This window comes from Plecotus auritus (genome assembly GCF_963455305.1).
Source record: "Plecotus auritus genome assembly, chromosome: 7".
Classification (NCBI taxonomy): Eukaryota; Metazoa; Chordata; class Mammalia; order Chiroptera; family Vespertilionidae; genus Plecotus; species Plecotus auritus.
Window position 1 is genome coordinate 176,789,713 of NC_137774.1, and position 142,766 is coordinate 176,932,478.

Here is a 142,766-nt window from a genome sequence, read left to right on the forward strand (position 1 = left end):
GGACGAAGTGCCCGTCATCTCGTGGAGCGAGGAAACGGATGGGCTGGGAATATGTGCGGAGCACATAGGGGTTCAGTAGGGTGTCCGCGTAGCACAGAGGGCCGCCTTGAGGCCCACGCCCCTGAGCCAAATCTGTGCGGTCTGGTGCGTGTCCCAGCCGTGCTCACCGCACAGGGCAGGTGGGCAGAGGTAGAGTGGGACTTGGCTGAGGTGGCGGTTTCACTGAGGATGAGAGAGGGAGGGGGCACGGGAGGTGGGGGTGTAAGCAAGAAAATGAGGATGAAAACGGGCCAGGGAATTCAATCCGGTGAGGAGGGCGAGTTCCACCAAGAGAGTGCTGATCGGGACATGAGGAAGGACGAAAGCATCGCAGCTCTTAGGGGACCCGAGGAGGCTCGGCCGGTCCAGGCTGGTCCACCTCATCCTTGGCTCATTGTGGGCATCTTGTCTTGGCATCTGGGGCGCAGGGTGGTAGAGGAAGTAGGTAAAAGGGGAGGGGGAAGGAGGTGCAGCTGCTCTCTATGTTTACAGAAGGCTGCCCGGTTGTCACATGACAATTTTTCCTTCTATTTCATTGGCCGAAACTGGTTACATGGCTATTTCTAGCAAGAGAGAGGCTGAAAAATAAAGTCTTATTCCAGAGACCAATAAATAATAAATAAGAACAAAGGAAGGAAAATACATTGGGTTAGGCAATGATTATATTTCTTTGATTCTAAAAAATGTGCATTTCCCCACATCATACCTCTCTGAAATCAGGAAATATATATATATCTCCTATCTAATAAAAGAGTAATATGCAAATTAACCATCACTGGGCTACACCCACAAGCCATGCCCACCAGCCACGGCCACCAGCCAATCAGGAGCGAATATGCAAATAAACCCAACCAAGATGGCTACGGCCACAGAGAGCAGGAGGGAGGCTTGGGTTTCCCCAGCAATGGAGGAAGCCAAGCTTTCCGCCTGCCCTTGCCGGCCTAGGCCTCCACTCAAGGCTACAAAGTTTCAATGATAGAAGATACATAAACCCAAACAGAAATGGCGGGAGCCACAGAGCTGGAAAGAACAGGAGGCTAGGGTTGCCCCCGGTGATGGAGGAAGCCAAGCTTTCCACACACCCTGGCCGGCCCAGGCCTCCGCTTAAGGCTACAAAGTTTCAATTATAGAAGATACATAAACCCCAACAGAAATGGCTGCCACCACGGAGCAAGCAGAAGGCTTGGCTCCGCTCCAGGCTACAAAGTTTCAATTGTAGGAGATAAATAAACCCCAGATACCAGGGCCTCCGCTTGGGTCGCCAGGAGGCGTGGCCGGCTTGCAAACCACCATAGGCCCCTCGCCCAGGCCACCCCACACCCCAAAGGAACCCCCACCCCAATCCGGGACACCCTTCAGGGCAAACCAGCTGGCCCCCACCCGTGCACCAGGCCTCTATCCTATCTAATAAAAGAGTAATATGTAGATTGACCAACACACAAGACGGTTGCCCCCATGTGGTCAAAGATCCTGCCCCCATGTGGACACAAGATGGCCACCACAAGATGGCCAGCAGGGGAGGGCAGTTGGGAGGGACCAGGTCTCCAAGGGAGGGCAGTCAGGGGTGACCAGGCTGGCAGAGGAGGGAAGTTGGGGGTGACCAGGCCTGCAGGGAAAGGCAGTTGGGAGGGACCCAGGCCTGCAGGGGAGAGAAGTTGGGGGGTGGACCAAGGCTGCAGGGGAGGGCAGTTAGGGGTGACCAGGCCTGCAAGGGAGGGCAGTTAGGGGTGACCAGGCATGCAGGGGAGGGCAGTTAGGGGCAAACAGGCTGGCAGGGGAGCAGTTAGGCATCAATCAGGCTGGCAGGGAGTGGTTAGGGGGTGATCAGGCTGGCAGGCAGAAGCAGTTAGGGGCAATCAGGAAGGCAGGCAGGCGAGCAGTTGGGAGCCAGCAGTCCTGGATTGTGAGAGGGCAGTCGGACATCCCTCGAGGGGTCTCAGATTGGAGAGGGTGCAGGCTGGGCTGAGGGACACCCCCCCCCCATGCACGAATTTCGTGCACCGGGCCTCTAGTATATATATATTTGGTTGTGTGTAATGGTTTGTTGCATTTTTTTTTTTTTTGTATTTAATAGTCCAGAAAATAATGATGCATTTTACAGTTGACAACATCTTATACTGGAAGGAAGATGGTAGTGTTTTGCCAAGACAGAGAATGCTGGACGGGAGGAACAGATTTGCTGTGGGTAAGAGAAAGGGAAGGAAGATAATTGGTTTGGTTTTCTACATGTGAAGTTTGAGAATTTAGGATTAGGATGCCAGACTGTGATGGGGCATGTGAACAAATTTATGTGGGAAAATTCCTTGAGTTCTTCAGTATCCTGATTGCTTGTACCCTTTTTTTCTTCAAAAATAAATTCAAGTGGCAGTTCTTCACTACAGGTAGAAATCATTTCACTTGTTGCCAAAGACTCAACGGCCCTGCCAAATAAAATAATAATTTTATAAGATGATAATGTATTAATTCAAGGTTTTCAATGAAATGAGCAGCGAAAAATAAAATGCAATTTAAAATATTAGTTTGTAGCCAAAAAGTGATGGTGAAATATTTTCCTGCCTTTAGCGATTGCATGTGAAACTTCTGATAGAAATGTCTGGTTTTAATTTATTTTCTTCTGGATGCTTTATTGAAGAGCCATGTGCAAGGGGAAAAAAATTAAAACCAGACAACTTCAGATCCACTGTAAATTTCACATGCCATCAGAAAGACTAAACTAAATGTTTCTTTTGGCCACCATGCTTGAAATACAAACAAAAAGTTAAATGAATTCACATTTTAATACTCCTATTTGAAATATCAAAATGGTATTTAGACCTAGACATCTAGTAAGCCTCGTGGTACAATCTACAATTTGAGTGAAATTGTAAAAACAATAAATGCACATAGCAAATTATTGCTGTTCCTGAAAGGCCTATATCCTGTATTTGAAATGTGAGGAATAAGGAAATGAAAGGGATTATTAATTTTTTTTCTCTAAAATGCAAGTCTAATAAAAGGTAGATTCATGGTGTCAAGTCTCTTGCCAGCAACGCGGGGCCCCTCTCCCCAGCGTCCCACCAAGGTCTTCAGAAATGGCACCTGATCAAAGATGAAATAGGAGAAACTAGTAAGCTCTGTAGACCTGGGAGAACCATCACATTAAAGATAATTTGTACAACAAATTGGTAGTTCCAGAACAGTCTCGGGGATGTAAACTACAGTATAGGGAATATAGGGAATAACATTGTAATAAGTCTGTATGGTGTTAGGTGGATTCTAGACTTACTGGGGGGATCACTTTGTAAGTTATAAAAATGTCTGACCACTATACGGTGCATCTGCAACTAATATAATATTGAATGTCAACTGTAACTGAAAAATAAAAAAAAAAATTGGACAAGCTTTTGCTAAGCAAAAATAACAAAAAACGTTACTTTCCCCAACTTAATTTGTTGAAATATATTTTTATTGATTTCAGAGAGGAAGGGAGAGGGAGAGAGAGAAACACCAATGATGAGAGAGAATCATCGATCGGCTGCCTCCTGCACGCCCCCCACGGGGATGGAGCCCCAAACCTGGGCATGTGTCTTGACCGGGAATCGAACCGTGACCTCCCTACTTCTTCCTAGGTCAATGCCCAACCACTGAGCCACACTGGTCAGGCTCCCCAACTTGCTTTTGATGGTTAAAACACTTCAGTTAGATTCATTCGTTCATCCACCCATCCATTCACTCATTCTCCACCTTCTTGGGAGCCTGTTATGTGTCAGGACGAGGCCAGGTACTGGGGAAATGACCAGCAAAAACACATATGACCTGTGTGTTCAGAGAACGTGCCTTCCGTTTTGGAAAAAGGGATGATGACACTGCATTAAAGCGCAGCATGGGGACAAACAAACAAAGAAGGAAAGAGAATGCAGTGTGGGTGGCGCTCTGAAGCAGGAAGACGGCGTGCAGGTGGGTCTGCAGAGGAGGAGTTCTGGGGCAGGGAAGCGAGGTGCGCCTCGTGTGAGCATCGGTGGGCACGTTTGCTGCAGGATTCCTAACAAACAGAGGCTCAGCCGATCCAGCCACGCATTGCTTTTTCTTTTTTTTTTTAAAGTATATTTTATTGATTGTTTACAGAGAGGAAGGGAGAGGGAGAGAGAGTTAGAAACATCAATGAGAGAGAAACATCGATCAGCTGCCTCCTGCACACACCCCACCGGGGACGTGCCTGCAACCCAGGTACATGCCCTTGACCGGAATCGAACCTGGGACCCTTCAGTCCGCAGGCCGACGCTCTAACCACTGAGCCACACCGGTCAGGGCCACGCATTTCTTATAACAAGGATCCTGGAGGCATTTTGGTCAGGGTTGGTTCAGAAGGTCAACGATGCCATGAAAGACCTGGGCTCCTTCCCTCTCTGCTCTCCCCGCCTTGGTTGTTGGCGAAGCTCTTAGGCTTGTGCCCTCCTGCTGAGAAGATGCCAGGGCTCCAGGCATTGTGTCCTCATACACCTGCATCCGAGGCAGGAAGAGGCACTTCTCTTTGGGCGCCCCTTTGTTTCGGGAGCGGAGCTGCAAGAGCTGATGGGAAAGCCAGTACAGGACATGTTTTTGTGTCTCTAGCACAGGGGTGGGCAAACTTTCTGACTCGAGGGCCACAATGGGTTCTTAAACTGGACCGGAGGGCCGGAACAAAAGCATGGCTGGAGTGTTTGTGGGAACTAATATAAATTCAAAGTAAACATCATTACATAAAAGGGTACGGTCTTTTTTTTTATTTCAATAGTTTTATTCATTTCAAACATTTTAACAAGAAGAATGTAAACACTAATTATTATCATTTGAAACTTCAAAAAATGGAGGAATCATAGCACAATAACATACCTTATATTGAAGATGGCAAAGGCAAAATAAAATTGCCTAACAAAGGAAAGGTACAAAAGCCTTTCAAATTAAACTTAAATATAATAAAATAATTTAAAACTGAAACAAATAGAAAAGAACAAAATGTGTAAACAGTAAATTAAACATTTTCTTTAGTGCAACTTCCAAATGATGCCCGGGACGTAGATGTAGATGGCAATGTAGACTGGGTTGAAAGGTTTTTGGTCTTTAAAACATCCACTTCAGTGGGAACAGTGTTTTTAGCTAATGCTCTGATACTGTGCTCTCCAGGGGCGTGTCTCCCTCCATCACCACGATAACGTGTCTCCGCATTCCCAGGGTGATGTCGGGGGACGCGTCTGCGGGCATTACCAGGAGCCTCTGGAAGATGGAGAGGTTGTTCCTTCTACTGAATGGGGGGTATAAATCCGGATATAAATCCGCCCACTCAGAAGGAGGAGCTGCGGCCTGTTTCCCGACGTTGCCATGTTAACACTGCTGCTGGTGAAGGAGCGGAGGGGAGAGCAAGAGAACCCTCCGCTCTTTCGGCTCCGCAGGCCGGATAGAACAGCCGAACGGGCCGGATCCGGCCCGCGGGCCGTAGTTTGCCCATGGCTGGGCTAGAAGGAGTCAGGCTCTGCCAGCGGGGAAGGGGTAGGTGGGAAACGCCTGTCTCTAAGATACCTACAGCTGAGTGGCTCTCAGCTGTGACCTTAAGGGAAGGAGGCTGAGTAGATGACCGATCTGAAGGTCATGCCAGTAGGCATAAGCTGTGAAAGGCTCCGGGGCAGGACAGAAAGACAGTGGCTAGAGAGAAGGGGGGCGGGGGCAGACCGCATGGAGCCCGCCAGATGAGGTTAAGGGACTTTGTCTTTATCCGATTGGCTTTGTTTTTCTGGAAAATCCTGATTAACATACCCTGACGCGCTACTCAGCAATAAAAAGGAACAAACTGTTGATACATGAAATAACTTGGGCGGATCGAAGGCCATTAGGCTGAACGATGGAAGCCAATCGGAAGAAGTCACACTGCATGCGTCCATTGACATCTTGAAATCTCAAAATTATAAAAATGGAAACGGTGTAGAGGACTTTATTTCAACATCAGGTTCCCGGCTCTGACATCCGAGCAGAGGTGTTTAAGATGTAACCGGTGGGAGAAACCGGGTGAACACACCTCTCCGTGCTGTTTTTGCAGTCTTCCTATGAAACCTATAATTCATTTCAAAATAACAAGTTTTAAAGAAAATTCCCAGAGACACCTCTCCCTCGCCTTCCTTTATCTTTCTGAGCATTTTATCTTTCCCGGGACTGGGCTTTCTCTCCTTGGGGCTATGTTGCCGAATCTCTTTCTTTCCCCCTTTCCCTGATGGATTACGTTTTCTTTCCATTGGCCGCCATGCAGAAGCAAGGCATTCCCCTCCTGCTGCTAATCCTATTCTTTTCATAAAGGTTATGTTTCTATGGGCTTAATTCTAAAAGCAGCAGCATCCTATTTTTTATTTTTTTTTAAAAAAGGTACCTTCTTTTTTTTTTTTTTTTAAATATATTTTATTGATATTTTTACAGAGAGGAAGGGAGAGGGATAGAAAGCTGGAAACATCGATGAGAGAGAAACATCCATCAGCTGCCTCCTGCACACCCCCCACTGGGGATGTGCCCGCAGCCAAGGTACATGCCCTTGACCGGAATCGAACCCGGGACCCTTCAGTCCGCAGGCCGACGCTCTATCCACTGAGCCAAACCGGTTTCGGCAACAGCATACTATTTTTTAAAAGATCTCTTTGAAAACCCCAAACAAACCACAAACGAACCTGCTTGTGTATCTATCTATCTATCTATCTATCTATCTATCTATAATTATTGTTCATAAGGTCAGTAGCTCATACGACAGACATGTTTCCAACACGTGTCTCAGAAGATAATTTTTTATTTTATGTGGATGGAGCATTAATATTCTTGGTGTCCGTGGATTATGGTCACACATTCAGAAATTACTGGGAATACAGTGACATCAAACGCTATGTTCCATGAGCTTTTCACATAAATCCATGCACCATGGTACTAACAATAAGCCTGTGCCAGGCCACGCTTAGAAAACTAGGACGGTAACAGGGACAGACTGCCCATCACTCGGGGGTCCCGGGAGCTTGCGAACTCACTCTGCCAACACTTTGCAAAGGTGCTGCTTTAGGTTCTCAAGAGCCAAGAGGGCCTTCTGGCTCCTGCCGGGGGCTCGGCCCTAACTATTCGGAGGCCTTTGAAAAAAGTATGAGTTTCAAGCATTTAAGTTCAAGTATTTTCTTTTGGTCTTTTCATTACGTAACAAACAGTTCTCCTTTCACGGGGTACGGTCTACACTTCAAGCAGCTGTGCATCTACCTCCCACCCAACCTCCCACCCAACCTCCCACCTCTGTTCCCAACCCCAGCACCTGGCGGGAGACCCAACCGAGGCCCAAGGCTAAGCCCCGCCCCCGCGATAAGCCCCGCCCCCATACCAAGCCCCGCCCACCGCACTCCGCGGGCCTGAGACGGAGGAGGCGTGTCCCTCGCGGCGCCCCGTCCGGCGCTCGCGGGCGGCAAGATGGCGGCGGTCTCAATGTCAGAGGCACTGCGGCGCGCGCTGTGGGGCTGCAGGGCCGCGGCCCCGGCGGCTGCCTCCGCTCTCCGGGTTCCAACCAGGTAACAGGACCGGCGGGCTCCTTCTGCAGCTTCTCGGCGTCCCCTCCGCCTGGGCGGGTCTCTGCGGCTGTGCCCGGCCAAGGCCTCGGGCCGGCGTGCCGGGAGAGGCGGGCGCTGCCGGGAGGCCGCGGGGAGCCGGGCGGGGCGGGGGGACGGCGGTGCCCGGTTTCCTGGCGGCCTGTGTCCTGTGGTCGCGGAGCTGGTCTGCGGTGCCCAGAGAAGGGGCGCAGGCTCCCCGCGTCCCGCACCCTCCGTTTCTCATCTGCTGTCCTGTCACCCCGTCCTTTCCTGGGGCTGAAGTCACCTTTGGCGGTCACCCCCGTCCTTAGCTGGGAGTGAGGTCACCTGTCCTTACCTGGGGGTGAAGTCACCTGCTGTCCTGTCACCCCGTCCTTACCTGGGGCTGAAGTCACCTTTGGCCGTCACCCCCGTCCTTACCTGGGGGTGAAGTCACCTGCTGGTCTGTCACCCCGTCCTTACCTGGGGGTGAAGTCACCTGCTGGTCCGGCACTCCGGTCCTTACCTGCGGGTGAAGTCACCTGCTGGTCTGTCACCCCGTCCTTACCTGGGGGTGAAGTCACCTGCTGTCCTGTCACCCCGTCCTTACCTGGGGGTGAAGTCACCTTTGGCCGTCACCCCCGTCCTTACTTGGGGGTGAAGTCACCTGTCCTTACCTGGGGGTGAAGTCACCTGCTGTCCTGTCACCCCGTCCTTACCTGGGGGTGAAGTCACCTTTGGCCGTCACCCCCGTCCTTACCTGGGGGTGAAGTCACCTGTCCTTACCTGGGGGTGAAGTCACCTGCTGTCCTGTCACCCCGTCCTTACCTGGGGCTGAAGTCACCTTTGGCCGTCACCCCCGTCCTTACCTGGGGGTGAAGTCACCTGCTGTCCTGTCACCCCGTCCTTACCTGGGGCTGAAATCACCTTTGGCCGTCACCCCCGTCCTTACCTGGGGGTGAAGTCACCTTTGGCCGTCACCCCCGTCCTTACCTGGGGGTGAAGTCACCTGCTGGTCTGTCACCCCGTCCTTACCTGGGGTTGAAGTCACCTGCTGGTCTGTCACCCTGTCCTTACCTGGGGGTGAAGTCACCTGCTGTCCTGTCACCCCCGTCCTTACCTGCGGGTGAAGTCACCTGCTGATCCGTCACCCCTGTCCTTACCTGGGGGTGAAGTCACCTGCTGGTCCATCACTCTGGTCCTTACCTGCGGGTGAAGTCACCTGCTGGTCCGTCACTCCGGTCCTTACCTGGGGGTGAAGTCACCTGCTGGTCTGTCACCCCATCCTTACCTGGGGGTGAAGTCACCTGCTGGTCCGTCACCCCCGTCCTTACCTGGGGTGAAGTCACCTGCTGGTCCGTCACCCCCGTCCTTACCTGGGGTGAAGTCACCTGCTGGTCCGTCACCCCCGTCCTTACCTGGGGGTGAAGTCACCTGCTGGTCTGTCACCCCCGTCCTTACCTGCGTGTGAAGTCACCTGCTGGTCCGTCACCCCCGTCCTTACCTGGGGGTGAAGTCACCTGCTGGTCTTTCACCCCCGTCCTTACCTGCGTGTGAAGTCACCTGCTGGTCCGTCACCCCCGTCCTTACCTGGGGGTGAAGTCACCTGCTGGTCCGTCACCCGGTCCTTACCTGGGGGTGAAGTCTCCTGCTGATCCGGCACTCCGGTCCTTACCTGCGGGTGAAGTCACCTGCTGGTCCGTCACTCCGGTCCGTACCTGCGGGTGAAGTCACCTGCTGGTCCGTCACTCCGGTCCTTACCTGCGGGTGAAGTCACCTGCTGGTCCGTCACTCCGGTCCTTACCTGCGGGTGAAGTCACCTGCTGGTCCGTCACTCCGGTCCTTACCTGCGGGTGAAGTCACCTGCTGGTCCGTCACCCCCGTCCTTACCTGCGGGTGAAGTCACCTGCTGGTCCGTCACTCCGGTCCTTACCTGCGGGTGAAGTCACCTGCTGGTCCGTCACCCCTGTCCTTACCTGGGGGTGAAGTCACCTGCTGGTCCAGCACTCCGGTCCTTACCTGTGGGTGAAGTCACCTGCTGGTCCGTCACTCCGGTCCTTACCTGCGGGTGAAGTCACCTGCTGGTCCGTCACCCCTGTCCTTACCTGCGGGTGAAGTCACCTGCTGGTCCGTCACCCCTGTCCTTACCTGGGGGTGAAGTCTCCTGCTGACCCGTCACTCCGGTCCTTACCTACGGGTGAAGTCACCTGCTGGTCTTTCACCCCTGTCCTTACCTGTGGGTGAAGTCACCTGCTGGTCTGTCACCCCCGTCCTTACCTGGGGGTCAAGTCACCTGCTGGTCCGTCACTCCGGTCCTTACCTGGGGGTGAAGTCACCTGCTGGTCCGGCACTCCGGTCCTTACCTGCGGGTGAAGTCACCTGCTGGTCCGTCACTCCGGTCCTTACCTGCGGGTGAAGTCACCTGCTGGTCCGTCACCCCCGTCCTTACCTGGGGGTGAAGTCTCCTGCTGGTCCGTCACTCCGGTCCTTACCTGCGGGTGAAGTCACCTGCTGGTCCGTCACCCCCGTCCTTACCTGGGGGTGAAGTCTCCTGCTGATCCGTCACTCCGGTCCTTACCTGCGGGTGAAGTCACCTGCTGGTCCGTCATTCCGGTCCTTACCTGCGGGTGAAGTCACCTGCTGGTCCGTCACTCCGGTCCTTACCTGCGGGTGAAGTCACCTGCTGGTCCGTCACTCCGGTCCTTACCTGTGGGTGAAGTCACCTGCTGATCCGTCACCCCCGTCCTTACCTGGGGGTGAAGTCACCTGCTGGTCCGGCACTCCGGTCCTTACCTGCGGGTGAAGTCACCTGCTGGTCCGTCACTCCGGTCCTTACCTGCGGGTGAAGTCACCTGCTAGTCCGTCACCCCCGTCCTTACCTGGGGGTGAAGTCACCTGCTGGTCCGTCACCCGGTCCTTACCTGGGGGTGAAGTCTCCTGCTGATCCGGCACTCCGGTCCTTACCTGCGGGTGAAGTCACCTGCTGGTCCGTCACTCCGGTCCGTACCTGCGGGTGAAGTCACCTGCTGGTCCGTCACTCCGGTCCTTACCTGCGGGTGAAGTCACCTGCTGGTCCGTCACTCCGGTCCTTACCTGCGGGTGAAGTCACCTGCTGGTCCGTCACTCCGGTCCTTACCTGCGGGTGAAGTCACCTGCTGGTCCGTCACCCCCGTCCTTACCTGCGGGTGAAGTCACCTGCTGGTCCGTCACTCCGGTCCTTACCTGCGGGTGAAGTCACCTGCTGGTCCGTCACCCCTGTCCTTACCTGGGGGTGAAGTCACCTGCTGGTCCGGCACTCCGGTCCTTACCTGCGGGTGAAGTCACCTGCTGGTCCGTCACTCCGGTCCTTACCTGCGGGTGAAGTCACCTGCTGGTCCGTCACCCCTGTCCTTACCTGGGGGTGAAGTCACCTGCTGGTCCGGCACTCCGGTCCTTACCTGCGGGTGAAGTCACCTGCTGGTCCGTCACCCCTGTCCTTACCTGGGGGTGAAGTCTCCTGCTGACCCGTCACTCCGGTCCTTACCTACGGGTGAAGTCACCTGCTGGTCTTTCACCCCTGTCCTTACCTGTGGGTGAAGTCACCTGCTGGTCTGTCACCCCCGTCCTTACCTGGGGGTCAAGTCACCTGCTGGTCCGTCACTCCGGTCCTTACCTGGGGGTGAAGTCACCTGCTGGTCCGGCACTCCGGTCCTTACCTGCGGGTGAAGTCACCTGCTGGTCCGTCACTCCGGTCCTTACCTGCGGGTGAAGTCACCTGCTGGTCCGTCACCCCCGTCCTTACCTGGGGGTGAAGTCTCCTGCTGGTCCGTCACTCCGGTCCTTACCTGCGGGTGAAGTCACCTGCTGGTCCGTCACCCCCGTCCTTACCTGGGGGTGAAGTCTCCTGCTGGTCCGTCACTCCGGTCCTTACCTGCGGGTGAAGTCACCTGCTGGTCCGTCATTCCGGTCCTTACCTGCGGGTGAAGTCACCTGCTGGTCCGTCACTCCGGTCCTTACCTGCGGGTGAAGTCACCTGCTGGTCCGTCACTCCGGTCCTTACCTGTGGGTGAAGTCACCTGCTGATCCGTCACCCCCGTCCTTACCTGGGGGTGAAGTCACCTGCTGGTCCGGCACTCCGGTCCTTACCTGGGGGTGAAGTCACCTGCTGGTCCGGCACTCCGGTCCTTACCTGCGGGTGAAGTCACCTGCTGGTCCGTCACTCCGGTCCTTACCTGCGGGTGAAGTCACCTGCTGGTCCGTCACCCCCGTCCTTACCTGGGGGTGAAGTCTCCTGCTGGTCCGTCACTCCGGTCCTTACCTGCGGGTGAAGTCACCTGCTGGTCCGTCACCCCCGTCCTTACCTGGGGGTGAAGTCTCCTGCTGATCCGTCACTCCGGTCCTTACCTGCGGGTGAAGTCACCTGCTGGTCCGTCACTCCGGTCCTTACCTGCGGGTGAAGTCACCTGCTGATCCGTCACCCCCGTCCTTACTGGGGGTGAAGTCACCTGCTGGTCCGGCACTCCGGTCCTTATCTGGGGGTGAATTCCTCTGCTATCAGTGGTGTTGATTAGGTTTCTGAACAGAAACATAGTTTTATGCATCAACGCACTGCTTGGGCGGGACATTTGGTGGGAAGTGGATATTGGTAAAAATATTGGAAGTTAATTTTTTCAAAGGCTGGTGGTCACGCTGGGAGGTTTCCCCACCTAGAATTTTATTAAAGCTTTGGAATAATTCAGAAGTTTCTGTTATTGTTTTGTCTTGAAGCATTTTTTTGTGATGGATTTTTCTTTTTCTTTTTTGAGACTACAGACTTCATGACTTAATCCTCCATTTCCCGAATTTTTCTGAATTTATTGCAGCCCTAACAGGACAGCACGAACATGTACCCAGCATTCTTATCTGAGAATGATCATTACGTTTTATTGCTGTTTCAAGCTTGTTAGTGTAAATGAGAGCCAGGGCTCATACAGAGTGCGTGCTGTCTGAGGCTCAGTGCTGGGACCAGGACAAAAGGACTGGATGGACTGATGGGCAGGGCGTGTGGCGAATGGGAGAGGTTAAGATACCAATTAACTTAGTGTTGTAGTCAGTAAGTACAAAGGGAATGCAGAGGGTTAGAACTCCAGTTAGGAAGGATTTTTGGAGATAATTTTTATTAAGGTTTTAAATAGTGGGTTTGGGTGGGGTCATTGGGTTACGGAAAGGCTTGAAGTGGTAGTCCAGATATATATAGGGTGTCCCCCAAAAATGTATACACACACTTTGAATAATTATAAAGGCGGTGTTTATTAAAATACATTTCATTTTCAAAATTGAGCTGTCAGCTGTTATAGTGTGTGTGCGTTTTTTGGGGGACACCCTGTATGTATAATAGAGAGTCATTGGCAAATAAGATGCTAAGACGGGGGCGGGGGGAAGATAAATGAGTCTGCAGTTAACTGTTCTGCATTTGGGGGACTTGACGAATGGAAAGTATTTCTCTGAGGTCAAGTACTTCACAGGGTGACTCAGGGCTGGGCTGGGGGTGACTCAGCTTAGCCTTGTTCTCCTAGACATAATAAGGTATCCACAGTTGCCCTAGACTGAAAACAGATTTGAAGGGTCCCTGGTGCATGGCTAAGCAGAACATGGCTGTCGGCCAGCCATGGAAGTAGCTGAAGTGAAGATGTTACATTTTGGAAACGGCGATGATAATTAATACTGCTTATCCAGACTTAAAGCTTTCCTGCCTGCAGATGTGTTAGGTTTGGAAAGAATAAAAACTTAGGTCACGTAAGCTGACTTTTCTTTCACACTATAAAAAAAAAACACGTAAACGTCAAGGAAAACAAATTTCAAGCACAAGTCAAGGGACACATTGATTGGTTCTGTTACCACTTTTTCACTCCAAGAACTTAAGACGTTCATCTCACTTCCAGGGGAACGGAGGGCCCTTCTCCTCACACAGGACTCGCTGTTGATCCTTAAGCACGGTCCTTCCCTGGCACCGACAGGGACGAGGCTCGGAAAGGGTTGAATGCGGAAAGAGAACCAGGAATGTTTGGAAAACGTTTGCAAATGGTGTACATTTCAGATGGCAGGAGTAAAGTTAGGGAGGGTAGAACCAGCGAGGATCTTGTAAGGAGGAGGGCAGTGAAAAAAAAAATAAGTGCTGGAGAAAAGGAGCTATCCGTAGAAGGAAAGAAGCATGTAATAGCTGTTAACTTATGAACACAATTATCATATATTAGAAAAAGGAAAACAGAAAAATCCAAAAACATACACACAAGCAAGAGAGAGAAAACTTACTTGAACAGTAGATGACTCAGCTGATCCAGTAGCTGAGCTGTTGCTGCTGCTCGAGAGAGAGAGTCTCAGTGTCCGGGTGCTTCTAATTCCCCGGACTGGAGAGGGGAACCCTGATAAAGGCCTGCGGGTACCCTTACTTCTCCTGACCTCCCTAGGGTTTGTCCCCGGCAGGTTTGACTGTTTAGGGTATTAATCTGAAAATGGCTCCCTGTTTCAAAGGAGCAAGTCTTAGGGCTCCAGACATTTGGCGAGTGGTTTTTGTTTGTTTCTTTTTCCTATTCACGTGCCCTTACCTCCCCCAGCCTGTCCCACCACGTCTGACTTCGGACTGAGTTGTGCTCACTGCAAACAGCGCCGTAGGGTCCGCAGCGGCTGTAAATGGTGGTGGGGACTCGGGATGTGGGACCTTTGTTCAGGCCTCTTTGGTGCTCCCATCTCAGTCCATCCTGCTGCTCTTTTTTCTGTTTGTTTGCTTTTTGGTTGTTTTTGGCATTAGATAAGCAGTGTACAATTATGAGTGTGCAGGAACCTCCGATGAGTAAGCGGTCCTGAGGCTGGCAAGGGTCCTGTGTGTATCACCCCGTCACTGGGAAGAAGTCTCGGCTCAAATCTGAGACACATTTAGGACATTTAAAGCGGGATTGGCTTTACCTCAGAGAGGCTGGGTGAGAGCCCTCCCTGAAGGGCAGCTACTTCTGCTGCCTTCGGCATTTATCAAAGCCAGGTTTCGTGCGCTTGCAGTGTTTTTTAAGTTCTTCCTAATACTTTTCATTTGGCTTACTTTCCTCATTAAAAAATACTCACAATTAGTTGGTTTGTTTCATCGGTAGCAGTATCTTTGTTGAGTAATTCTTAGGAGAAGTAAATATTTTAATGCTAATAAATAGTAGAATAGTGTCTGGTACATTGTAACTCTTACTTAAATAAAACGTGAATATATGTTAATTCAAGCCTGAATGTTTTTCTTTAATCGTGGTCACAGGTTAGAATATTGGCTTCCCTTCCCTGTGACGGGATCACACGTCACTGCCCCACGGCCAGGGGCTTGGCCGGCCAGTGCAATGTCATGGAAAGGCAGTGCCTGGGAGGCGGGAGCCTGAAGGGCGGCCCCGTTCTGCCCCGTCTCACCCCCCTTTGCCGTGCGGGGGCACATCGGAGTGGGGCCTCCTAGCCTGGACCCTCGGTGAGGTAGCACGCGGCAAGGCAGGGCTGTGAAGCATACAGTGACCACGAGATGAGCCGCTGTCGTGTGCCACGAAGGTGTTTGGCTTGTTGGCTGCCTCAGCGTAACGACCTACACTCACTCTTTGTACACACACCCGGACTGAGGTATCCGTAGTGAGGTCATCGGAAAACAATTTTTATACTTTATTTTTGTATACTTCATGGCACCCAGTGTAATGGCTCGCACTTAACAGATAAATGCTTATGTAGATCAGTACGTACATATTTAGAGATGTGTGATCGTGAGGGAAAGGAGGAAGCCATAAACGGTATTTCTATTAGCCACAACCGTGAAAGCCACATAGGTACTAACCTACATACATGTGAATACGAAATATCAGGAACACCTACCCTGTTCCAGCTATTTGCAATGGTCTAAGTTTCCTGGGTTGAGGTGGTCTTATAGATAGATTGTTTTGTACTCGTACAGCTATTGCCTTTGGCAAGTGTCCTGACGCCCCTTTTGGATTCAAATTAAAAGAGGTGCAAAGGAGCTTATTTGGAAATGGGTACTCATGAAACACGAGAGCTTTGGGGAATAATAGTAACTACATCTGATTATTAGACTTGCTCTCTGCAAGCTACTGTACATGAAGTTTTTAAACGTTTATAATCCCTGGGGGTAGTGGAGAAAGATGGAGCACCTCCGTTCCCAGGTCATACACATCAGCAGAGGTCTGTGATTGGTGTGGGTTGGATACAGAGTCAGATCATTTCAAATGGAAACACTTCTAGAGCACATCGTATCCCTTAGTGAAAGTTGAGAATCATTTTCATGGCATTTATTCTGAGCACAAATTAATAATAGCCGCTAACATTTATTTCTCTCTTATTGCACATTAGCTACTGTGCTGAGGACTTTACCTTCCTTATATCTGTCTCTTCATTTTTTTAGACTAGAGGTTCGTGCACGGCGGCAGGGGAGGGGGGTTCCCTCAGCCCAGCCTGCACCCTCTCCAATCCGGGACCCCTCGGAGAATGTCCGACTGCCGGTTTTGGCCCGATCCCTGGGATAGGGCCTAAGCCAGCAGGCGGACATCCCCCTCACAGTCCGGGACCACTGGCTCCTAACTGCCTCTGCCTGCTGGCCTGGTCGCCCCTCACTGCCCCCTCCTGGCGGCCTGGTCACCCCTCACGGCCCCCCCTGCTGGCCTGATCGCCCCACGCAGCCTGCTGCTTGGTCGTTTGGTCGTCCCTCACTGTCCCCCCTGCCGGCCTGATCGCCCCACGCAGCCTGCTGCTTGGTCGTTTGGTCGTCCCTCACTGTCCCCCCTGCCGGCCTGATCGCCCCACACAGCCTGCTGCTTGGTCGTTTGGTCGTCCCTCACTGTCCCCCCTGCTGGCCTGATCGCCCCACGCAGCCTGCTGCTTGGTCGTTTGGTCATCCCTCACTGTCCCCCCTGCTGGCCTGATCGCCCCATGCAGCCTGCTGTTCAGTTGTTTGGTCGTCCCTCCCTAACCCCCCTGCCTGCCTGGTCGCCCTGCGCAGCCTGTTCAGTCGTCAGTCTGGTTGTTTCGGTCATGACAGCCCCTGGCTTTTTATATATATGGATGAGGAAACATACCGGCGAAGCAACAGCTTTTTCAGTTTACAGGCATACTGTGTTTTATTGTGCGTGGTTTTATTGTGCTTGACAGATGTTGAGCTTTTTACAAACTGAGGCAAGGCCTTCCACCAGCAGGAAGATCACAACTCGCTTTATTGTGAGATTCGCTTTATTGCAGTGGTCTGGAACTGAACCCACAATATCTCCCAGGAATGCCTGTACGTTACTTGGAAATAGCCTGATGTAGCAGTCTAAAGGAACATGTGGACTTTGGCCGTGAGAAATATTATGTCTGATAAAGGTAAATTAAAATCTCAGTATCTCCCCGATGTCTTTTCCTTTTTCGTAAAGTATGTTCTTTGAAAGACTATCTGCTCTTTACTTTCCCTCCATTGTTCCTTTCGTACAGTGAGTCTCTGTTTCTGTTTGTTTGTTTGTTTGTTTTCCAGGTAGGATTTTTTCCTGTAAATTTTGTAAATATTTTTGGTGAGAGACTTTCCAGAGGTGACTTGAAATTTATGCCTTCTCACCCTCTTAAACGAAGTCCCTACAGTGATGCATGAACAAGGTGCCCTGAACGTGGTTTCCTGTTGTCTTGCTCCAGTGGTCCTTAGGACAGACACTCACTGTGTGCTGCCGCCTTTCACACCTAGCCAGTGTCTGTTAGCGTTCTGAGTGCTTGTCTGCTGTTTAATGGTGTTTCTGGGTCCTTCCTTGACTGGTCTGCTTCCCCTCTAGCAGTTTCACTACCCCTTTTGATTTATCATGGGTTTGGATATGAAGCAAGTAACCCTGTTGGACCTGTGTGTACAATAAAGTAGGGTTAATGAAGCTCTGTTGAGGGGCGAAATTTACCTTGGGATTAAAGCCTTGGGCTTTCTTAAGGTTGTCAGATAATTACATATAGCACATAGCTCTTATTATAACTTTCTTTTTAGTTACCCAAGAGTCTGCTGGAAACTTACTGTACCTGAATTATTCAGTGGCCACATTTTTCATAGCTACTTTCATCTAAATATTTAGCTGGTGGAGTGAACTGTTTTAGGCCTTTTGTCCTTTAAGACTTAAAGTGAAGTAATGGCGTGAGAGCAGAATTCTATTTCAGATCCTCCTCCTGCTGTCTGTCAGGAGTATTTTGATGAGTGAGTAAAACCTGAGGTTCTTTAGGACTAGTTAGTTGCTCAGATGTGACCCTTTCTTCCTGCCTTACTCAGTAAACTGACTTTTTCCTTTCTGGGAATCCTGTTCCATTCATTTCAGTGGGTTTTAAGCCCTTGCTGTGCACCACAGTCACCTGCTGTGTGCGTGAAAATTCAGGTGCCTTGGCCCTGAGATGTGCACGTTGGTTCAGTAAGTTTAGGTTGAGGCTTAGCTTTATGGTGATTCTGATGGGCTGAAAACCACGATTTTTCTTTTTTAATAGTTCCCATGCTCTATCTTGAAGGACCTCAAAATGCATTTTTCCTTGGGAGAGGGATGGAGATTTCCAGAAACAAACAAAAATTCTACCATTTTTGCATACTTTCCTAGTCTAAATTAAGTTTTATGCTTTTCACCCATGCACTGGATAGAGGCTTTTTCTTGGAGAAACTTTCCTTTGAGTCAGAGCAGGCATTTTGAGAATTTTGGAGAGAGCAGGCCCTGTTACTCTCTCTCCAGAGACTCTCGTTCTTCCTTTTGGAAGGGCTCAGGTTTAATATAGCGCAGCTGTTGAACTCTGCCCTTGGAAGTTTTAAGAAGAAAGTGCTTTACCCTTTAAAATGGAAATGCCTTTTTTAGGGAGGTGGTATTTGGTGGATATAGTTCTCTAAGAAAGTTTCATGCTTTTCTAGAGTTCCTTTGTTTCATTGATTTCTTAGAATTGTTTCACGCGTTGAGAGCAGAGTCTTTGAAAGTAAAGATCTGGCTGCTTTTGTACTATGTTTGCTGCCTCCTTAATAAAGCTAGAGGAAGAGTTTATTTCTTTGTATTTTCTAGGACTCAAAAATATGTTTTTCTCCTTTATTCAGCCACTCCATACATAAGTAAATGGACCTTGAATAGGGTTTACTAGACAAAAGATTCTGTTCTAGATGACTGTTCAGCAAGCCATATGCTTCTCCTAAAAATGTCAGTCTGTCTTGATGAGCTTTAAAGTGAATGCAGATGTTTTGGCTCTTTTGAGGACTACCACTCTTTGTGTGAAAGAGCACTTCTTTTTCAGGAGAGTTCTTTAAAATGCTTACAGAAATTTGCATGAAATTACTTTTATATCTTTTGTCTTTTAAGTCTAATGAAATGAGATTTAATTAGACATTAGTAATTTAAATTTAAGACCATCCTTAGCACAAATGTGATGTAGAGGTTTAAATAGTTCTCAATATGTTTTTTGTTAAGATTTTATTATTTATTTAGTCTTTTTTAAAATTGGGAACTTAAAGTGCTTTATAACATTTACTTTTACGCAGTGAAAGGTGATATTTTGGCAGGAAAGGATACCTTTTATGATGTTCAGTGTTTTCTGCTTTGGTAGGTTAACTCTCCAAGTTAGAGGTGATAGATTCATATAATGTTTGAAAATTTAGGATCATCTTGTCCCACCTTTATTTAATGCAAGAATCTCTAGAAATTTCTGCTTCTTGATTATCTAGCAGTTGAGGAATATATGGTGAATGTCTGGTAGCCCTAGAAACCCCCCTATACTTTTATACTCATTGGCAAATAATGTTTCCTTTTAATATTACATAGAACAATTCTGACGGCCCCCCCCCCCCCCGCCCCATGCACATGTCAGCCCTTCAGACAATGGAAGACACTAGTCATCACTCATTCTTCCTCCAAGTCTGGGCTCCAGACTTAGCATGTCCCGCTCGTTTACCCTTTATTCATGACCATATTTCCTAATGCTTTATCGCTCGGTAGTCCTGAGAATGGATTCTATTTTGCCAGTATTGTTCTTTGAACTATATATATAATTTTCTTGTTAAGCTTTGCAATCTCTTAAAATGTTCTGGATACAAGTCCTTTGTTATATATATGGTTTGCAAATATTTTCTCCCAATCTGTTTTTTTCTTTTTATTCTTTTAATAATACCTTTTACAGAGTAAAAGTTTTTAATTTTGATTAAGTCCAGTTTACCAGATTTTTTCTTTTATGGATTATACATTATTGTTTTCATAGATAAGAACTTTTTGTCTAACCTTAGACCATGAAGATTTTTTTCTATATTATCTTCTTGAAGTTTTGATGTATTATGTTTTACACCCAGATCTGTGATCCATTTCAAGTGAATTTTTGTATAAGGTATGAGATTTAAGTTGAGGTTAATTTTTTTGCATGTAGATGTACACTTGTTCTACTACTATTTATTGTAAAGACTGTCCTTTTTCCATTGAATTGCTTTTGTACATTTGTCAGCAATCAGTTGGCTACATCTGTCTGGGTCTGTTTTTATATTCTCTGCTCTGTTCCATTGATCTAGATCCCTTTGGCAATACCACACCATGTTGATTACTATGGTTTTATAGTAAACTAGAGACCCAGTGCATGAAATTCGTGCACAGGGCGGGGGGAGGGGGGAGTCCCTCAGCCCAGCCTGCGCCTTCGGGGGATGTCCAACTGCTGGTTTGCAGGAGGCGACCGTAGGCAACCGGCAGTCGGCAGGGGGAGGTGCGGGCAGTGGGGGGCTCACCAGCCCGCCCTGCCCCCTGGTCGCCGTCGCTGTCGCCAGTCGCCTTCCTGCATCGAGCATCTGGCCCCTGGTGGTCAGTGTGCGTCATAGCGACTAGTTGTTCCCCTGTTTAGTCGATTTGCATATTAGGGTTTTATTATATAGGATATGTATTATAATTGAGTAGCTGTGATTCTTCCAATTTCCTTTTTGTTCAACACTTTTTTAGCCATTCTAGCTTCCTTGCCTTTCTATTTATGTAAGTTTTAGAACAAGCTTATCTATAGCTATAAAAAAATCCAGGTGGACTTTGAGTGGCATTGCTTGAAGGCTATAGATTAATTTGAGGAGAGTTGTCATTTTTTAAACTTTTTATTGATTTCAGAGAGGAAGGGAGAGAGAGATAGAAACATCAGTGATCAGAGAGAATCATGGATCAGCTGCCTCCTGCACTTCCCCTACTGGGGATCGAGCCTGCAGGCATGTGCCCTGACCTGAAATCTAACGATGACCTCCTGGTTCATAGGTCGACATTCAACCATTGACCAACACCAGCTAGGTGAGAGTTGTCATTTTTACTATGTTGGGGCTTCCAATCCATAAACATGGTATGTCTACTGACAACTATATTGTTTATTCCTCTATTCCTCTATTCCTAGGGTTATAAATAACTCATTTATTGGAATTTGCTTTATTCACCAATATGCTGAAGGCCACGACAAAGGATCAGAAACTGAGGTCTCTCAACTCCCTTAACTGTAATTAATAATAGAAGCACTCCAGGGAGGAGGTGGTTCCTTCTGTAAAATTCAGTGTTTAAAGAATTCGTGATGGCAGAATTTTTGCACTGTGTAGGTGACCAGGGACTGTGTATGTGCACAATACCCCAGCAAACAGGACCTGCCTACAGAGCTTTGTTTGAGACTGGAACAGATGAGGCCCGTGGCCTGCAACCTAGATGATCTCCTTCTTTGGGCGTTTTCTCTTCACTGACACGCCTCCTGGTTCAAATTAGAGACTGTTTCCTGCAGCTCCCATGTAGGCTCTTTCTCCCACCCCCTCTCGGACGGACTGCTGTGGGGTAGCCTTGTCTTCTGTCTTGTTGGTGTGTGTCAGCCATTTCAGTGCACAGATAGCACTGGATGGATGCAGCTGCATCTGAGGTCATGTCACAGATTTCAGCTTCCTCTGCCCTTACTGAGGCTTAAACACTGTTACTCTGCTGCTGCTGAAGTCCATGATTTAAGTATACCTTAGGTACTGCTGGTAAGTGGCCCCTCCTTGGGGCTCAAGTTTTAATTTTGGTCCCAAATATAATCTTTTGGCTTTGAGTTCAAACTGTTGATGTGGCCAATTCCCTTAATAATCTCTTACTATTTATTGTCTTTGACTCTAGCTTTGGGAAAAACTGTTTTCAGAGATTTTCTATTAACTCCTGATATTAGCCATGGCTGTATTAGCTTTCTCATACTTGAACTACTCCATTGGATCCTTCATATCAATATAACATCATAGTTAGGAGCACACGCTTTGAAGTCAGCCCTACCAGCATTTGAGTCCTAGCTCTGACATGTCCTACCTCTGCCTGCTTTGAGTCTGTTTTCTGTTTTATAACACGGACATACAAATCTGTCTCCTACAGTCTATAAAGTCCTGAGGGCAGTGCCTGGCAGATGCTAAGTGCCTAACAGATTGTAACAATAACATAATCCTCATCATCACCATCACTATCATCATTACCACCACCACCACCACCACCGTCATCATCATCCTTCCTTTTGTGGCTTTTTTTTCCCTTTCTCTTTTTGTTCCTTTCTTCCTTCCCCACCTTTTCTTTCCTTTCATAATTCTTTTCTAGATTCTAGTTCCTCTTTCTGGATTATCAGAGCGTCTTGGATTTTTTTTCCTATTTACTAAAAGTGTTGTATTCACGAGTCTATAAAAGAATGATCCGCACCTGGCTTTTTCCAGATTGTGACCTCCCGTGCACTCCGCAGTTCCATGCAGCCTATTTTCAGCATCCATCATTCTACCGAAATAGCTTTCATCAAGGTTGACAGTGACCCTGTTGCTAAAAGAATAGACTCTGCTCAGTCCTTCTCTGGCGTGACCTTTGCAGTCCAAAACGATGCCTTTCTCCTTCTTGAAAGATCCTTCCTTTGACTTCTATTTGTTTTTCCTCCTTCTCAGTTCCCTTTGAATGTCCATCTTCTTTGGCCCACTCCTTGAACTGTCAGTGTTTGAGTCTGATACTTAGCTCTTTATTTAAAAAAATGTTTTACGTTACATGAAGTTTATATACACATGAATATATGTAACATATAAACATATATATGTTAGGAAGCATAATGGCAAAATGAGTTTGTGTGGCCCCACCATTCAGTTTGAGAGCTTGAGATGTAACAGTATCTTTATTCTTCGCATACTCTCTGTGCTGAATAACCCACCCCAATATGTTCATCCTAATCCCCCAAACCTGGGGACTTTGCAGATATGATTAAGCTGAGTCTCTCTTTTGTAAAAAAGTATGTTTTTATTGCTTTTAGAGAGGAAGGAAGAAGGAGAGATAGAAACTTCAGTGATGATTGAGCCTGCAACCCGGGCATGTGCCCTTGACCAGGATCGAACTCGGGACCCTTCAGTCCGCAAGCCGACGCTCTATCCACGGAGCCAGACCAGCTAGGGCAAGCTGAATCTCTTGGGAGCGGTTATCCTGGATCATCCCGTGGGCTCACATAAGCACAGTGGTTCCTCTGAGACACCTGTGGGAGGAGTCAGGGGGAAATGCCAGCATGGCAGCAGAGACCAGAGCTGTGCCCTGCGCCCTGTGCTCAGGCATGCCAGCAGCCTCACCAAACTGGCAAAGACAGGAGCAGGTTCTCCCTGGAGCCTGCAGGACCAGCCTGGCTAGCACACTGATAGGAGCCCTGGAGACGGGCTCTGCAGGACCTCCGGACTCTAAGACACTAAACCCAGTTGGGTCAGCCCGCCGACTCGGTGGTGATTTGCTGCAGCAGCGGTAGGAAACGAAAGTGCCCTCTGCCTCTCATCACCGATCGTGACTGGAGCTGCGCCCTGTTGCCACTGACTCCAACAAGTGTGTAGATCATGTGCACTGAACTCACTTTCCACTCAAGGAAGTCAGCACATACACATGGCAACCGAAGGAGTAGAAAGTACTTTAAAAACATTTAGAAATCCAGGTTAATTCTCTCATTATTCTACCTACTGACCATGTAGCACTCAGCCAAAGGAACAGCAATGTGTTCCAGAGCTAGAGGATCGGATTCCTAAGAGAGAGTATGTGGGTCTCCACTGGGGGTAGTGGGGCTTTCCAAAGGGTTTACAAAGATAATTTTCCTGTTGGCAGTTTTTGCCTAACGCTCTGACTGTAGGACCTGCTCTTCGTGTAAGATGTGACTCTCTGTCCTCTTATTGGCTCTTCTACCCTTAGAACTGACAGGACGGCTCCTCTGGGACGTCCCACAGGCGTGTCCATCACAGCGTATCTGACGCAATTTGATGATCATCCCCTCCACCGCCACCGGTTATCTCAGCCAGGAACCCACGTCGCATTCTCGCCTCCTCTCTCAGGCCTTGTCAGTTAGCCGTCCAGTCCTAGTCTCAGCTTCCCGACGCTCATTCAGGTTCCATCCTTACTGCAACCGCCGTCATCTGCTCCCTGACTGGCCTCCACGCTGTCATCTTCCTTTCTTCTCCTTAAGCCTCCAGCGTGCAGGCCTACCTTCTCAGTGCACAGTGACGCATGCCCCCTGCTCTCGTCCTCTGTGCATTCCCCTCGCTTCACTTCCCCGTGTGTCTCAGTGGTCCTGAACTACTTGCGATCCTGGCGCGTGCTCGCTCTTACCGTTAAGGTTCTGTGTGGACAGTCTCTTCTGCTTTCCCTTTGTTCCCCTGTCCTCCCCCCCCACACCCTTGGTCTAAGTTCAGTCAGCCTTCGGTGGGTGGCACTTCAAACCGCTTTCTCTGAGGAGCGCTATTGGAGTCACAAGCTTCGGCTGGGATCTCGGAGCCCCGAGCTTGCCTCTGCCGGTGCTCGTGCTTCACTGTGATTGCCGTTCCTCTCCCTTTCCCACTGGACTGGAGTTGTTTGAGGGCAGGAGCTGTTTCTTCTTCACTTTTGTGTTTGCAGCATCGCACATCGGTTAGCGTGCAGCTGACATGCAGTAAACATCTGTGCACGCATTTGATTATGAAATAACGCAGAAATTTAAAAAATATCTTATAGCCTCTTCTAAACAGGACAGCATTTGAGATACTGGTTTTAAATGTAGCTGTCGTGCACAATGGTGTTACAGGTCACTGAAAAGTGATGACTTCTACAGTTTTATTGATGCGCCCGCTTCCTCCTTGTCCTAAATAATAAAGAGGTAATATGCAAATTAACTGTCACGCTGTCACAAGATGGCTGTGCTCATAAATTTGCAATACCTTTCCATCTTTCCCATTATTTTTTTGAGGCGGGGTTTCCATAACGAGCAATCAGCAGGGACCTGAGGCTGTGTGGAGCCGGGCCAGGGCGGGGGACCTGAGGCTGCGCCTTGACTGGGCTTGACTGGGGACCTCAGGCCGCACCCCCCGCCTGGGGTGGGGCTTGATGGGGGACCTCAGGTCGCACCCTTCGCCCTAGGCGGGGGGACCTGAGGCCGCGCCCCCTGCCCTGGCACCGGGCTGGGGGACCTCAGGCCGTGCCCCCTGTCCCGGCGCTGGGCCGGGGGACCTGAGGCTGCGCCCCCCCACCTGGCATGTGCCAGGGGACCTGAGGCTGCACTCCCACCCAGCGGGGCTTGACAGGGGGCCTGAAGCTGCACCCCCTGCCCAGCGGGGCTTGACAGGGGACCTGAGGCTGCGCCCCCCGCCCCACCTGGCGGGGCTTGATGGGGGACCTGAGGCTGCGACCCCGCCTGGTGGGGCTTGACGGGGGTGGGGCCAGCCAGGTCTGGATCTTGCCCAATGGGGTGGGGCCGGCCGGGTCTGGGTCTCGCACAATTTTGAGGCATGCACGGGTGGGCTGGGACTTGACTCTGGGTCCCACCCAGACTCTGACAGGAGGAAGGTTTTCATATACATTTTACTAATTTTCTTTCATCTCTGACACTTCTATTATAGAGAAAGGGCAAATAGCAATATTAAATTATTTCTTCTAATTAATTCCCTTTTATTTATTTATTTATTTTTTTTTTTTTAAATATATTTTAATGATTTTTACAGAGAGGAAGGGAGAGGGATAGAGAGCTAGAAACATCGATGAGAGAGAAACATCGATCAGCTGCCTCCTGCACACCCCCCACTGGGGATGTGCCTGCAACCAAGGTACATGCCCTTGACCGGAATCGAACCCGGGACCTTTCAGTCCGCAGGCTGACGCTCTATCCACTGAGCCAAACCGGTTTTGGCTAATTAATTCCCTTTTAATGTGCACGAATTTTGTGCACCAGGCCACTAGTGTTGAGTAATAGTGTTGGTGACTTTATCTTAAGGCAGTGTTTATTAAAATGTGTAAGTTAGATTCTGTCAGAAAGCTTTCTGTGTGATCTGGGATTTTACTAGGGTTTAATGTTTTCCATCAAAAAAATAATGGGAAAGATGGAAAGGTATTGCAAATTTAAATAATTACCAGTAGTAAAGTAATTTTTTTCTCTGTACTAGATAGCTTTGTAGCTATTATACTACAGATATTGGAATGACAGAGTGCTTGATAAACATAATAAACTCCGACTTTTGAGATTAAGGATTAACATTCTGCTGTTATAGTCCACATTAAACAAATGAAATGATTTTACTTAATTAGTTAAATTTGTTCCGTTTTATTTATGTCTATTAGAGATAAAAGCAAATACAAACGGAATCTATTAAGATTTAAGGCATTTGGAATATTGTAGGTATTGTTAAATTTTACCATTTTGTTTAATTTACTGGGAGGGAGTTGGGAAGAGGCAAAATAAGCATTGGTGGGAAAATAAGCTTTTTAAAATAAATAAGTGAATAAAGAATTCGTGACTTTTCAGCCAAAATGTAAATTACTGGTTTTGTGGTGTTATTCCTAATTTAAAAATGAGTTATGAACATGTTTGTCAGGACTGTACCACACATAATAGGCACTAAATGTGTGAATTAATATGCGAATGTTTTTCCATTCCCTTCCCCATCCTGTAATATTGGATGCTCAGTGAAAACAGAGGAACTGGGCAGCACGGGCAACGCTGGGGAGTTTTCCCTGACTTCCTGCCACACCCTCCACCCCTCCGTCCCCCGGTGCACAGTTGCCCCTCCTTGCATAGCCAAGCACCGTGTATCTTTACCATAGGAATTACCACCAGCATTCAAGGCAGTGACATTGGAATTATCGCTTATATGTTTGCTTTCCCCCAGTAAAACCTTCAGAGCCAGCTCCTGGGTGTAGCATTATGCAGAAGACGTAGATGTTTTAATCGATGTTTGATGAATTGGGGCTAGGAATTAGAATCTTGGTATACATTCTCAGTATATATCATCAGCTGAGTTCACCGGGGCTCTTCGAACATACGTACACTATTTTTTAGTCAGTAAGTATTAAGTCTTCCAGGTCTTGCAAACTTCTCTTCCAAGAGTATTTTATTGACTGGATTATTCGTTAGCATAGCCAAAATATCTTAAGAAGAAAACACCTTCTTTAGGTACAGCATAGTAATTATAGTTAATAATCCTGTGTTGCATATTGTTCAGAGTAGATCTTAAAAGTTCTCATCACAAGAGAAACATTGTAATTGTGTGGTGACAGGTGGTAACTAGACTTATTGTGGTGCTCTTTTCACAGTAGTTACAGGTGTAGCATCCTTATCTTACACACTTGAAATTAATACACTGCTATATATCAATTATACTTTAATTTCTAAAAAACCTTTAGGTGAATATATTTTTAAAAGGTGAAATGTTTTGGAAAGTCAATGGGAAAAGTACTGGTTCCATGTCTCATTGTCTTGTATTAGTTTTGTGATTGAAATCAAATTGCATATATAGTTCTGCCAGTACTTACTGAAAAGTTATAAAATTAGGTGTTTCAGTTAGTGGGAGCTTTAATTACTCCGTTCAGGTCTAGTAATCGACAGTTTTATGGCTGTATTTGGGTAAGTCTTAGGTTTTTCTTAAATGGTATGAAGGGCGTAAAACTATTAATTAAGAAGCAGGCTACTTACTCCATTACGCTAACTACTGGAAGGGGAGTTTGTGTGTCTTTGCATTTATGTAGCTTTTTGTGCACTTGTCTGTATATATTTTGTTTTGTTACTTTTATGAGGTTTTAAAGTCTAGATTGTATTTTATACTTACTTTTAAAATTCTTTTTGAATTTTATTTAATTTGTTTAAATCCTATTTAAACAAAATTTTTAAAAGATTATTTAAATAAATTAATAGGTCTCCAGTTTATAGACATGAATTATTTTTTAAAAACACCATATTTCAAAAGGACACTGCTTTGCTAACGAGATTTATTATGAAATCTTTCCTTGATTTATGTCTTATTTAAAAAAATAATTGCTCTAAAGTAGGTCATAGGTAACAAACATCTGTAGCTATTTAGGGAATTGAATTGTTTGGTTATTTTTAATCTGAACCTTTTTTTTTTTTTGTAGTTGAATCCATATCTTAGAATTGGGGTCAATTTCTGGGTTAAACTAATAAACACTTAAAACATCGAAGTGGAATCTAATTTTTAGCTTAACAACATTACTCTCTCAAAAATAATAATGATTGGTAACAATTTTACCTGGAGTATATCAGGAACAGTGCTAGTAGCTCGTCCTTTATATCTCATTTAATCTCAGTAGCTTCACCAGGTGATACCTTGGCAAACTCTAAAGGCAGGAGGTCAGTTTTGATGAAGGGCATGGTCTGTGGTCAGGTCAGTTAGCAGGGGCCTCCATGACCAGGTGGCTCCCAGGCCCTGTGATGAGAGTAGTGTCTCATTAATGGTAAGCAGTAGCAGTGACAGATGGCAGGACTGGTCAGGCCGGGCAGCCCCGTCCTCCTCGCAGCGGGAGATGGCAGGACTGGTCAGGCCGGGCAGCCCCGTCCTCCTCGCAGCGGGAGATGGCAGGGCTGGTCAGGCCGGGCAGCCCCGTCCTCCTCGCAGCGGGAGGTGGCAGGACTGGTCAGGCCGGGCAGCCCCGTCCTCCTCGCAGCGGGAGATGATGGCAGGACTGGTCAGGCCGGGCAGCCCCGTCCTCCTCGCAGCGGGAGGTGGCAGGACTGGTCAGGCCGGGCAGCCCCGTCCTCCTCGCAGCGGGAGGTGGCAGGGCTGGTCAGGCCGGGCAGCCCCGTCCTCCTCGCAGCGGGAGGTGGCAGGACTGGTCAGGCCAGCAGCCCCGTCCTCCTCGCAGCGGGAGATGGCAGGACTGGTCAGGCCAGCAGCCCCGTCCTCCTCGCAGCGGGAGGTGGCAGGGCTGGTCAGGCCGGGCAGAACCGTCCTCCTCGCAGCGGGAGGTGGCAGGGCTGGTCAGGCCGGGCAGCCCCGTCCTCCTCGCAGCGGGAGGTGGCAGGGCTGGTCAGGCCGGGCAGAACCGTCCTCCTCGCAGCGGGAGGTGGCAGGGCTGGTCAGGCCGGGCAGCCCCGTCCTCCTCGCAGCGGGAGGTGGCAGGGCTGGTCAGGCCGGGCAGCACCATCCTCCTCACAGCGGGAGGTGGCAGGGCTGGTCAGGCCGGGCAGAACCGTCTTCCTCGCAGCGGGAGGTGGCAGGACTGGTCAGGCCGGCAGCCCCGTCCTCCTCGCAGTGGGAGGTGGCAGGCCCACGGGGACCTTAGACCTGCAGTGCTGTTCTGGAAGGCCAGCAGCTGAGCTTGCTCATTGTAACCTTGTTCAGGGTGCTCTGCCCTTTTCAGATTCCACTCATTCCATCGAGGAAAATCATTCAGTCTTGGTTTATGCCAATAAGCCCTTACGATTCGGATTTTGATGGAGATATTTGAAATTCATGTCCGTAAGTCGCCTCTTCCGGAGAGGTAGCTAACCGCCCCCAGGGTGTGGGTGAAATGACTTGTACACATTAGGTGGTGCCATTAATACTGAAGATTTTCTTTCTTACTTCAACAGCCGGACTAGCTGACATTTATTGAGCCTTGACCAAGTGCCAAGTACTTGCTAAAGCTTTATATACGTTGTCTCATTTCATCCTCATAGTAACTATGTGCAGTGAGTAAAAATACAGTCCGTGTTACTTTTCAGTGTCATATTTGAATAAAGAATACTGCATAGTCTCGTGTGTATAAATCACATGCACAGATCTTCCTCTCATCTCTGACCCATCTGCTCCTTCACCACTGCTCTCCCCACCCCGCAGGAAATCACTGTCACTGGGTTCTTACTCTTGGAGTTGTCTGTGTATGTTCAAGCACATGCATTCTTAGCTTCTCCATTTTCTACAAATGAAACCTATTAGTCATCATATTTGGCGTTTGCTTTTAATCTTCCAGCTTCTTACTAAAGCGCTTGCGCCAGGAAAGGGCGCAGTGCATCTGGAGACCCCCACCTCGATCTGACACGGCTCCCGTTTTGTTGGTTTGCTCACTTGGCCGTTGTGCGTTGTGTGTGATGGATAAGCAGAATGCATGTACTGAGTATGCATGCACATATATGCATGACGTATATGAGCGAATTGCACATATGAATATATTCTTTTTTACCCAAGCTATTTGAAAGCAAATGATAAACATGGTACTTGCTCCCTAAGTACTTGCCTTTTCTGAGATAATTACTGTCAGCCAGTGCAGGGCTTTAAGGAGAGCGGTGGCATGCTTGGCTGTAATTCCTTGGCGTTGGAAGAGAGGCCATTCAGGTGACTGTGACCGTGGTCCAGGGAAGAGGGATGGACAGAAGCAGAGCAGGCTGGGGGGCTCGGGGGGAGGTTTGGGGGTCGGGAGCACTTCGTGGTTAACTGGACAGAACCAGGAAAGGTGGCCGTTCACAGTTTTTAGAGAAAATCCGGAAAAGCGGTGTTGGTGAGTTCATGTTTTGTAGGGTTCCCTTCCCTCTCTTGCCACTAAACGAACTGGTCCTGCATGTTACTGGAAAGAAAGAAAGGAACACTCCATGCCAATTACTTAACCTGCTATTTACTCCACCAGCCATTCTGGGAGGGATTATTACCCTTATTTCTGCAGACGAGGAAATGGAAGTGCAGTGTTGTGTTGTGAAGTAATTTGTTCAAGACCACATTGCTCCTGAGTGGCAGGTCCGGAATTCTAACATGGGTTGACCGACTGCAGTTACTGTGACCATTTTTCCAAATTGTTTCATGAAGTTTAAAAAAATCTATGTATGTTGGTGATTTTTTCCTTCGAAATATATTTTTAACCATGTAATCGCGTCAGCCTTTAAAAAACGGTATGCCCCTGAGGGCTAGATTTATTTGCCCCTGGACAGATACTCATTTTTAAGTTGAGGAACAAATACCTATCAGCTAGCTTCCTCTTTGATGTAACATTGCTAAATGGTGAATGCTGGTCTGTCCAACTCTCATGTCCTATAAATTCAGCATTGTTTTTGTGATAAAATGTATTGTTACTTCATTTTAAATATAGTTATGATATAAACATGATTCCAGTGGTTTTTATGGCAGTTAGAAGTTTTAAAGCAGAAGATTCTAAACTGAAGCAAATAAGCAACAAGTTGGGATAATTCAGAGTGAAGATGATTGAAGATAAAATGCATAGTCTTTAAAAAAAAATTAGGGAAGCTGTCCAAGATGAAACAGTAGTATTAAGCTGATATGAAGCAAATTATCTAATAGATTTTGACACATTCTAACCTTTGAAGGCATAAGAAAATAAATTATGTTGCTCTTAAAGACCAAAAATGTAGCCTTTTTTTAAGGCTTTATTTTTTTTTATTGTTTAAAGTATTACATATAGTAGTACATATATCTCCTTTTTTTCCCCCATTGACCTTCCCCCAGCCTCCCCTACCCCCTGTCGCATTTTAATAGTGACATCTTGATTCACTTGAAAGTCGTAAACTCTCAGTCTCTAATACTCCCAACCTCACATAGCCAATGTGGAACAGACATCGTGCAACTTAAGTTCTCCATAGGGCGTTCCCTGGGGAAAAAGGACGTGGATAGAGAATTGCATAACAAGCGCTATCCATCAGGATATAAGCCCCGAAGTACCTGTGGCTTAAAATGACAAAACTCCATTTCTTGTTCGCGCTGCGTGTCCCTTGCTGGGAGCGCCACCACTCACTCCATCTGCCCCACTCGGGGCCCAGGCTAACCTGGTCTGTTCCTGGGACAGAGGGAAAATAATAGGTAATTATGCAATGACTTTGCACACTGCTGCTGGTGTCACATGCCAACCGGGCTGGAGAGCAGCCGTGGAGGTGACCTCACCACATGCGCGCGGGCGAGCTGGAATGTTGGTGCACAGCCCTCATCCTCACACACCTTGGGGAGCACTGAGACTGGGGCAGCGGAAGCATCTTTAACAAGAGGCTGCGTGCCTCGGAAGTGACCCCACGATGAGGACATTAAAGGTGCTGATTCCGAAGGGGCTGATCGATAACTAACAAATGCCCGCAGTTCCCTGTTGGACCAGCGGATAGACTGGTCGTCAGGCCTGCTTTTCCTTTTGCTTTGTCCGTGACATTTTTACAGTATAGCGATGGGTTGCTCTGTGTGCGTATTTGTAACATAAAGCTATTAGTGAAAATTCAAAATGCTCAACCAGTTTTGTGTAAAAAGTGTTGAAGAATGGTGCAAATGCAAAAGTCTTGTAATTGCTATTAAAATAGGTAACGAAGTATCGCCTATTTTGTATTACATGCACATGCACTAGGAGTTCTTAAAAAGTGTATGATCTGGGAAAATATGCTGCATGAGTACAAATAATCATAGTGAAGTTTAACACCTTCAGTTCGGTCTCCTAAAAGCTTATGAAGAGTGATATACATACGCACACAGAATACTTCTACATACAAACATGAATAGGCTTTCCCTAAGCACAGTTATAAATCGTTTTCATCTTTGACAAACTTGTGTGTTCCTCTTCATTGGTGCTGTATACCGGGGCTTAACAGTTTCTTCACAAGGCATATTGTTTTTAATTTTACTTGTAAGGTAGACGTAATAAAAAATTTACCATTTTATTTTGAAGTGTAGCTCAGTACAGTAACATTATGTTCATATTGTTGTGCAACCATTACCACTAGATATTTTCAGCACTTTTTTTTCATCTTCCAAAATTGAACCTCTGTATCTGTTAAATAATACATCTCTGTTATCCTGTCCACCCAGCATTCTACTTTCTGTCTCCATGAACTTGACCAGTCTAGGTACTTTATATGTGCGTGTGTAGAATTGCTGTGTGTGTGTGTGTGTGTGTGTGCTGTAATTTTTTTTTAAATATATTTTATTGATATTTTACAGAGAGGAAGGGAGAGGGATAGAGAGCTAGAAACATCGATGAGAGAGAGACATCGATCAGCTGCCTCCTGCACACCTCCCACTGGGGATGTGCCCGCAGCCAAGGTACATGCCCTTGACCGGAATCGAACCCGGGACCCTTCAGTCCACAAGCCGACGCTCTATCCACTGAGCCAAACCGGTTTCGGCGTGTGCTGTAATTTTTATTTGGACTTTTCTAACACATGCATTTAATGCCATAAATTTCTAAATGCTACATTTGCCGTGTCTCACACATTTTTTAAAAGTTGTGTTTTTATTTTCATTGAGTTCAAAATATTTTCACATTTCTCTTGAGGCTTCTTCTTTGACTCATAAGTTACTGCGAAGTGTGTTTTTTAATCTCCAAGCAATTGGGAATCTTCCCGTTTCGGTTACTGATTTCTAGCTTATTTCCACTGCTGACTGGGAGCGTGCATTGTTTGATTTCTGTTCTTTTAATTTGTTACGATGCATTTTATAGCCCAGAATGTGGCCTCTCTTGGTAAGCGTCCCATGTGAGCTTGAGAAGAATATGTATTCTGCTGTTGTTGGATGAGGCATTCCATAAACGTCAATTAAGTCCGGTTAGCTGGTGCGGCTGTTCCGCTCAGCCATGTCCTCACTGATGTTCTGCCTGCTGGCTCTGTCCGTTGCTGCTAGAAGAGTGTGCAGTCTCCAGCTCCCGGGATGGGTTTGTTTGTTTCTCCCACCAGAGTTCTTTCCGCTTTTGACTCACATACTTTACCATTCTCTTGTTTGGCCTGTGGACCTCAAGGCTTGTTCACGTCTTCTTGGAAAATTGACCCTTTATCTTCATGTAACGCTGCTCTTTATTCCTAGTAATTTTTTGTTGGTTTGAAGTTCGCTTTGAGAATGAGATAACTACTGCAGTAAGATTTAATTACTGTTAGCATGGTCTCTCTCTCTATTTCTCTCTTTACTTTTAATCTATCTTTCTATTTAAAATGCGATTCTTTTAGGCTACATGTAGTTGGGTCCTGATTTTCTTTTTTAATCCACTTGGACACATTCTCTTTCAGTTGGTTTATTTAGACCATTGTCATTTAAAGTGATTATTGATGTAATTGGTATTAATATCTGCCATGTTTATATATATGCTGTTCTCCCTTTTTTGGGTAATTTCTGTCTTGGTTTATCTGCTATGCGTGTTATAGTTATTACCGCTGATATTTCCTTATTCAGTTATAGTGCCTTTTGTTGTCCAGAAGTTATTTTTCTTTTGCATTTTGTGAGTATTATTTCTTGTTAAGAAAACTCTTCATCCTAAAACTTGTAAAGAATTCTTATATTTTATTCCAGTAATTACATACACAGCACGTTGTGTTTGAGCATCTGTCAATCCATGGAGAAGTCTTTGGTATCTGATGTAAATATTTTTTGAGGTTCAAACATTTTCCTTCCATGAAAGAATAGCCATTTGTCTCAGCATTACTTCTTGAATAGTCTAGCCCAGTGGTCGGCAAACTCATTAGTCAACAGAGCAGCAAACCACGCGGCTCGCGAGCTGCAGTTTGCCGACCACTGGTCTAGCCTTTCACCACTGATTTGAAACTATAATTTTATTATATACTAATGTACAGATCTGTAGAGTCTGACCTATCCTGTTTATTTGATTTGTATTCTGACCTGTACTACTTACTTGACCTGTGTATCTGTGCCTATGCTAATACCATACTTTAACTATTGTATCATATTAGCTGGCAAGGCAAATCTTACCTTATAGTTGTTCACATTTTTTTGGTTATTTTTGTGAAATTTCTCTTCCCTATGACAATCATTTTATTAAAATTCTGTTGGAATTTTTGTTATTATAATTAATTTGTAGATTAATAATTGACATCTTTGTGGTAAATTTGCTTGCAGTTATTTAGAAGACATGCCAAAGAACAGGCAACTCACTTCCTTCCTCTAAGGCATTCCAAACCAGGATAGCTCGGTAACGTAGCCGTTAGAAAGGGTGAGCTTGTCACGTGCTCGCCGTGTTTCGTAACACAGTTACGGTCATCACCAGGACACTTCCATTCCTCCCTCGCTCTATGTTCACCTTGTTTCTGTTTATTCTGACGACCTGGCGCTAAAACCTGGACGTGTTTTTCTCTCCTTTGCTTGACATTTTGCACCATGCCCCCCAGTTTCTGTGTTACCGCCCGCGGAAGCCTTGCCCACAGTCTCCTTCTTGTTACTCCTCAGTGTCATTTCAGAGTCCGGCATGTGAGCACAATCACCCTTAGCCTCTGCACCAGTTTTCCGTAGTCTGTCGGCTGGCTCTCAGAGGATCGGTTTACGGCTTTGGCTCGGGCTGAGCCCAGAGGCGCAGTTGCTGTAAGGTCCTGCTGCAAGCTCCACCTGGCGCGGAAGAATGGGGCAGAGGACCTCTGTGAGCAGGCGATTGTTGCTTTGTACTGGCTGGACCAGTTGGACATTTAAAGTTACTAAGTACTGTGCACCAAGATTAGAAATTGTTGTGATAAGTGAATTAGCATCAAAGAACTTATTTGTGAATAGATTATAAAGTACCTTCAGTTATTGCCATTGAACTTTACTGAAGTAACTGTGGGATCTCTTTCTTTCCCTTTACTTCACATTATTTCCAGAACTTTAAAATAGATCCTTGATCCCTCATCTTTATTTTTCCATTAACAGTTAGTTCTTTCTTGCTTCTCTCTAGTGAGTACAATATGTTGAAGACAATTTAAATTTTCTCTGTTGTTTTAAGATACTGAAAAGCTTCAATATCAATTTGAAGATTCTTGACCCAGGAATCAAAAATTTTTTTATTGATTTTAGAGAGAGAGAAGAAGGGAGAGGGAAAGAGAAACATCGATGAGAGAGAAACATCGATGGGCTGCTACCAGGGACGCAGCCTGCAACCTGGACATGTGCCCTGACCGGGATCAAACCCTGGACCTTCTGGTGCATGGATCAGGGCTCGACCAACTGAGCCACACGGGCCAGGGCAGTATTAACGTTTTAAAAAACTTTTTATTGATTGATTTTAGGGAGAGAGGAAGAGTGATAGGGAGAGAAAGGAAGAGAGGGATTTGTTCTATTATTTAAAAAAGATATTTGTGTTTTTTTAAAAATAATTTTATTTATTTATTTCTAATTGTTTATTGGTTGATTAATTTTAGAGGGAGGAAGGGAGAAAGAGAGAAACATCAATTTGTTGTTCCACTTGTTTATGCATTCATTGGTTGATTCTTGCATGTGCCCTGACCAGAGATCAAATCCACAATCTTGCCCTATCAGGACAATGCTCTAACTGAGCTACCCGGCCAGGGCCCTATGTATCAACATATTTTAAGCCTGAGATCATTATTGTGACATAGAGACTATGTATATATTATTATTTTATTATTTCAGTTAGAATTTTTAGTAACATTTTCTTACGGTTTAGTATGGAACTGAACACTTGCTGATTTAATGTGAATTTGGGTTCATTCATCTACCTAATAAAAGAGTAACATGCTAATTGACCATACCTTTGCGACACCCACCAGCCAATCAGGAGTGAGTATGCAAATTAACCCAACAAAGGTGGGTTAATTTGCATACACAGGCACTGAGCAGCTGGGGGCAGGGCAGGACGATGCAAGTGTCCCGCCCCTCCCCAGCCGCTCCGGGCCTCTGGGCAGCGTGGGAAGGCAGAAAGGCGGCTCTGGGCCGGAGTGGAAAGGCAGCTTCAGCCAGACCGAAGGTGCTGCCGGCAGCTAGGGGAAGGAAGGCCCATTCTTGCACAAATCTTCGTGCATCGGGCTTCTAGTTTTTCAATAAATTGACAGCAAACATAATTGGCTTTAATGAAAAGGCTGAGGATTAATTGATTTCTTAATGTCTTAGGATTAAGAATTTTACTTGGTCTAGAAGTCCAGCAGATCATTTCTGGTCCTTTGAAGTTACTGGTTCAGTTTTAATGTTTATAAAGCCATATTCAAATATTTATAGGGATGTTTTTGCTCTCTGTCATTAGACACAAACTACCCCAATACTCACCTGCTTAAAACAATAGCAACCATTTGTTTTGCTCACAAATTGGCAACTTGGGCAGGGTTTGGCAGGGAAGCTTATCTCTGCCCCAGGTGGTGTCCCTGGACGGCTTAGCCTGGGTAGTGACCCACCAGTTCCCTCACAGCTGGCCAGGGGCTTGTGCTGTGTATTCCTCTGCAGCAGGTCCCCCTGTGGCCAGGGTGGGTACCCTCCGAATACAGTGGCTGGTTCACGAGGATGAGTATCCCAGGAAGCGGCGTTCTAAGAGATGGGAATGGAAACTGCTCGTTTTTATTAAGGCCTGAGCCTGGAAACACGCATCGGCTCACTTTCGTATTATATTGCTTGAGCAGTCACAGAGGTCCGATTTTAGGAACAGGGAGCATAGAACTCTAGCTCTTGCTAGGAGGGAGGAGTGTAAACAATTTTGGAGCCATGCTCTCAAACTGCTATAATGATAGGGGAATATTGCTATTCTTAATTGATGAGGCTAATTTGCTTCAAAGGGAGAATAGTGTTGAAACTTGGAGATAGTGATATTATTTCTATTCAGATATTATTTTTCAGTACAAATGTGATTTTTCACCATTAAGACTTCTTGAAGTATTAAAAACAGTATTTGCAAGATGTATGTGAGGAAAACTAGAGAACTGCTGAAAGAATAAGAAAAGACTAATGAATGTATATGGATAGGAAGACACGATATTCTTAAGATGTCAGTTCTTTTAGCTTGATCTATAGACTCAGGAGCAACCATTGTCAGAACCTCAGCCAGTACTCTGTAGATATTAAGAAACTTATTCTAAGTTGATATAGAAAGTCAACCGATACCAAATACGGCATGTAATAGTGAAGAAGAATAACAAAGGCAGAGGAATGACACCAACTTCAGTATCAGTGCAGAGCCGCAGTAATCAGGACCGTGTGGGATGAGTGAGGAACGCAGGTCAGTGGGCAGAATTGGTAGCCCAGAAATAGACTCTTAAATATAGTCAACTGATGTTTGGGAAGGGAGCAACGGTAATCCGTGGAGGAGAGACCCTACGTGGAACTGGGACTTAGCCACTTGCCAAAAGTGCATCTACACACTGGCCTTGGGCCTCCACAAAAATGAACTCAGAATGGGTCCTAGGCCTAAATGTAAGAGACAAAACCACCAAACTCTGGGAGATGACGTAAGAGAAAATATAGCTGACTGATTTGCTGCTGAGTTTTTAGCTACAACTCCAATTGCAGGATCCATGAAAGAAAAGATTAGGTGAGTTGGACTTCATTGAAATCATAGCTTTCTTCTCCGTGAAAGGCACTTTAAGAAAGTGAAAAGACGGGCAGAGAGAATGTTCGCCAAACATACATCTGATAAAGGCATCTATCCACAATATACAAAGAACTGTTAAATTCAGCAGTAAGAAAACAGAGGACTTAATTAAAAGATAGGCGGAGGGTGTGAACAAACATCTCACCCAGGAAGATATGTAGATGGCAAATAAGCATATGAAAAGGTACCTCGACATCTGTCATCAGGGAACTGGAAATTAAAACAACACTGCGATGCCACCGCACATCTGTTAAAATCGGTGAAATCCCAAACTGTGACAGCACCGAGCACTGGCAAGAATGAAGTGACCTGGAAGTCTTCTTTTTAAATGTATTTTTATTGATTTTATTTTCTTTGTTTAGAGATAGAGGAAGGGTGAGGGATAGAGAGGTAGGAACATCGAAGAGAGAGAAACATCGATTGGCTGCCTTCTGCACGTCCCATACCGGGTATCGAACCCACAATCTGGGCATGTGCCCTAACTGGGAATCCAGTCCGTGACCCCTTGGTTCATGGGCCACCGGCCGGGCCGACCAGTAAGCCTTATTCATGCTGGTGGGAATGCAAAATGTACAACTGCTTTTGAAGACAGTTTGTCGGTTTCTTACAAAGCTGAAGTCTTTTTTTTCTTCCTTTTTATTGAACTTATCGGGGTGACACTGGTTAACAAAATTATACAGGTTTCAGGTGCACAGTTCCACAGCACATCATCTGCACACCGCATTGTTCACCACCCAAGTTAAGTCTCCTTCCATCACCGTTTATTCCCCCTGTACTCTCCTCCGCCTTCCCCCACTCCACCTCCCCCAGCAATCACCATACTGTTACCGATGTCCATGAGTTTTCTCTTTTTCTTTTTTGCTCCATCCCTGCACCCCCCAAACTCCCCCCCAGCAGCTGTCAGCCTGCTCTCTGTCTCTGAGTCTGTCTCTGTTCTGCTTGTTAGTTCATTTTGTTCATCAGAACATACCGTCCAGCAATTGTGTTCTTAGGGATTTGCCCACATGAGTTACAAAAACCTGTGCCTGAGTGCCTTCAGCAGAGACAACCCAAATGTCCATCAGCAGATGACTGGGTAAACAAATGTGGTATATATGTTTTTGGAAGTTTTAACTCCTTAGATTTTTAAAGAAAAACAGACTATGAGTTTAGAATTATTATGTAGCGTTTCCATAGGGGATTATTAAACTAGAATTATACTCAATTCCGTTTATTAGAATCAAACTCATCACTAGATGAAACTTTAGAGCAACAAGTTCTCCTGTTACAAATTTACAAAGAGTGAAATTGAGATGCAGAGAGGTTAAGTGATTTGCTCATAGACGCAACCAGTAAATAATAAAACCGGAGTTAGAAATAAGATCTCTTGCTATCCGTATCATTTCCTTACAGGAAACTTGACAGAAAAAGTAAATATAACAAACGGTTTGTACACTGCAATAATGATAATTGATCAGAACAATCATAGCCCTTAGGGTTTATGGGAGACCTGGCAATGTGGACAGGCCAGCTAACAAATGAGCGGGCAGAGCGGGTAACTAACTGAGGCAAATAAGATTTCTGAGTCTGAAAGACGGGAACCAAATAGCAAAGTGAAATTGCCATTTGTTTTCTAACGGCTGCAGATTAGGCATCCCTACATGTACACTTAGCTTCCTAGTGTTGCGATGCATTGCCCGGTAAATACGATTACTGACATCTGGCAGTGTTTGCTTTTGGCTGTTGTGAATAATGCTGCGGTGAAATGGGTGCACAGGTATCTGTTTGAGTTCCGCTTTCAGTTCTTTTGGGTATTTACTCGGAAGTGGAATTGCTGGATATTATGGTAATTCTCTTTAATTCTTTAAAGAACTGCCATATTGTTTCCCATGGCAACTGCATGATGTTATGTCCCGTCCCCCCCCCCCCCCCCCCGCCCCAGGAACATACCAAGCTTTCAGTTTCTCCGTATCCCACCAGCACGTTTTTTATGGCCACCCTAATACGTGAAGCAGTATCGCACTGGTTTTGATTTGCATTTCCCTAGTGCAGCCGTGGGCAAACTACGGCCCGCGGGCCGGATCCGGCCCGTTCGGCTGTTCTATCCGGCCCGCGGAGCCGAAAGAGCGGAGGGTTCTCCTGCTCTCCCCTCCGCTCCTTTACTTTGAATTTATATTCGTTCACACAAACTCTCCATCCATGCTTTTGTTCCGGCCCTCCGGTCCAGTTTAAGAACCCATGGTGGCCCTCGAGTCAAAAAGTTTGCCCACCCCTGCCCTAGTGCTTAGTACTGCTGATCATGTCTTCCTGAATTTATTGGCTGTTGGCAGGTTTTGGGATAAATGTCAGTTCAAGTAGCCTTCCCATTTTTAATTGGGTGCTTTGCTTTTTTGTTGTTGTTTGATTCCCTCTTTTGAAACCTAAGCATTATCCCTACTTACTGATTTGTAGAGGCTCTTGTACCAAAATAGGATATTGAGCCTATACTCGCTTATTTTGAAAATATTTTCTTCTTGTTATGTTCTATTCTTCATTTACAGTACCTATGGTTTAGAAGTTTTTATTTAGTTGCTTCTGTCATTTTTTCCCTTTATACTTTCTGGGTTTTGTATCTTGCCTAATAATGTTTTTATACTCTAAATTATTAAAAATATTGCCTTTACTCCTACCATTTCATTGATGAGACTTTTTACAGGCTAATCAGCAAGTAGATATTTGCTGTGTAATTCACATTCAATTTGCATTTAACCATAGGTTATATTTGTAGGTCTGACAAAGTCAATGCTGCATGCATAATGAACTCTGGATCCTTGCTGCTACCTTTAACTATCTACAACTGGAGGAAAATGTTTGCCCACATCTGAGATTTGATTTTTTAAAAATAATTGCTGTCTCCGTATTTAGGGATTAATGACCTAAATGACCCCCCTTGTCATACATAAATTCATATATGTACGCACATATTGTGTGTGCTTTTTACTTAGGTAGTTTTTTCCGGAAATAAATTATGTGAATATATTGATTCAAATAATAAAAATCCTTATATGTGCTCTCTTTACAATCTAGCCTATCTTAAAAGTTCTTTTTTTCTTATAAAAAGTTTTAATTGTGACATTTAATTCTTTCTGCTAGGATTACTTTATTTAATATCTTTCATCTTTTATTTATTGTGTTACCTTGTAAATATAGTCTGATAAAATATGAGAATATTTTGTCTCTGTCTTTGTTTATAATAGCTGTCTATTTATAGAAAATGATATAATAGCTTTATTTTATGATTAGTTGGACACTAATTTAAAATATGAAAAATATCTATAAAGTACATATACGTTTAAAAATATATATTTTTATTGATTTCAGAGAGGAAAGGAGAAGGAGAGAGATAGAAACATCAATGATAAGAGAGAATCAACGATTGGCTGCCTTCTGAATGCCCCACATTGGGGATCAAGCCCGCAACCCAGGCATGTGCCCTGACCAGAAATCAAACTGTGACCTCCTAGTTCATAGGTCGATACTCAGCAGACAGAACTAATGGGGGAGGAAAAGGATGTCGGTGACCTCTTCTCTTTCTATTCTTTCTCTTTTATAAGACAGTATTGTTCAAGCAGCTTGCCTCTGTAATATTTGTCTGCCTACTTGTCCCAGTACATGGATCATTTTTTAATTTAAAATCTTGCACTTCAGGTCATTGAGCACTTCCACATGGAGGTTGGCACAGGACCAAACTCGAGACGCGCAACTCATAACAGTTGATGAAAAATCGGTAAGAATTTTTTTATATACACTGCTAGGATTCTGCCTTCAGGGTTTTTATTGTACAACTAGAGGCCCAGTGCACAAAATTCGTGCACGGGGGAGCGGGGTGTATCCCTCAACCTAGCCTGCACCCTCTCCAATCTGGGACCCCTCGAGGGATGTCCGACTGCCCGTTTAGGCCCGATCCCGGTAGGATTGGGCCTAAACGGGCAGTCAGACATCCCTCTCACAATCCAGGACTGCTGGCTCCTAACTGTTCACCTGCCTGCCTTCCTGATTGCCCCTAACCGCTTCTGCCTGCCAGCCTGATCACCCCCTAACCACTCCCCTGCCAGCCTGTTTGCCCCTAACTGCACTCCCCTGCAGGCTTGGTCCTCCCCAACTGCTCTCCCCTGCAGTCCTGGGTCCCCTGCAACTGCCCTTCCCTGCAGGCCTGGTTCCCTGCAACTGCCCTTCCCTGCAGGCCCAGTCGCCCCCAACTTCCCTCCTCTGCTGGCCTAGTCACCCCTAACTGCCCTCCCCTGTAGGCTTGATTGCCCCCAACTGCCCTCCCTTGCAGGCATGGTCCCTCCCAACTGCTCTCCCCTGCTGGCCTGATCGCCCCACAACTGCCCTCCCTTGCAGACCTGGTCCCTCCCAACTGCCCTCCCCTGCTGGCCATCTTGTGGTGGCCATCTTGTGACCACATGGGGGCAGCCATCTTGTGTGTTAGAGTGATGGTCAATTTGCATATTTCTTTTTTATTAGATAAGATAGATTTTAGGAGAGGTGTTTTGTGGAAAGTGATGTGAATTTGTCTAGATTGTATGTAAATTTACTTTAAGAAATATTTGTCACAAAAAGATAAAGATAATTTATGTTAAGCATTATACACAAATATTAAGTCATACAAATATTGAGAAATTAAAATTGCAAAAGACTTCCATTTTTTGGTGTTTATAAGTAGCAATTAGAACATTTTTTATAATGCATGCATTATTTTTTATTTTCTCAGTTATACTATTTAATTAAGTTGTAAGGTACCAGTACTATTTAAAATTAAGTATATTGAGTTTTTCTGGAATCAGTTTTTGTGTGTATGCATCCCATTTCACATTACACATGAGAGATTACAACTAGCAACAAATAAATAATGTTTTTCACAACAGATAGAAATTTGGTAACCATGACATAAAATTTTTCAATGTGTGCTGGCATTTTAGATTCAGCTTGTTATTGATGCGTATATTATATAACATACATTTTGTAAATGTTGTAAGATTTCCAGTTAAAATGTGTAGTCGTATTTTCATTTTTATCTGGCTTACCATTACCAAATATATGGGTGTGTTTCTTAACTACTCCCTTTCTAATCGTTGTATATCCTTTTATTGCTCAATTTTGAGCCTGTGAGCATAATTTAAGTAATAGGTCACACTTAGGTTTCTATTTGCACCATTAAAGATCTAAATAGGGAAATAAATAGATAAGGAAAAAGTAAGGAAATCCCTAAATATCTTAGGTTTAAGGCTGGTTGATTTGAACTTTAAAACCAAAGGATAACCAAAATAGTTTTATTAAAATGCTGCTTTTGTCACCCTCTCCTGGAAAATCTGACGGTGCATCTTATTGACCTAAGACAAGCAAACATTGAAACCCTGACATGGGCTGAGGCCTTCCGCTCCAGGGTTATCTCGTACCACTCTCTCGAGCTCCTTTGCTGCAGCTCCTCTGTGCCTGGACTTGCTGCTCTGTTTTCTGTTCAGGGCATTTAGATTGCAGTTCACTCTGCCCAGCTGCTGGCACCAGTCCCCCCGCTTTTCACTCGGTACCATGTACTGTGCTTCAGATGTCCATCACCCAGCACGTGCTTCCCCAGGTGTAAGCGAACTGAGGCAGGGATGTACCAGGAGGAGGAGGACTCACCCGTGCCATGTGTCCATTAATGAGTGAGGGTACGGTTTTAATGTTTCTACTGCATCTCTTTTAAGCCCCAAGAGATTACCTTCCTGTTCCAGTATTATGGGCTTTACTCTCTATAAGATTGCCACAGTTTACGAGTCATGCTTCTAAGGTCTGTTTTCTCTAATTTGAAGATGCACAGGTCAGAACAGACACCGCCCTGTTGCTCTAGACAACACACCAGGAGCTGTGGGCTGCTTTGAGTGTTGTGTTTTTAATTGTCTCACAAATCAGTTGCGTACTTTTAATGAATTTTGTTGCCCTGTGTAGATTTTCTCCAGCTTTGTTATGTCTTTCTTGAAGTGTGTGCTAGTCAAAATGTAGGTTTGATATTCCAGCTAAAGTCAATTGAGGTCTTATGTGTAATTACTCATAGTTATTGAGGTAATACTTAATATGGATAGCTGAAACCCATAGCCATTCATTTATGTTTATATTAAAACAAAGGTATTAAATAACCACAAGGTAACATAGTGCTAATAAGGGTTTCGGCTCTTCTTGTTCCTACTGACTGCCAGATGGAGGTGTCAGTTAGTAGCGTAATGACAAGACCGGGGGCTGGAGGGACTTATAGTAATTTGAGCGAGTGGAATTGATTAGATTTGCATTTTGGAAAAAAAAAGATTCTAAAAATATGTATCAATATTAATGATGAAAATATTTCAAAAGGTGACGTAAAAGAAGATGTGGAAACTGCATTTTAATGTCATTATTCTATACTGTAAACCAATTTATTAACTTAGGCTACCATTTTTCTTAACCACTCAACATCCTATATAACAAAAGGCTAGTATGCAAACTGACCGAACGGCCGAACGACCGGTCGCTGTGATGCGCACTGACCGCCACGGGGCAGACGCTCCGCGCGGGAGCTGCCGCCTGGTGGTCAGTGCGCTCCCACACGGGAGCACCGCTCAGCCCGAAGCCCTGAGCCGGGCTCGTGCCTGACGAGCACAGCGGTGGTGCGGGAGCCTCTCCTGCCTCAGCAGCAGCGCTAAGGATGTCCGACTGCGGGTTAGGCCTAAGCCGGCAGTCAGACATCCCCCGAGGGCTCCCGGACTGCAAGAGGGCGCAGGCCAGGCTGAGGGACCCCACCCCCAACCCCCCGAGTGCACAAATCTCGCGCTCTGGGCCTGTAGTTAGTTATATGTGTACCTGAAATTGGACAGAAGCTAGAATCTTAATTGTGTGGTAAGGGAATTAGGCATTCTCATGATTTCTATTGGATATCTTATGTGATGTAGTTTAAAAATTAATACAGGCGATGCCTGTTAAGCATGTGGACTAGGTCTTTCATCATAAACTTAATTGGGGGTTAGTTTTAGTGTTTATTTTATTTTAAAACCAGAGGATAACTTTAGATGTTACCTAGTTACATTATTGAATCTATTTTTCATTTAAAAATTTTTCAACCTATTATTCAAGAGAAATCTTATGTGGGACTCCAGTAAGTAATCAACTCAATAAAAGCTGAATTTGCTGGAGGGTGAGGGCTGGGGGCATGAGGGAGATGCAAGCTTTCCTCGGGACAGTGGTACGCAGCGTGGTCTGGGCGGGAGGTCTGCAAAGTCAGGCTATGTTCCTAATCAGACAGAGGCTTTTTAAAGTCAGTCTCACTTAACCTTCTTGATGAAGCAGTAGAAATGATTAATATTTAAAAATCTCCACCCTGCATATTCATCTGTTTATTTTCCGCGTGGCTAAACAAGAAGTATTGTGCGTAAAACACGTCGGCTGCATGTCCCCAAGCATCACTGGGTCTGAGGACAGCTGCTTGTGGTGTTGAGTTGCTGTTGCACATTGAACCAGCCACTTCCTTCATGGAGCACCTCTACTGAAAAAACAGCAGCAGATGACACAGTGTGGCTTTTCAGTCTTCAGCACACAGCAGACAGTTCCTAGAAAATACACCTGCTACTTCAAGGGAGCATTACCCAGGATAAACTTCAAGCTTCAAGTAAAAATGAGAATTTTAGAACTAGATTCTGCTACTAATCTGATGGAGCCTGACAACTTTCCAGTAAAGACTGTTGTGATGCTACTGGCGGTGATATTCAGGAATGTGACTTAGGAGATTCGGTGATGAAATGCACTAACATTAGGAAGATTGGCATACCTCTTGGGAACCAGTGCTTTCCAGATGAGCGATGTATGATGTTATAAAACCATGCATGGCTCAGACTTTACAGTGCAAGAGAGAACTCTGCTCTGAATGTGAGTGTGACAATATTAAGGCTATTGAAATATTGCTCCCTTTTCTAATTACATGTCGCTTTCAGGATGAATTTTCTTTATGTAGTTCAACCAAGATAGCTTAGTGCAACAGTTTGAACAAAAGAACAAATGTTAGAATTAACTAAGAACAAATGTTAGAATTAACTTGTCTTGTGGTAAGCTGTTCATTAGAGATTTTCAAAAACGCTATCAGTGCCCATCTTCTCACTCAATTCTTTAGCTTTTGAAAATACGCGTAATAACATTATCCTATATAATAAAAGGCTAATATGCAAATCAACCGAGCAGTGGAATGACCGATCGCTATGACACGCACTGACCACCAGGGGGCAGATGCTCAACGTAGGCGCTGCCCCCTGGTGGTCAGTGTGCTCCCACAGGGGGGCACCACTCAGCCAGAAGCCGGGCTCATGGCTGGTGAGCCAGCGGTGGTGGGAGCCTCTCCCGCCTCCACCGAGTGCTAAGGAGCAGCAAGCCGAGCGGTAAGGAGCAGCAAGCAGGCAGGCGGTAAGGAGCAAGGGGTCCTGGACTGCAAGAGGGATGTCCGACTGGTGGCTTAGGCCTGCTCCCCGCTGAGCGGACCTAAGCCGTCAGTTGGACATCCCCCGAGGGCTCCCAGACTGCGAGAGGGTGCAGGCTGGGCTGAGGGCCCCCCCCCCAGCCCCCCCGTCCCCTGAGTGTTTGGATTTCGTGTACCGGGCCTCTAGTTTTTATAATAATGTTCTATTAATATATAATTGGTTTATTATCATTTTAAACTATGGTAAGTATATATTTAAATTTTTCTCCATTTAAACTTCTTATATGGCAAATATCTGCTGATATATTTATATAAACACAACCTCTTTGGGTCCAATAATTTTTATTTCATATATTTTTAAATTTATTGGGATAACATTGGTTAATAAGATTACATAGTTTTCACGTGTACAATTCTATGGTTCACCATCTGTATATTGCATTGTGTGCCCACCACCCAGTCATTTTTAAGAGTATAAAGGCGCTCGGAGACCAGAAGGTTTGAGCATCGTTCTCCCAAGCCTTCTTTTTCGGTTTAAACATCCCCGGGGCTTTGATTCACGTCACACGGATCCTAGTTAATTCATCATCTTGATTACCTTGCCGTTTAACTGAATCCCTTTTACACTGTTGCTGCCAGGATTTCTTGTGATACTACAGATGTGTGGCAGGGCATGCTGGGGATGATGGCCTCCACCCCTGCTCATCTCAGCAGTCCTGGGAAGGCAGCTTAAAGCTTCTGTTCTCAGGCGACTTCCTTAGGTGCATTTCATGGAGAGCTAAAGCCCAGACCTTTTGTATTTGTTCTGTAACCAAGTCTTGTTTCATTTCTCCCATCTTACATATGTGCTGTTCATTATTTTACCTGTGATTCTCAGATAGTTCAGAGGACATGTTACCAAATAAAAAGTGTACTTTTTTTTATTATTACATTTGGCAGGCAGAATTTAATATATAGAACATAAGAAATTAAAGGAATTTTTATAGTATTTCATAGATGTCAGTAACATAAGTACAAAGAAAAAGATGTTTTAACTTGAGTATCAATTGTGTATTGATAACAGGTAATTTATATTTTTTAGGCATAAAATGTAAGGGGGAGAAGTCTGCCCAGCATTTTCCAGTGTAAATAATCTGTTCTTTCATTTTATTTTTCATTTCTTTTTTCAAATTTATTTGAGAGAGAGAAAAACAGAAACATCAAGAGAGAGAGGAAGAGAGAGAAACAGAAACATCAATTTATTGTTCCACTTATTAATGCATTCATTGGTTGCAAATGACCTGGGATCAAACCGGAAACCTTGGCGTATCCAGACCATGCTCTGACCACTGGGCTACCTGGCCAGGCCTTGTCATTTTCCACTGTGTACAGTGTTGGCAGATAGAGAACAGATCTTCAGAGAGTGAAATTGTAGTATTTCCTAATTTCATAGATTGCTATTAATGAGTCCCATCGCACAGCACATGGTTCATTTCTAATCAGTTTTAAGAATGTCTTCTCCGTTGTATATAAACTAATGTCCTCTTCATTTACTGTCAGAATTAATAAAAATTTAAATATCAAGAGTAGATGGCAGCATCTTAAAATAATCTTGTCAATTGATGTAGAAGCACAATGTTTAGAAAACCTTTCTGTGTTTGCACCGTTATTATTCCCAAATCCGTGTCCTTCCTGCAAATAAGAAGGAAAGCTCACAGCTTCTGTTTGCTTGGCCCTGGGTTTTGTGTCAGGGCTGCTGTGCTGGGGAGGTGGGTGAGGAATCTCTGCCTTTGTGCTTTATTAAGAGAGAAACTTCTTCCCTTTCCCTCCGCCCCCACCCCAGCTTCCTTTCAGCGCATTGATGAGAGCATGTTGTCTTTTTATGTTCACGTGGATTATACAAAACAGAGAAGTTGACTGTTCATTGTTCTTTAGAGATTTTGAGTAAGTACTCTCCCTAAAACAGCTACAGCATGAATGAGACCTACATGGGGATGTTTTTGAAATGCTTTGTCATCACTTTTATTTCCTGTTTTTAAAATACTGATTTCTGTTTGTCACAATTACCTTATATTAAGTATCTACTACCATAGTTAAAATTTAAATACAAAAGATAGAAAAATCCCCTCAAAATGTAAGAATTATTTCAATGTAGTAGTAAAAATAAGGTGAAGTAAGCCTTAAGAGTTTGGACATTAGTATATTACTTTTGTAAAATAAGTTGGCTGCCATCTAGCCTGCATTATTTATTTACTTATTCAATAAACATGTATTGAGCACCTATGTGGGCCAGGCATTATACTTCAGTGTTTATGTTGACACTTTCAGTGGTTTATTTTCAGTTAGGGGCCCAGTCATTTCATTATAAACTATTAAGCGGCAGCTCTATTAAATTAATAGTCATTATACATACATCCTCAACATAAATGCGTATCAAAAAGGAAACTCTATTTAGTCTATAAATCTCAAATAGGTAGGGTGGGAGAGGCTGGCTATCATTTCTATGATTTTTTTGAGAAATTATAGTAAGCACTTCAATATAAATGCTGTCAGATTTAGAACAGCCTGTGTCAGTATCTGTATTTTAAAATTAGGTGTGCATGGAAGGTAGTCAGCGTTTGGAATGTTGCCAGTTGGTTGTTTTCCTGCTTGACATTTCCTCCCGGCCGGCCGCAGTGGCACAGCAGTTAAAGCTGTGTTACTTGTTGATACTTGCAATAAGTAATTGCTGTTCGATTAAGCACATGGTATTAGCACACACGCAGCCAACTGGGTGACAGTATTGCTGCTTTAGAATGTCTGCAAGCAGCAACAAGTTATTTAATGTAATTTTTTTGTCACTTTAGTGGGTTTTCAATTTTTTCATTGCTCGAACTTGCTGTAAGAAATTTGTAAACATGAGTGATATTTTTGCAAGCCTTCCAAAATAAAACAATTATATTTGCTACACAAGTTCTAGTTTTATTTTATTTTTTTTACTTCCTAACGTACTAAAAGTTTATAGATGAAAACTTTTTATACGTCTGCAAACTCGAATTAAAAATGGATCATTAAGAGTGACCTGCACGAAAAGATAACCCCAAGTTAAAAGGCTTACATTTGCTTTGACTGCTTGCTTTTTTTAAGGGTCAGTTTTCTTTCGGAGAGATTACTTTCTCTTGGTGTATGGCGGCGCTGTCTCTGCTAGATTATTGGAAGGCGTAGTGTCTGTGATTGGGGTTATACAGCCTCCTAGCATCTCAAGTGTCTGTTTTGTCTGGACTTTCCTCACGCAGCATTCTTGTGCAAAAATTTCAAGGCTTTAGTCTGGAGCACTGGGTCAAAGGATATGTCTCTTTGAAGGGCAGACAGGAGTTTTTATGTTTTATTCACTAAGTAGTATTTCATTTTACATCAAAGAATAGCGGCCTTTGAGAGCCTTTCAGGGTGGCAGCTGAGCATGGGGCTTCTTTTTTTTTCCAAGACTTTCACTAAATATGGAAGTTTCTTCATGTTTTTCAGCCTACAGATGCTTACTTACATTCTTGTATTTAGATGAGACTATTAAAATAAAAAGAGAAAAGGCATTGATTTAAAAGTTAGTTTGATGTAGAGTTTTATTTTTAAAAAACTAACAGTGTACTTGTCTCTTGGTTTTTACACTACCTACAAGCTACCGAGAAAAAGATTGGCAGATAGCCTTTAAGATTGTAGCAGTACTGTTGCTAAACTTTTAAGGAAGAAGTAATGACTAATGATTTTGGAAGTGTAAATTTTATAGTGAAATGGCCTTTTATTGGCTTTTGTTCAAGTCGAAAAGGGGGAGATACTTATTTTGAAACAACAAAACGCAAGTAATGAAAAATGTTAAGCCTTAGTATAGCTAGAAGTAAATGTTTTTTCTGTGCCTTTGAGATAAGTTAATAACTGTATTATGAACCAATAACAATAATTATACAACATATGATTGCTTATGTTTAGAAGATAAAATTGTATTTAATATTCCTATCACATAACATATATACCTGAGCATATAACCAATATTAAAATAGCTTAATTTAATGTTTGTGGGTAAAAATGCTCTTAAAATTACTGAAAATGTATCTAACTAGAATTGGTCGATCATTTAAACTAGAAATATTTGTACTCATTAATGACATACCATTAGTATTAAAACAACTTCAGATAACTTGCATTGACATGGATTAAAACAAGTCAGATCATTAATTATATACAATTGTTTAAAATAAAATATATTGATAAGTACAGAACTTTGTTTTTCAAAATACAATCCCATTAAAATAAGCTATTTTCACACATTATCACGCTGTAAAAAACACTTGTACTTAATAAATAGTTATAGAGGAAATGAATGGTAATGTTAGGTTTTATACGCAGACAAGGACCATTGAGACTTAAAATAGAGAATGATCTTTCTATATTAAAATTGTTTAAGGGACAAAAGATCTTTCCTCCATAGGTTCAGCCATCTCCATTATCTGCGATTCTTTAGCAATTAAAGCCAATTGGTTTTCCTCTTTGTTCTGTGCAGACAACTCGAACAGTACTGGAGAATCGAACTAACTGGAGTGTTTTATCTTTCAAACACTTTAAAGTTCTGTGTACCAATTAGCAAAGTACAGTAAAGGTTTGGACTTAATAGCCACAACATCTCCCATGCCTAGAGGTCTGAGCTGGTGCTGTCGCAGGCCATTGTGTCTCCTGTAAGGACAGTCACTGGGTCACTCCTGCCCTGCCTTCCTGCCTGCTGTGGACGGGCATTGGGTAGGGTACTCGACACTCTGCACAACGTCCTTTCGAGGGTTTAAAATGCTTGTCTGTTATTATCCAGGAGCTTCGGCTCTCAAAGTAGAATTGATAATATTTAACCATTTGAATGTTGTATTTTTTGTCCTTTTAGGGATTATACAATTTGTATGTGAAGATACATTATTTTTCTTCAATTAGTTCAAAGTACGTAAGCTGCATATTGTCTCCTTGGAAATTGGCTGTGTAATTTTATTCACTTAACTGGATGTAATTATAAATGAGTCATCAGAGTTTGTATCAGAGTATGTAGATGCCTAATGTTTATATCATTAAAGTATGTAGATGCCTAATGTTTTCGTTCATACTGTATCTGAGTGTAGGTTGGTGGGTTTTAAAATTTTTTTAATTTTCTGTTAGTTTGGTTGGCTTTCTTTCGTAGGTTGGTTTTTATGTCGTTGTTTCTTCCTTTGGGAGCAGGAAGAGAGTGTTTTGCTTTTAATTGGCCGGCTTGTCAGATAATTTCAAAACTCAAGAATTCATCCAAATCCCCACCTTGAACTTGTTAAAGCCTCTTGCCCATCATCTTATGGTCACGTTGTCACGAAGGCAGGGGCGAGAGGCAGTGAGGAGAGCAGTAGGGCCGTCTTTTCCTGGCACGTGTTCTTCTCCTTACGTCGCGCGTGTCTGGGAAGAGGGGCCGAGCGAGGGGGAAGCCCATCTCGGAACTGGAGACTGGGATGCCCATCCTGCCTCCGAGTCCAGGCTCTCTCGTCCGCCGTGGCTCCGTCTGTGCTCCGACTCCCCCTTCACAAGGCCGCTCGCAAGCTTGCAGATACCGCCCAGGTCCTAGAGCGAGGACGCCTAGAAAAAGGGGTGCCGCTGCACGCAGGGCGCTGTGCCTCCCCACCCCGCCTTTGTCAGCACGCTGTTCAGAGATAGGAGGAGGCTTTTTGTTCCGTTCTGTCTCGTGGTTAATACTTTACTTCTTGCAGTTTTGAGTATATTACATATTAGTTACTGAGGGTTTCTGATGTTACTGCCTCTAGGGAAACAGGCATTAAAAATGGCCTTGGCTTTCTCTGCGCAGCACGCAGACACGGGTACACCAAAACGTTGGGCTGAAAGCGCTCATTTGAACTTATGACCTGAGGGTCTGATCAGTGTACTGATTGGCATGTATTGTGATGACTGCTGAGTCTGTATCATTATAATTAACATCTAACAATTTAAAAGCTTTTTAGACCTAATTGAGACTTAGCACCTGAAAAAGTGAAGTAAGGTCCCTGGTTGAGTTAGCACTGTAATGTATTAAATAGTCACGTGTGGCTGCTGTGGCCTCTGCCTGGAGTGGCCGGATGCCCGTGGAGGGGAGGGCAATGCGGAGGGCAGACCGGCTGAGAGGAGGGACACGCTGTGGCCAGTGAGAGCCGGGCGCGTAGGCCACGTGAGGTCAGAGAGGTAAGCAGGGGCTTTTTTGATGTTCATGAAATTTTACAGTTTCCACAAGGGATTACATTTTAACAACTGCTTTTTAGAAAGGATCCCAGTTTTTTAAAAATGTATTGTTGAAAGTATTACAGATGCCCCTTTTCCCCCCATTGGCCCCCTCCCCCCTGCCCGTGCTCCCCCTCCCCCAGGCAAAAGGATCCCGTTTTATTTAGATTTTACGTATGGTACGGTATAGCAGTTCAGTGATTTTTCTGTTAAACTCCTGACTTTGAAATGGATTTTTGATAACGGCATATTGGGACCTGGAATCATGAATTCATCTCCTTCCTCTAATCCCGCAGTCTCCATGGCCCTGCACACCCCCACTACCACCACCCCAACGGGGAAGTCAGTGCACATGGCTGAGTGCTGTCCGCAAGGTGGTGCTGACACAGGCACAAACATGTTTGAGCTTCCGGCCGGCCTTGTTTCAGCTGGCGTCCTGGGCTGGTGTGCTGGGCTGGTGTGCTGGGCTGGTGTCCTGGGCTGGCGTCCTGGGCTGGTGTGCTGGGCTGGCGTCCTGGGCTGGCGTCCTGGGCTGGCGTCCTGGGCTGGTGTCCTGGGCTGGCGTCCTGGGCTGGTGTGCTGGGCTGGTGTCCTGGGCTGGCGTCCTGGGCTGGTGTCCTGGGCTGGCGTCCTGGGCTGGTGTCCTGGGCTGGCGTCCTGGGCTGGTGTCCTGGGCTGGCGTCCTGGGCTGGCGTCCTGGGCTGGTGTCCTGGGCTGGCGTCCTGGGCTGGTGTCCTGGGCTGGTGTCCTGGGCTGGCGTCCTGGGCTGGTGTGCTGGGCTGGTGTCCTGGGCTGGCGTCCTGGGCTGGTGTGCTGGGCTGGCGTCCTGGGCTGGTGTCCTGGGCTGGCGTCCTGGGCTGGTGTGCTGGGCTGGTGTCCTGGGCTGGTGTCCTGGGCTGGTGTGCTGGGCTGGTGTGCTGGGCTGGTGTGCTGGGCTGGTGTCCTGGGCTGGTGTGCTGGGCTGGTGTGCTGGGCTGGCGTCCTGGGCTGGTGTGCTGGGCTGGCGTCCTGGGCTGGCGTCCTGGGCTGGTGTGCTGGGCTGGTGTCCTGGGCTGGCGTCCTGGGCTGGCGTCCTGGGCTGGTGTGCTGGGCTGGCGTCCTGGGCTGGTGTGCTGGGCTGGTGTGCTGGGCTGGCGTCCTGGGCTGGTGTCCTGGGCTGGTGTGCTGGGCTGGTGTGCTGGGCTGGTGTCCTGGGCTGGTGTCCTGGGCTGGCGTCCTGGGCTGGTGTGCTGGGCTGGTGTCCTGGGCTGGCGTCCTGGGCTGGTGGCGACGGTTACGTCTTAACTGGACTCTGTTGGACTCTGCCTCCCCTTCCTCCCGCGTCCTCTCTGTTGCTTGGGGTTTGTCTGTCTTTGGGACGCCCTTCCTCCTCTGCTGCCAGTGTAGCTGACAGTCACCGTCCTCCTTTCCTGGCTGCTGGTGGCGTCCCCACTCCTTCAGTCCTCCCTCCAGCGACTGGCTCCCTCGTTTCCTCTCCCGCTGCCTGTCTGTCTGGTTTTGGCTTCTGGCCAATGTTTTGACGGTTACCGATCTTTCCTTCTTGGTGCTCCTCTGTGTCTCGTCCACTCCCCAGCGTGTTCTTCCTCCCCTTCTCTGCTTTCTCCCACACTTCGGTAGCGTTTTCCTCGTCCTTCTTTCTCTCCTTCTCTCTTCCTCTCCTCCCAAAACGAGGAGGAGAGAGAGCTGGCCCTCCCCTCCCACTGCTTTTCTCTCTTAGGTCTTACTCTCCCGCTAACCCTAACCCTAACCCTAACCCTAACCCTAACCCTAACCCCACGCCTCCCCCATTTCTGGGGAATATACAGGACTTTTGAAGACATTTACTAACTGGAAGGAGAAATGCTATGATTTAAAGGTTATATTATAATTATCTTTAATTGAATCTGAATTAATGGAAAAGAATACTGTTCTGACTCACATTTGCTGAGTTCTAGGGGATCTTGGAGCAAAATATTGGCCCTAATTGCAATGTCCTTACATTAGGTGTGTTCATTTGTGTATATTTGCTCGTGTATAGTTGGCGTTTAGCCATTTCTCTTGTGTAACTTGCCTTTTCTAACAGCAGTTTACTGAGTCATTTATGATGTTACTCTGCATAGATTCTGATGGTCAGTCATGTGAATGTATTGCTATATAACTGTCATTCCACTGAGAATTGTTTTATAACCTATTTTTAAAAAATATATTTTTATTGTTTTCAGAGAGGAAAGGAGAGGGAGAGAGAGGTAGAAACATCAGTGATGAGAGAGAATCATGGATCGGCTGCCTCCTGCACACCCCCTACTGGGGATCGAGCCCACAACCCGGGCTTGTGTCCTGACCGGGAATCGAACCGTGTCCTCCTGGTTCATAGGTCGATGCTCAACCCCTGACCCTTTTCAGGACCGCACAGGCCAGTGGTGGAGCTTGGGTTCCTCCAGGTTTGTCTGAATCAAACATAAGTCCCTGTTCCTAGCCAATGTTGTATCTCATAGTATGATATGTAGTTACCCACCTCCCTCCTCCGGGTGCACGGATTAGAAACCTCTTGAATTCAGGGGTAGTCTTTATTCTCTCCACAGCCCCGGCCTGGATGACTTGGCATAGCAGTATCTTTCTATTGGAATTGACGTGAATAAAGGTAAATTATACCTTATTCCGTCACTGCTATGCGTGTCATAGGCTTTTCAGGAGATGGTTGTACCAGGTGTACCGGTTAATAATGGCGGATTTTGTAATAAAAAAAAAACAGGATAATTTCAAGAGAAACATCAAAAGTGCTTTATTCAAAGTAATGCCCATCGCTAGCTACACATTTCCCCCATCTTTCAGGTGATTTGTGGATTCCGTCCCAATAGAACTTTTCTTCTTTTGAGGCAAACCATTCAGAGACCCCATTTTCCACTTCTTCGCATGTTTTGAAGGGCTGCTCAGAAAGTGCGTGTGCCATCGATCGGAACAGGTGGTCATCTGAAGGAACGAGGTCTGGTGAATACGGCGGTGGGTTAATACTTCCCAGGCAAGATCTTTTAACGTGTCTTTCACTGGTTTTGAAGTGTGTGATGGTGCGTCATCATGAGGCAAAATCACTTTGCCGTGTCTTCTGGCCCATTCTGGTCATTTCACGATCAAAGCGTGGTTCAAATTGATTATTTGTTGTCGGTAGCGATCAGTATTAACGGTTTCACCTGGTTGTAGAAGCTCATAATACACCACACCTTCCTGATCCCAACAAACGCAGAGCATCGTCTTCTTTCCAAAGCAATTTGGCCTTGCAGTCGATGTTGATGGTTGACCTGGGTCAACCCATGATTTTGTGCATTTGGGATTCTCAGAATAAATCCACTTTTCATCACCAGTCACATTCGATGCAAAAAAATGTGCCATTGAAGCAACATTTTCCTGATGACTTTTTGGGTTTCCATTTGTCTTTCGTTCCGTTGATGTGGCACCCATTTTCCTTCCTTTAAAATCTTTCCCATTGCTTGTAAACGACCAGAAATTGTTTGCTGAGCAACGTTTAATCTTTCTGCAAGTTGTTTTTGAGTTTGACACGCATCTTCATCCAATAATGCTTGTCATTGTTGGTCTTCAAACTTTTTCGGTTGACCTGGACATTCTTTGTCTTTCACATCGAAATCATCACTTTTAAAGCGTTTAAACCAGCGTTCACAAGTATCTTGAGATGGAGCATGTTCACCATAAGCTTCCCAAAGTATACGATAACTTTTTCTTCAAAATAATGAATTAAAACTTCCCACAAATGCTCTTTTTTTTTTGGCATGAAATTCGACATTTTTAAGTGTAAAAATATCTATGATGTTAACACCTTCAGCAAATTTGACATATGAAGTTTTAAAGCTTGCTGTCAATACAACAAAATAGCATACATATCAAATCGCATATGTATCAACATATGTGTAACTCCATCTATTGAAAAAATCTGCATTATTGCTGGTACACCTAGTATACTTAGTCAAACAAATTTATTTAACGTATATTGTACTCAGTGCTTTGACATACACAGGAAATGGAATAGTCAGCCCTTACTTATAAACTATGTTGTTCTCTCCTTTAAACTTGAAGCAACTTACTGACTCTGATTGCATAACCCTCTGTTGTATTTTAATGACTGACTCATATTTTTCAAGGAAGATTTTCTGCATCTGACACCCACTTTTTGCTCACGCTTTCCTTTCTAAAAAGTTCAGTAGTGATTTTTAAGAGACTAGAGGTCATGTCTGTACGTTGAGCATCGTGTCCAGCATCTAATACATAGAGGTACTGAAATACCTGTTGAATTAAGGAGACGCGTTCTTTTTATTGTGCAAGATAAGCACTTCGCATACATTCCTTAGGCCTCGTTACACTTCACTTAATTGACTTCGTAGATGCTGAAGTAGGAGCTGTCTTCGTTTGCCAAAGTTGTGAGTGGGGATTCTGACCCGTTCTGACTCGGCCCTTTGCTTTACCCTTGCTGCACCTGTCCTCTGCGCAAGGGTCATCTGGGTATGACAGCAGGTTGGGCTGGAGACACAGCTCTTAATTTCTTGATTTCCTGCTCATTATATGATAGTCATTTGTACGCTCTTCTTCTGTCTTAGCAACGTTCCATTTAAAACTTCCCTTTGGGTTCCATAGCAGCTTGCAGTGTGCAAGACGTAAGGGGGTCGCACGGCAACTCTGGTTTCCTTCCTGCGGGACTCCCACCACCGTGCGTTGCTCTGGCAGACAGAGTCGGACCTCCTGGCACCTCCGTGTTCACAGTCTGCTTGTGTCTGAACCCTGTGGCCACTCATTCTCTACAACGATTCAGGTTCCTGCGTGGTGAGTAAATTCACACGCCAGGCCGTCAGCTTTGTGCATTTTTCAAACTGTAAAATTCATTCTGTAAAACGCCCTTTGTTGTTTCTGAGACCCTCCAATGAGTTTCTGGGGTTAGATATCTGTAGGGTACCTGAAGATTTTATTACAGATCTGAGATCGTTTTCCTTTTAACTCCTTTCATGTGTGAAGTGGACTATAAACACAGTCACAAAAGTTAGATCAGTTCAGCTCTCAGATAAATTTAAGCACTAATTGGCAGCCAGTAGCCTCCAGCAGAGCAGGTTTCTGTAAGCAGTATGTGTCGTGTTCCGGGATGTGCTCCGTTAAAACTTCTGCAGCGTTCATCTGTAACTACAAGCGATTTAGTCGTACTTCTTACCCAAAAGCCAGGTAAAATTTGGTTCTTTTGAGTATACTGAGAGACCTATCAAAAACTTACCCATTGGCAAAAACCTTTTTCATTTATTTCTCCTTATGACAAGTGTAAACTATTCAGGTTAAGTGGGTGGGGCAACCGGAAGTAATGACGAAGGCCAGTGGCATTTTTGTGGTTTAATAAAGGCAGAAGCTAATGATTCAGTTTTTATTTAAGTGAAATGGTGCCAAAAAGGAGGTCCCTGCCGAGCAGCTGCACTCCCCCAGTGTTACCCTGATTTACCAAAGACACGACCGTCACAAACAAACCTTTACACTTGATACAGAGCCACAAAAGTGAGGAGGCTTTTGTGCGGAGTGCACGCAGGAGAACTCCTTTATACGAATCAACCGCCAGATGACGGACAATGATGAAAATTTGATTCTTTGAAGTCATAATAGTCATTGAAATGTGTGAAATTCTGGTATTGAAAGGAGAGGGGCCCGCAGGCCTCTCAATCCTGGGTGGCTGCGAGCGGCTTGCTGGGCGGTTTGTGTGCATGCTGACACCAACTTCCCATTGCTTGCTCCCTGCTCCTTTGTTTAAAAAAAAAAAGTTGAATTCACACAAGAGAAATGGGACAGTTGATACCCGAATCATATAGTTTTTATGTGGAAAACGAATATTTCATAATGGAAGTTGGTATTTGAGAGAATAAAGGTCATTTACATATGCTGGCATATACGTTCTTACTTGCTCAGTGGTTTTTAACTTTTCTCTTTCACGGAAGCACCCTGTGGCATGGAAGGCCAGGCTGGCTCGCAGAGTTAGAAGTCGTGGAAGAGGCGCTGGCAGAGCAGGACCGGGGAAGTGGGAGGGGCAGCTTTGCAGCAGCAAATTCTGTGTGAATGCGCTTTCATTTCCAAACCACGATCCGTCACTATTTTAAAAATAGCACATTTACATGGATTGTGTCTCTGAAACTTCAGTCTCTTTAGAGAGTAACATTCTTTAATAATAGGAATATAGGTTTCATATTTGACCCACCCGCTTCAAATGTTTAAGTTTTAAAATTCAGTAAGTGTGTGTACGTCATCTATAAAGTAACTTGATTTATTAGAACCTACAGATAATTATTAACTGGTGAGTTGTGAGGTCCCTAAAGAGCCAACTTGAAGGCTTCTCAGACCTTGTCTGATGGAAGGTTTTGTAACCCTAGAAAACGTATGGGTTATTATTTATGGTTTTCTGTTTTACCAATGAAATGGGAAATCTGTGAAAGGCAATACTGACATCTTCAGAGCATTTCTCTCTTTTCTAAGTAGCTTCAATGATGATCGAGTGCAACACAGAAGCAGAAATCTAGACAAGAGAAAAGAATATTATTAGTTCAGCAGAGTTTAAAGCACTTGCAGATTCTATTTATTTGTTTGTTTGTCTGTTTATTGCAAAGGCCGAGTCACAGGTAGGCCATTGAGAACCTGAGGTAAAGCAAAGCCTTGTCGACACCAGTAACGAGTTCAGCACAGTGCTCCCGGCTCTTTTCCAGAATTGCATTGTTTTAATGGAATCTCGGAGTGGGAGCTTTCCCATTGAAATGTCGCCTCAAGGACAGGTTCTTCTGTCACGGCTGATGCTGTGCGGGTGAAATGATAACAATAGAGTGCGAGTGTGAGAAATCAGTTTGTCTACGCAGAGGGTGCCTGCGGGACTCGCAGTTTGGGGCTTCGGGCCTGTCAGCTACGCGCTCGGCCCTCCGTGCAGGCTGTGTGTCCGACCCCGCTTCGCAGCTCAGAAACCCGTGTGTTTCTGCTTTACGTTGGGGAAGACATCGGTAACTAATTGCCATAATTTTTGGAAGCTGGTAAGTCAGGAGTTCAAAATATAAAGAGCTTAGCAACATTTGGTAGTTTCTTTTTTGAAAGGGGTTTTCCGTCCTAAAAAACTTTGCCCTTTAGTAGATAGGACAAATCAAGGAATAACGGTTTCCATTTTTAAAAGCTTGGTTGGTTTTTAAATTACTCTGTAAGTTCCTGTATAAACTCACTGACGTTTAGGAAGCAAAGGTCTGTTTCTGGCATCTTCCCTTCCTGAGGCACCCCGCGCACAGGTCCAGTCAGTGTATCGTGTTTCCTTTGCTGTGGATCTTCGTTTAGAGGACAGCCGATGTATCCGTCCTTCCGGTTCTTAGGGTTCAGCTCATCCCGGAGAGGCTGCTGTGCAATGTGGAAAAGAAGCCTCGCCCCATAATTCTGTAACATTGTTTCCCTAAACCCAGCCTAAGCTTACACTGTAACTTTGGAAACAGTACGTACTAATATAAAGATACAAAATGTTGAATGATGAGTGAATATGACAGATTATAAAACTATACTGAATTCAAAAGTGGAAATAAGTATTAAGGACTCCCCAGGAACTGAGTCCTTTTCAAGCTTTTGAGTTGAGGAATATGTTTTAGGAAGCCACTAAGTGTGATTATACTGGAAATTCCTTTTCTTTGAAGTGAACTTGACAATTAAAATGATCAGTTAAACCCTGGTCGGTGTGGCTCAGATGGTTGAGCGTCAATCCATGCACCAAAGGTTGCTGGTTTGATGCCAGGTCAGGGCACATGCCTGGGGTTCAGGCATCCCTGGTGACAGGTGTGTACAAGGCAGGGTTTGATGTTTCTCTCTCTCCCTCTCCCCTCCTCTCTAAAAATCAATAAAAATGTATTTTAAGAACACAATTAAAACATATTCATATCTTTAAAAGTATGTACCAATTGCACTCATTTTGTTTTAATTTTATCCTCTATAAAAATCATTTTTTTAAAATGTAGGCAAGTATTACAAGTACATATTTGTGTAAATATTTATGTGGATCATTTTTATAGTTCCTCCCAACACAAGTTTTGACAACGTAACCATACTTAGTTATTGGTGCAGGTAGAAAGGTACTATGTTAAGCAGAGGGTTGGTTGCCAGCTAAAATAACTTAAAGAATTGTGTTTTCAATCTGTGGGTAGAAAGACTAGTTGAGTCAGAGACACACTTCCTGTTTTCCCAGTACATATTGCAGCACTGAGTATTTATACTGACCCTTTGGTCCATGGCATTGACTAGAGCGGCCCCACAGAAAGCACTAGCCATCGGAAACGTGTTTGTGTTTTCTGTAGGACATCACTACCTTAACCGGCGTCCCCGAAGAGCACATCAAAACCCGGAAAGTCAGGATCTTCGTTCCTGCGCGCAACAACATGCAGTCTGGGGTGAACAACACCAAGAAGTGGAGGATGGAGTTCGACACCAGGGAGCGCTGGGAGAACCCTTTGATGGGCTGGGCATCCACGTGAGTGCTTTGGTTTTATTCGAACAGCTTTCTCAGCTCTTGTTCTACGTAGATTTTCTTTTTAAACATACTGATTTGAACACTCCTTCATGTACAGTGCTTGGTGTAGTTTTGTGTAGGTATCACTGTGTTCTCTGATATAGACACATCTATCTATCTATCTATCTATCTATCTATATATATATATATATATAAAAACTAAGTGACCATCACGACCAGAGCGACAGGTCGACCGGTCACTATGATGCGCACTGACCACCAGGAGATAGACGCTCAATGCAGGAGCTGCCCCCTGGTGATCAGTGCACTGCTCAGCCAGAAGCCGGACTCATGGTTGGCAAGCACAGCTGCAGCGGCGGGAGCCTCTCCTGACTTGACTCCACGGCAGCAGGCAGTGGCGGCAGGTACAACGGGCCAGGATGACCAAGAGTGGCGTGGCACCTGGCCCAGCTTGCACTCCTGCGGGGATCAGGCCTAAACCAGCAGTCAGACATCCCCCCAGGGGTCCTGGATTACAAGAAGGCACGGCCAGGCTGAGGAACTCACCCCCCTACCCTCCCACCCCCCCTCCCCATGCAGGAATCCATGCACTGGGCCTCTAGTTTCTTTATAATGCTAGAGACATGGTGCATGAAATTTGTGCACGGGGGTGAGGTCCCCTCAGCCTAGCCTGCACCCTCTCCAATCCGGGACCCCTCGGGACAACCCTCTCACAATCCTGGACTGCTGGCGCCTAATCGCTCACCTGCCTGCCTGCCTGGTCACCCCTAACTACCCCCCCCCCCCCCCGCCAGCCTGATCGCCCCTCACTACCTCTGCGTGCCAGCCTGATCACTCCTAACTACCCCCCTCTCCCCCCCGCCGCCAGCCTGGTCACCCCCAACTGCCCCCTCTTCCGGCATGGTTGCCCCTAACTGCCCCCCCCTCCACCGACCTGGTTGCCCCCAACTGCCCCCCCTGCCAGCCTGGTCGCCCCCAACTGCCCCTCCTGCCAGCCTGGTCACCCTTCACGGCTCCCCCGTCAACCCCCCACTGGCCTGGTCTCCCCATGCAGCCTGCTGTTCAGTCATTTGGTCATCCCTCACTAACCCCCCTGCCGGCCTGGTCGCCCCATGCAGCCTGCTGTTCAGTCATTTGGTCGTTCCTCACTAACCCCCCTGCCGGCCTGGTTGTAGGTAGCCATCTTGTGAGGGCGTGATGGTCAATTTGCATATTACCTCTTTATTATATAGGTTACCTGTTTAATATTCATATATTAAAATAAACCATAGACAGTTGTTTTCAGAGTACTCTTTATTAGATAAAAATGGCTGATGTTGTGAGCGCTGTTAGCACACTTCCCAAGCCGTTTGCATTAGTTTAAGATGCACTGGGTACATAGTGTTAATAATTAATAACACTTCACTTTTAAATTAAAACTTCTTTATAAAATACATTTTTGTTTGTAAGAGGAGAAGACTAGATGAGATCAGGTACCGGCTATTTTGAAGGAAACTTGTAAGTTTCTGAGATTTGTGACTAATACGCGGTGCACTGGAAAAAAGTGGCCATAAATTCTGTGGCCCCAGTGCAATCAGCGACCTAAATCTCTCCCGCGGGATGTGGCCCAATGTTAGCCGGCAGGACCGCCCGCGTTGAATAAAAGCTGCTGCTACTGGAGAAGCGGCGGTGAGCTGGAGGCCTGCCGCCGGGCCTCCGGGCGCGCCGTGTCCGGGCGCTGGCTGAGGAGCGTGCGCAGCGGCAGTCGTCTCGCTTAGGGAAGTGTGACCTTCACCTAGGGAAGTGTGACCTTCGCCTAGGGAAGTGTGACCTTCGCCTTCTCCTTCCTGTGATGTAACTGGGAGCACGCTTGTTAAAAACGTCTCCGGTGTGCACATTAACTCGAACTACGTTTTGCTTGGCAAAATGAAGTATAGGCGCAATTTTAGGTATTTTGTATCTTTAGACTTTATATTTCATGGAATAATTTATGGAGTGTTGTTGTAAATCACACGTCTGTAGAGACTAAAGAAATGTATGAGGAACAACTTTGTCCATACCCAGTGGTTGAAATGCTATGATTATCTTTTGTTAAGTCACATGAGATTTTAATGTGTTCATCATCTCTATGCAAAATTCATCCATTGCACTATTGACTGATAGCATTTGGTTAGTTTTTAGTTGGGGCTATAATGCATAATGCCAAGATGAAGATTCTTGTACATGTCTTTGGTGAACCTCTGACTTCTTAATACGCCAGTTTGGGGTATACATGTCATTTTGGAAAATGAGAAAAGGGGTAACAGGATCTTAGATTTCAAAAGTCAAAATGAGTGGTTTACGGGTAATTGAGGAAGAGTGAAACCAGCATGGCAGGCAAATTCCTGCCAGGTAACCCAGAAGCAGTGGGACGCGTGTGATCAGCTCTCAGGCCTACCTGTGCCTTCCCGCCCGCCGTCCTCCGTTGATCAGTCTAACGCAGACATCCAAGACTCCCCCCGCGGAGCACGCCTCTCCATGTGCATCTCATATGCAGAGAAGGAAGGGTCAAAGCTTCAGTCTGAGTCTTTGTTTTTCAGTGACCGGTTTAAAATCAGTACCCCAAAAGGCACGGATTTTGGGGTGGCAAAACTTTTTGGTCCCCTTCAGAATATACAGTTTCATTTAGAGGAATAGTTAGCAATCTGTTAACTACTCAACCAGTTAACGATTTTAAAGAGTTTATTCCAAATAAGGTATTTCATCAGTACTGTACTTATTTGATATTATAGCAATTGTTTATATTCTAAACATTTTACTTTAAGTATTAATTGTTTTTTCAGCCAAAATTTAATGTTAAATCCTGGAAAAAAATTGTGTCTTTCAGGGCTGATCCCTTGTCCAACATGGTTCTAACCTTCATTAGCAAAGAAGATGCAATGGCCTTCGCAGAAAAAAATGGTATGTTTGGTCTGTTTTTGTTTGACTTTAACAAATAAAAGGAAGATATGAGTTTATGTTCTTAACATTAAAACCAGTCGGAGATATAGAATTTGAGTAGAAACGAATTTTCCAATGTTACCTAACCCACTGGTTTTAAGAATGTTACAGCGGGAGGACACCCCCTTCCAGAAAAGAAAAAGAATCTAACTCGGAATGCCCACAAAACACGGGAAGCCAGACTGCTCGAATCTAAGGAGAGGCAGGGAGTGAGCTCTTGTCCAACGCCTGCCTGTTGATGCGTCCCCCTGCAAACCCTCTACCGTCTGGTGTCACATTCTGATTGAACCCTCCAGTTCGGACACCTCTTCATTGTGTCCTTCCTTACTTTGGGCCAGAACCCCTGTCTCCGATTCCACCTGAGAGCTCTTCATTATTTCACAATAGTTGTCGTTGTCGTACTCCCTCTTAATCATCTGGTTGCATCATTTTATGACTTGAGTCTAAGTGCACAGTGCTGTGAAAGTCTGCAGTCGTGCGCAGTGATGTCCAAGGCCTCTCTCTCACTCGCTCACCCACCCAGCACGACTCCCAGTCAGTCCTCTGTCTGTGGTAAGTGCTGCGTATCTTTATACTGTGTTTTCACTGCACCTTTTCTAGGTGCAGACCCAGCTGCCAACAGTATTCAGCATAGTAACATGCTCACAGGTTTGCAGCCCAGGAGCAAAGGCCGTACATGCCACCCAGGTGTGCAGTGGGCTGCGCCATCCAGGTTGTGTACATGCCTCTGGGATGTTCACACGGTGAGGAAAGCACCTACCAACGGCACATCTCTCAGAAAGAACCCCTCCCCAGTGTTAAGCGGCTCATGACTGTATTGGTTTATGTTGATCTTGCTACCAAGAAAATACAAAATGTCTTTGTTTTCCTCATTTTCTGTTGTTAAGCTATGCAAAACAGTAGTGAAAAGAGGCTTTGGGGTTAGGCCGGTATGAATTCTAATCCTAAGTGTGCCACTTTGAAGCTACATGATTCTGAATTAATTTCATGTTGAAATAGCAGTCTTATTTCATGGTGTACCTAGTCCAGTGCACAATAAACACCTGGTGATGCTCTCTGCTGTTGGTCTTTTTAGGATTGAAATGCACTACTGTACACTTGTACCTAATGCATTCTGATGTTCTAGTTGGTCAGATTGAATTTATTCTAATTTATTCTAATTTAATTTTTATGTGAATGAAATAATACCTACTTAAGCAGTCTACTATAAGGGAGTATCTGTGTGTGTGTATGTGTGTGTGTGTGTGTGTGTGTGTGTGTGTGTGTGTGTGTATGAAAGGCCAATATGCTAAGTGTCCAACCATCTTGGTAATGACGTCACATAGCAACGCCCGGATTCCTCCCCCTAGTGACTAGCCTCCTTGCAGTTTCTTCAGCCCAGGAACACGACTTGCTTTATAGCCAGGTGCATACACTTTACACTGTAACCAAATGTCTGTGAAGCATTTTCCCATGCCTCATCTCATTTGATCCTCACAGAAGTCCTGGAGTAGGTAGATAGGAGACTCAGTAGAATCCTATTTTCTTTTCATTAACCGGAAAATGGACATTTAGAAAGTTTAGAAACTTGACCCGACTGAAAAGAAGTAAGAAATGGTGGAACTTAAAAATGACTTCAGATTTTCTCACTGCGCAGAATACAGTCAAACACTGCTACAGTTAAATATTTCACCCTTTGTTCTCCCTACGTGATCTACAATAATAATCTGCTTTGTGTTGATATTTACTGTTGTGTTGCTGACAATTACCTGAAAGAGAAGTTGGGGTGCTTCACTGGGCTGGGAAAAGTTTAGCTAAATCAGAAAGCAGGTCTAATTAAGCAAGTTTATTCTATATCTATAAAGTGCTAAGTTGACTCGTGCATGTGTGATACATATCAATTGCACACATGTGTTTCCAAATGTCATTGTCGATCGTGAATTTGGTTGACACTTCTATTCTAGAGAAAGGGCGAATAGTGATATTAAAATATTTCTTCTAATTAATTTCCTTTCAATGTGCATGAATTCGTGCACCGGGCCACTAGTATAAGTATAAAAGGTTATCAGTGTTATCTAACATATTTGACATGTGAATGTGGAAGAACTACACCACTTATTTCTATTTGCTTTTTACCCCAAGTTAGTATCATTTACTGATGGCCAGGAATCTGAAGCCACACTGCCTGGGTGGGAGTCCATGTTGGTCTCTTACTGTCTGTAGACCTGTATTTCCATGTTCTCCTGTGCGTAGTGGGAATTGTGAGGATGAATGCATTAAGCAAAAGTAAAGTGCTTAGGACATAGCTATGATAGTACAGACATTCATCCTATTAGTAGTAGACTTACAAAAACTTTTAAAAAATCACAGAAGTGTAATTCCTGATTAACAATTTTTTTGGCAATTTTGACAATTTTTAATGGCATAATTGTTCTCAAAGCGGTCCTAGTCTTTAAAATCTCATTTTGATTTAAAATGAACATTGCTCTCTTTATTAAACTGTTGGGGAGAAAAAAAAATTGCCTCTCTAGGTTCTAATAATAAAATTACCATAAGAAAGACTGACAGGAGGAAAAGATTTAAATATTACGAACAGGGCTCCATAGAATGTGAGACCCAAGGACGGTCATGCAGTTGAGGTTTCTGTGCCGTCCTGAGCGAAGGCGTGGGATAGGGCTTGGGCTTCCAGCGGGGAGGAGGGTAGTTCACGGGACACTATGAGCAGATGGCCGTCCTGCCCTGCAGGGAGGTCATTCAGGTCAAAGTCGCTTCCGGTAAGGTAATCGCTGTCTTTCTGGGCGCGGCCACCTACCTGAAGGTGGCCAAGGAGGCGGGGAGTGTTTCAGTCTCCGCTGGGCTGGATCGCCTTCAGCTCAGAATGACCCCAGGCCCAGGCGGCACATCGGGGGCCGTGTTCACGTCCCTTCACTGACTGGAGCTCATCGAAAGCGGTCCTGCTGATGCTCATCCTACTTGTAGCAAATCCTCCTTTGAGGTCTGACATGTGAGGTTAATAACGGGAAATCTAACAAACTGGTACATCTCTCTCAGGGTCGCTCTCTGTGGTCGCAGGGGCACATGACGACAGGTGTCATGTGAATTGCAGGTGTGAACTAGCCGCTGCTGCTTTTGAAATCGGGTGCTTTTCCAATCTGATGCCTGTCTCCCCAGGAAGAAAACTGGGGAACATTACCACGGCCAGTAGACAGACTAGCTTGAAAAAGCATAGAGGGTGGCACCTTACGAAGCTCCAGGCTCACAGCGGGTCAGGAGTGGAACAGACGAGGAGAGGGTTTGTGTGTCTGAGTCACTGCTTTGTCCCCGTTACTTTGCAAAGACCTGCCTGATGGATACTGGGTACCTAGTGCAATTACTGACTTTCCGAAACGTATTTCTCTGCTCAAGAATTTGAAGCCACTCTTACCTCTTGGGAAAGTCCTCGGTGGTTATTTCACCATTGAATTCACCACAGTACCTGTGCTCTGCCGCATTCTTTAACGTTTAGCATTATGTATCTTAAGTAGGTAGGTTCTGTTTCTCTAGCTCTTACGGCAGTGACTGTAAACAAGCACCAGTGAATGGTACAGAGTCATGGGTGAAGGATCTTTTTCAAATTGCCTAGCAACCCCTCCATGCCGATTTGCCCTCCTGTTTAAGTGGCTAATGGGAGGGACCTGTAAATGGATCTCTGCTCCCATCACACGTCACATCATCTTGTTGTGCTGGTGCCGCTGGACTTGGGGTGAACCAGTGTCCGGGAAGGTGGGCATTCAGTGGTTCAGAAGCACTAATGTAAAGACCACCGGCTTAGGAGGCTCGTCCCGGGGATGCTCGTTCTGTTATCGTCCGCCGCACAGGAGGCTTGGGTGAGTCGTGCGTCACTGTCCTCAGCCTTTGATACACAGGCTGCCACTTGGAAAGGGGAAGTGGCTTAGGTAATGCCCAGCAGCTGTAGACTTACAGATGCCGAGGCCATGAACCAGCTCACAGATGCCTGTATGTCTTTGCTGTCTAGCCCAGTGGTCGGCAAACTCATTAGTCAACAGAGCAGCAAACCGCAGCTCGCGAGCCGCAGTTTGCCGACCACTGGTCTAGCCCAGTGCCTTACTCATTGTATACTCGGGGGTGGGGAGGAGGAATGTGTTTTTGTTGATATAGATCAGTGGTCGGCAAACCGCGACTCACAAGCCACATGCGGCTCACAAGCCGCGGTTTGCCGCTCTGTTGACTGATGAGTTTGCCGACCACTGATATAGATGATTTGATTCTGTGTTGATAGTAAAATAAGGCAACTTATCCATTTATGAGCGTTCAATGTTTGCCTTTCATTAGCATCTGGAAATGGGAGGTTAGGGTAAAGCTGCCACACACTCAAATTTGCTTACTTGGGGACTGTTCTGAAAATGAAAAACCTACCTTTCATCCCCTTTTTGGTTTTTTCATTCCTGTTACTTTAAAATGGTTTTTTTAAAAAAAAGGTCAGGACCATCATTTCCCTTGACACGAAAGATTGTACCGTAGAGTATCAGCGTGAGGAGGGACGAGCTTTTCAGACCCAGGTAATGAGCGTCGTCATCACCAAAGCCAGCATTCATAAGCACCAAGTTGTGAGCGAGACACCGTGCTGAGTACTTTCAGTCTGATTTAACCCTCACTACAGCTGTATGAAGCAGGAACCGTTAGCCCATGGTACAGCTCAAGGAAACGGGAGTTTTAGAGACGTTACGCCACGTTAACTAACAAGATCACATACCCTTAAGTGGGTGAGCAAATTTTATCCGAGTGCAGACATATTTATTCATTTATGCATTGCCTATGACTGCTTTTCCGCTGTAATAGTAGAATTAAATAATTATAATAGAGACTATGTGGTCCCCAAAGTCTACAAATATTTTCTGTTTTACTTACAGAAAATATTTACTGACCCCTGGTCTGAACTGTTATGTACACTGCCTCAGTGCTAAGAACTTTTCTTCTCCGACATTTATATAAATCCAGAAATACTCTTTTTTCAAGCATCTTGAAGGGCCGATGCTTACTAGACCCGTGGTCGGCAAAGGCTCGCGAGCCGCGGTTTGCCGCTCTGTTGACTAATGAGTTTGCCGACCACTGACCTAGACCAACTCGGCTGATAAGCAGGGTTTTTCCCAACATAAGCAGCGACTTGTCCCTGAAGCACCAACTAGCGTTATCTTACTCGGCCCCACCTCTGCTTTCCTCCATCTGTGGCCTCCCTGGTTTCCCCCCTCCCCGCCCTGCCTGTGCACTGCGCTCAGTCTTCAGACACATTGAAGTGTCATCGCCTCCCTGGCCCTCTTTCTCATCCCCTCGCACCCTCCCTGGATGCCGCTCCCCTTGGTCTGTCCGCCTCAGTAACCTGCTCCTTCCTTCCAGCCCACAGTGTGGTTTGTACCGCACACCTTGGCACGATGCCCGTACGACATGGGAGCCCTGCGGTGTGCCGGCGGTGGTGGCAGGGCCTGGGGCTCCGTGGCTAAGGGCTGCCTAGTGCTAGTACTCCGCTGGGACATTTCATCCTGCCCACGGGGTTATAAGCACCGCCAGGGAACACACCCCATCTGGGACATCATCTTGTAATGTGCTCGATAAATATTAGTGATGTCGTGAATTATTCTCCGGATCATGTTTTAAGATTTTGTACAAGGTACTTTAACTTGGCTACTTGTTATGTCTTCTTTATTTTTGTAAGTTTCTTTGTTGATTAAGGTATTACGTATGTGTCCTCATCCCTTGTCATGTCTTTTGGAAGAACTGTTACTTCCCTCCACTTAGAAATCTGAAAAAGAAAACTGTAGGAGAATCATTAGCAATTCCTTACAGGTTAGTGTGTCTGTAAAATACAGCCTCAGGGTTTTCTGTTAAAGTTAGTGTGTAGCTGTAATCATTGGAGTGGGTCAGGGCTCACACCCGAAGTACATTTCACTGTACTGAGCTGGCCGTGTTATAACGTCAGCGTTGTTCCCAGCCTGTTATTTGTCCCAGACTCTTGTCAGCACACTGAAGCCTGGGAGAGTCACAACAGCAAGACCGAAAGCCGTCGCCTCGCTCCTAGCACAGGGCCGCGTTTCTAGATTTCTAACGCAGAGTTTTCCCGAGATGCTGTGGGGCCGCAGGTCTTCAGAATGAATTTTGTGGTCTCTCCGGTCCAAATGGTGGCCACATGTGCGTGGGCAGCTCTTGGAATATGTCTGGTTTGAACTGAGGTGTAACATTCATACTGGATCGCAAAGAGTTAGTATTAAAAAGCATATAAGATACCTAATAACTTTTATATTGATTACATGTTGAAATGCTAATATTTTGGATATATATTGGGTTAGGGAAGTATATTAAAGTTAGTTTTACCTGTTCCTTTTTAGTCATTTTTAATTATGGCTACCAGAAAAGTTTAAATTGTATGTGTGGACAGCACTGATCTAGAGTACTTAGCAGTATACAAGGATATACGTTATGTGTACATTCTAAATATTTCATTAATACATATTCTATGGTGAGTATAAGAAATAGGAAAATCTGTTCAACCTAGAAAAGCCCACATTTTATACTAAAGAAGTAGATGTATTCTTCAGGCACCAGTATGAATCAAAGTGGAAACTTATATAATAACGAAATAAAAGACTTAAAGTGGCTATATAGTTAACATTAATAATGGATTTCAGAAGTCAGATGTGTGAGCTCACGATAAGAATAATGCAGTTAAGTCATTCAAAAAATATATGGACAAAATACCAGCAAACAATCACTTAAGCCTATTTTCAAAGATAGTGAATGTCGTCTAATTTATAAAAATGGATGAACATAATTTTTAATATATGTTTTTATTGATTTCAGAGAGCATGGGTGAGGGAGAAAGAGATAGAAACATCTATGATGAGAGAGAATCATTGATAGGCTGCCTCCCGCACTCCCCCCCTCCCCACTGGGGATCGAGCCCACAACCTGGGCATCTGGGCATGTGCCCTGACTGGGAATGGAATTGTGACCTCCTGGGTCATAGTTCGAAGCTCAACAACTGAGCCACACTGGCCGGGCAACATAATCTTTATAGAAAAAAAAACCCTTGAGATATGATATAATAATCCTGAGACATAATATACCATAAATATGCCCAACATATAGGGTGCATATTCCAAAAATATATCAAGAATACCAAGAAAAGAGATTCACTAAGTGTGGAGTAGATCCTAAATACCTATATATTGTTAAAACTCTGTAACCTCCCCCCAGTCAGAATGGCTATTATCAAAAAGTCACCAAATAACATGTGTTGTTAGGACTGCAAATCGGTGCATCCAGTATGGGAAGCAGTATGGCGATCCCTCAGAAAACTACATGTGCTCCACCTCTGAGCATTTACCCAAAGAAAAGGAAAATGCTAATTCAAAAAGATGTGTGCACCCTGCACTCACTGCAGCACTGTTATAACAGCCAAGGTGTGGAAGTAGCCCAGGTGCGCATCGATAGAGGGATGGATAATGGAGATGAACATTATGCAGCAATAAAAGAGAGGGAAATCTTACCATGGGAGACGACATGGATGACCTAGAGGATATTACGCTAAGTGAAGTAAGTCACCCAGAGAAAGACAGTTATCTACTTCACTTGTATGTGGAATCTTGGAAAAACAAACAAACAAACAAACAGAAACAGACGCATAGAGACCAAAAGGATGGCTGCCGGAGTGGAGGGTACCGAGGAAAGGGGGGGAAAGGCGAAGGGGAAGATAGTCGATAATATTGCGATAAGTTTGCATGGTGACAGAGGATTACTGGACTTAGTGGGGTGATCACATTGTAAGGCATAAAAATTTTAAATCATCATATTGCACGTTTGAAACTAATACAACTAATGTAATGTTGCATAATAACGATGCTTAGATAAAAATATACAACTGAAAATAAAACTTCATCGACAAGTGATACTTACCCTCCTTATTGACATGTACTGATCCAAACTAAAGAGGTGACGATGCAGTCAGGTTAGTATTTTTTAAAATCACTGAAGTTGTGACTAATGACGATAGGGTTGTCTGGAGCCAGGAGAGCAGCGCCGGGGCTCTGGTGTGAAACCCGCCGCGGGCAGCACGGGCATGGCCAGCTCCCTGCGCTCCGCACTCAGCACGCAGCTCCCGAGACGCTGGTGCCGGCACGTGCCCCACAGATTAGCCTTGGACGGCTGGCTTCTCCTCTGACCGTTCAGCTCTCCCTTCCCACGGCTCATCCAGTCAGGCGTCCAGGTACCTGGTCACTTGCAGCACCGCCTTCTTAGCAGCTGGCAGGCTACAGCTGTGCGGTTTCTCCAGCGCCCTCGGGGCGTCTCAGAGATACTCGGGGCGTCTCACTCTGTTTTACATTGAGGATGGGATCTGGGGAGACAGGAAATTGTCAGTAGATTGAATACGTAGCAGAGGAATAGGATCACGGGTGTCCCAGAAACAGTGTTTGGCTGCTCACAATAAAACTAACACATAAACAGAAGGTATTATGACTGTTAAGAACCTGAACTTTTTTAAAAAATGGATTTGAGAGAGAGAGAAACATTGATTTGTTGTTCCACTTATTTATGCATTCATGGTTGATTCTGGTATGTGCCCTGACCAGGGATCGAACCTGCAACCTTGGGGTATGGGGACGACACTCTAACCACCTGAGCTACCGGCCAGGGCAGACCCTGAACTCTTACACAGGTCACCAGGGACTTAAAGTTAGCATGTGAGGTTACCCTGGTGATCCGCAGGCCTTCACAGTCTAGACAGATCAGACAAAAAGAATAGCCCTTCACGTTGTAGGTGAAGGCAGTAAACAGTAAACCAGTAAAACAGGCCCTTTAAAATTTGCTAACGTTTTAACATAATTCATAGCTTTTCACACTTTTTCGCTTACTATAATCTAAGACAAATAAGTTTCCTTTTTGCAAATCATATACAACTTTCTATATCCATTCAGGTTTTGTCCTTTTCCTCATTCTGGAACTATCGGTCACTTTATGGCCTTATTATTTTTCCCTTTTAAACAAAACACATTCCATTACCTTACATGCAAAATGATACCCCATTGCCACTGTTGCTCCTGCTAGTTTCACTTATCTAGAAGAGTTAGTAAATGCAGGGCCATGCTGTGGAACAGTTCTCCGCTCAGTGAGTACAAATTCTTCATTTATCGGAGCTCAAATAGATAGAAAAGATGAACAGACCACATGTTCTGTGTGTTTTTTTTTCTCACCCAACAGAGAATGAATCTTTAAAACCATTAATCTATTGAAAGGAATCATCCAATGATCAGACTGTAAAACCAATTCCCAAGAGTAGTAGAGAGCAAAATTGAAGTTAGAAAGACAGAGAGCCAGCCCAGTGCTCCTGTGCTCACCTCCCGGAGCCAGAGCGGCGGCCTGGGCGTAAAGGAGGCCCCGCACTGGTGAGGGCTGCCTGGCTCTGGCCCGAGGCTACGAGGCATCGCCCCGGAACCGCCAGCGCTGGCGCAAAGGAATGTCTGCCGAGATAAAACCACGACTCTAACCCAGATAGAAGTGAGCATGTGCTGAAGAATTTATTTTCCTCGTGAAATAGGGGAGCCAGACAGATGCCATAACCAGTTCAAAGGAAAAGTCCGCACTCAGATTTCTACAGACTTAAAGAATGCTTAGATGAATCGCAGATGAGAACTCAGCTGCTTTTTCAGGGCGCGGGGAGGGGAGAGTTGCCAGACAGCACGGAATCTGTACGTCTGTCGGGTAGAGTGGATTCCTGTTATCCATAGTGTCTGTATTCCGTACGTCACCATGAACACCCCGTTAGCGAACACCGGAACACTGCTCCTGGAAAGTACAGGCTTACATACATGCCCGAGAGCCTCGGATCACAATATTTTGTCAAACGATCAATACATTGTTTTCACGTGTTTCTGTTTAGGAGTGTATTGTTGATTCATAGACATTGAACTCGTGGCCAACAGCCTGTCACTCGGGCCCGGTGAAGCATCTCTGACACGCGGGCCGTCTCAGCCTCCCGGCCGTTTAAACAGCGGCGTCACCGGCAAGCGGCGCGGAAGTGAGGAGACGCTGTGGCTGGAAGTCGGCCCTGCAAAGGACGCTTGTTTGCAGGCTGAGGGGTGAAACACAGGCAGAGCATGACCTTGCCTGACCTCAGCTGGGAACGTGTGTTGGGGGACAGATGTATCACTGCCCTCTGCTTGCCCAGGGACCAGGGATGCATGGTCAGTGTTGGGGCTTGCAAATAAGTTCTAGTGAGAAGGTGAATTCACAGACCCCCACTCTGCAGACAATGAAGAGTCCTTGTCCCTACAACTTGGAGAGCTGCAGAGTCACTCGGACAGTGAATAGGGCCAAGGCTACGTGGGTGTGCTGTAGACAACGCATGGTTTTCTATGGAGGCACCAGTTTCCCCATAACTCTCTTCCCAGGCACCCGTCTGGGCCAGGCCAACGTTCACCTTGACTGCTAGGGCTCCAGGGAGAGGGGAGCCCTGAGCTGCTCCGCTGGAAGCCAGAATAACTTGCTCGTGGGGTCAGTGTCCCCACGTGGTGAGGGAGGTCCTGGTATCTGGGTTAACCAGGGTTCTGCAGACCCAGGCACACACGGCCCCCGACCAGTCTCCGAGGGCGTTTTAGACATGCCGTTGCTGTGTAGTTCTTTCTCTAGAAAAGTGGGTTCAGATTTCTGCTGACTGCGTTTCCACTGTACTTTTGGGGCTCACACCAGCTTGTCTTTGTGGCAAATCCTGGATGTGGAATAAGAGGAGCAGTGCCGCGTGGCAGGCCTGTTGGGAGGGCGGGAACGGAAGGCCTCATGCAAGGCCGCACTTTGAGGGGTGCCGCTGTGGCAGGTGGGAGAGGTTACCTCCTATTTCCGGTGCCGACATTTGCACCTTATTGGCTTAGTTAAGTCATTTCATATCATTTTCATGGAAAAAATCGTTTTGCCAGTGAATGCAGAGCACACATTTCTCCTCCGTTGTACTTTCTAAGAAGAAGATCTAAGATACGTTCTATTATTCTGAACCTCACCCTCTGCCACCCCAAATCTTAGATACTTGGGAATTTTAAAGTGAAATTCCTGAAAAGCCGTTGCTCTCCGCTCTCCCCCTTGCATGACAGTTTAAGTTGATGCTGTGTCCCCCGAGCACATGTGGGCGCCCAGCCTGGCGAGGAGTCTCGAACCCTCCCTGGTGCCCACACAGCTCGCTGGTTCCCGGGGTCTTTGCCGTCCGGCCCTGCCTGTTGGCCGCGAGGCCGGGCCTGCCAGCTTGTGCCAGAGCAGGCAGTGGCTCTGCTTTGTACACAGACGGGCGGTAGGAAAGATCACCGAACTGCTCACCTCGAACTGATGTCGGGCTCGGGATTCGGTTACCAGAGGAGAAAGCCTTCCGCAGGCCTTGGCCCGGGGTTGCCAGGGTGACGTGTTTCCCAGGCAGTAGAAGCGCCGTGGGTGTTTCTCTGTATTTTGTATGACCGAGCCAAACAGCACGGGGTCTGTAAGTGAAGACCAGTGGATTCGTTTCCCTTTCCTGTCTCACGTCTCATACCTGGAACTCACACGTCAATGGTTGTGGTCCGGTTTTTTCAGAGGTCTCTATTGGGATTTGAAAAGAACGCACCGAACGCTCCTGTCATGGGAAGTAGACTCTGCCCGCCTCAGGCTGGAGGTCCCACAGAAGGCTCGAGCGTGCTCCGGGGGGACCGTCTGGGCGTTCCAGCCGCCTTGACGCTCACGAGGGCTTCTGCCAGGAGTGCTCCTCGATGGGAGGCTTACAGCTCGGCGGCGTCGGAGCGCTGTCAGGGTGGGAGGGTGACCCTGTGTCTGGCTGCTGTCCCCGGTGCGGTGGCGGCAGCGCCCCGGAGCTCCGCCCGCAGGCGCGGGGATGTGGCTTCGATGTGCGCTGCGCAGCTGGAGGGGAGGCTGGGGCGCAGAGGCCCAGGGACCAGCACGCAGACGTGGGAGCCGCACTGGTTTGTGGGAGCATGCTTCAGCGTATAGATCAGGGGTGGGCAAACTTTTTGACTCGAGGGCCACAATGGGTTCTTAAACTGGACCGGAGGGCCGGAACCAAAGCATGGATGGAGTGTTTGTGTGAACTAATATAAATTCAAAGTAAAGGAGCGGAGGGGAGAGCAAGAGAACCGGATAGAACAGCCAGATCCGGCCCGCGGGCCGTAGTTTGCCCACAGCTGGTATAGATGCTTTCACTCTCACAGTCCCCTCAGAAAATCAAGTTCGAATTACTTCTTTTAAACACCCTTATTTTAGGGTAGGAAAGGAATTCTCACAGAAATTTAAACATTTCACAAATAAAATTCCATTCTTAAATTTCTGCATGCTATTTCATGAACATTGTATTATGTTTTTTTAAAAATATATATTTTATTGATTTCAGAGAGGAAGTGGGAGGAAGAGACATCAATGATGAGCGAATCATTGATTGGTTGCCTCTTGCACGCCCCCTGCTGGGGATCAAGCCTGCAACCCGGCATGTGCCCTTGGTCGGATTCCAACCCAGGGCCCTTCAGTCCGCAGGCCAACGCTCCATCCGCTGAGCCAGGCCAGCGGGATGTTCTTTCTTTTTAAGAGCATGTTTCAAACGGGACGTGGGAGAGATCAGTGCAGTCTGTGTAGCGTCCCTTTCAGTACAAGCGCGTCATGTCTCTTCCCGTGCGGTGGTTCGTACAGTTGTCTGTCTTACTGGCTGAGCCCACTGCTCGCTCCAGAAGCCTTTATGTCCCCCAGGGGTGCAGAGTGCAGCCTGGGGAAGGCTGTGCTGTGGGGTGTGGCGGGACCAGCACACGTGTTCATCCAGGCACGGGCGGGACCCTTCGGTCAGGTGCCCGTCGGAGCTCAGCAGAGAGCAACGGGAGAGGGAGGGACATGGTGACTGAGTGTGTCTCCACTGTGAGTGGTTCTTAGTCACCGTCCTGCCTGTGCAGCCTGGGGAACAGTTGTTTTCCAGGGAAAAACGTGAGGGAAAGACCCTCCCCCGCCCAGCCCCCACGGTGCCTGCGGCGTGGCATGTGGGGAAGGCAGGCCTCCATGTGTCTCTGCTTGTCCTCCCGGGCACTCACCACCACACCCCGGTCCCTGGAATGGCACTTGTGTTTACTGTGGTCCCCATCAGCAGCTGTAGGCTGGCCCACAGTTCCCGAGAGCCAGCCCTCCATAGCCCTAGGAGGACACCGCGCCAGTGGCTCTCCCTGAACCAGCCCGCCTCTCCCGCAGGGCCCTCACGGCATCTGGCTCATGAACAGAGCAGGGCGGGCGCAGAGCTGGGTCCGCCTTCTCATCAGTAAAAACAATCCTTCTCCCTGGGGCGTGGCAGGCTGTTAGCCGGCTGAGCCAGAAAGTGACTGTCGGGTATGTTTTGCATATAATGCCCGTTCCTAAATATGTCCACACCCTCATCCTTCAGTTCCCCTCGCAGCGCCTTATGGGGCAGGAGCATGTGTGTTGGGAGGCGGACTGGGCCAGAGGGCACAGGTCCTCTCCCACACCATTTGGAAGGAAAGAATCTCGAGCAAGGAGAAATTGAGTTCTGAGTTACACCTTTAATTTAGAGATGGTAAGTCATCCTCAGACAATATTTTGAATCCAGTTGTCACAGGAACAAATTGCTAAGCAGGTATTTCTATTTCAGATGTGTTGACATGTACTCCTGATGATAAATGACCTTGAATTTATGAGCATTAGCTTCTGCTAACTGTGTTCTTCAGGCATGCTGCTTAATTCTGTTCCTGTGAGTCTGTTTTTTGTTTTCTAGGGTGGAGCTATGACGTTGAAGAGAAGAAGGTTCCGAAACCCAAGTCCAAGTCTTACGGCGCAAACTTTTCTTGGAACAAAAGAACAAGAGTGTCTACAAAATAGATTGGCCTGACTCTGTCCGCTTGACTGGGAATGAAGTCAGCCGTGCAGTATTTATAGTCCATGCATGGCACACCTCTTACTCTCCTAATAAAGTTTCCCTTGAAACTACAGATGCATTTGGTGGTGTTTATTTTTAATCTCAAATGGAACATGTTGTCATTTTTTAATATACAGAGATTGAGATGATGATCAGTACTTAAAGTCTGTTAAAAAGGAGTGCTTGAAATTAACTGCAACATTGAGGTTTTGCACTTGCTTTTCATAGGCTTTATCAAGTTAATGGTATTTATGAACTACCAATCATCATTGTTAAAATGCTGTCTTAGAAAACCTTTTGTTTTATCCTGGGCAGAGAAATTCGTGATTACATTACAATCTCATAAACCTAAATCCAAATGTTACTATTGGAGTTCTCTTCTTTAATTAGAAAGTTATATTCTCTAAGCTTCTTTGAACCTGAATCAATCTACAAGAGACACATAAGAAAGAAAAAGAAAGGAATCCAAACATGAAACTAAGTCATCAATGTGCGAGAGAATAAGAACAGAGAAAAACGATAAAAACAGTCAGAAAACAGTTTATAAAATGGAAATAACTACATACCTATCAATAATTACTTTAAATGTAAATGGACTAAATGCTTCAATAGAAAGACAGGGTGGCTAAATGAATAAATAAAAGACCCATACATATGCTGCCTACAAGAAAGTCACTTGAGGTTGAAAGTGAAGGTGTGGAAAAAGATATTCGTGCAAATGTAAACTAAAATAAAGCTGTGGTAGCAATACTTACATCAGACAAAATAGACTTTAAGGCCGTGGCTACAACAAGAGACCAAGAATGGCATTTCATAATAATAAAGGGGTCAATCCAACAAGAAGATCCAACTCTTGTAAACATCTATGCACCCAGCATAGGAGCACCTAAACGTATAAAGCAAATATTGATGGACATGAAGAGATCAACAGTAATATAGTCATAGTGAGGGACTTCAACTCGTATTGACATCCATGGATAGGTCACCCAGACAGAAAATTAACAAGGAAACAGTAGCCTAAAGTGACGTATTAAACCAAATAGACTTATTTTTCTCAAGTGCACATGGAATTCAAAGATAAGAGACAACTGACATCACAGAAACAAAAAGGATTATCAGGAAATACTATGAAAAAATAAATGCAAACAAGTTGGACAACCTGGAAGAAATGGATCAATTCCTAGAAACATACCATCTTCCAAGGCTGACTCAGGAAGAAACAAAGTATGAACAGACCAATAATTACTAATGAAATTGAAACAGGATTCAGACACTTCCAACAAATAAAAGCCCTGAACCAGATAGATGGCTTCCCAGGTGAATTTTACCAACATTCAAAGAGTGATTCCTACTATCCTTCTTTAAAAATGTCAGAACTGTGAAGAGAAGGGAAGGCTCCAAAACCCGTTATATGAGGCCAGCATTACCCTCATATCGAAACCAGACAAAGACACTACAAAAACTAAAATTATGGGACAATATCCTTGATGAACATGGATACACAAATCTTCAGCAACATATTAGCAAACCAGATCCAGCAATACATTAAAAAGATCATACACCATGATCAAGTGGGATTTTTTTCCTGGTATGGAGGGTTGGTATAATATCTGCAAGTCAATTAATGTGATACACATAAGTAATGAATAAAAATATCAATGGATATGGAAAATGCATTTGACAAAGTCCATCAATTTGTTATTAACTCATCAAAGTAGAAATGCAGGGAACATACCTCAACATAATAAAGATTGTATGTGTCAGACCCACAGCTAACATACTCAACAGTTAAAAGCCGAGAGCTTTTTTTTTTTATAATCAGGAACAAGACTAGATGTCCTCTTTCATCACATTTATTCAACATACTGTTGGAAGTCTTAGGAACAGCAATCAGAGGAGAAAAATCATATTTGAATTGAAAAGGAAGTAAAACTGTCATTATTTGCCAATGACATGATACAACATAGAACCCTAAAGAAAAACTATTAGAACCAATAAATGAATTTAGTAAAGTAGTAGGATGAAAAATTAATACTCGGAAATTGGTTGCATTTTATACTCTAATAACAAACTATCCAAAAGAGAAATTAAGACAATCCCATTTACATTTGCATCAAAAAGAATAAAATACCTAAGAATAAATTTAACCACTGGGTTAAAAGACATGCACTCAGAAAACTAAGACATTGAAGAAGATACAAATAAATGGAAAGATATACCATGCTCATGGATAAGAAGAATTAACATCTTTAAGTGTCCATTCAACTCAAAGCAATCCAAAGATTCAATGCAATCCCTTTCAAAATGCCAATGGCATTTTTCACAGAAATGTAACAAGTAATCCTAAAATGTACATGGAACCACAAACACACAAATCTCCAAAGCCACCTTGGGAAAGAACAATGTTGTAGGTATATTGATATCAAACTATACTGCAAGGCTATAGAGACCAAAACAGTATGGTACTGGCATAAATACAGACATGTAGATTAGCGAAACAGAATAGAGAATCCAGAAATGAACTCGTGTATGTGGTCAGTCTGTGACAAAAGAGGCACAAATATACAATGGGGTAAGGACAGTCTCTTTAATAAATGGTGTTGGGAAAGTGGGCAGATACATGCAAAAAAAATGTAATGATACCATTTTTATTATGCAATTTAAAAGATAAACTCAAAATGGATGAAAGATTTAAATGTAAGACTTGAAACCATAAACCCCCTATAAGAAAAACCGGCAGTAAACTCTTCAACATCGCTCTTAGTAATATTGTTTGGATATGTTTCCTTGGGCAAGGGAAACAAAAGAAAAAATAAACAAATGGGACTAAGTAAAACTAAACAGTTTTTGCACAGCAAAGGAAACCATCAACAAAACAAAAAGAAAGCCTTCTGAATGGTGGAAGAGAATTTTCCAGTGATACATTAGATATGGGGTAAGTTTCTGAAATATATAAGGAATTCATACAATGTAATACCAAAAAAACCCCAAAAAATATCTAAATAAAAATGGGTGGAGGTCCTGAATGGACATTTCTCCACAGAGTACATGCAGATGGACAATAGACATGAAGGGATGTTCAACATGGCTAATCACCAGGGAAATGTAAATTAAAAAACCACAATGAGAAATCTCACACCTGTCAGGATGGCTATTATCATAAATCAGTAAACAGTAAGTGTTGGTGAGGATGTGGAGGAAAGACACCTCACCCTTGTGCACTGTTGGGATTAAGTGGTGCAGCCACTATGCAAAACAGTATGGGGGTTCCTCAAAAATTTATGACTCTGCTGATTATCAAATTTAGGCACTGGCAGCATATTTATCTGAAGAAACCCAAAACACTAATTTGAAAAGATAGATGCACCCTTATGTTCTTTGCAATGTTATTTATAACTAGGGGCCCAGTGCACGAATTCATGCACCTTGAAAGGAACTGCAGGCCAGGAGGTTGTGGTAGGCACAGGGGCAGGTCTCGGCCCATCCTCCGTGCCCCGGCCTGGCCTCTCCCACCGCAGCCCCAACTGCCCCCGTTCCCTGTCTGCCAGCAGCCCTGCTCCCGCCGCCGCTGCTGTTCCCTGATGGAGCAATTGGGGCCCACGCCAGCAGCGGGTGCGAGTGGGGCCGGTGCTGTCAGCAGGTGTGAGCGGCGGCTGCTGCCCCAGTTGCCCCTCAGGAGCAGGGGGAGGTGGAGACGCCCTCAGGGGCGATCAGGGCCGGCAGCTGCTGCTCGCACCCACTGATGGCACCGAGTGATCAAGACTGGCAGCAGGTGCGAGTGCCGGACGGGACCGGGACATGTGGAAGCAAAGAATTTTCAGTAACCACCACAGGCTCACCCTGATGGCAGTGGCCGGTGCCCCGCCTTGGTCTGGCGCCCCCGCTCACCTGCTCCACCACCCCGCTGCGGCCAACACCCGCCATGTTCCTCACACACCCCTTGGTGGCCAGCACACGTCATAGGAACCGATTGTTCAGTTGTTCCGGTTCCGCCATTCGGTCTATTTCCATATTAGCCTTTTATTATATAGGATAGCCAAGATTCAGAAGCAAGCTAAGTGTTTGATAGACAAATGGATAAAGAAGTGTTACATTTGTATAATGGAATATTAGGTATTAAAAAGGATGAAATCTTGCCAATTGTGACATGTTATCATGGATGGACCTACAGGGCATTATACTATGTGAAATAAGTCAGAAAAGACAAATACCATAGGATTTCACTTATATGTCAATGGTAATTGAAATTTTAAAAAAATTTTAATTGGTACTTTTTAGTGTATGGAAATTATATGTCAAGAAAATTGATGTTGTAACAATAAGACAACCTCAGTGTTATGTCACAACAATACTTTCTGATGTGCAGGATTAATGAGCATTTGGTATGGCTTATGATGGATAAAAAGATAAATGTAAAGTTTTTGATACTTTGTTGAGAAGATTATGTTGTTAGAATTCATATACAGGACTAGAGGCCCAGTGCATGAAATTCATGCATGTGTGTGTGTGTGGGGGGGGGGGGTTCCCTCAGCCCGGACTGCACCCTTTCCAATCCAAAACCCCTCGGGGGATGTCCAACTGCCAGGTTAGGCCCAACATTTCTCTCACAATCTAGGACTGCTGGCTCCTAAACACTCACCTGCCTGCCTACCTGATCACCCCTAACTGCCTCTGCCTGCTGACCTGATTGCCCCTAACTGCCCTCCCCTGCCAGCCTGATCGTCCCTAACTGACCTCCCCTGCTGGCCTGATCACCCCTTACTGCCCTCCCCTGCTGGCCTGATCACCCCTAAATGCTCTCCCCTGCTGGCCTGATCGCCCCTAACTGCCTCTGCCTCGGCCCCCGCCACCATGGCTTTGTCCAGAAGGACATTCAGAAGATGTCTGGTCTAATTAGCATATTACCCTTTTATTAGTATAGATTATTAGTATAGATAGTCTAAAAGTCAGATTTTCTATTCCTGCAGTCATTTTCACCATGACTAGGATGGTCCACGTGGAACAAGGCAAAGTGAAGAAATGTTGGAAAGAAATATTACTCAAAATTGACATTTGTGAAAACCAAAAAAATAATAAGATACTTCTCTAGTTTTCCATTATTGTGTAAAACAAAACACAACAAAATTTTTAACATGCCTTATTTGATTAAGCATTCATTTTCTGGTGTAATTTGGTTTTCTGTTTATAAATCCATGCATGGGAAGATGAATTCATTTTTAGTTATATTGAATGCAAGATGCCAGTGAGCTACCCAGCAGAAAATTCACAGCAGACCATCGGAAATGTGGGTCTGGAGCCCAGCCTGCGGGCCAAGAACATTGGCGGTCGGGTAATAATTAAAGATATGACAATGAATACAGTAGCAAGAAAATGAAGAGAATTAAGTAAGGAATAGAGGAGGCCAATAAAGGATTCTTTAAATGAAAAGGTTATCTTAAAGCACAAAGGCCACCTCCCTCTTTTTCCATTGCTAGGTCAAGATTACTAGGATATCAGAAATGGAAATTGAATAAAGCTAGATGCGTAACACAGTAAACTGTTTTATAGATCCACTTATGTTGTCACAAATGGCAAGATTTCCTTCTTTTTCATGAATGAATAATATTAAGGCATATATATATATATATATATATATATATATATATATACATATATGCCACATTTTCTTTAATTCGTCTATTGATTGACACTTGTCTCCATGTCTACACTGTTGTAAATAATGATGCAATGAATATGGGGCTGTATATATCTTTTCGAATTAAGTGTTTTCATTTTCTTCGGATAAATACCCAGGAGTGGAATTGCTTGATCTATTTTTAATTTTTTTAAAGAACCTCCACACATTTCCATAGTGATACACCAATTTACATTCCCTCCAACACTGCACAAGGATTCCCTTTAATAATATGTCATTTTGGTTGAAGTACATAAAGAAAATCTAGCCTTGTACAGATAAGTAGTTGGAAAAGATGTTTCTAATAGCATTTTCAAATAATTGTGATTGGTCATATGTCATTTTCTTAAAGGTTAGTTGCAATGTGAGGTTAGAAACCCTATCAATGAACTTTTCTGTTGCATTAAAATCCATTGATTTATCTTGTACTTTGAATCTTTTATGCATGCATGAGTTTGTAACACCATACGTTGGCCAATTCTATATTGGTTCACAGAATTATGCTGATTTTCCAAATGTTAACATGCTACATCATATAATATCCCCCCCAAATCACATTTATCAATAGCAGTACCAATGAAATTTAAAACATCTTTTAAGTATTGGGAAACTAATAAGCCTACAGCATTAGGACAAGTTTTCCAAAATTTACATTTTCACTTGAAAGCTCAGAGTGTGTCTTTGGATGAAATATTTTAGTTGTATCCTTCCTTTAAGGGGTAAGCTCACTTCATTCACTTTTGAGAAAGTGTTTGCCAAATATCCCAGTCTAAGTAACCATAGTTTATCTGTCAATTTTTCTTTCAAGTGAAAATTGTTTCTCTGGAAAAAAAAAAAAAAGTGGCTAGTTTAGCAAACAACTCACAGCTGGCACTTCCCTGGAGGCAGCCTTCCCACGTCACTTTGCAGCAAATGCGTTTCCAATTTCATCACACACCATATCAAAGGCTGTACTCGGAGCTGGTGTTCCAGTAAAGTCATCGGAGGCATCTCTGAGCACATGGATTGGCTCGATTTTTTACTGTGCGTGAAGATGACAGTACCGACTGGCATGTTTGTTGCTGCTGCTTTCACTGATGTTCAGACACCATTGATTTCTCTCTCCATTAAAAAATAATTCGTTTTATTTTACTTACAAATGGTACAAAAAGTGTTTTTCTTATGTTTAAGAAAATTGCCAATTGTGATAACTATTCGAATGTGCTTCACAATGTGGGAAATCTATTTTAACACTTTGTCAAACATCCATTTCCTACCACTTTTGAACCATCATGCAAATAACACAGTGAAAAGGCAAATAACATTTTACTTTGGTTATGAAAAGGGTTTTGATCTTATCGATTTCCTGAAAGGGTCTCAGATAACGCCAGGGGTCCATGGACCACTTGTTTCAAGAACCGCTGGTTACAATGACTTGGCTCTGCATCTGTCCACATGGGAAGAAGCAGAGTAAAATAGAATGAGTGTGGCCCTGCCCAGTGTGGCTCAGTGGATAGGGTGTCAGCCTGTGGACTGAAGGGTCCTGGCTTTGATTCTTCTCAAGGGCATGTACCTGGGTTGGCAGGTGCGTGCAGGAAGCCACCAATCGATGTCTCTCTCTCTCACATCGATGTTTCTCTTTGTCTCTCCCTCTCCCTTCCATTCTCTCTAAAAAATCAATGGAAAAATATCCTCGGGTGAGGATTAACACAAAAAAATTTTTTTTAAAATAGGACAAATATGAAATGCAGGGGTACAGATCAATTCTAAGTAAAGGAATTAAAGCACGTCTCTGAAGAACATGGTGGCGTTTTTTCCATGTGATTTATCTTAATTAGGAAAATGTTCAATTACACAAGTAGCCTAGGATTGTGAATCCCTCTGTGCTCTGCTTAGGTTGAACTGGTATTACTTGGACATGCCGGCTAGCGCGCTGCTCGAGCAGTTTAAAGCTGGTTTCAGACAGCAGGCCCTGTTACCACTGTGCTCCAGAACCCAGCTCTTATTCAGATTTCCCCCATGCCACCCTCGGCGTTGTTCTGCAGCTAATGTGTGTGCGTTTTAATTTAAACAGAAAGAGGTTTGCCCACGGACTTGGCTATTATGAATTAGTAAAGAGACCGGGTCAGCCCTCAAAGCCGCTGTCTCACATTCTGGATTTGTCTAATTGCTTCCAAATGTTGTTGTTTATCTCCTCACTCAGGGGGCCCCCACGTGTCTATAAACAGAGTCTGATCTTCAGTTTTGGTGAGACTCAGGTTCAGTGTTTTTGGCAAGGCTGCCGCCATAATGACTTTCCCAAAATCAGGCCAAGCTCATCTTTCTGGAAGGCTTGAGTGTGGCTCTGACCCCAGGCTGGGGTTAAAGGGATTTGCGTTTCCTCGTCTGGGACGTGTACAGCCCCGTCCTGGAGTTGGGAAGTTGGGAAGGACCCACGAGCGGGTCACCCGTTAGAACTGGAAGGGACCGGCACTGTAGAGATCTAAGCTAACTGGTCTACCCGCAGGCACGCAGCGGTGGGGAGGAGGTTCACGAGCAGGTTTGCTTAGCGGGGGCCATTAAAAACAAGCAAACACAAATGCCCATTTTCAAAATGAGAGTTACTGTTTTCTGCCATCATTGCCCTGCCCAAGTGTCCTCCAACAGTGGTAAGGTGCCCATTTCCTGCTTTCTTGGGAAGTACCTTTCAAGGATCGCTTAGCGGTAGGTACGCTGAGAAAGTCCCTTTCGCGTTGCGGCCCCGGTGCCAGCCCAGGACCAGGGGAAGGCGAGCTCTGGCCCCTGCCGTGGGGAGATGGGTGCGCTGGTGGAAACGGAGGGTTTCCACGTCCTCTTGCAAATCTTTGGTCTGGATGCATCGGCCACAGACACGGGGTCCCCAGGAGAAAGGGAGGTTTCCAACTTACCTACCATCGCTTAGTGGTAGGTAAGCTGAAAGCGCTTCGGGATTCATTATTAGAAAGGACGGAAATCGGCAATTTTCTTAAACATAAGAAAAACACTTTTTGTACCATTTGTAAGTAAAATAAAACGAATTATTTTTTAATGGAGAGAGAAATCACTGGTGTCTGAACATCAGTGAAAGCAGCAGCAACAAACATGCCAGTCGGTACTGTCATCTTCACGCACAGTAAAAAATCGAGCCAATGTTTATAATGTTTATAACGTATTCAGAGTGTTTTAGAAGCACCGAATGAGAAGTCTTACCTCTGCTGTGGCTTCAGTTTATTGTGGGTGGGTGTTCACGAGGCCCTAAATGAATGGCCTTAGTTCAAATAAACATGAATCAAAACCAAGACAGTGACCCGCAGAAAAGGGGGCCAAGGCCGGGGGGCCCTTCCCAGCAGCATCAGGACCAGGAAGAGCCCATTCGTGTTCTCAGGGGCTTAGCCCCACAGCGAAGGTACACCCGAGACCGTCCCGTGGCACGCACATTGTCAGCCCCGAGCGGTGTTCGTAAAGGAAAACCTAACGAAGTTAGTCATCGAAGGAGGGCTCCGCATGGCGGGCCGAAGCCACAGGGACGTGGTTCTGCTTTAGAAGGTCTGTGTCCGGCAGTGGTGAGGTGAGTCAGCGCTTGGGGATTTATTATTAAAAAGGACGAAAGCCCTCATTGCAGTCTCCGCCTGGTCAGTGACGCCCGTCACCACGAACACGTCTCCCGACGGATCTGCGAGACCCCGCAAACCTTGACGGGGCCTGAGCGGTGCCTCCGTGCAGGCGAACGTCTGCTGTTGGACTCGAGAGCTGCGTTTGGTACGGAAAAAGGAAGATCTTGGTCACACTAATGCCAGATCGGAAAGAACCACCGTCCCGAGACTGGAAAGGGCCGGCGTTGACTCCTGCTCACTCTGGCTTGTAACTGCCCCGAGCTCGGGTCTGGAGCGGAGTTCTTCTGCGGAATCTGCGTTCTAGGGCCAGTGACCTGCCTCTGCGGCCCCGTGCGCTGCAGCCCCGGTGCCAGCCCAGGACCAGGGGGAGGCGTGCCGTGGGGAGATGGGTGCGCTGGTGGAAACGGAGGGTTTCCATGTCCTCTTGCAAATCTTTGATCTGGATGCATCGGCCACAGACACAGGGTTCCGAGGAGAAAGGGAGGTTTCCGGCCCCTGCTTTGCTTACGTGTCCTTAGTAACCCATGAACCGGCTGAAATTAGTGGCAGAAAAAGCTCACGCCGGGAAAAGAAGTCCCTTTCTGAAAAATTTCACGTGCTTTTCTTTGCATCATCTCGCCAGCAGGTAGGATGGCATGGCCGGTGCTGTGGATGGAAAGTCCAGCACACAGACGAGGGGCAGGGAGGAGCCGGACGCCACACCGGGCAGGAGCAGGCAGCAAACCCTGGGCGGCCACACCGACAGGCCGGGCCTCTGTCAGAGGCCACCCCCCCCACCCCATGGGAACAGGCAGGGACATGGGTCCCTGCGACTCCTGGCATGGGGAGGCGAGTCGGCTGAGCGTGCAGTTCCAAGCGGCGCCCTGAAGGCGAAAGTGTAGTGAACATTCCATGGTGACACCTCTGGGTCACAGCCTGGGAAGTGAGGCCCCCGGTCAGGAGGAGCGGGGCGGTCAGCAGGAGCGGGGCGGTCAGCAGGAGCGGGGCGGGCTGCTGAGCTTCCCGTAGGCCCATCAAGCTTTACACTTTTAAAAAATATATATATATTATTGATTTTTTACAGAGAGGAAGGGAGAGGGATAGAGAGCTAGAAACATCGATGAGAGAGAAACATCGACCAGCTGCCTCCTGCACACCTCCCACTGGGGATGTGCCCGCAACCAAGATAGATGCCCTTGACCGGAATCGAACCCGGGACCCTTCAGTCCGCAGGCCGACGCTCTATCCACTGAGCCACACCGGTTTCGGCTCCACACTCTTTACAGATAAACACCCTCCTGCATGAAAATACGCTGCCCCCCGTGGAAGCGCACCTCCACCCGCGGCCACTTCCCCACGGAGCCGGCATCTGCTTGGCTCTGCGCCCAGCTCCCTGGTGGCCTCAGCACCCCGCCGAGCCCTGCGGTGCCTCCTGCCTGTTCAGCGAGAAGCACTGGCCGGCAGCGCGGTCCCCCCCACGCACACCCCCCACCCCCCACCCCCCACCCCCCGTCTCGGGGCGGCGGGGACGGCTCATCGCTCTGAAGAACTCGCAGACCTAAACCAAAACGTTCCCCGTGCTCCATGGAAGCGATTCGCGTGCCCCTGAGGGGAGGGGAAATAAACGTCACACATCGATCGGCGAGGCCGGATGATCATGAGTCAGGACGGGGCTGCGGGGGGGGGGGGGGGGGGGACGGACCGGGGCGCAGGGTCAGGGGTGTTCCTGCTCCAACAGCTAATATTGAAAGTGTATGCACCCACTCTTTTTATAAGATTTTAACGTGTTAAACAGTTTCCGGTGACCTGATAAACAGTAATTAATTAGACACTGGTCAGATGCTCCTTCTAACTCCTTAAGTGAGTAACCCTCTCCGAGGACGGCTTTCCACGTAGCCTGGAAGCAGCCCGGCCCGGGGCGTGCTGGTCAGTAAAGCGAACGGACTCGTGGGGGGCTCCGCCGGCCGGGCGTTGCTCTGAGGGTTCACGTGGCGGACGGGCATCTGGGGACGGGTGGACTGCGCTGCGGTGGGAAGGAAAGGGCTTGTGTCCGTCACCGGCTGCGTCCGAGGCGCCACAGCTGAGAGGCACGGCGAGGCGCATGGTCCCCGCTCCGGAGGCTGGAGCAGGTGCAGGCGGGGGGCTGCCCCCGGGTCCCCCGGCCTTTCTCTGGGCGCGCTGCCGGGGGCTTCTCCGTTTATAAGGACCCTTCTCTGGTTGGGTTTCCACCCTTCTGACCTCCTTTAACCTTAACCACCTCCTTAAAGTTCCTGTCTCCAAGGACAGTCACATGGGGAGGCAGGGCCCCAGTGTGTGTGTGTGTGTGTGTGTGTGTGTGTGTGTGTGTGTGTGTACACAACCCAGTTCATGCAGAACAACCATAACCGGAGTATTGGGGTTTTACACCAGACACAGAACTTAAGCTCCATGCTTCATGCCCTGACTGCTATGCCTTCGCAAAACTAAACCTTGATCTTAATGCACAGTCTTATAACCAGGCTTAGGGGAGAGAGAATGGTGCCAGGATCCAGGGAAGGACGAGCTTCCTTAGAGGAGGACAGCACCCGTGATGCTGACCACAGTAAGCGCTGCTTATTCTCTCGCTGCTCACGCTCCTCGCCGCGGGCGGACGCACCGCAGACAGGCTTGCTCCCCCGGCCTGGGCGCGCCCCTGAGCGGGCACTGGTCTCGCCAAGCGACAGCCACACACAGTCCATTCGCTTCCCCAGAACATCCATCTCAGGGACCGAAGCTGGCACGCCGCTGAGGGAAAGCAGAGCGCAGTGTGAGCTGGTGGGTGGTATGATTTTAAGACATGAAACGTAATTTGCAAATTGTTTTTCCCGTAAGTCTATTGTCCCCTCTGTGTGTTGCCTGGACGTTTACTGGAAATAAGTGCTCAGAAAACGGCAGAGTTCTTTGAGGTTTCTTCTGCTCTCTTCATCTTCACCCCCCGACAGGGGCCTCGCCTCGCTGAGAACTCAGGGCCACGCGGCGAAGAGAAGCGGGACCAAAGCTGAAGTCCGTGTTCGCCTCCCCAGGGCGCTGGCAGCGCTGCTCAGCCCCGGGCATCACGTCCTCATGCTGTGGGGGTGGGAGTGGGGGGAGGGGGGGAGGGGGTGGGGGAGGGTCTCTCAGCAGCTTCCCCATCCTCGTCCCAGGCTGAGGCAGAATTGGAGCCGGTTTCCAATTCCAACTAAACCTGCCTCCTTGCCCCTACTTCTGAGAACTCCCCACCTGTAACCCCAACCGGAAACAGCAGCCCTGTGGAGGGATGGCTAGCAATTCGCCTCCACGGGGGCATGTGGCCCTAGGAGACTGTTGGGCCCCGGCGTGGGCCCCAGGCGGCTCTGGATCGGGGAGGAACTGGGGGACTCTCTGGAGCGGGGGGTGCGTGACCCCGCTTTAACATGCTGGCCCGTTAGCAGGTGCAGCCCCCAGGCGTGGGGAAGCGGAGCCGATGTCGCTCCAGTAGAGCTCTGGCTTCTCCACCGAGACGGCCAATGTGAGGGGCAGCAACAGGTCGCTCTTCTCACCCCCAGAGTCTGCTTTTCTCTGTGGCCCAGGACTGGCCCGCCACCAGCGTGGGTCTCGGAGGGTAAGGCCCTCAGCCTCACCCCTGGCCCCCAACCTCCGGCCTCTGACAGTCCCAAGCCGCCCTCTCCCTGCCACGCCCACCGTCTCCCCTCCCAGGTGGGACTCAGGGTGTGGTCACCTGCCCGCCCAGCAGTGTCCCCGCCCGGTCTCTTCCTCCGCACCCTCCTGTGGTCCCTTCTAAACAGACCGGCGTGGCCTCGGCCCTGGGAGCGGGCCTGGGCATGAGAGTCTGATGCAAATTGACTTTGATGTGAACCGTAGGGTGGGGCGGGGGAGGCTGAGGGGCCCTGGTGTCGCCTGGCCCGGAGCCTCGTTTTACAGCAGCAGAGCGACAGCTGGCTTACACAGAAGAGGGACTGTTTCTGGGGGTCCAGCAGCTCACACACTCCTGGAACCCGCAGTCCCAGAGCCGCGGGCACAGCCAGCAGCCAGGACCCGCTCCGGGCCTGGGAAGTGGATGCACGCGGTGCGGGCGCTCCCGCCGCCACCAGATGCTGTCTCTTCTGCTTCCTGCGCCTCTGGCTCCTGTTCAAATGTTGGGGTGATGCCTCTGGGGACCCACCCAGGTCACATGCCAAACCCTAGCTGCAGGGATGGGTAGTAAGGGGTTTCCTGCCGGAAAGGCAGCTCGGGCACGGGGCAGCCAGAAATGCCAGTGCCAGTGCTTGCCGCGCCGCCCCCCGCCCTGCCCTCACCTGACTCTGCCAACAAGCCACCCAGTCGCCCTGTCCCCACCCCGGCTTTGCGTTCCAGCGCAGCCTCACCGCTCCCAGCCCCCGCCCACCCCCCAGCCCAGGCGGGCTCAGCTGCCATCTTTCCCCTCTGCCCTCCCAGCTCCTCATGCCACCCATGCCAGGGCCTGCCTGCAGTGCCCCGCAGCTTCTTGCTTACTTGGGTCTCTAGTCACTGATTTGGGAACCCCCAGGGGCCAGGCCAGGGGGCCAGGAGCCGCGGGCTCATGAGGGGACATAGAAACGTGCCCGAGTCTGCGAACAGCAGCCCTGGGGGAGCGCACGCGCCTTTGGGGGATGCTGTCCCCGGGGTCCCCCTGAGGTCTGTGCTGCTCGGGGAGACAGGCTCACGGGCCCTCAGCGGAGGGAGGAGATGCCCGCCGCCGCCTGGATGGCCACCAGGAAGGCTCTGTGCCAGCCCCACCGGCACTCGCTTCCAAGCCTGTGCCCCGTGTCTGTCTGCCCAGGTCCTGGCCCGCAGCCAGCCTCCCGCCGGATGGGCGGATGCTCGGCAGCCCCGCTGCGGGCGGGTGACAGCTGGGCAGGAAGTGGGCAGCCGCCTCCCAGACACCCTGGGCTGCAGCAGGTCACAAAGCACCACGCTTTATTTACTTTTTTTAAGTATATTTTATTGATCTCAGGGAGGAGGGGAGAGGGAGGGAGACAGAAACATCCATGATGAGAGAGGATCACGGATCAGCTGCCTCCTGCACGCCCCGCCCTGGGGATGGAGCCCGCCACCCGGGCCTGTGCCCCGATGGGAATCCAGCCATGACCTCCTGGCTCCCAGGCTGACGCTCAACCACGGAGCCACGCCAGCCGGGCTGTATTAATTATCTTCAGCTGACACAGGAACAGACATATATGTACCTTCCACATTTTATCTCTACTTACAACGTGTATTAGGTAACGGCAACTGATTTCATATTTAACGGAAGTCTTTGCAGAACCCTTCCTCCTGGGACAACTCAATTCCTCCGAGCCCAACTGTAAGAATTTTCACAGGCGCACTTCCTAAAGCAAATGCCTCGGGCCCGTGCCAGGCAAAATCGTGGAGTTCATCAAGACCGTCTTCCGTAGGTCCCTTGCAAGTACCCTCCTCACCTGCCAGCGCCCCGCCGCACAGACCCACCTGGGTGCCCTGGCCAAGACCCACCTTTCTGGGTGCGGGGGACCTCACACACCCAGAAAGACCTGATGAATGCCTCCAGGGCTTCCATTCCTTCTTCCTCAAACATCCCCAGCATCACTGCTCAGCTGCACCCAGACAGCCCTTCTCTGACACCCGGCCTCCACTCCCAAAGCCCCTGGAGCACCCCGGCTTGTATCCTTCAGACTCATTGTTCCGGACCCAACACCCAGCACCCTCACTGGACTTCAAAATCCATGAGGCAGGAGCCATGCTTGTGAGGTCATGGCTGTGTCTCCAAACCCAATAGGTGCTAAAAGTTACATGTTGGATCAATGAGTATACAGAGACTAGAGGCCCGGTGCATGAAATTCGTGCACGGGTGTGGTCCCTAGGCCTGGCCGGCGAGCGAAGCATGAGCGTCTGGCGTCTAGCGTGGAAGGGCAGGTCCCAGCTGACCTCTGGGCCCTGGGCAGCACCTGGGTCCCCCGGCCCCTGCGCACCCCCCTCCGCCTGAGTCATCGGGCCTGCACTCAGCTCCCTCAATGCCTGGGCATTGAATGACCACTGGTGGTGGTCTGTGGGGCGATTGGCAGGGCGATCGGGCTCCCACCCGGCTCCCTCAGCATTTGGGAGCCCTGCTCGCACCCACCTTGACCTCGTGCTGCCCAGTCACCCACTCCCCCATCCCGCCGCAGCCCCCCTCTCTTTAGGGCCTGTCAGGGCTGGCAGCACCTCCACTGCTACCCGCTGCCAGCACCATGTCGCCTACGCCTGCCATGTTCCGCGCCGCCCCCTGGTGGTCAGCACATGTCATAGCGAGCAGTCAAACTCCTGGTTGAGGGGACAATTTGCATATTAGGCTTTTATTTTTTTATTTATTTTATTTTTTTTTATTTTTTTTTAAACATATTTTATTGATATTTTACAGAGAGGAAGAGATAGAAAGCTAGAAACATCGATGAGAGAGAAACATCGATCAGCTGCCTCCTGCACACCTCCCACTGGGGATGTGCCCGCAACCAAGGTACATGCCCCTGACCGGAATCGAACCCGGGACCCTTCAGTCCGCAGGCCGACGCTCTATCCACTGAGCCACACCGGCTTCGGCCTGGCTTTTATTATATGGGATATAAAACACCCTTCTGGGGTTGTTTGTCTTTGAATGGGACTCGGGGTAACAGAAGCATAGCCCGAAGGCACCCTGTAGGCTGGCGGGTGAGGGCCAATGGGCAGGGAGCCTTCCAAGGGCTTCTTCCGTGTTGTTTCTGTTTAAATCTCTTGGCTCCTCCTAAGTGGGGGGACCTTATTCCAAGGGCGCCTCAGGGAGAACCGGGCCCAGAGGCTCCGGCACCAACTTCGGGTCTGCGTGCGGGTGTCCTGCTGTGTAGGCTACGCGGGTCCGTGACCACAGCCACACACCCGCCCAGGGGAGGGACGGCCATGTTCAGCACTCGCACGGGGAGGTGACAGTTTCCAAGTCCCGGAAAAAGGACCCCTCTGCGCAGCTGTGCACCCCGTTTCCATGCTGTGTTTACTCCCGGGTTTCCTTCCTTTCACTCCCTGATGTGCTTGAATCCTGCACCCACGACCCTTCTGTCTGTCCCCTTGGGCGCAGCCACACCTGGGAAGATGAGGGCAGCCCTGGGCCGCCTCCCTGGGCGCAGACTGGCCTCGGGCTCCCCACGAGCTTCAGGCAGCTCCCTCTCTCGGACGCCTTGGGGGGCTGCATCTTTAAAGGAGAAGGAAGCTCTCCACGTGTAAGTAACCTGGCATTGGAGATGAGCCTCGGCAGGAGGCCGCTCTGGTGGACTGGAGACGTTTTCCATTTTAGGTCTCATCGGTAACTTTCTGGGTCTTTTTAAAAGCGGACATCCTTGGCCAGGAGGAGCAGCGGTAATTTAAAAATAGCCGGCGAACTGGTGGTATTTCAAAGGCGTGATGAGAGCGTGACGCGTTGCTGTGGGGCTGGGCCGAGTAGACATCGTCTGCCTTCCTGTCTCAGTGGTTCTGGGGTCAGTGGCTCATGGGGAGTCAGTGGCTCATGGGGAGTCAGTGGTTCATGGGGAGTCAGTGGTTCTGGGGTCAGTGGTTCTGGGGTCAGAGGCTCATGGGGAGTCAGTGGTTCATGGGGAGTCAGTGGTTCTGGGGTCAGTGGTTCTGGGGTCAGTGGTTCTGGGGTCAGTGGTTCTGGGTCAGTGGCTCATGGGGAGTCAGTGGTTCTGGGGTCAGTGGTTCATGGGGAGTCAGTGGTTCTGGGTCAGTGGCTCATGGGGAGTCAGTGGTTCTGGGGTCAGTGGTTCATGGGGAGTCAGTGGTTCTGGGGTCAGTGGTTCTGGGGTCAGTGGTTCATGGGGAGTCAGTGGTTCTGGGTCAGTGGCTCATGGGGAGTCAGTGGTTCTGGGGTCAGTGGTTCATGGGGAGTCAGTGGTTCTGGGGTCAGTGGTTCTGGGGTCAGTGGTTCATGGGGAGTCAGTGGTTCATGGGGAGTCAGTGGTTCATGGGGAGTCAGTGGTTCTGGGGTCAGTGGTTCTGGGGTCAGTGGTTCATGGGGAGTCAGTGGTTCTGGGGTCAGTGGTTCTGGGGTCAGTGGTTCATGGGGAGTCAGTGGTTCATGGGGAGTCAGTGGTTCTGGGGTCAGTGGTTCTGGGGTCAGTGGTTCTGGGGTCAGTGGTCATGGGGAGTCAGTGGTTCTGGGGTCAGTGGTTCATGGGGAGTCAGTGGTTCTGGGGTCAGTGGTTCATGGGGAGTCAGTGGTTCATGGGGAGTCAGTGGTTCTGGGGTCAGTGGTTCTGGGGTCAGTGGTTCTGGGGTCAGTGGTCATGGGGAGTCAGTGGTTCTGGAGTCAGTGGTTCATGGGGAGTCAGTGGTTCTGGGGTCAGTGGTTCATGGGGAGTCAGTGGTTCATGGGGAGTCAGTGGTTCATGGGGAGTCAGTGGTTCTGGGGTCAGTGGTTCATGGGGAGTCAGTGGTTCTGGGGTCAGTGGTTCATGGGGAGTCAGTGGTTCTGGGGTCAGTGGTTCATGGGGAGTCAGTGGTTCTGGGGTCAGTGGTTCATGGGGAGTCAGTGGTTCTGGGGTCAGTGGTCATGGGGAGTCAGTGGTTCATGGGGAGTCAGTGGTTCTGGGGTCAGTGGTTCTGGGGTCAGTGGTTCATGGGGAGTCAGTGGTTCTGGGGTCAGTGGTCATGGGGAGCCCTGTGTGTTTACAGAGAGGGTTCTGCCGTGGAGGCCTTTCACCCCAGCCAGGTGCGCCCCGGGAGGAATCTCCGCAGAGACCCGCGTCCGGGATGGGCAGAGCTCAGGCCTGGGGCCATGTCCCCTTAACGCCCCGCCGGGGACAGTGACCGTGGGGTCTGCTGGCTCTGGTCACCCCTGGGCAGTTCTGCACTCCTGAGGACACACTCAGCCATGCTCACAGGCTTTCAAACCCAGGAAGGGGTGCCTGCGTGGGGGAAGGGGTGCCTTCGTGGGGAAGGGGTGCCTGTGTGGGGAAGGGGTGCCTGTGTGGGGAAGGGGTGTCATCCTGGGGAAGGGGTGCCTGTGTGGGGAAGGGGTGCCTGTGTGGGGAAGGGGTGCCTGTGTGGGGAAGGGGTGTCATCCTGGGGAAGGGGTGCCTGTGTGGGGAAGGGGTGCCTGTGTGGGGAAGGGGTGCCTGTGTGGGGAAGGGGTGTCATCCTGGGGAAGGGGTGCCTGTGTGGGGAAGGGGTGCCTGTGTGGGGAAGGGGTGCCTGTGTGGGGAAGGGGTGTCTTCTGGGGAAGGGGTGCCTGCGTGGGGAAGGGCAGATGGCCTGACAGCCACGGGGCACAGTTCACGGGCGCCGTGCTTTAGGTTCGGGACAGGTTCCTGGGAGCCACCCTGCGTGGGGTCCCGTGGGGGCGGCCAGAGGCCCTGCTGCAGACCACGCCCACTCACAGCGGGTGCACGCGTGACCACGAGCACGCCGCTTTCCGCTGTGAGCAGCCAGCCTCCGGCCCCTCCTCACAAACACGGGTGCTTCACCCAAACACGGGGGCCTCACCCAAACACGGGGGCCTCACCCGCGCTGGCACTGGGCCCGGAGAGACGCTGGTGGCCAGCAGGTCAGGCGGCCCGGCCGCCGGGTCATCGGTTCACCGGAGGAGGACCGCGTGGGAGTGGCTGCGAGAGGAACAGGGCAGCGTCCGGTGTGCGCATCCATCCGCGAGCAGAGCGGGTGAGGGCACAGGGCGGGACCCCCAGCCCCCCCCCCCCGTGGGCGCGTCCTGTGTGGGCGCGGGTGTGTGGAGCGGCACCTCAGGGCTCCTCTGGGTGTCAGTCCCGGGGTCACTGGTGGCTGCAGTGAGAAAGCGCCTGGTGCCCGGTGTGGGGGGGACACTGGACGCCCTGCCTTGTGCACCCCCCACCCCCCACCCCCCACCCTGAGGCCCGCAGCGCAGGCCCCACAGAGCCGCGGGCTGAGTCGGATGCACAAGGTAAAGTCAACACCCGTCGGCCAAGGAGGACTGGAGCTGCCAGCCCTTCCGCCCTGAACCCAGCCTTTCAGCGGCGCCTGTGTCCGCAGCCGGAGGGTGTCCAGGGCTCCGCGCCGCCCCGCTGTGCGCGCTGGTGCCCACGGAGGATGCTCGCAGCCTGGGACCCGGGGAGCCTACCTCCCGGGGCGGGGTCTGCCCCCCAGCACTGTCCCCCCCAGCACTGTCCCCCCCAGGACTGTCCCCCCCCAGGACTGTCCCCCCCCAGCACTGTCCCCCCCAGGACTGTCCCCCCCCAGGACTGTCCCCCCCCAGGACTGTCCTCCCCAGCACTGTCCTCCCCAGGACTGTCCTCCCCAGCACTGTCCCCCCCAGGACTGTCCCCCCCCAGGACTGTCCCCCCCCAGCACTGTCCTCCCCAGGACTGTCCTCCCCAGCACTGTCCCCCCAGGACTGTCCCCCCCAGGACTGTCCCCCCCAGGACTGTCCTCCCCAGAGCTGTCCTCCCCAGGACTGTCCTCCCCAGGATTGTCCCCCCCAGCACTGTCCCCCCCAGCACTGTCCTCCCCAGCGCTGTCCTCCCCAGGACTGTCCCCCCCAGGATTGTCCTCCCCAGGATTGTCCCCCCCAGCACTGTCCCCCCCAGCACTGTCCTCCCCAGCGCTGTCCTCCCCAGGACTGTCCCCCCCAGGATTGTCCTCCCCAGGATTGTCCCCCCCAGCACTGTCCCCCCCAGCACTGTCCTCCCCAGCGCTGTCCTCCCCAGGACTGTCCCCCCCAGCACTGTCCTCCCCAGGATTGTCCCCCCCAGCACTGTCCCCCCCAGCACTGTCCCCCCCAGGACTGTCCCCCCCAGGACTGTCCCCCCCAGGACTGTCCTCCCCAGAGCTGTCCTCCCCAGGACTGTCCTCCCCAGGATTGTCCCCCCCAGCACTGTCCCCCCCAGCACTGTCCTCCCCAGCGCTGTCCTCCCCAGGACTGTCCCCCCCAGGATTGTCCTCCCCAGGATTGTCCCCCCCAGCACTGTCCCCCCCAGCACTGTCCTCCCCAGCGCTGTCCTCCCCAGGACTGTCCCCCCCAGGATTGTCCTCCCCAGGATTGTCCCCCCCAGCACTGTCCCCCCCAGCACTGTCCTCCCCAGCGCTGTCCCCCCCAGCACTGTCCTCCCAGCACTGTCCCCCCCAGCACTGTCCCCCCCAGCACTGTCCCCCCCAGCACTGTCCCCCCCCCAGAACTGTCCCCCCCAGCACTGTCCCCCCCCAGAACTGTCCCCCCCAGCACTGTCCCCCCCAGCACTGTCCCCCCCAGCACTGTCCTCCCAGCACTGTCCCCCTCAGCACTGTCCCCCCCAGCACTGTCCCCCCCAGCACTGTCCCCCCCAGCACTGTCCCCCCCAGCACTGTCCTCCCCAGGACTGTCCTCCCCAGGACTGTCCCCCCAGCACTGTCCCCCCCAGGACTGTCCTCCCCAGCACTGTCCTCCCCAGGACGTGCGTTTAGGGGTAACTGTGCGGGCACCAAGGGAACGGGGTCCCTCCACCAGCTGGACGCTTTGCCTGCTGGACACGGAGTGCGTGGGGGGCAGAGCGCAGCCAGAGGGAGCAGAGAGGTGGGAGGAGGAGGTGCGGACACGGGACCTGCAGCCTGGACGCCGTGGCTCCTCCCGCCTCACTCCAAGGCCCTCTGAGGCCGGTGACACCTGGGCCCGGGTCCCGGGAGGAGCGCAGGGACTGTCCGTGCGTGTGGCCGGGGTGCGGCTGAGTGGGGTGTCTGAGAGCCGTGGGCCGGAGGACAGGTGCCCTCGGATGGACCGTGGGCCATGCCTTATCACATGGCACTCAGCACCCCGCTGGCCAAGGGACCAGGTGCCTCCATCCTCTCTGTTCCCCCCGAGGTGGCTGTGGCCCCACCAACTCCCACAACAGGTGCCGAGAGAGCTGCGTCCAGCCCCGACCGGTGAGTAGCAGCTGGTCCAGGCCGATAGCTTCCACCCGGAGCCTGGTCTCCCCGAAACCTGGCACAGCACAGAGTTTACCGCCCAGTGTGCGTCCCAAACCCCATCCCGGCAGCACAGACGGCTCTCCAGTGGCTATCCGGTTCCCTCCTGGTGTGGGCTTCACCTAGCACCCCCAGGACCCCCAGCATCCCCAGCACCCGCAGCACCCCCAGCACCCCCAGCATCCCCAGCACCCCAGCACCTGCAGCACCCATAGCACCCCAGCACCCACAACACCCCAGCACCCACAGCACCCCCAGCACCCACAGCACCCATAGCACCCCAGCACCCCCAGCACCCACCGACAGCTGCTGCCCCAGGGCTCGCGTCTCCCACCCAGGGCGTGTAACCGGACCGGGACTCCCTTCAAGGCCGCTTCCCGGGAGGCCCGGGACGCAGGTACAGGACGTGGTTACAGAGAAGCAGGGGCCCCCGCCCCGCGCCGCCCGCCGGGCCCTCCCCGCTGCTGCCGGCGGCTCCTAATTAGACCGAAATGTTAACGAGCACACGGCGCCCAGGTAGACGTGCGATCCGTCTCACCACGCGGGAGAGCAGATGTGCCGTTGACTATTAATGTCCCTTCCCCGGCAATACCGGTCTCCCCGGGAACAAACCGGGGGGATTGCCTGTGGGTTGGCTGCAGTCTCAGTCAGCACCGCGCAGACACTCTCAGGATGGGATACTCTGATGAGACACATCACCCCGGGGGGTTGGGGGGGGCCAGCCCAGGCGCCCGCGCGCCCATGTTCAGTGACTGTGCACCCATCACGGGCATGTTCGGACCCCGCCTTCCCACACAGCGCCTGGTGCTGGGGTGGAATGCAAACGCTGGCATCGCTCTGACCCCCCCCCCCCCGCCCCGCTGGGGTTACAGGGGGGCGCAGATGAGGCCCGCGGAGGAACCACAGCCCGCAGGTGTTGGTCTGCGTCTAGCGGACAGGCTGTGTGCGGCCAGCGTCTGGGAACAAGGGCCAGCCCTGGAGATTGTCCTCACCCCGGCCGGCCGGGTGCCCTGGGCGGCTGGGCCACCGGCTCCTGCTTCTCGCCACCCTCCTTCGCAGCCACCGAACTCTGAGGATGCAGGGGGTCCCGGGGAGGGGACAGGAAGGGTGGCGGAGGCCAGCCTGCTGGTCCCTTTGGGCAGCCCACACTGCCTTCTGGTCCTTTCACAGTGTCAGCGCATCTTCGTGGCCCGCAGGATTCAGGAGGGGCAGGCAGGGGACACGAGGGACAGGGCGGGTGCTCTTGGGGCCGGAGGGCTGCCCTCGGCTGCGGGTACACGGTGCCTGGAGCGCAGAATTGCCTCCTCACCGCAGAGCCCTGCCCAGCTGGACAGCCGGGTGGTGAGAGGCAGCCGCCCCTTCCGTGGTCAGAGAGGGGCCTCGGGTGCCAGGCGGCCCCGCCAGCCCCCCAGGCATCCTCAGGCCCTGACAACGAAGACTGTTCAACCAAGACACACTCGCTGTCTTGGGACTCTATCATCGTGGGCCGTTTAGTTTAGTGCAGGGGTCCTCAAACTTTTTAAACAGGGGGCCAGCTCACTGTCCCTCAGACCGTTGGAGGGCCGGACTATAGTTTAAAAAAAAACTATGAACCAATTCCTATGCGCACTGCGGGCCCGGGACGCGTCGGCTGCTAAGCAGGACAGGCAGCGGCACCCGGCGGGCCGGATCCATGTCCTCGGCGGGCCGCATGTGGCCCGCGGGCCGTAGTTTGAGGACGCCTGCAGACGGTGGGGCCTGGTGGGTGTATTAGATCCAACAGACCAGGAGTAGGTTTGTTACTGTCACATGTTCAGAGTAATTGGAATAAATCATGCTGAAGGGAGCAATGAAGCAATTCCTGGAAAAGCTGGCCACATCTATTATTAACGCCCGGGGAGTGGGTTAAGTAACTTACTGCGGCTCTGCGGTGCGGTACCCACGCTCCACCGGGACTGAGGCCTGGCCGGACCGAGACTTACCTCCACAATGAAACTATGGGGACTGCGGAGGCTGCTGGCCTGTCACAAACACCTCCTCTCTCTCTCTCTCTCTCTCTCTCTCTCTCTCTCTCTTTAAGGAAAATGAGCTGGAGCAGATTTTATCTCACAGACCAATAATCACCCCCATTCTGGCGGGAAGTGCCCCTGTCTTTCCTCCCAGGCCCCTGGCAGGAAGGACCCACCCACTGTGAATGGCCTCCACCGAGAGGCTCAAGGCGGCGATGGCCACGTCCCGCCCAAGAAAGCGCCGTCCCTCCCGCCGGACATGGTGGCGGGAGAGATTTGGATGAAGGAGACAGCACAGCCGATCCCGGCACAGGAGCGCCCCTGGGTGTCGACCCAGAGCTGAGCGCCAGTCCTGCCAGCTGCACCCCCAGCTCACGCCCCTGTGCCTGCGGAAGGTGGTGCCAGGGCCTGGGGAGCCCCCGAGCCTCTGAAAAGACCCACGGGTGCTGGGATCCTGGGCCACTGGGTTCGTGGGAGAGTGACGCAGATGGGCGCGCGGTGCCCTGATGTGGTTTAAAAACGGGCCGTTGGCTGTGCCTGGGGCGGGGGGGGGGGGCAAGAACAGAAATGTGGTGGGAAAGTGGGGTGGGCTCCCCGGGGCAGGATGCACACCGCGTACCTCTGCACAAAGGAGAGGTCAGTGCGTGGACCCCCCACCCCCAGGCGCGGGGCTGCGTACCCGGGGAGCAGCCAGCTCGCGGCCGGTATGTCGCCTTCGCCGTGGCTCCTAAGGCCGAGCTGCCCCCTCACTGCCCTCGGCTTGCCTGTCCCTGGGCATCTCCATCCTCACCGGAGCCGCGCGTCCTGTGGGGCTGGCAGAGGAGCAGCTGCCACGGCACCTGGGCACCTGGGGCACCCCGGGAAGTGGGGTTTCACGCGGTTTACCCAGTTGCGCCCCAGGACTCACGTGGTGGTCTTTCACTTCTTTCTTTAAAAAACAAAAACAGAAACAAAAAAGCCCACAATTTCTTTTATTTCAGAGAGAGATGGAGAGGGAGAGAGAGAAATCAATGATGAGAGAGAATCATGGATCGGCCGCCTCCTGCACGCCCCACACTGGGGATCGAGCCCACAACCCGGGCACGTGCCCTGACCGGGAATCGAACCCTGACCTCCTGGTTCACAGGCCGACGCCCCACTGAGCCACACCGGCCGGGAGCCCCTTTCTCTCTTCGTATTTCCGCGGAGCTCTCCCTGCCCTCCTCCTCCCACCAGACAGACTTGCTGGGAGGACCCCACACGCTCCGCTCCGTCTCCAGTCCCGGGACCGGGGCCCCGCGGGGGGGGGGGGGGTGGGGGGGGGCTCTGTCTTGGCCCAGGGAGCTTACCTGGAGCTGCCAGGGCAGGAGGGGGTGCCACCTCCGGGCTCAATCAAGTTCTCGCCACCCTCACGCCCCTCCAGGGACCTCGGGGGACCTCGGAGCCCTCCTGCCCTCCTGCCCCCGGCTGATGTCCCCCCATACCTGCCCGTCCCACCGGCCGCTCCTCCCGCCGCCAGGGCCCGCCTTCCGCTCCTGTGACCGCCCGCTTTGTCCCGTGGTCCTCCATGGAGGCCCCCCACGAAGACGACGGCAGGTTTCCTGCCCCCCCCACCCCAGGCACACTTCCTGTTACTGCACTTCGCTTTATTGCACTTCACCGATGTGGCCGTCTTTACAGACCGAAGGCCAAACCCTTCGCCCCCAAAAGGATCGCAATGCGCTTTGTGGCGGCGCTCGCTCTGTGCGGCGCTGTGGGGCGAGCATTGCCCGACGGGGCTGCCGGTGTAAGGACAGGCATGTCCCCTTCTTAATGGCTTCTCATCGCCTCCCATTAACTACTGGGGGCAAGGACAGAAATGTGGTGGGAAAGTGGGGGGGCTCCCCCGGGACAGGATGCACACCGTGTACCTCTGCACACAGGGCTTTGGGTCCTCGAAGTCAGAAAGCCTCTGTCTTCTCCCGACACCTACCCCCGGTGGCTTATCCACGTCCTTCAACATCGTGAGCTCCGGCTCCCGTGAGGCCTCGCACGGGGGGGGGGGGGGGGGGGGGGGGGGGCGGATTGGATGCTGCCTGGGGCTCCTGGCCGCGGGGATGACCAGCCTGCCTCCCGACCAGCCTGCCTCCTGCTCTCGCTCCCCCTGCCCCTGGGCCGCTGACAGCAGGGGGCACGCTCTTCAAAGAGGAAGGCCAGGAGCCCAGAGGCCAGGCCTGCCTCCCTGAGCCCACCTGCCTTGAGTACACCCCCCAAAGGGTGACCGGGAGGGGCCCCCCCAAGCACACAGGCCGAGCTCTCTGTGTGGGCAGCGGGGCCGCAGCCGGGGCACACCCGCCTCCCTCCCACCCAGAGCCGACCCCTCTCCACGCTCTGCCGCTGCGCCAGCTTGCCGCCCGGGGAGTCAGTCTCTCCGGCTCCGATTCACGGCCCTGTGCTTCCCCGCCTCCCGCCGGCGTCCTTCTGCTGCTGGCACTGCCTCTCCATTGCCCGATGCCGAGTGAGTGGTCTTATTTCCGACATCGACACCCATGGGTGAGGCCCAGGACCCATGCGATGGCTGAGGCGTCCCAGCCGACGCCCCTCCTCGGCCGCGGCCACAGTGTCCACCCCCGGGGGTCTGGCTGGAGCCCGGTCAATACCGGCGGCGTGAAGGGACACGCACGCGCCTTCTGACCGCCGTGGGAAGTGTGTGGGGAGACGCGCCCTCTCCTCTGGGCGCAGGGGATAAACGCCCACCTCCCCGTCTCCGTGGGACCCGGGCTGGGACGCACAGAGCAGCAGGCTGTCCAGCGCTCCTCCCCGTCCTCGGTTGCTGGGTGCCAGCGCCACGGGAGCGGAGTTCCCAGCGATGCCAGCTCCTGGCGGTGGTCACTGTGACCTGGCCTCTCGGGAACGCCCGCGTCCGTGTCCCAAAGATGCTCCCTGCGGCCTTCTCGGCGCCTTCTGCAGAGCCGGTCACAGGCGGGGCGGGAGCCGCCCCCCTGCCCAGGTCCTCCGCTGCCTCCCGCTCCGGGTGTGGCACAGCAGCAGCCGGGGGTCACCTGGGAGCTTGTTCGACAGGCAGGGTCCGGACCAGCACCCAGATCATGAAGACAGTCTGTTGTAGAATCTGCCCCAGGGCTGTCAGGGTGGCACCAGGGGTCCGGGAGATTCGGGGTCTCCCGCGCACAGGAAGCCTGCAGGAGGGCCCCCCACACGGCCGAGGCAGCGGCCCAGGTCCAGAGGCAGGGACGTTGCTGACCGAGCGCAGGGCATGCTGACGCAGCTGACTGGGGCCCCTTCGTCATCCATGGAAGTGGAGCTCGTGGGTGCCTCCAGGACAAGGACTTTCTGAGGCCCCCACGGGAGGACGGGGTTTCCTGGAAAGCTTTATTGCTGATAGAACACCAAGGTTAGGGCTAGGGTTAGGGCTAGGGTTAGGTTTAGGGTTAGGTTTAGTGTTAAGGTTAGTGTTAATGTTAGTGTTTGGTTTAGGGTTCGTGTTAGGTTTAGGATATGGGCTACGTTTAATATTAGGGCTTGGCCTAGGTAGGTTTTGGGTTAGGGTTAGTGTTAGGATTAGGTTAAAGTTCATGTTTAGGCTTCGGGTTAGGGTTAGGAGTAGGTTAGGTTAGTTTTAGGGTTAGGATTAGGAGTAGGTTAAGTTAGGTTACAGTTTATGTTTAGGGTTAGGGTTAGGGTTAGGGTTAGGGTTAGGGCTAGGGTTAGGGTTAGGGTCAGGGTCAGGGTCAGGGTCAGGGTCAGGGTCAGGGTCAGGGTTAGGGTTAGGGTTAGGAGTAGGAGTAGGTTAGGTTAGGTTAGTTTTAGGGTCAGGTTAGGGTTAGTGCCAGGTTAGGCTTTAGGTTAATCTTCCTCATTCCCCGGTCATGTCTATCCTTGGTTGCTAGGAGAGAGCTCTAATTTTTTCTTTAACCAGGTGTCGACTAGCCCCCTGCTCAGAGCTGCTGCTCCTTATTGAACCGCGGTCGATGGCAGTGTCTGTGAGTTGGGTCCGCACAGCCATGGCCCACGTGGTGCTTAAAGCAGGTGTGGCTGCCGGTGCTGGGGAAGGGGTTCCGTGGGGAAAGGGAGCGGGAACGGTGACGGCGTGCGAGAGGGTGACCGGCTCTGCCTGGGCTCTTCTCTGCCGGGTGTGACAGCCAAGGAGCCGGACCCCTGGTGCCACCCTGACAGCCCTGGGGCAGGGTCCCCGGTTGGGACAGTCTCCAGGCTGGGGCGCTCTGGGGGCGCCACGTGGGGCGCTCTAGGGGAATTCTCGGCCCCTCGCGCTGGTTCGGGCTCAGCCTGGGGCACTGTGTGTGGGAACTTGGGGCGGCCCTTCCTGAAAGAGGCCGTACTGGTGCCAGGCAGTTTTCCAGTAAAATGGCTTGGGAACCAATGGGAGCGACGGCAGTGACGCCCAGGAGAAGGGACCGGTTCCTAAGCAGCCACTGCAGACTGCCCGGCCCGATTACAGAGCAGCAAGTGGATCAAAGGCCCTCCTTGGCTTGGCCGCCTGGAAATGTGGCTGGGGGAGGGCGGGGGTCAGGGGGAGGGGGAGGATTTGGAGGCGGGCGGGAGGCTGGGGGAGGGGGAGGGTTGGGAGGGTGGTGTGGGGTCTGGGGGAGGGTGAGAGTTTGGAGGCGGGCGGGGGGCTGGGAGAGGATGGGGGGCTGGGGGAGGGGGAGGGTTTGGAGGCGGGTGGGGGGCTGGGGGAGGGGGAGGGTTGGGAGGGTGGTGTGGGGTCTGGGGAGGGTGAGAGTTTGGAGGCGGGGGGGGCTGGAGGAGGGGGAGGGTTTGGAGGCGGGTGGGGGGCTGGGGGCGGTTGGGGGGCTGGGGGAGGGGGAGGGTTTGGAGGCGGGTGGTAGGCTGGGGGCGGGCGGGGGGCTAGGGGAGGGTTTGGGGCAGGTGGGGGGCTGGGAGAGGATGGGGGCCTGGAAGAGGGGGAGGGTTTGGAGGCGGGTGGTAGGCTGGGGGCGGGCGGGGGGCTAGGGGAGGGTTTGGGGCAGGTGGGGGGCTGGGAGAGGATGGGGGCTGGGGGAGGGGGAGGGTTTGGAGGCGGGTGGGGGGCTGGGAGAGGATGGGGGCCTGGAGGAGGGGGAGGGTTTGGAGGCGGGTGGGGGGCTGGGGGCGGTTGGGGGGCTGGGGGAGGGGGAGGGTTTGGAGGCGGGTGGGAGGCTGGGAGAGGATGGGGGCCTGGAGGAGGGGGAGGGTTTGGAGGCGGGTCGGGGGCTGGGAGCGGTTGGGGGGCTGGAGGAGGGGGAGGGTTTGGAGGCGGGTGGGGGGCTGGGGGCGGTTGGGGGGCTGGGGGAGGGGGAGGGTTTGGAGGCGGGTGGGGGTCTGGGGGTGGGGGCGGGGGGCTGGGGCCTCGGGCGGAATCACTGCGGACCGGGAGGGAGTCAGGACCCAGCGAATTGCTGTTTTCTCCCTTCGCTGTGCTCCTCTGGGCCGGACGCCCCCCGGGCTCCGCAGCCTCCTCACAGCGGTTTGTCTGTGACCTGGGCTCCCCTTTGGGAAATGGACAGCAGTCCAGTGAGCTGCAGGTTTTCAAATATTTAATGTTCCTGGAAGCATCGCATTCGTTTCACAAGGACCCGTTTCCTCACCTCGACGCTTAGGAAGTGGGGGGTGCGCTCCCTGGACGAGGAGGGTGCAGGCCGGCACCCGCTCCGGGGGGGCACCAGGAGGCCGGACCGCCTGTCCCCGTGCACACAGGAAGTGGAGGTGCGCTCCCTGGACGCGGAGGAGGGTGCAGGCCGGCACCCATCCAGGGGGCACCAGGAGGCCGGACCGCCTGTCCCCCGTGCACGCGCTGCGCTGGGCGCTCTTTGTTTTCCGTTCTCTCATCCCTCAGAGCGGACAGGTGCAAGGCCTCAGCGGCCTTCCCGGGAGCAGGTCCGCATCAGATGCGGGAAAGCTGTGGCCACAGCACCCCGGGTGTGTCCTTCAGGGGGGCGGTGTCCAGGGCTCCCAGACGGTGTCCGGTCGGGCCGCTGGCTCACTGTGGCCGGGGGCCCGGGGGCCTGGACCAGGTTCTGAGGCACAGAGCCTGCAGGCGGCCCTGCCCAGGGCGCTCCGTCCAGCCAGGCTTCCTAGCAGGGTGGCCCCCCGGGCTGTGCCCCCTGAGAAGGCCGGGCCCCGAGCAGTGCAGCCTGCGGTCAGCCGGGCGAACCCAGCCTCCTGTCTCTTCGGGTCTGTCCCTGAGCCGCACGGGCGTCTCTTAACTGGTAATGATTTTCCCAAATGTGTGAGATGAAAGGACTTCACACGAGGGGGGTGTCGCATGCAAACGGACCGGGCTGCATCTGTGTGCTCGGACACAGCACGGGGTGGGGGAGGGGGTGTCAGCCAGCGCCAGGCGGGCTGCAGGCCCTGCCACGTGGAAGCCGGAACACGCAGAAGCTGCCCAGCGGGGTCCGAGAGTCATTCGAAGCCCTGCTGACGTCGGGGGGTCTCAGAGGAAAAGGGGGGGGGGGTGGGAAGAGCGCAAAGGCCTCGATGCATGGAGGCGTGCCCCGCGGACACAGACACGGGGAAGGCCTGGGGGGCGGGCTACAGGGTCAATGGGGAGAAAGGGGACACATGTAATACTTTCAACAATAAAGATTCAATTTAGAAAGAAAGGAAGGAAGGAAGGAGGGAGGGAGGGAGGGAAGGAAAGGGAGGAAGGAGGGAAGGAAGGAGGGAAGGAAGGAGGGAAGGAGGGAGGGAGGAAGGAAGGAAGGAAGGAAGGAAGGAAGGAAGGAAGGGAGGAGGAAGGAGGGAAGGAAGGAAGGAGGGAAGGAGGGAGGGAGGAGGAAGGGAGGAAGGAAGGAAGGAGGGAAGGAAGGAAGGAGGGAGGAGGAAGGGAGGAAGGAAGGAAGGAGGGAAGGAAGGAAGGAAGGAGGGAGGGAGGAGGAAGGGAGGGAGGAAGGAAGGAAGGAGGGAAGGAAGGAGGGAGGGAGGGAGGGAGGGAGGGAGGGAGGGAGGGAGGGAGGAAGGAAGGAAGGAAGGAGGGAAGGAAGGAGGGAGGGAGGAGGAAGGGAGGAAGGAAGGAAGGAGGGAAGGAAGGAAGGAGGGAGGAGGAAGGGAGGGAAGGAAGGAAGAAGGGGAACCCCACTAACAGAGAGGTCACAGCCCCGTTCTCTCCCGAGCAGAAACCTGCTTCTCCCTGTGGATTTCACGGGCCTGTGGCGGCCCTACACCACCGGACTCGCCTGGATCGCACCCAAGCTCTCTGGGAGGGAGCGCTGTGTCCGCGCGTCCCGCGGGGTTCAGGGGCACTGTGTCCGTGCATCCCGCGGGGTTCGGGGCCGAGCTGCTCGGGGTGGGCTGGGGGTCACAGTGCATTTGCAGGGCGGCAGCGCTGGCTGTAGTGAGGCAGGGCCCCGCGTCCTGTTTGCTGATAAAGGAACGAGGACCGGCTGCTGCCTCGCTGGTCCACGGCGGGTCCATGGCGGGTCCACAGCAGGTCCACGGCGGGTCCACGGCGGGCCCACAGCAGGTCCACGGCGGATCCACGGCGGGTCCACAGCAGGTCCACGGCGGGTCCACAGCGGATCCACGGCGGGCCCACGGCGGGTCCAATTGCGGATCCACAGCGGGTCCATGGGACAGAGGACGGGCCCTGGGTGAGCAAAGGCGCAGAGCGGAGGAGTGGCCCGTCGGGCCTCAGGGTGGACGGGGAGGGACATGGGTCCCTGCTCGGACTTCGTGGCCTGAGGCCCGCCCCGGGCTGGGCTGGGGCCAGAAGAGGCCGGTGTTACACGCCTGCGAGGGCATCGCGAGCTGGTCTCCTGGATGCGCCCCCCTTTCTTAGGATCCGGGGGCCCTCACCGTACCCTCAGCCTCTGCCACAGGGACGGGTCAGGGGCGGGCACTGACCCTGCGGGGCCACCGGCTCGCTCGCGGGGCCTCCCCAGCGCGGCTCTGAGCCCTGAGCGTGCGACGCTGTGCGGGGGCTCCAGCCTGGGGGCCCCGACACGGGGAGGAGGTTAACGCACCGAGAGAGGCGCGAGCAGCTGGTGTGGGCTCGGAATCGGGGCGCTGAGGAACCACCCTGGTCCCCCCCTCACCCCAGTTCACGTCATAAGCTCCGCTGCCTCCGTCCCCGCAGGCCCGGCCGGTCTCTCTGCTTCTCTCCCGAGGCCCCCGAGGGGGATGGGTGGACGGCAATTCACCGCACAGACCAGGACCCTCAAGAGGAAGAGGGGGAGCTCTTGACAATGACAGGACGGAGCCACACACTGGGGGTGCGTCTGCAGCAGGGGTCACGGCCCAGCAGGGCCACATGCCTGGTGGGGCCTGGGCAGCGGTGGGGGGGGGGGGGTCCCAGGCGAGCAGAGGGGCGGGGAAGGACGGGACCGCCGGCTGCAGTGCAGTGTGTGAGCCTGTCCCTTGGTCCGAGGTTCGGGGGGCCGTGTAGACGCTGGTCCGAGGGGCCCCATCAGCCTCTCCTTCCCATGAAGTGGGGTGATTCACAGCTGGTCGGTCTTGGGTGGTTGGGAGATGGGGGGGGGGGGGAGCCTGAGGCGGCCACAGGCCACGGTCCCTGGGGTCGGGCTGCGCTCCTGCCGGGAGCTCGGGAGATGCCCCTATCCCTCGACCACCCCCACATTTGGGTTCAAATGGATGTCTACGTCCTTCCCGCAAAAGGGTCTTCGCCGACACCAGGCTGCCTCTTCGTGGTGACTGAAGCGCCCACAGTCGGCCCAGCAGGTTCTGAGCTGGGCGTCCCCGCTCCCGCCCTCCCAGCCAGACCGCGCTCCGCCCGCTGGCCCAGCCGCCCGAGGACGGGAAGGCGCAGAACCAGCACCCGGAGCTCCGGGCCTGCTCCGAGGCCCCGTGACCCACGGGCACCCGGCCAGGCGGGCGGCGTCCTGGCTGCCTCCCTCCCACCGGCCTCCGCGCGGCACCGCAGGGAAGCGGGACGCCCAGCGGTCAGGCCCACGTGCCCCCCCCCCCCGCCCCCAGAGGCCCACGAGCGGGGACAGACCCTGACATTCTAGCGGAACGTCACAGAGCCGGTGCTAGGAAAACGGGACATAACTTCCCGGGTCTCCCACTGCCGCCGCCCCCGCCCCCAGCCATCTGACACGCAGGCCAGCGTTCGTGACAATTGTTACCGCATTAGGCCGATTTGCGTTTTTAAAAAGTCCGGAGAGGGCAACGCAGACCAGACGCGCCAAGGGGCGCTTGGGGGGACCCCTAATCGTCCTGACAACTCCTCCACTTACACAGAAGCCCAAGCGACCTGCTAAGTCAGGGGAGGGCAGACCAGAGGGACGTGGGTGCACTGGCTCAGGGATGGTACCCTTTACTCCCTGCGGTGGAGACCAAACATTTTAAGCCAAAAGCTGGAAACGGAACAAGAATAATTGGGAAACCATAGCTGGAACCCTCCATCCTCTGTGTATATGTGTGCACATGTGTGTTCACAAGTGTCCCAGCATACACGTGTGTGTGTCCACACACATTTGTGCATGTGAACGTGTGCATGTGTTATGTGCATGTGTGTGTGCACGGTACATACATATGCATGTGAGTCTGTGCATGTGTGCATGTTTGAGCATATGCCTGCACGTGTACATGTGGATGTATGAGTGTTTATGCGTGCGTGTGTGTGGGCATGTGTGCATGTGTGTGGGTGAGTGTGTGCATGCATGTGTGTGTGTGTTTGGGGGGTGCACTAAGGAACCAGCCCTCCCACCGCCCTGCAGGCCCCCCTCCCTCCTCTGCAGCATCAGAGCTGGGCCTCCTCCTGCCGCTCAGAGCAGCGCAGCCTGGGTGGGCGGCCGGCCCCGGCCCCTCCTCCACCGCCTGGCCGTCTAGCAGGAGTGACCGTGCTGTGCTTAACGAGCCATCGCCCCCGCGGGGAGCAGCCCTGGAGCCGGAGCCGGAGCCGGAGCCGAGCACGAGGGCGTGAGCAGACCCAGGAGAACGCCCCGACTGTGCAGAGAGCCGGGGGCGCGGGGCGGGGTGCAGGGCGCCAGGGCCATCAGCGCGCAGAGCCTGTGCTCGCCTGGCTGGCAAGGGCCCAGCGGAGCAGCAGGGACTGAGCACAGCCGCTCTGCTCAGACGTGGGAGCGGGGAAGGCCGCCTGCCGCCCCCCCCCCCCCCCGGGGACTGACGTTGGCGGGAGGAAACAGTCCCCACCTCTGGGCCCGGGGGGTCAGTGGGAGAGGGTTAGCGATGTCAGAGGTGCACCAGGGCAGGAGCTGGGCCCCACGTCCATGACCCGGCAACGCCGCCGCCGGGCACTTACCCAGAGGCCTGAGCGGATCTCAGAGTCCCACCCTCGTGCGCACTGAGCCCGCTGCCCCGACAGCGAATGGGAACAAACACCGTCCCCTGCAGAAGGACACCCGCCACCACGGGCGTGCTCCCGCCGGGGGTGGCTGAGCAGTGGGCTCAGGGCCAGAGGGCAGAGCGGCGGCCGGGCGGCCACGGAGGGCGCTGGGCCGGGCACAGCGCTCGCTTTTGCAAGATGACACTGTCCTAGATTCACGGTGACCGCCATGCACGCACAGCCGACACGCCTGAACCAGAGGAGGTGGCGCGCGGGCACCGAGTGTGCTTTTTACCACAATGAACACAACACCCTGGCGGGGGCCGTGCGGGACGGAGTTCCCTTCGCTGGTGGGGCGCGGCCTGGGCATCGGGGGCGGCCTCCCGGCCAGACATGGGGCGTGGGCAGGAGACCGTGCAGGACCCGGGCCGCCCCGGCAGGCGCCCCATCCCGGGCCTCGCGCTCGCTCCCCGGGAAGTAAACAGAGATGGGAGGGTCCCTGTTCTGGGGAGAGGCGTCCGTCCAACCGCTCCTCCTCCGCGGCCCCGGGAGAGGGGGCAGGAAGCACAGTCTTGGCCGAGATGGCGGCCGTGAGCAGCGCGCAGTGTCTCTGGGAGGCGCGCCCTCCTCCAGCCCCTGGACCTGGCCCAGCGCAGGCCACGGGGTGGGCACAGCCGGGGCGCCACCCGGGGGACAGCCAGCCCTCGGTTTTGGGAAGGGACTCGGGCCAGCGGGGACGCTCGGGCCCCGGAGACGGCACACGGGGCTGGGAAGGCGGCAGCTGGGAAGGTGGCCGGGCACCCTGCGGCCAGCGGGCACCCTGCGGCCAGCGGGCACCCTGTGGCCAGCGGGCACCCTGCGGCCAGCGGCACCCTGTGGCCAGCGGGCACCCTGCGGCCAGCGGGCACCCTGCGGCCAGCGGGCACCCTGCGGCCAGCGGGCACCCTATTCATCAAAGGCCCTGGAAGGGTCCCGAGCGGGAGCAGCTTCCTGTGACCCCGTTCGGGCCCGGTGTGAGCCAGCGCAGAGCTGGAGCCTGATGACCACACCGACCTCCTTTGCTTTTTTCTCTTGGAACTCCCACCTCCCCCGCCAAGGCCGTTTTCAGGAGCACGCCGGGCCTGCCAGCACCCTGGGCCTCACTTGTCTTCCCACGTCCAGGACCCCCGGAGGACGCGGCGCGGCTGCCACGCTGGGAGGGACCGCGTGTGACCAGCTCGGAGCTGAGTGAGGAAGAGTGGGGAGGTCAAGGGTCAATCTCTCCTAAGCTCCAAAGGAGGAGGTCCCCCCCCGCACCCGGGTCCTATCTCCTAACCCTCTCAGCCTCTTGCAATCCGCTCCACCTCGGCCGCAGGTAACCCGGTGCCATGTCCTCCTGCCACCATCGGCCCCCGCCGGTCAGGGCCGCGCCCAGGAGTGTGAGCGCCTGGAACCTCGGGTCCCCGGAGCCCACACACGGGGCTCGGGACGGTGTGGTCTGTGGAGCCTCGTTTAAAGCCTGACTCCGACGGCGAGGGAGGCCGTGCAGAGGGGACTGGCTCGGCCCCAACGGCTCTGCTCTGTCGCCTCAGATGGCCCTGGGGTCACCTCAGACCACGGCCCTGAGGGGAGGCCCCCCACCCCCCTAAAATCTGCAGCCACCCGGGTACGGAGCTCGCACGGGACCCTTGCAGGACGCCGAGACAAGCAGTTACATCTTCTTCCCGGAACAGAGGCAGCAGTCAGGCCTGCAGGCAGCAGGCTCTCAGAGCCGAGCCCCACCTCCTGCTGCACCCCGAGTGCAAGACGCGGCCCCTCGCTCCCTCCCGTGGCTCTGGGCCCGCATGCGAGGCGTGGGCGGCGGTCCCTCTGGCCCCATTCCTGCGGGGGCCCAGTGCGGGGCGGCCGTCCACCAAGCCTCCTGGCTTCACCGCGTGCTGGTTCCAGAGCCTCGTCCCCGCCACCCGAAGCCGCCACCTCATCCATCCGGCTGAGGGCCCTAACCCATCCCCCCACTGAGGGCCCTAACCCATCCCCGCTGAGGGCCCTAACCCATCCCGCTGAGGGCCCTAACCCATCCCCACTGAGGGCCCTAACCCATCCGGCTGAGGGCCCTAACCCATCCCCCACTGAGGGCCCTAACCCATCCCCCGCTGAGGGCCCTAACCCATCCCCCACTGAGGGCCCTAACCCATCCCCCACTGAGGGCCCTAACCCATCCCCCACTGAGGGCCCTAACCCATCCCCCGATGAGGGCCCTAACCCATCCCCCACTGAGGGCCCTAACCCATCCCCCGCTGAGGGCCCTAACCCATCCCCCACTGAGGGCCCTGACCCATCCCGCTGAGGGCCCTAACCCATCCCCCACTGAGGGCCCTAACCCATCCCACTGAGGGCCCTAACCCATCCCGCTGAGGGCCCTAACCCATCCCCCACTGAGGGCCCTAACCCATCCCCCGCTGGGGGCCCTAACCCATCCCCCTGAGGGCCCTAACCCATCCCCCTGAGGGCCCTAATCCATCCCCACTGAGGACCCTAACCCATCCCCCGCTGAGGGCCCTAACCCATCCCCACTGAGGGCCCTGACCCATCCCCCACTGAGGGCCCTAACCCATCCCCCACTGAGGACCCTAACCCATCCCCCCTGAGGGCCCTAACCCATCCCCCACTGAGGGCCCTGACCCATCCCCCACTGAGGGCCCTAACCCATCCCCCACTGAGGGCCCTAACCCATCCCCCACTGAGGGCCCTAACCCATCCCCCTGAGGGCCCTAACCCATCCCCCTGAGGGCCCTAACCCATCCCCCACTGAGGGCCCTAACCCATCCCCCTGAGGGCCCTAACCCATCCCCCTGAGGGCCCTAACCCATCCCCCTGAGGGCCCTAATCCATCCCCACTGAGGACCCTAACCCATCCCCCGCTGAGGGCCCTAACCCATCCCCACTGAGGGCCCTGACCCATCCCCCACTGAGGGCCCTAACCCATCCCCCACTGAGGACCCTAACCCATCCCCCCTGAGGGCCCTAACCCATCCCCCACTGAGGGCCCTGACCCATCCCCCACTGAGGGCCCTAACCCATCCCCCACTGAGGGCCCTAACCCATCCCCCACTGAGGGCCCTAACCCATCCCCCTGAGGGCCCTAACCCATCCCCCTGAGGGCCCTAACCCATCCCCCACTGAGGGCCCTAACCCATCCCCCTGAGGGCCCCAACCCATCCCCCTGAAGGCGAGGCTCATCAGCTCTCAGAGGAGGCGCTCACTGCAGAGGACAAGCCGGCAGACATCTCCCACGCACGCAGGAGGCTGCTGGGAGCGCCTGGCCGTGGGGACCAGGGCAAGGCCCCTCCCCTTTTCGAGGTTTGCAGAGCTCCAGGCCGGCGGGATCCGGCTCCGTCAAGGAGGAGATGGGAGGCCCTCCTCTGCCACGGATCCATCTGCCGTTGAACAGAGCGGCCCCGGTGCCAGCGACGGCTCAGGCCGCACAGCCGGCTCAGGTGCACGAGGGTCTGCTCTCAGGCCCGGGAGGCTCCGTCAACGAGCCGAGACCAACGTCGTCCTCGGGCCGACAGCTCGCGCTGGGAGCGGAGCCCACACCCGCACTGCACGATGACAAGCGGCCCGTCTCTGGGACAAGTCTGCCCAGCACCGAGGCCCGCCAGCAGGCCGGGAGGCCTCTGAGGTCGCGATCCCGGACGCAATGCCCGCGCCCAGCCCCCACCGCCGGCCAGTGGCTTCCGAGGGGCACGGAGCTGCCCCCGCCCCCCAGGCTGCCCCCACACTGGTGAGCAAAGAGCTGGCCGCGAGGGTAAGGCTAGCTCCGGTTACCGACTTCGCACGAACCCTAGGCGATTGGTCGTGGTGGTTCCACGAGGCAGGTGCCCACGTCTCCGTGTTACAGACAAGAAGTAACCTGTCCCAAGACGCGCGGCTTTGACGAGGCAGAGCTCAGGAGGCGGGTCTGGCAGGCTCACGTGGAGACCCCGAGGAGGGCCAGCCACTCCAAAGAAATGGCACTGGTCATCGCTGAAGGCTCAGCCCGAGGGTGTCCCCAAGTCCACCCTGTGGGAGTGCAGACGCTGCTCCTCTCCCAGCGTCAGCTCCTGTCTGAGCGAGACACCCCCCACCCCACCGGCCCCCGTCTCTGCAGGCTCCCCCAGGCCCCCTGCTCAGTCTCCCCGGGACAGATCACAGCACTCCTGTCTTAACGTGTTATGGGGACACCTGTCTGTGTCCTGTTGGAAACAGAGGGTTTTTTGGGGGCCAGGTGCACATCCCCGTGGCCTTGGCCCCGGCGCGGACAGTGTTTGGCACGGCGCAGCCTCAGCGGCTCTCGCTCATGGAGGATCCGCAAACATCAGACCCGGAAAAGCATCGTCTTTCCCACAGCGCCCGTGTCAGGGCAACCACGGCAGTGCCAGTTTTCACAGATTATAGAGCGTCAGCCGGGCCCGTGGTGACGGTAACCGGGTAGGTGTACCGCAGCGGGCGTGACGCGCACAAAGGGCTCGGTGTCACACGGACGCACTAAAGCACCCACATTGGCATGAATGCTCTGAACCCACCGCCATGCTGTGCTGAGGGTGCCCTGTCAGTAGGGTTGGGGTGCTGAGGGTGCTCAGTCTGTAGGGTTGGGGTGCTGAGGGTGCCCAGTCTGTAGGGTTGGGGTGCTGAGGGTGCTCAGTCTGTAGGGTTGGGGTGCTGAGGGTGCCCAGTCTGTAGGTTGGGGTGCTGAGGGTGCCCAGTCTGTAGAGTTGGGGTGCTGAGGGTGCTCAGTCTGTAGGGTTGGGGTGCTGAGGGTGCCCTGTCTGTAGGTTGGGGTGCTGAGGGTGCCCAGTCTGTAGGGTTGGGGTGCTGATGGTGCCCAGTCTGTAGGGTTGGGATGCTGAGGGTGCCCAGTCTGTAGGTTGGGGTGCTGAGGGTGCCCAGTCTGTAGGTTGGGGTGCTGAGGGTGCCCAGTCTGTAGGTTGGGGTGCTGAGGGTGCCTAGTCTGTAGGGTTGGGGTGCTGAGGGTCCCCAGTCTGTAGGTTGGGGTGCTGAGGGTGCCCAGTCTGTAGGGTTGGGGTGCTGAGGGTCCCCAGTCTGTAGGTTGGGGTGCTGAGGGTGCCCAGTCTGTAGGTTGGGGTGCTGAGGGTGCCTAGTCTGTAGGTTGGGGTGATTAGGGGCCCCAGTCTGTAGGGTTGGGGTGCTGAGGGTGCCCAGTCTGTAGGCTGGGGTGCTGAGGGTGCCTAGTCTGTAGGGTTGGGATGCTGAGGGTGCCCAGTCTGTAGGGTTGGGGTGCTGAGGGTCCCCAGTCTGTAGGTTGGGGTGCTGAGGGTGCCCAGTCTGTAGGTTGGGGTGCTGAGGGTGCCTAGTCTGTAGGTTGGGGTGATTAGGGGCCCCAGTCTGTAGGGTTGGGGTGCTGAGGGTGCCCAGTCTGTAGGTTGGGGTGCTGAGGGTGCCCAGTCTGTAGGGTTGGGGTGCTGATGGTGCCCAGTCTGTAGGGTTGGGATGCTGAGGGTGCCCAGTCTGTAGGTTGGGGTGCTGAGGGTGCCCAGTCTGTAGGTTGGGGTGCTGAGGGTGCCCAGTCTGTAGGTTGGGGTGCTGAGGGTGCCTAGTCTGTAGGGTTGGGGTGCTGAGGGTCCCCAGTCTGTAGGTTGGGGTGCTGATGGTGCCCAGTCTGTAGGGTTGGGGTGCTGAGGGTCCCCAGTCTGTAGGTTGGGGTGCTGAGGGTGCCCAGTCTGTAGGTTGGGGTGCTGAGGGTGCCTAGTCTGTAGGTTGGGGTGATTAGGGGCCCCAGTCTGTAGGGTTGGGGTGCTGAGGGTGCCCAGTCTGTAGGGTTGGGGTGCTGAGGGTGCCCAGTCTGTAGGTTGGGGTGCTGATGGTGCCCAGTCTGTAGGGTTGGGGTGCTGAGGGTCCCCAGTCTGTAGGTTGGGGTGCTGAGGGTGCCCAGTCTGTAGGTTGGGGTGCTGAGGGTGCCTAGTCTGTAGGTTGGGGTGATTAGGGGCCCCAGTCTGTAGGGTTGGGGTGCTGAGGGTGCCCAGTCTGTAGGCTGGGGTGCTGAGGGTGCCTAGTCTGTAGGGTTGGGATGCTGAGGGTGCCCATTCTGTAGGGTTGGGGTGCTGAGGGTCCCCAGTCTGTAGGTTGGGGTGCTGAGGGTGCCCAGTCTGTAGGTTGGGGTGCTGAGGGTGCCTAGTCTGTAGGTTGGGGTGATTAGGGGCCCCAGTCTGTAGGGTTGGGGTGCTGAGGGTGCCCAGTCTGTAGGTTGGGGTGCTGAGGGTCCCCAGTCTGTAGGCTGGGGTGCTGAGGGTGCCCAGTCTGTAGGTTGGGGTGCTGAGGGTGCCCAGTCTGTAGGTTGGGGTGATTAGGGGCCCCAGTCTGTAGGCTGGGGTGCTGAGGGTCCCCAGTCTGTAGGTTGGGGTGATTAGGGGCCCAGTCTGTAGGTTGGGGTGCTGAGGGTGTCCAGTCTGTAGGTTGGGGGTCCCCAGTCTGTAGGTTGGGGTGCTGTCTGCATTCCCTGGGAACCCGCTGGGCTTTGCGAGCCCCTGTACTGCACAAGGGGACTGTCACAAGCGCTGGGCACACAGGAAGGGCAGTGTGATGGCTGAGAGTGACCGCCGGTGTCCTCTCAGGAAGTTCAGGTCCCTGCCTCCCCCCCCCCAGCCCCGCCCCGCTCTGTGAGAGCACGTGAGGCCAGTCCGGTTGCCCCGCGTCGCTGAGGACCCAGTGAGGTGTACATGGTGCCGGAGCCGCACGGGGCGCACGGGGAGCTCAGAGGGTGCCACTGTCGCTGTCCCTACTCTCGCGTCCGGCCTGTGCAGAAGGCTCGTGTGGAGAGCGCGGGGAGCTGGCAATAATGACTAAGCGGGGGCTGGCGTCGCAGCACGTGCACGGAAATTGGAACGATACGGAGAGAGCGTGGCCCTGTGCAAGGATGACACGCACATCTGTTCCCTGTTTTTAAAAACTGAGTGGGCCCCGCGGGCGTGGCCCCGTGGTGGAGCGTCAACCAACACACCAGGAGGTCAGGGTTCGATTCCCGGTCAGGGCACAGGCCCGACCGACCCAGAGTGGGGCGTGCAGGAGGCAGCTGATCGACGATCGTCTCTCATCATCGATGTCTCCCTCCCTCTCCGACATCAATAAACCGTAAGAAACCTGAATGAGGGAGGGAGACGCGCCAGGAGGGCTGTGCCGCTCCCTGGGCCTGTCCGGATGGAGGATGTGAGGGAGGAGCGTGGAGCACTGAGAGGCGCCACCCGCCGAGTCCTTGCCTCGTCGTTCACGTGCCCCAGGCCCAGCCTGAGTCCGCCCTTCCCCACCCTGGGCCCTTCCCGTGCAGGCGGGTCCCCGTGGCGCTCCCACACGTCAGCCTGGCGCCTCCGATCCCTGCTCCCCCCTCCCCAGCCCTCCTTCAGGGGCTCTGAGCTCCCTGAGCCCCTCCTTCAGCAGCTCTGAGCTCCCTGACCCCCTCCTCCTGCGGTTCAGGGGCGCACCCGGTGCTGCCTGTGGCTGAGACCAGCGCGGGGCCTTGTGCTGAGTCACAGCGGTACGTGCAGGCTCCCCGCGTCCACGTGCTCCTGGTCAGAACCGGAACCTGCGCCACCCTGAGCGCAGTCTGCGGGTTCCTATGCGGAGACGGGGCGCCCGTCCCGGACCGGGGTGGGGGGGGGGGCAGAACCAGGAGCAGGAGGGGCAGGTCAGAGGTCACAGGGCCCTCTAGCTCCTAAGCAGACCAGCACCTTCCGCGGCCCCTGCTGGGGGCTGAGTGGCCTTGCTGCTGAGCCACCTGCTGTTGGGGGACAATTACAGAAAGAAACCCGGCCCCGGGGACCCCCCCTTTTCAGCTGTGAAAGGACGAAGGAAGGACACGCCGGAGAGACGGGACGGGAACACAGCCCGAGGCACTTCCCCACCGGCTTCACTCAAACGCACGCACCTGGGAACAAGCGTGTCACACACACGTCTGTACAGACACCTCCCACATCGCCCCCTGCGACCTTCCACCCGTGAAGCAGAGCGTTGTTAAAATCTAGTATTTGAAGTCCAACTTCCAAAACAGGCGTTGTGTGGGGATTCTGGCTAAAGGAGGGGTGGCAGGTATATGGTGAGTTACGTTACATTCTGGGTTTTAAAAAAATAGTATAGCCGAAACCGGTGTGGCTCAGTGGCTAGAGCGTCGGCCTGCGGACTGAAGGGTCCCGGGTTCGATTCCGGTCAGGGGCATGTACCTTTGTTGCGGGCACATCCCCAGTGGGAGGTGTGCAGGAGGCAGCTGATGGATGTTTCTCTCTCATCGATGTTTCTAGCTCTCTATCCCTCTCCCTTCCTCTCTGTAAAATATCAATAAAATATATTAAAAAAAAATAGTATATTTTAGCCCGGCCAGTGTGGCTCAGTGGTTGAGCATCAAGCCAGGAATCAGACACCGGCTGGATTCCCGGCCAGGGCACATGCCCAGGCTGCAGGCTCCATCCCCGTGGTGGGGTGTGCAGGAGGCAGCTGATCGACGGTGCTTCTCTCTCATCAATGTTTCTCTCTCTCTCCCTCTCCCTTCCTCACTCTCTTTCTCCAAAAAAAACATTTTTTTTAAAATACTTCCTAATTTAAATGGTAAAAAATGAGCAACAAAGGAAACATGTCAACCCAAATGTGGGACATGGGTGCACTTCCTTTGGGGCAGCTCACCGGCCACGGCCTGACCTGTGACCTTGACCCAGGAGCCGTCGGCACGCCTGCTGCCGGGGCCTACGAACCTACAGGAAACGCTGGTTATCCCCGAGCCTTGCCCGTGTCCCCCCGACACTCCCCGGGCCCGAGCGCCTGTTCACCCCGCAGGGTCCGCCGAAGCCACCGCTGGTTCCTGCGAGGAGGGAGCCCAGTCTCGGGAACCTCCCTCGGGTCTTGCGGGGGTGGCTTTGGGGGACACGCATTGGTCAGCCGCGGTTTGCACTGTTGGGGGCCCCTCAGCTTTCCCCAAAGCATTCTCTCTCTCTGCTCCTCCTCCCGCCCACACCCCCATCACCGCTTCCCTCCCCCCGGGCAGCAGAAGCCGGCGTGTGGGGAACACAGCCTCAGCGAGGGGCGTGTCGCTCAGCGGCCTGGGCCGCCCGGGTCTGCTCTGCGCCCCCATGGCGAGGAGGGAGGTGGACTCGGGGGCAGCACGAGGCTGAGCCGGGGGCATCCGGCCTGCGCTGTCCCGGCCGCAGGCCTCCCATCAAGGCTCTTTCTTTGGAAGTTATTTCTCTGCCTGCACATCACTCAAACACGCACACTAGAGCATCGATGATGGACAGTACAAATCACACCTTTCCGTGGCAAAAGGACTACCATGAGCCTCGTGAGCGGACAAATATTAACCTGGGGAAAATGTTTCCCATTTAAACTCCAGACAAAGACTTTCAATGTCCTTGATACACACAAGCTTCTAAAAACAGCGGAGGACGTTCAACTGCTTTATAGACAACGAGGCTGCAGACAGGAGCAGATGGCTCACACAGAGACGGGGGACGCCGCCGCCATAGGAAGGACTTTGAGACTCGCTCCTCATGGAACGCGTGCAGGGAAGCGACGTGGAGCTACGCGTCTTTTCGCCCAGAATGGCAGGAAAACAGAGTTACATAAACGGCTGCTCGTGAGGCTGTGCACAGAGCGTCCCCCGTTTGGACACAATGCACTCTGTCCGGCCCCCGAGGAGAAGCGTTGGGCAACGTCCAGCAAAGCCCCACATGTGTTTACTCCTGACTCACGGACCTGACCCCGGAGAATTACACCACAGGCCCAGGCGCATGAACGACCGGCTGCCGAGCAACTCAGCGCAGCCCGAGTTACAAAAGCAAAGAGCTGGGAACAGTTCAATACGGAGCTGATGACACAGCATTCTGTTCACTCAGGGGAGAACTGTCACACTACGGAACACACACACACGCACGCACACATACACACACAGGCCGACATGCACATGCATGCACGCATACACACATGCACACACCAACAGGCACACACCTCCACGCACACACACGGGTACATACACTCACACACACACATTTTTGTATAGTAAAATGTGGAAGTATCTTTAAAAAAAAAATTAGCCGAAACCGGTTTGGCTCAGTGGATAGAGCGTCGGCCTGCGGACTCAAGGGTCCCGGGTTCGATTCCGGTCAAGGGCATGTACCTTGGTTGCGGACACATCCCCAGTGGGAGGTGTGCAGGAGGCAGCTGATCGATGTTTCTCTCTCGTCGATGTTTCTAGCTCTCTATCCCTCTCCCTTCCTCTCTGTAAAATATCAATAAAATATATTTTTAAAAAAATTAAAGAGGAGAAAGCACTTGCCCACTCATCCTATGAGGTCAATATTTCCTCAATATGGAAATCAGACGGAGACATCGCAAGAAAAGTGCGTACCAATACAGACATAGACAAACAACCCTAGTAACCCAATCCAACAACATCCAGTAAGAATTAAACACCCTGATCAAGCGGGATTGATCCCAGGAATGCAAGGGTCGTTTAACATCCAAAAGTCAATTAATGTCATACACCGTATGAATAGAATTTAAAAAAAAACACACTAAAAACCATATTATCATTTCCATAGACCTAGGAAAGCATTTGACAAAATCCGACATTGCTGCATAACTTAAGAATGCAATACACTAGAAACAGAAGATAACTTTCTCAGCCTGATAGAGGGCATCTATGAAAAACCTCCAGGTCGCATCGTACTTAACAGTGAAAGAGTAAAGTATGTCCCCCTGAGTTTGGAAATAAGACAAGGATGTCCATTCTCCCCATTTCTACTCAACATCAGGCTAGAGCAGCCTTGGGCAAACTACGGCCCGCGGGCCAGATCCGGCTGTTCTACCCGGTTCTCTTGCTCTCCCCTCCGCTCCTTTACTTTGAATTTATATTAGTTCACACAAACATTCCATCCATGCTTTTGTTCCGGCCCTCCGGTCCAGTTTAAGAACCCATGGTGGCCCTCGAGTCAAAAAGTTTGCCCACCCCTGGGCTAGAGACTCGAGCCAGGACCAAGCAGAACTATCTCACTCTCGGATGGCATGGTCCTGCACTACACATAGACCATCCTAAGGAATCGACTTAAAACCTATTTCAACTAACAGATGAGCTCAACGAGGTCGCAGAATATAAGACCAATATGTGACACTTAAGGGATAAAAGCAGCTTAAAATATTACACCTCCCCCACCCCCCGCAGAGGGCGGAGCCAGGGTTCATTCTTTGCATTGTGGATTACACTTTGAAGCTCTGAAAACATTCTACATATTGAGAAGGACAACATTTAATTTAAAAGATAGCCCCTAAAAATTAAAAACAAATGGAAACAAATCGAACCGTGCACCACATTGGTGGCATGGACACACAGAAAATTATTTCACAAGAATTTAGGGTGCAATCATTTCTTTTTTCTCTAATTCTCCATAACATACATACATACATACATTTATTTATTTATTTAAATATATTTTATTGATATTTTACAGAGAGGAAGGGAGAGGGATAGAGAGTTAGAAACATCGATGAGAGAGAAACATCGATCAGCTGCCTCCTGCACACCCCCTACTGGGGATGTGCCCGCAACCCAGGTACGTGCCCTTGACCGGAATCAAACCTGGGACCCTTCAGTCCGCAGGCCGACGCTCTATCCACTGAGCCAAACCGGTTTTGGCCATTTATTTATTTTTTAAATTTGACTTTTCAATTACAGTTTATATTCCATATTGTTTTGTTTTAGTTTCAGGTGCACAGTGTAGTGGTTAGACAATAATATATTTACTTTTACCCCCGACCCCCAATATTTCCAGTGCCCAACTGGCACCATACCTAGTTAGAAAAATATTATTGACGCTCTCCCTATGCGGTATTCCACGTCCCTGTAACTATGATGTAACTTTCAACTTGTACTCCTTAATCCCTTTGCCTTTTTCACCCAGTCCCCCATCCTCCTCCCCTCTGGCAACCATCTGTCTGCTCTCTGTGCCTATGAGTCTGTTTCTGTTTTGTGTGTTCATTTATTTTGTTCTTCAGATTCCACATGTAAGTGAAATCATATGGCACTTGTCTTTCTGTGACTGACTTACTTCACTTAGTGAAATGTACTCTGAGGACAGAAAGGATTGCAACAATTAAAGAGAACTTCCCTGGATAATTTCAGTATATTGTAGGTGGTCGAGTTAGGTTTGTAATGTTGACAGTTATGTGTATTCTGGGATAAATTAAGAGAGTAATTGTGGCATTGAGGACCAAGACTTCCTTATGGAATAAAGGATAAATAGAGGAAGATGGGTTATGTCTTAGAGTCTTGAATTTGATTTAGAAGAATCACTTCTAATTTATAATGTATTTATAATATATTATACCTTTAAAAATATAAAAAGCATTTCAAACTTCCGTTCTCTGAAAAGGCTTAGTGGTAATGCCCAGCCCAGTGTAACGGAGCACCCCCGTGCTCCCAGGCCTCTAACATCCCTCACCTTTAAGGAATGCGTGCGGATTCTGGGTCTGCGGCGTTTCGTCTTGCCGGGAAGCAGCGCCGTCACCGAGCCCACTGGCGTTCTGTGGGTTGCATTTTGTCCCCCACTGAGATGTTCAGAGCCTAACCCGTAGCTGTGAGCAGGTTCCCGTCGGAGGTAAAGTCTTTGCAGATGTAATCATGTTAAAATGAGGGGACGCTGGGTGGGGGTGACTCCTAACCCAATGGCTGTGTCTGCACAAGAAGAGGGAAACGTACACATCCATTCGGACAGGGAGGCAACAGGGTGTGACGGCAGGGGGAGGCAGAGTCTACCAGGGGTCCTCAGACTTTTTATTTATTTTTATTTTATTTTATTTTTTTATTTTTATTTTTTTTAAATAAATCTTTATTCAGATTATTACAATTATTTCTCCTTTTTCCCCCCATAGCTCCCCTCCACCCATTTCCCACCCCACCTTCTGCCCTTACCTCCCCCCCACTGTCCTCATCCATAGGTGTATGATTTTTGTCCAGTCTCTTCCCGAACCCCCCCCATACCCGTTTCCCCCTGAGAATTATCAGTCCACTCCCTTTCTATGCCCCTGATTCTATTATATTCACCAGATTATTCTGTCCCTCAGGTTTTTAATTCACTTGATTTTTAGGTTCACTTGTTGATAGATATGTATTGGGTCCTCAAACTTTTTAAACAGGGGGCCAGTTCACTGTCCCTCAGACCATTGGAGGGCCAGACTATAGTTTGAAAAAAAAACTATGAACAAATTCCCATGTGCACTGCGGGCCCGGACACGTCGGCTGCTAAGCAGGACAGGCAGCGGCCCCCGGCGGGCCGGATCCATGTCCTCGGCGGGCCGCATGTGGCCCGCGGGCCGTAGTCTGAGGACCCCTGGTAGAGCGACAGGCCCGCCAGTCAAGGCCCACCCCGGGCTGGGCACCTGCCGGGGCTATGGGAGAGGCGTGGGTGGGACAGGCCCTCGCCCGCCTGCAGGAGAAACCAACCCCGCCAACGCCTGGACATCAGACCCCTGACCAACACCCGTCTGCTGTGTCAGCCACCGTCAGCCAGCCTCTGTTACGCGGCCACAGGGAGCCACGGCAGGGTAGACCAGAAGGACTTAGGGGTCAACCGCCGGTCACATGGCTGACGATCTGAGCATCCACACTGACAAGAGCTCCAACAAAATAAAACAAACATACAACCCCTACCACCACACTGCTATTTTTAAAAATTAGGAAAAACAACGGGATCATGTGAGAAGCTACGAAGAGAATAACTCCCTGTTTTGAGAGTCGAAAATGTAAGGAAAAGACCCAAGCATCTATTCTGCCTTTCCTGTGCACAGTCAGCCTTTCCTTTGTACGGAGCCAACTAGTAGGTGAGGCGGCTTCCTCTCGGTCCCTTGTCAGAGACATCCCAGCAGGCCCGGCGCGTGGACAGGAGAGCATCGTTTTGCAATGCGGCGAATGAACCGGTCCAGGTAGTCGTCACCGTGGCCCCTGACCAAGAGGGAGACCACCGCCAGCCCTGTGGCGGATGGATGTTCACAGCACCAGGAGGCACGCACACCTCATCTGCCCATGTCTCTACATCCAGCCGCCAACATGCGGAAGACACGAGGGACACACGAACTTACTAAAACATACTAGAGGGTGCAACCTGCAAAATGCAGGACAAACCCTCCAAGGAGACGGTTTGGCTTCTTAAACAAACCAATCGCAAGGGAAACAAAAGCCAGACAATGGGAGACCCCTACCAGTTGCAATGGGAGACCCCTACCAGTTGCAATGGGAGACCCCTACCAGTTGCAATGGGAGACCCCTACCAGTTGCAATGGGAGACCCCTACCAGTTGCAATGGGAGACCCCTACCAGTTGCAATGGGAGACCCTACCAGTTGCAATGGGAGACCCTACCAGTTGCAATGGGAGACCCCTACCAGTTGCAATGGGAGACCCCTACCAGTTGCAATGGGAGACCCCTACCAGTTGCAATGGGAGACCCCTACCAGTTGCAATGGGAGACCCCTACCAGTTGCAATGGGAGACCCCTACCAGTTGCAATGGGAGACCCCTACCAGTTGCAATTTGTGGACTTCAATCTGAGTCCCGGTTCTAATAGGCCGAGAAGAAATTTCTAAGATAATCTGAGAACGTGACTAGCTACAAAGGATTTATCAATAATTTCTACAGGTGCGATCATTTGTGTCTTAGGAGAAAATCCTGTCTTTTAGAGATCGATATCAAACCCTTTACCGAGGGAAAGACAGGTGTGCGATTTGCTCTGAACACTTCAGCGGGGCAGGGGGAATGGGGGTAGAGATACAATTAGGCTGGTGGTGACTTGGTAATTGTTGAAGAGGAGGTCGTGGGAGTTCATTATACTTTGAAATATTTTTCATACTAAAAAGTTAGGGGGGACAAAACTTCACCAAAAGCGTTAGGGCCTCTGACCCTTAAAAAGCTATTGTTCCCGATGTTAGCGGAGACCCGCGGAGAAGGCGGGAGGAGCGGGAGAGGCGCGAGGCCAGTCCCACCACAGCGGGCCGCGTGTGTGCCAATAGCGGAGGCGGCGCCCTTTCCCCTCGAGGAGGAAGGGCTCAGGGCCACTCTCCCCTGGGACGTGCGCCTTTATTGCCACTGCCCTGGGCCTTCAGACACACAGGTCCCCCCGGACCCCTGACGGCCAGGCCCCGGTCCGATCCCCAGACCACCCACACACTCCCCGTGACAACTTCCACTTCAGGAACATATTTACGGAAGGCACCTGCTCTCAGGGTGGAAAACACAGCAACAGCAGCAGCGGCTGACCTGAAATCCCGCCGCCCCCACCCCGCCCCCGGCCCCGGCCTAGTTTTAAACGGCTGTGCCCTGTGTCGAGGGCACGGTGAGCTGAGGGTGTCCCCACGGGAGGAAGTCACAGATCCCAGCAAACAGTGGCAGGTCATCGCGGGAGGCCCTGGTCTGGGACCGGCTCACCACGGCCCGGATCCGCCGGGCACGGAGTCGCTAATGGACCAGTGCTTCTGGGCGGCGGGGGCGGGGGGGGGGGGCGTCGCCGCTGCCAACGCAACCGTGACAGGGAGCACGCTCAGGACACGCGCGTCCCCGGACCCCTCGTTGCGGGGTCATCACAGGCTTGCCAGCAGTGTCCACGGAGAATTCCCGTAATCGGCAACGATCCCCATGAGCTCTGGGATCCCTGTGGCCCGGGACACGGTCTCTGACTCGGTCTACAAGAATGCCCAGTTCCCAGACAGGAATCAGGGCTGCGGTTGGCTTACCACCCAGCAGGCTCCCGGAGAGCGGCCAGGCAGGCGCTCCGTCCACCGGCAGCCCCGGGAGCTGGGCCTGCACAGGTGCTGAGAGGCGGCCTCTAACAGCAAAGCTGCGCTGAAAACACAAAAACAGTGACGGAGACGCTCCTCCCAGGAGGAGTCCAAGCCGCGGCCGGGCCTCTGTGTCCCTTGAAACGATCTTTTTATTCCCGAGTTAGCGCCTCGATGGTTACATTCTGGGGGATGTAGCTACACGTCAGATACATTGTTTCCTGCAAAAAAAAATGAACTAGGAATAGGTCCCAGACCTCACTATTGGTGCTGACGTGAGAAGCTTTCTAGAAGAAAATGTGGGAGAAAAATCCTGATGGCAATGGGTTAGGCAACGTTTTCTTGAATAAATAAAAGGAAGCCTGGGTCAGAACAGGGCAAAATTGCACGCCATCAGAATTCACAACGTCTGTTCGGGAACATGGTGCTGAGAAAATGAAGCCATAAGCACAGGCTGGGGTAAACACAGCAGCCCCTAACGGGAACGCCCCGGTTACAGGAGGAGCGAGAGAACGGGACATTTCACCGCGAGGGGACACGCACGGGGAGCCCCCGGAGCTGCCCCAGGTCTGCGCTCGGACACCCTGAACCTCCAGGGGCGCCGCTGTGCCAGGAAGCGCCGGGGCCCCTTAAGGAGAGGCCCATCGCCGCTCGGGCGAGGACACGGAGCGACTGGGAAGCCTGTGCTTTGTGGGTGCCGTGCCCAAACGAGGCCGCTGCTTCCTCCAGAGTGAGACGCACATCCCCCGCCGGTGCCGCTCCACGGGGGAGGACGCGTGTCCACAGGGCGACCTGCGTGCCCGCGTCCAGAGGAGAGACCTGGGAACGCGGCGCCCGGTAAGAGCTGCGGACAGAAGCGCCGGTGCCAGCGCGGGGCACGGACATGAGGCCGGGAGAGGGCAGCGGCCAGGAGCGGGGCTGGGGAGGGGCCCTGCGGAGAGGAAGGCACTGCCACTGGACCCGTCGAGTCCTGGCCTCGGCCTCCAAAGGCACCTGCCCCCTGCCCAGCGCCGCGGCCCCGGCCCCACGGCCTCCCACGGTGTGCTGGGCTCGCCAAGCTCTCCCCACCGAACGGCCCCGCGCCAGGGCCACCGGGGCCTTTGCCCCTGCCAAACCTCACGCCGTGAGCACTGTCCTGGTTTCCGGATGGGGAAACCGAGCTTCCACGAGGCTCACTAGTGTGCGAAGTACTTAATGGCGGAGCCTGTTTTAAACCTGTGCCACCGAGGGTCACGCTCTGTCCACCCACCGGGGAGGAAACCCAAAGACCATCCCCCCAGAGACCATCCCTCCCAGAGACCATCCCCCCAAAGACCATCCCCCCGAGACCATCCCTCCCAGAGACCATCCCCCCGAGACCATCCCCCCGAGACCATCCCCCCAGAGACCATCCTCCCAAAGACCATCCCCCCAAAGACCATCCCCCCAGAGACCATCCCCCCAAAGACCATCCCCCCAGAGACCATCCCCCCCGAGACCATCCCCCCAAAGACCATCCCCCCAAAGACCATCCCCCCAGAGACCATCCCTCCCAGAGACCATCCCTCCCAAAGACCATCCCCCCAGAGACCATCCCTCCCAGAGACCATCCCCTCCCCCAGAGACCATCCCCCTGAGACCATCCCCCCAGAGGCCATCCCCTCCCCCAGAGACCATCCCCCCGAGACCATCCCCCCAAAGACCATCCCCCCAAAGACCATCCCCCCAGAGACCATCCCCCCAGAGACCATCCCTCCCAAAGACCATCCCCCCAGAGACCATCCCCCCAGAGACCATCCCTCCCAAAGACCATCCCCCCAGAGACCATCCCCCCGAGACCATCCCCCCAAAGACCATCCCTCCCAAAGACCATCCCCCCAGAGACCATCCCCCCAGAGACCATCCCTCCCAGAGACCATCCCTCCCAAAGACCATCCCCCCAGAGACCATCCCTCCCAGAGACCATCCCCTCCCCCAGAGACCATCCCCCCGAGACCATCCCCCCAGAGGCCATCCCCTCCCCCAGAGACCATCCCCCCGAGACCATCCCCCCAAAGACCATCCCCCCAAAGACCATCCCCCCAGAGACCATCCCCCCAGAGACCATCCCCCCGAGACCATCCCCCCAATGACCATCCCCCCAAAGACCATCCCCCCAGAGACCATCCCCCCAAAGACCATCCCCCCAAAGACCATCCCCCCAGAGACCATCCCCCCAAAGACCATCCCCCCAAAGACCATCCCCCCAGAGACCATCCCCCCAGAGACCATCCCCCCAAAGACCATCCCCCCAGAGACTATCGCCCCAAAGACCATCCCCCTGAGACCATCCCTCCCAGAGACCATCCCCCCAGAGACGATCACCTCCCCCAGAGACCATCCCCCCAAACACCATCTTCCCCTGAAGTCCATCCCCACCCCCAGAGACCACCCCACAAAGACCATCTTCCCCCAAAGTCTATCCCCTCCCCCAGAGACCATCCCCCAGAGACCATCCCCCCAGAGACCATCCCCCTGGTGTCTCCCAGCCGGGAAGGCGGGGGGCAAAGGACCCTCCTTGCCTCCGTGTTTCCGTCCTCCTTTGTCTCCCTGGGGAGCCATCCCCCTCGGCCTCTCCACACGCAGACTGTGGAGATGAGCTCGATCGATGTGAGGAGCGTGGGCCAGGCGTGTGTGCTGGGGTGAAAGTGAGATTAAACGGGACCTGGCCGCTGTGGCTCAGTGGTGGAGTGCTGTCTCTTGGACTTCAGTCTCGGGTCTCGGGTTCGCTTCCAGTCAAGGGCATGTACCTCGGTTGCAGGCTCCTCCCTCACCCGGGCCCTGGTCGGGATGCGTGCAGGAGGCAACCCGTCCATGTGTCTCTCCCACATCAGTGTTTCTCTCTGTCTTCCCCTGTCTTCCCCTCTCTCTGCAAATCCGGGGAAGCATCCTCAGTGAGGGTTAACAGCAGGACAACAGGGCACTCCTGTGTGTGAGGCGCGCAGCCCCGGGAGGCCTGCCTGAGCCCCACTGGCTCCTGTGATGTGGACTCCAGGATCGGGGAGCTGCCAGCGGCCTACCTGTGGGGGAATGAGGGCCCAGCCCCCCTCCGAGCGCCGAGGCGCTAATGACACGGTCCCCCGGGGTGGGGTGGCCTGGACTCAGCACCAGTGATGGCTTTACCTTCTGCCGAGAGATGAGAAGCCTCGGCCCCACATCAAAGGCACGGCGTCCGTCTGCCCGCGGGCCGGCCATCCATCTGCCTCCGAGCGGCCGCCGGGCCACATCTGGAAAACGCAGCAGCGCAGAGGCGGGCGGGGACGCTTCGTGCAGACACGGACAGGCTGCTGCCTCTGCCTCCGCACGGCCGGGAGGTCCCAGCTCCGAGGTCACAGAAGTTAATGAGCATGCGCACCGACGCTGCAGCCGACAGCAGGTGTGCCGGCCCGCGGGCTGAGACCGTAGGAAGGGGCCGGTCCTGTGGAACCCGGGGGCACATGGAGGGCCCCACGTGGGTGCCCCCAGGTCCCCCCAACACGCACCTGCCTCTCTGCCCGAGCCTGAAAGCCAGGGGGAGGGGGTGCCGGATCAGGACAACGTGTGGGCAGGACCCTCGCTCTGCCCTGAGGCTTCCATTTCCTACATCAAACCCTCCCCTGCCCCCCGAGCCTCACGTCGGGAGCCACGGCTACGGTGCGAAGTGCAGTCGCTGCAGCTTGGTGGCCGGAGCACAGGAACCCGCCTCTGGTCTGGCAGGAGACGCGGGCCCGGGGCGGCGGCAGCAGGAGAGAGCCCTGCGCTCGCTCTTCACACCAGCGCCCCAAAATTAACCCTAACGTTACACCTATACCTATCCTATCCCTATCACTACAGCTATCACACACCCAAACCATATCCCTAACCCTGACCCTAACCCTAACCCAAAATTAACCCTAACGTTACAACTATACCTATCCTATCCCTATCACTACAGCTATCACTAACCCAAACCCTATCCCTATCACTACAGCTATCACACACCCAAACCATATCCTTAACCCTAACCCTAACCCTAACCCTAATCCTATCACTAAAGCTATCACTAACCCTAATCATATCCCTAACCCTAACCCTATACCTAACCCTGACCCTAACCCTAACCCAGACCCTAACCCTAACCCAAAATTAACCCTAACGTTACACCTATACCTATCCTATCCCTATCACTACAGCTATCACTAACCCTAACCATATCCCTAACCCTATCCCTATTACTACAGCTACCACTAACCCAAACCCTAACCCTATACCTAATCCTATCCCTATCACTACAGCTATCACACACCCAAAGCATATCCCTAACCCTGACCCTAACCCTATACCTAACCCTGACCCTAACCCTAACCCAGACCCTAACCCTAACCCAAAATTAACCCTAACGTTACACCTATACCTAATCCTATCCCTATCACTACAGCTATCACTAACCCAAACCATATCCCTAACCCTGACCCTAACCCTAACCCTAACCCTATCCCAATCCCTATCCTTATACCTATCACGCACTCAACCCCTAACCCTAACCATAGTCCTAACCCTAAACCTAGCACAAGTCCCATCCCTAACCCCAGCCCTAGCACTAACCCAAACCCGAGCCTTAACCTAACCCTATCCCTATCCCTAGTCCTAACCCTAGCCCTAACCCTAGTCCTAACCCTAACCATTGTACTAATAACCCTAACACTAACTCTAACTCTAGGCCTAACCCTAGTCCTAACCCTAACCCTAGCCTTAAACCTAACCCTAACACTAGCCTTAACCATAACGCTAGACTTAACCCTAGCCCTAATAATCCTAACCCTAGACCTAAACTACTCCTAGGCCTAGCCCTAACCCTAACCCTTGCCGAAATAACCTTAGCCCTAAACCTAACTTTAGCCTTAGCCCTAACCTAGCCCTAAACCTAACCCTAACCCTAGCCCTAACCCTAATGCTGGCCCTAATAACCCTAACCCTAGCCCTAACCTAACCCTAGCCCTAACCCTACCCTAGCCCTAATAACCCTAACCCTAGCTCTAACCCTAACCCTAGCCCTAGCCCTAACCCTAGCCCTAACCCTAACCCTAGCACTAGCCCTAGCCCTAACCCTAACCCTAACCCTAGCCCTAACCCTAACCCTAGCCCTAACCCTAGCACTAGCCCTAACCCTAACCCTAACCCAAGCCCTAACCCTAGCCCTAACCCTAACCCTAGCCCTAGCCCTAACCCTAACCCTAACCCTAGCCCTAGCCCTAAACCTAACCCTAACCCTAGCCCTAATAACCCTAACCCTAGCCCTAACCCTAGCCCTAACCCTAACCCTAACGCTAGACTTACCCTAGCCCTAATAATCCTAACCCTAGACCTAAACTACTCCTAGGCCTAGCCCTAACCCTAACCCTTGCCGAAATAACCTTAGCCCTAAACCTAACTTTAGCCTTAGCCCTAACCCTAGCCCTAAACCTAACCCTAACCCTAGCCCTAACCCTAATGCTGGCCCGAATAACCCTAACCCTAGCTCTAACCTAACCCTAGCCCTAATAACCCTAACCCTAACCCTAGCCCTAACCTAACCCTAGCCCTAACCCTACCCTAGCCCTAATAACCCTACCCCTAGCCCTAACCCTAACCCTAGCCCTAGCCCTAACCCTAGCCCTAACCCTAACCCTAGCACTAGCCCTAGCCCTAACCCTAGCCCTAACCCTAACCCTAATAACCCTAGCCCTAGCCCTAAACCTAATCCTAGCCCTAATAACCCTAACCCTAGCACTAACCGAACCCTAGCCCTAGCCCTAGTCCTAACCCTAGCCCTAGCCCTAACCCTAACCCTAACCCTAGCCCTAGCCCTAGCCCTAACCCTAACCCTAACCCTAACCCTAGCCCTAACCCTAAGAGAGGGAGTGTGGGGAGAGGCCAGGAAGGCAGGACCTTCCCTTTGCACACAGGCTGGGCGCAGACTCGTAGGCCATCCCCGCGCTTCCTCATACCCTGCGCCCAGCAGGCGGTATTTCCTATGGAATCTAAGGACAGGGATGCGTTTGACGCGAGGGCTCCCGGGAAGGACAGGGTGTCTGCCTGCACCATGGCACCGTCACCTCTAGGAAGGCCTCAGATGGAGTCCGGACGCTGTCCTCAGGCAGCGCCACGTGACTCTGCAGGGCGCCAGGCGGGGAGGGAATATCGGGGACACTCTGTAAGGGCCGGACCGCTGTGCTGCGGCCGATGCAGAGTAAGGCCGAAAGGGAACTGTCACCGAAAAGTCAGACCATAAGTGCCTTTTAAAAATAAAGGCAAACACCACATTGGAGAGAACGGGGGAGATGTTAAATATCGTCACTTTCAGACGTTTAACAACATCGGTCCTTGGATTCCTGATTTGTGAGTGAACGAACAGAAAGCATGTGTACATATGAAAGAGAAGACAGCTTACCTTTTGGGGGACGAGGCCTTGGATGTTTGGGGTGTGTGTGTCACACTTAGCACCTCAGTCCGGACCTGCACCTCCCACGTGCTGGACAGTGAGGCTGGACCCCGGACGGCACTGTCCCAGTGGCGACTGCCCCAGGACCCAGCACAGTGTGAGGCGGCCCGGGTCCGAGCAGCCAGGACGGAGCCTGGGAAGCGCTGTCCGTCCGCAGCTCCGTTGGAAGTGCTTGTTTGCAACAACGTCTGTAAACAGCACGGGCCTCCCCGATTCACAGTCGGGACCAATTCATCTCTGACGAGCGAGCGGGGCGTTGTTTTCTCAGCTGCAAATCATGTTCTTCGGGAGCAAATAGACAGGAATGTGGAGTCACCAGCCCCAACACCGCCCCTGCTTTGATGGATTTCCCAGCCCCGCTGTAGGCCTGTAGGGGCTTTGGGGGCTGTAGGCCTGTGTGGGCTGTAGGCCTGTAGGCCTGTAGGCCTGTAGGGGCTGTAGGGGCTGTGGGGGCTGTAGGCCTGTAGGGGCTGTAGGCCTGTGGGGGCTGTAGGGGCTATAGGGGCTGTAGGGCTATAGGCCTGTAGGGGCTGTAGGGGCTGAAGGGGCTATAGGCCTGTAGGGGCTGTAGGGCTGTAGGGGCTGTAGGCCTGTAGGGGCTGTAGGGCTGTAGGGGCTGTAGGGGCTGTAGACCTGTAGGGGCTGTAGGCCTGTAGGGCTGTAGGGGCTGTAGGCCTGTAGGGGCTGTAGGGCTGTAGGGGCTATAGGGGCTGTAGGCCTGTAGGGCTGTAGGCCTGTAGGGGCTGTAGGGGCTGTAGGGCTGTAGGCCTGTAGGGCTGTAGGGGCTGTAGGGGCTGAAGGGGCTGTAGGGCTGTAGGCCTGTAGGGGCTGTAGGCCTGTAGGGCTGTAGGCCTGTAGGGGCTGTAGACCTGTAGGGGCTGTAGGGCTGTAGGGCTATAGGCCTGTAGGGGCTGTAGGCCTGTAGGGGCTGTAGGGGCTGTAGGGCTGTAGGCCTGTAGGGGCTGTAGGGGCTGTAGGCCTGTAGGGGTTGTAGGGGCTGTAGGGGCTGTAGGCCTGTAGGGGCTGTAGACCTGTAGGGGCTGTAGGGGCTGTAGGGGCTGTAGACCTGTAGGGGCTGTAGGGCTGTAGGGGCTGTAGGGGCTTAGGGGCTGTAGGGCTATAGGGGCTGTAGACCTGTAGGGGCTGTAGGGCTGTAGGGGCTGTAGGTGTGTAGGTGCTGTAGGGCTGTAGGGGCTGTAGGCCTGTAGGGGCTGTAGACCTGTAGGGGCTGTAGGCCTATAGGGGCTGTAGGCCTGTAGGGGCTGTAGGGCTGTAGAGGCTGTAGGGGCTGTAGGGGCTGTAGGGGCTGTAGGTCTGTAGGGGCTGTAGGGCTGTAGGGGCTGTAGGGCTGTAGGGGCTGTAGGGGCTGTAGGTCTGTAGGGGCTATAGAGGCTGTAGGGCTGTAGGGGCTGTAGGGGCTGTAGGGGTTGTATGGGTGGGTGGCGGGCGGCCCAGGGAGGGATTCCAGCAGGGATGGGAGGGGGCGATCTGAGGGGATGCCCCTCAAAGCTCGGGTCCCTTGCTCTGTGCTTTTATGACATGCAGACATCATTGGCCGGAGTGCAGGGCATGTTCTCGGGGGTGTCTGGGAGGAGAGCGGTGGGGGCTATTGGGTGCGCGTGGCGTTTGGTTAAGGCGCTGACTCTTCTGGGAGACACTGGGCAGTGGCTCTTCCTTCTCCTCTTCTCCCCCGCTCCTCCCCCTCCCCCCCCCCCCCCCCCCCCGCCCCGCACCATCCCTGGCTTTAGCCTCCAGTCACTGGAATCCAACCAACTCCACCGGTGACGGGAGGCCCGTTCTGAGGTGGGAGAGGAGGCTGGGAAAGGGGGAGGGGGGAGGGAGGGCTGACCAGCCTCGGGGAGAGCTACCTTAGGGACAAAGCCCTGTGTGCGCTGAGCTCCACCGTGGGTTTCCGCACACGAGCCACCTGCCGCCGCCCCGCTCCCAAGGCGGACGCGTGGCTGGGCCGCCAGCTGGCGGGAGCAGACCCACCTTCCGCTCCGGCTCAGCGCTCTCTTCCATCCTCAGTGGCCTGCTCCTGCTCCTGCTCCTGCTCCCACCCAGGTCCAGGTCCCATCCACTCCCAGAGGCCCCTTGTCTCCACGGGAGGGCACAGCAGCATGGAGTCAGCAGTCAGCACCCCGCACCGTGGCAGCCACGTGGCTCACGGCCAGCACAGCTGGGGTCTCCCCACAGGCGCACAGGGGGCGGTAACGGCCCGACACACAGTTCCTTGATGCTGACTCACCTCCGCTGTGGCCCCGCCGCAGCCCTCAACCCCTTAAAGGCAGGTGGTTAGTGTCACCAAGGGAGCCTTTTAAATACAGGTTTCTGCCCAGCTGGTGTGGCTCCGTGGTTGAGCATCGACCTATGAACCAGGAGGTCACGGTTTGATTCCCGGTCAGGGCACAGGCCCAGGTTGTGGGCTCGATCCCCAGTGGGGCGTGCAGGAGGCAGCTGGTCAATGATTCTCTCTCATCATTGATGTTTCTCTCTCCTTCTCCCTTCCTCTCTGGAATCAATAAAAATGTATTTAAAAATAAAATACAGATTTCCGGGCCTCCCACTCAAAGACACTGACTGAGTTGATCTAGGCCTGTGGCCCAGGATCTGAATGTGGGGCTGAGCTTGCAGGGATGGGGAGCCCCATGAGGCCTGGCCTCTGGCCTCTGCGTGACACATTTGAGGCTGGAGCCCTAGCCGTCCCCACGAATTGCTGGTCAATGGAGGTTGTGGGCTGGAGGCTCACACCCCCAGGCAGGGGGGCTGTGAGGGAGGTGACCTCAGGCTGTTTGAACCACCAGCTCTCCCCCTTCCCACAGCCTGTAAGGCAGCAGGGGACAGAGCCAGGGGACCTGAGGGGCCTGGGCAGGGACAGAGCCAGGGGACCTGAGGGGCCTGGGCAGGGACAGAGCCAGGGGACCTGAGGGGCATGGGCAGGGACAGAGCCAGGGGACCTGAGGGGCCTGGGCAGGGACAGAGCCAGGGGACCCGAGGGGCCTCACACCAGGTGGGCCTCGCACTGCCCAGCCTGCACTGTCCCTGCAGCAGTGACTGCACACGTGGTGTCCGGCGGAGACCTGAGCAGAGGGACCGAGAGCACAAGCTCACCTAGGAACAGGGCGTGGCCTTTCTCAACCTCACGGAGCCGATGGAGCGGGAGGAGGACCGAGAGGAAACCCGAGGCACGTGGCAGGCTCCCTGCACCCTCCGTCTGCCGGGAGGGCGGTGGCGGCGGGCGCTGGAGACTGTGCTTGCGGCCCTGCTGACTCGGAGCATCGGTGCCTCAGAAAGCCGCCGTACGGAGCGTCGGTCAGACAGATGAAGCCCCAGGACAGAAGTCAGAATTCCCAGTTCCCGGGAGCGGTCCACTTAGGCTCCTTCAGAGAGCAGGGGAAAGGGAGGGGGACGGGCCTCAGAGGGACCCTTTTCCTGTTCCCAAGTCATGGGGGAGGGGCGAGCGGAGGGGGGAGGGGGGAGAAGCAGGGTGCCAAACCATGGCCTCATCAGTCACGTCAGCATCTGAGTTGAAAGCCTTCACCCCTGAGATGCAAATCATGTAACCCCTGGTCTCAAGGGGACAGAGCTGTGAGCCGGGAGCCAGGAATTCCCCAGGGGTGAGGACGCCTCTGATCTCCAGGACTTGGGGCGGGGGCGGGGGAGAAGGCGGGGAATCCTGTTCTCCTAAAGCTTCTGCATAATACAGACCCCCCTTCCTAACCCAGGAACACGAGGGACCCCAAGGGCCACCCCCATTCCCGGCCCTCCACCCCCCCTCCTGCCTGTGGCACCGTGAGGCCAGGGGAAAAGAAATGCACTCCGCAGTGCTAGGGCCGAGTCGGGGTACCCTGCCTGGACGTTAAGACCCCATCGGCTTCGAAACGGCCCCATCCTGCCCACTGTGCGTGGATCGAGGGACGGGAGATGCGCAGCGGGCGGCACTGCTCCCGCTCCCCGGGAACGAAGCCCACCGCGGCCGCCCGCTCGGAGGGACGTGGCCAGCGAGCAGGACTGGCTGCCGGGGGCCGGGCCGAGCTGGGCACGTAGGCCTCCGCTCCTGTTCTGCACTTGCCCTCCATTCTTGCCCTTGCTTCTTCGTCCACCTTTTCACTGTTCTCTCTGCCTGTACAGCTAGCTCGTCCCGAAGGCGGACCTGCCACGGCGCCGTCTCTTCTCGAGTCGCTCACCACGTTCACCCATTTCCTAGGGCTCGCAAGGCCCTCCCAGCTGCTCTGAGGGGTGGCACCTCACCCACGTCTCCCCTCACGCTGCGGGGGGGGGGGGGGGGGCGCTCCAGCCTGTGAACTGTGCCCAGGACAAACCACAAACCCGTCTTCCTCGCCTGGAGCAGTCCTCACTCCCCAGGGGCTTCCTAGGAGGTCGCGTCCATCACATGGACCTCGAGCAGCGGAAGCTGTTCTGCAGGTTCGCACGGGCCCCAGGTGTCAGCAGAACCCCAATCCCAGCCCAAAGGACGAGTCTGGCACCGGTTCTGCTCAGCCTTTATTTTCATGTGTGTGTGGGGGGGGGTTCATTATAAACCAGGACGACCGGCAGCTGTCCGCAGCCTGTGGCCGCGGGGCGCAGGGACACAGGGCGTGGCCTCGCCCAGCAGCCACCCTCGGGCGACAGGGATACAGTCCCGCGTGGAAGTGAAGCGCCGTTACAAAAGGCACCTGCTTCGGCTGAGCAGGTGCAGGACCGGTGACTCCCATCAACGTGACAAGCAGGCGGGGAAGGAAGAGAGAACAGACCGCGCTCCGGAACCGCCCACGAGGCCACCTGTGGCGCGTGACTGACGGTGGGCACAGGACGCGGCCCCCTCCCCGCTGCGGATTTCCGAAACGTGGCGCATTCCAGGGTGACGGGGACAGGAAGCTGCTAGACGAAGGGGCCTCCTGACAGTTGGGAAGCATTAGGCGTCAGACAGGAGCTTGTCAGAAGCAGCTGCTGCGGGTGCTGATGGATCGTGTTTTCCCGCCGGCGGGCGGGCGGGCAGACAGTGGCGGCTGCGGAGGCGCGCCGTGAACACACACACACACACACACACACACGCACGCACGCACGGGAAGTCATCGAGCAGATGGCTGCGGGCAGTCAGCCGCGCCTCCGCAGACGACGCCCTGCATTTAATGAACGTGCGGAGGCGGCGCCGGATCATCCTTTATTTGTCACGGAGGGTGAGCACACAGGACAGAAGCAGCGGGGACCGGGGACGGGGCATCGGGGTGAAACGGCGTTGTGCTGCTCGCGGCTACCGTGTCCAGATACCCACGATGCCGCAGACAAACGTGAACATGAATCTTCTGGATCCATTCGATTAAAAAAAAAGCAAAAAGCTTGAAGGTGATGTCTGATGTCTCCAAGGTGATGATTTCATTAAAACCCGCCCACAAGAGGAAACCACCAAAGCTGTGGTCACAGGCCACGCCTTCCAGGGCGTGACGAGGCGCCGCGTCGCCGTGGCAGTGTGGCTGTGGCCGTGCGGGCTGCGGTACTGGGGACTCAGCCAAGGCCCTAAAACCCCAGACGTGCTTCCCCTGCTCAGGGGAGGGGCAGTTTCTGGCACGGGGCCACTGAGAATGGCCAGGGGTCAAAAATCTACAAAATGTGCCAAAGAGAATGTCAACTATAAACCTCAATAGCCCTGATGACGCCTGGTTTAGAAAAGGTCAAAGGTGCCAGGCGTGAGGAAAACGGTACACTCATCTCCACGCCACGTTACCATCGAAGTGAAACGGAACAGAACGTTCGGTGCAAAGACGGAACGTGGCGCTGGCGTTAAGTCCTCGCCGCGGCCCCGCCTGCTGGGAAGGGCACCGGGAAACCCCTGAACATGGAGGTTTACCCCGGAAATACGGACACGCCTGTGCACGGAACGGAGACACCGCAGGCCTCACTAAGCTGCGTGAGCACGGGACGACTGATGGACACGTGACTCTCACCGGTCACATCCACGCCGGCTCACACCACTGTGGGCACAGACAAGCCTCTGGGAGGGGGGAGGGTGGCTGTTAAACATGTTACCTATCATCTGAAAAATTACTTTTTTCTGTTTTAATCAGAAACCAGGTTTTTTAGAAAAAGACACCGACAGGAAGTGGCAGCGTGGCCAGTGCAGGACCGTTTTCCATGAAGACCACGCCGAGAACTCGCCGCCGGGGGATCGCATGCGGCGTTGTGTCCTCGGACGCGTCTCAGAACGGGCAGAGGGGCCGTCAGACGCAGGGACGGACACGGTGCGTCTGGTCCCTGAATCCTCCAACTCGCTTCCCCGCGGCGGGACAGTCCATTCTGACGCGGGTTAATGGAAGTTTCTGGTGCTCACTCTCCTCCCATAATCTATAAGTATACAAAAAGCTAAAAAATAAAATAACAGGTCATAACATAAAATAACCCCCGAGAGATGTTGAAAAGGAGACACATATTGTGGGGGGCCCAGTCACAGAACACGGCGCCCCACACGGGAACGGAGGCAGGACTCCGCGTCTCCCGGCGCCTTCTGGGGACGGTGCCCGCGAGCCCCGAGCTCCGCCACCTGGGCGCAGGCAGGGCGCGTGGGGCCGGGGAGACGCGGCGGCGACGGTGAGTGGTAAACAGAGAACCGAGTCTCTCGGCAGCGTGCACTCGTCGTTCATGCCGACGGTCGTCGACGGCCGTGCGGGATGGTCTCTGGGGCAGAGAGACGAGTCTGAGATAACGGGAGAACCGATGCCGAGCCGCGACGAGGGCGTCTTACCCCAAACAACACGCGTGAGAACTGGCACGTGGCGCGAGGCCCGGGAACCGCGCCCGGCCAGGCTCACATCCTTGCGGCCTCCTGGTCCTTCTCCTCCAGCAGCTGGATGAGGCGGGAGAAGCTGTCCTTCAGCGCCGCCACGTCGCCCAGCGAGCAGGGCTGCAGGATCCAGCGCTGCCCGCGCGCCAGCGGCTCCAGTTCGAAGTACTTTTTGACCTTGAGGGGGACAGAGAAGATCGGCATGTTGTTAATGACACCGGGACCTTTCTCAGACCCACATGCTAAGAGGGAGCACGTAGGGGGTTTCCAGGAGAACTTGCCCAAACTGTGATGCCTAGAACTTTCTAGAATCCCATCATGCGGGGGGGGGTGTGTTGGGTGGCCAGGAATGTTTCTTTTTTCTTTTTCTTTTTTAAAATATATTTTTATTGATTTCAGAGAGGAAGGGAGAGAGAGAGAAACATCAATGATGAGAGAGAATCACGTCTGGGGTTTTAGGGCCTTGGCTGAGTCCCCAGTACCGCAGCCCGCACGGTCACAGCCACACTGCCACGGCGACGCGGTGCCTCGTCACGCCCCGGAAGGCGTGGCGTGTGACCAGGAGCCGCTCCTGCTGAACCGGAAACGAAGCTCCCCTCCAAGGTGGCCCCAGGGAAGGGCCTGGGCCCAGCGAACAACCACGCTGGGACCCGGGACCTGCTGCCTCTGCCCTGCCCGGGGCACTGCTGGCGCCAGGGCTCCTTACCGCTGCCCATTTACAGCAGGGGCGCGGGGGGCGCGGGGCAGGTGAGGGGGCGTGTGGGGGGGCTTAGGGGCAGGTGAGGGAGCGCAGGGGCAGGTGAGGGGGTGCGGGGGCAGGTGAGGGGAAGTGTGGGGGGCTTAGGGGCAGGTGAGGGGGCGCGGGGGCAGGTGAGGGGGAGTGTGGGGGGGCTTAGGGGCAGGTGAGGGGGAGTGTGGGGGGGCTTAGGGGCAGGTGAGGGGAAGTGTGGGGGGCTTAGGGGCAGGTGAGGGGGCACGGGGGCAGGTGAGGGGGCGTGGGGGGCTTTAGGGACAGGGGAGTGAGGAGGAGTGGGGTGTCTGGGAGGCAGGGCCACATGGGCTGAACTCCGTGGTGGGGGCGGGTCTGGGTGACACAGCTGCCAGGGCTGGGGAAGAGGGTGCCGGGCCCGGGAGCCCCCGTGTCGGTGGAGGGTGCCGCTGACTGTGCAGGGGGAGGGTTGTGCTCGTCGACACCCGCTCAGGAGCCCGGGTGCGGATCCGGGGCCGGGCTGTCAGGGTGTCCCTGGGGGAGGCACTCGCAGTGAAGCGCTCACCGCCGCCCGCTCCCCCGCCGCTGGCCCAGGGAAGTCCAACCGACAGCCCCGAACTTGGCCGCGAGGGCGTGTCGCCAGGGACATCTGCAGGTGCCCAGCTGGGACCTTTCCTTCCTTCCGGGGAGCGGCTGTGTACCTCCCACCGCACCCCACGGGGCGCGCACGCCTCGAATGCGGGTTTGCGAGGGGCCTCCAGCCGGCCCACGCTCAGGGACAGCGCAGCTGGTGACCTTCCCGGGGTCGGGGCCGGGGTCGGAGCGCACGGCGGCGGCTCCAGGCCCCCGGGGCCCAGTGTCGGGCATTAGATAGATTCCCCAGCCACTCCTGGCGGCCACCTCAAAGCGAGCTGGCCTGGGGGGGCGCCAGCGGCCCTCCTCGCCCACGGCTCTGGGGGCGCTGAAACCCCGGAAAGGTGCTGAGTGTGTCACCGACAGATACGTAAGGCGAGCTCGGACCCAGGGTTCGCCCGCCACACAGAGCGACCCCGACACCGGTTCTCTTCACGGAGCAACAGGGACCAGGGATGGCAGCTCCGTGCTGGCCGCCCCCCCCACTCCCCCCCACGTCCCCCCCGCGCACAGCTCTCACCCAGTCCGCCCCCATCGGGCCGGAAGCACCGCGTGTGGACAGCACCCACCTGCCTCCGCGCAGGTGCAGGCGCGGGAGTGACGTCCCACTGCCACCTGGGACAGGGTCCCCCAGAGCCGGCCGGCCCCCCGCACCCCCCTCCCTTCCTCCTCCCCCCTTCTTGTCTGGAATCATTTCTATTCCACTCTCTCCGAAGAGCAGCACTGGGGGGCCCTGACCACGCTCAGGGGTCCTACTGGATTCTGCGTCGCCCACGTTGGGGACGACCGTCAGCGATGACTTATTTCAGGAAATCCAGTGCTGACGAGGAGGAAGCCTATCGGGCAGCCCTCTCCGGCCATGGGCGGTGACGTGGACGGCGGGCTCCCTGCTCGCAGGGGACGCCGTCGGGTACGGACCGGACGGGAGAGGGGACGAAGGCGCGAACGCCCCGCACGTCCCAGACCGCCATCGCCGTCTGAGAGGCGCGGCCGGCACGCCTAGAACCGTCTGCCCCGCG

At 51.9% G+C, this 142,766-nt stretch overlaps 2 protein-coding genes across 4 annotated transcripts in view; one reads left to right on the top strand and one right to left on the bottom strand.

Annotated features, from left to right (window-relative positions):
* The first annotated feature begins 7,402 nt into the window (after positions 1–7,402).
* NDUFS4 (NADH:ubiquinone oxidoreductase subunit S4) lies at positions 7,403–78,102 on the top strand. Its single transcript, XM_080682164.1, has 5 exons — positions 7,403–7,574; positions 41,690–41,768; positions 60,998–61,170; positions 64,016–64,089; positions 77,891–78,102. The coding sequence occupies exons 1-5, from the start codon at positions 7,477–7,479 to the stop codon at positions 77,992–77,994; spliced, it is 528 nt and encodes a 175-aa protein (XP_080538290.1). The 5' UTR covers positions 7,403–7,476; the 3' UTR covers positions 77,995–78,102.
* Positions 78,103–138,113: 60,011 nt separating this feature from the next.
* Positions 138,114–142,766, bottom strand: part of ARL15 (ARF like GTPase 15) — a 226,446-nt gene continuing 221,793 nt past the window's right edge. For 2 of the 3 annotated variants that reach the window (XM_080682514.1, XM_080682513.1), the window contains one exon: positions 138,114–140,582. In XM_080682514.1, the coding sequence (XP_080538640.1) occupies positions 140,430–140,582 (153 nt within the window). In that variant the 3' untranslated portion in view covers positions 138,114–140,429. The remainder of the gene's footprint in view (positions 140,583–142,766) is intronic. The other variant, XM_080682515.1, reaches the window with a different exon arrangement.

Bases quoted from the DNA above. Each gene is read 5' to 3' on its own strand.
- NDUFS4 (XM_080682164.1), top strand. From the start codon at position 7,477: ATGGCGGCGGTCTCAATGTCAGAGGCACTGCGGCGCGCGCTGTGGGGC. The intron at 7,575-41,689 runs GTAACAGGACCG...CTTGCACTTCAG, and splicing joins GCTCTCCGGGTTCCAACCAG to GTCATTGAGCACTTCCACAT. The intron at 61,171-64,015 runs GTGAGTGCTTTG...TGTGTCTTTCAG, and splicing joins TTGATGGGCTGGGCATCCAC to GGCTGATCCCTTGTCCAACA.